Raw genomic sequence first — 120,379 nt, 5'->3', positions numbered from 1 at the left:
GGAGAGCGGACGGGATCCCGAGTTATCTGATAGCTATGGTCGTATGTGCTTAGCTGAAGAATAATCAGGACTTATCTAGTCTCAGTCGAACCATAGAACAGCAAGTATAGTCAACACATCAGCCCCAAGAACTCGTCGACGATAGGTATCAACAATCCGAGTTCAAGCAACTCGCCTGTAGAAGGCCAGCTACCAATTTCACTATGACAGGTCATCAAGCTCTAGATACGCCATCCCGTAAATATCACCTGAAAGCACGAAGAAATCTGAATCAAGAATAGCTTATTACAGTTCTATTCAGTGAAAGCTAACACAAACAATGGAGCCTCTTTTTCATGTTCATTAATGAAAATTCGACCCCGAGAATCATCTAGCGGTCATGGTATAATAATTCTGCCCATAGTTATAAACCCTTACTGTTGCGCACCTCCCTGCTGGCCGCTGGCACCGCCGGCGCCTCCAGCACCTCCAGCACCTCCAGCACCTCCAGCACCGCCGAAGGGGTTGCCTCCAGCGCCACCCATCATTGATCGAGCACTGAGATTTGATTAGCTTTTGCGATTGTGACATGCATAGAGTGTATGTGACTTACAGATCTCCGATCGCAGGGTCTGACATGATGCTGTTGAAGTCGGGCATACCACCGCCGGAGGAGTATTGGTTGGCCATATCACGAAGACGGGGGTTGTTCATCAAGTTGCTCATCATGTCGGGGTTGCTCATGAGCTTCTGGGCCATGTTGGCGAACATGGGGTTGCTCATAATGCTACCAAGATCGGGCATGCCACCAGCACCACCGGCACCACCAGCGCCGCCGCCGCCGAACATGCTGGCAAGGTTGCCGAGATCAGGCATGCCACCGGCGTTAGCATCGTTGCCAGCGCTGGGAGAAGCACGGGGAAGAGAGTCCTCCTCAGCCTCCATCTCCTGAACACGGCGCTTAGCCGTCTCGTAACCCTTCTTCATGGCATCAGAGCCACCGTTACCCTCGTGCTGGATACCACGGTCGTAGGCCTCCATAGCACCACGGGCATCTCCAAGAGCGAATCGGGCAAGGCCAAGACGAGACCAGGCCTTTGTGTAAGCGGGGTCGATGACAACAGCGGCCTCGGCATCGGAGCGAGCGGAAGCATGGTCCTTGTTGGCAGAATGAGCGGCAGCGCGGTTGGAAAGGTAGACAGCGTTGCTAGCGTTAATAGCAAGAGCCTGAGTGTAGAAGTTGATGGCGGCAGTGTAGTCCTTCTGGGCCATGGCAGCGTTACCCTTAGACTTCAGAGCCTCGGCCTCTTTCTTCTGCTCCTCAGTAAGCTCGACGGGCGCGGGTGCGGCGGCAGGCTTGTCAGCGCGGGCCTTCTCGAAGACGGAGTAGATTTGGAGGAGGTTCTGGGATCCGATGGCAGATTGGATGGCGGAGGTGTCGGAGGGGTCGACCTTGAAGCATTCGGCGATGCAGTTGATGGCGACATCCATGGAGTCCTTGTCGTCAGCGGTAAGGGTACCGTCGTTCAATGAAGAGGTGAGGAAATCGCAGATAGCGAGCGCAAGGCGCTGCTTGGAGGTTTGAGTAGACGCCTAGAGCTCAGAGTCAGCCACATATCAATTGCAACAGAGTCATGACAAATATCCAGCGTTTGCCTATGCTGCGGGGGTTTGCGCTTACCATGACGAATAAAGAACAGGCTGTGGAGAGATGATGAGGAGCAAAGAAAAGAGATTCAAACTTATAGACCCAACAACACAAAGTACCAATGGGAACAGACAGAGAAGATGACTCGGTGAGGATGTGAGCCAGGTTAGTCCCAAGATAAAGTGCAAAAAGGCCCCTCGGCTGAGGCGTAGTGGAATTTGGGCTGGAAGGTTCCACGTGGGGCAAACGTAGGTGGAAAGAAAACACAGACGATCTGGTCACATAAACTGTGTGAGTATTGTCCAAGGTTTCTGTCTCCCGCTCGAGATCTTCCAGCAATGTGGGGGACAATGCGGGCAGCCGCCGGGCAAGTTTGGGGATGCTAAGTCATCAGTATATCCGGTACAGCGTATAGGTATCAGCTTCATCTACAACAACATCTTTGGCATGCAGGCGTCAGGGTGTCAGAATAATCAGCCGCCGAGAGCATAAGAGATGAAATAATCTCGTTATATTGTGCAAGCTTAGGTTAGCAACAGGCTGCTTTATTCCTGTAGCATAAGCCTTAGAGGACAATTCCTGACACCCACCTGGCAGGTTTCAGTCAAGCACTTATTCATTGTTTTTGGCAAGTTAATACTTTGAGACCATGAGCTAATGTCATGATTCAGTGTGAAGAAGCGATATGTTCAATTCCTGGTTCACTTTCCTGTAAGCCCCCGACTCCTAGGACAAAATCCCCAAGTCGCTATGCCAAACCATAACTCCATCCTAATGCAAATATTTATTGTCCATCCTTTGCTACCTCTTTGCTCTCTCTAGAGCATAGCAAACTCCGCATCGCCCTTACTTTCGGCGTCTAGCTCTGTCTATATTCTTCACCCGTCGGTTTCCAATGGCAGCCACCTTGCGGCTCTTAGTATACAGCCTGAGCATATCCTTGATCACCACGTAGAGGCATCCACCAACAAGACTTCGTCCCCACTGTTGCTGAAGTAGACCTGGTCGCATTGTACTGCCTCGTGAGAGTGAGGATGCGGCGGTCATTTGTTTTGGAAGAGCCATGCGAAGGAGCTCGCCCATGGCATAGGATACGCCTGGGAGTATCAAGGCGCTGACTATCGCATTGGATACTCCGGAAAGAATCGCCCCCAAGCCGGGGCGACGAGCTGGTGGCGCTTGAGGAGCCTCGTGCTGGTTCTCTTGACCGACTTCGTTTCCACCAGCTCCAGCTTCAGCTTCGGGCGCAATGACAGGCGCTGGGGCAGCGACTACCTCCGGGGCCGGGTTTTGAGGTTCCTCGATAGGAACAAGAGGGGGAATATTATAATCGTTCTCTTCATCTTCTTCAATCTCGTCACTCTCTTCATCCTCCTCGGCTGGTTGAGCGACTGGGTTCTCGTTATTGGGAGGTTGTTGAGGTGCCGGGTTCTGCCCAGCTGGCTGTTGGCCTTGCGCGTTCTCATTCTCATGGTCAACCTCTTGAATGACAAGTTCGATGACGACGCCACCTTCCTGTGCGTCTCCAGGAGCTCTTGGTCCCATAGCATCAGCCTCATCTTCGTCAGCCTCGTCGCCCTCGAGAGCTTCAATAAGGTTATTAAGAAAGCCCACGACGCCGCCTTCTCCGCGCTGTTCCGGTTGTCGTTCGGCAGGCGGCTCATCTCGTCGAGGTTCGATTGGGGGGAGGCCGTTGATTTGTCGGTTGAGGTTTACCTCATACGGGAAAACGAATTCGCGCCAAAGGTTCAAGTAGACCGATCGAACGTATGGGAACACAGCCATCGCGAGCTGAGGCGAGGGAGGCCAAGTCAAGAAGCTGTCATCATGCATGACATGATAGACACCGTACTGTCACTTTTGTTAGTCTGTTTTCCGCCGAACTCGGAGTTCTAAACATACCAATGAGGCCGTGGACAAGAAGATCTTGTTCGCGAACCAGGGCATCAACTGCCCGACCAGAAGAGCTGGTCCTACGTTGGTCAGAACCAGCGCATTTCCCAACCTCTGACCTCCAGTCATCAAAGCTCTCGAGGCTTCTCCATGGACCCAAACTTCGTGACCAAGGACGTAATCTACCAAAGCCTCGCGACCCGAGAAAGCCCACATGGCGAATGCTCCGTACATTTGGAGACTGAACTGCGCACCGATCGTAACGGATGAGAGCAACATGAAAGGACTCGCCTTTGTAAACCTGTTTGCAACAGCTTCCGTCACAGCGACAATGGGATCCCAAGGTCCTTCCAGTGTGATGCGGTCCTTGCATACAGGGCATTGAAGAGGTTTGTTGGAACGTTCGCAGTCGGTTACCCATGAAAGCATGCAGTCCTGGTGAGCTTCCAGGGTGCATCCGCATGGGTCAACCCATGTGCCTGGAGGATCTGAAGGCTCTTGGTCTGTCAAGCAAATGAAGCATCGTCGAGGTGCGTCGGGCGCTTTTTGCGGTAGGATAGCGGCCGCGTTGATCGCTTGTTGAGCGTCTGACGACGACATGGTCACAGATTGTAACCTCGGGTCGCGTACCGAGAGGTAAATCCGTGGAGTTTTGCTGGTTATTGATAGAGTAGTTTGTATTATTGCATGTTAGAGGGCGGCAGGTGTCGGGTGTTGGTAGTGAGTGTAAGAATAAGTGAAGCCTTATCTGAGACCAGGTAGAAGTGATGATGATGTTGGACGGATGTGACACAGAACGCGGCCCCTCGGGTTAGCTCAAGTGGGGCCTGACATCACCAGCGAGCGATCTCCGTCTGCCTTGAGAACAATAACGCTTACGGAGTAGTATATTGGCCAATCAACATGAAGAAACTCTGATCACAACAATTCTTCTATGTTTTTGAGATGCAGACAGGTGGGTGTCAGAAGAATTGTCCTTTAAAACTCATTAGTGAATCAAAATGAAGTCGTCTTAGTGCTACTAAGCTAGCATAAGGCAACCAAATGATTTCATCTCTTATGCTATCGTGAGCGCAACTAGTCAAAGCACCAAATGTCTGTTTGTCTGAATCGCTGCATATAAGACCTTCTCTTCTGAAGGTTAATCGTCCAGCCGCAAACTGTCTAGCATTAGGCTCTTGGCAAGGATTTGTTTTGCATGGTACTTGGACTAAGACAGTGCCATTGTCGTTTCTGATTATTGGTAACGCCGATGCTATGTAGGGATGACTGAGGTATCGCCAGACACCTGGAAAACTCGTACCTCTTGATCATCCTAAACCCGAGATTGTTGCTAACTGGTGTCGATTCTAATTAAGAATGGGCTTAAATTATGGTGGCTTCTAATAGCTCGGCAACAGCAATGATTGAGTACCATGATATCGTGGCGCATTTTGACTTCAACTTGACCACAACATCTTCCCCGGAGCAAAAATACCATGTAATTTATGTGAATGTTCTCATGAACTTCATCTGAATCTTTCTCGAATAATATCCACATGATTTAATCAGAGCAATATCTGCGAATGATTCTACTTTTTGGTGCGGTAGTATGAGCAAGTTTCTGCTCCGATTCCTAGATGTGAAGTGGGCTCTCGATTGGAGGACAGCACGGTTCTCCAGCCATGGATTTCTATAGGATTCAATAACAAGCTCTGTCACTCTAGACATAACAAAAGGTCCAACCAATTATCAACATAAAAGGTCCTCTCCCAGACTTAGTAGTTCCTTGGTGCAGTGATTTGGTAGTGACCACCAAGCAAGATGCCGTCCTCGACACAGACACCAGTTGCCTTGATCCTTGCGGAACTGTTGATATCAATAACGGCCGTGGTTCTGTTTTCTCTCGAATATCCGGCTCACTTCCGATCCAATCTTTGGGAGAATGGGGGCGTGGAAGGCTTCAACTCAAATCCCAATCAGCGCATTTACTTCTATGCCAACCATCGCGAACCCCCTGAGATCCCTCTTATTTGGAGTCAAAAGTAAGCGAACGGTTGTGAGGGACTGTTACGTTGATGCTAAGAGAATCTCAAGATTAGCTACCTCGAATCTTGCCGTCGCAGTACTCGGCCTCGTCGTCTTTGCCTCCCGAACCGCTATGTCCTACCTTCGTTACCTATCGCATTTCACGAACATGATTTACGACATGATTCTCCTCGGCCTCTGGGCTACAAGCCTTGCTGGGCAAACATCCGGCGATTTTACCGATCCTAAACACCCGAGTTCACATCCGTGGTACCTCACGAGAGGTTGCTCCGTAGCCTGGGACAAGACCTGGGGGTATTGCCATGTTGCGCAAGCTGGCTTCATAGTGTCGATACTGGCTGTGGTATTGTACGGTACAAGGCTGATAAGAGAAGTTGTCTTGATAGCATACAATAGAGGGCAGCGACACGGAGCTGAGGGTTTTGTCCAGATTACTGAAGATATAGAACCGATGGAAAGTGTATACATGGACGAAGAATGGGAATATTTGGAGCAAAAGAAGTGCGAAAACAACTTGAGTTTGAGTCCTGTTCTAGCCTTCTTCCCGTCCGATTCAGGAAGCCGCTGGTAGACGTAAATATTGGAGCTCACTGTCAGGAATCTTGGTTACGAGACTCGGACCATCGGTCATAATGCACGTATAGCTATAACTTTACTGAATCATGCAAGTTGACATTGGGTTGACGCAAGCTCAAGCATTCTACAACGTGTTGTGACTCAACTTAAAGCCGGGTGATACGGTCAGAGGTCCATAGCCATCCTGTCCCTAGGCCATCTGTTTAGTATCAGACAGTTGCCAATAACTAATACAAAACACATTCACGGCACAATGAAAAGGAACAATATTATGATCAGACTGCAATCTGTATCTTTATTCATTTCCGCCTACACTGAATAGTGGTACGGTCAAGAAGTAACGAGTGGATCCATTGCTGATCACATCTTCCCAGGCCCTGAATGGTATTCATCTTCTACCCCATGTCTCATTCTCATCCATCAGGGTTCCCGTCGAAGTCGTTGAAGAAATAGCTTATTTGTGCTTGATTGGTATCCGTTAATCCTTGGTCTATTGCGACATACGCCATCTCCAGAGCTAAGCAGGGAATGAATAAACTTACAGGGCAGCCGGCGCAGGTGCAGCTAGAGCCGCAGCCGCAAGAGCCAGAAGAAGCGCATCCACAGCCAGACATGATGATTGTTTGTTTGTTTTTGGTGGAAAAAGTGGTGTTTGTTTATGTGTTTTGTTGAAGTTGAGAGGTGTATGTGGAGGAGAGAAAGAAAGAAGCGGGCAGACGAGAGAGGGGAGCTTTCTCTTAAAATAGAGAGTCCGACCCGACGGGCCAAGATTGATTGACTGACAGTCGCACCTGCTAAATGTTAGCTTCCGGCAGATAGGCGGGTCACAATACCAGCTTTCTCCTCCTATGATTCACATTCACACCGACTAGAGTTTCCTATCCCTAGGGACTCGTACTCCTCAATGGCTCGATTCACCTGAGGCTTGGCTAATCTTATCGGGCGGCCTTTCCCAACCGAGGAGAGATGCTCGGTGCTCTTTGCTCAGAGGCGAAAGAGGCGCCGAATGACGTGGGGAGTCATGCTTTCATTGTAGCTGATGATTGGTGCAGTTGAGTACCTTTGCTTTGTGAGAATGGAGATTGATGGAATGGAATTTACCGAGATCCATCCAGTCTGGGGGATCGTGAAGAGATCTACGGATACTTAGTCTAACTCAAGTTCTTAGTTCTGGCTACTATCTTCATTATCCGACCCATCTCTGCGATTTACAAGACATAGTTATTGCTGTTTTCTTTTAACTAAATCTCACTGCGTATTCATACCAATCCGAGGCATAGTACAGTCAGGTCCCTGGAACTGAATCAGTGGAGGTCGGCGGGGTATGGAGGGGTAACCCGTCTCAGAATCAGATGTGACGTCGAGTTGTTTGATGTTCGCCTCAGTTACACAATCCAAGAGAATTATATCATTAATCCTGCGCATTCATGCTCACCAAGTAATGATCCTGGTAACCTCGGGGCTTGGAAATAAGACAGAATAGAACTTCAGAAGATGATATCTGCTCAATCTGGAGCCACCACCCAGGGCAATATTGGTGACGACTGCTCGTACCATGGTCATAAGCGCTCACTTGCTGGTCAGCAATACCAGTCATCAGGTTTTGGAGGAGACATGAGTAAGAAAGAAGCAACTTTCGTGTCATCTACCAGGATTTCCGGGACATAGCAGATATACCGAAATGGCAAGTCCTAGATATCTAGACAGCCCGGCGAAGCTGCCTTAAGCTATTTCTATATCGTAGTTTGATGTATTCAGGCTGCACAAAGTAGAAAGTTGGGGGGCGATTTCGGACTCTTGCAAAACGAGTAATCATATCGTTCCTTATGCCGTTAGTGGTCAATTGAGTACGACTAAGCAGCCATGACCATGAGTAAGATTGAGGAGCTGTTCGCCGCAATCGTATTTCTCTCTTGCATCAATCATGTCTATAAAAAGCTACATATATGAGCCTCCCGGACGCCGTTTCACACTCTATAATGCACAAAAACGCTAAAAGGCCCTGTCTAAACAATACCAAGTCCAAACAGTCGGAACAAAGACTTGACAAAGAGACACGGCCGAGCATGACATATTAAGATGTGCAATGCCACACGGCTTGCACCAAAATCACTTACTCCTTCTTCTCTCTGTCCACTTCCTCTCGGACCTCTCTCACCACATTCATGAACTGGCTTGCTCCAACAGCCGTCAGAATATGCCACCATCCATGGAACTCGAGAAGGAAAGCCCAAGGCAACCCAATTCTCTCCCGAAGGCTTCTCAACTCGTGACAAAACTCGAGGTCAATATTCCAGATGAGGTATCCAAAAAGACAGGTGAAGGTGGCGGTCCATACGCGTACAGACCAGTTGCGAACATTCTCCTCGGAAAAGCCAGGCTTGGCCCAGTTGAACAGGTATCTAACCCGTACACCAATAAGGATAAGCGAGACCCAAAAGGCAATGACCTGGTAAATGATCTTTGAGAACATGACGTAGAAGACGGAGAATGAAATGAAGAAGATAGCCAAAACGATCGAGATGTAGCGGATGTTGGTGGGCGACTGTCGCAGGATCAGGAGGGATCGGAGCATCGACCAAGACAGCAACATCATAGACAGCTCGTCAACAAATTCGAGCGTCTGGCGAAGAGTCGCGTGGAACAGAAAAGAGCCAAATCCGAGAACCATGAGGGAAATAGACATGAAGTCCCATTTCGGAGCAAATAATCCACGGCTACCGCTACGCGGGCGATACATGGATCGTAGGGCCAAGTATACTACCAGCCGGACGGGTCAGCGTTCCAAGAACCAAGATACCGGGTCGGGTTGCACATGACTTACCGTATGTAACGTTTGTCAAGGCATTGATGAACTCTGCAAGATAGAAGGTGATAGCATAATCTTCTTCACAGAAACTACATCGCAAAGTTAGCACAGTAGTCATATACTGGTGAGGTGACGTCTCACTTGGCTCTGCTGGTTGGGGGACTCCAGACTCCACTCAGGGAGTGAGGATCGCCGTCAAAGCGAAGGTTATGGTGACCCATTTTGTAATTCTGTATAGAATGTGTCCAAAATTGCAATTGTCTCTTTTTGCGCTGTTTCTCGATTTCCAAAAGTTACGGTAGACGTGGAATTCCTTTGTAGAAATAGAGGCCACTGACTGGCGTTGGCTCGGGGATACTAATCACGTGTCAACGCGCATACCTTTTGAGTTTTCGTGACTGGCACTGCCAAAAACGAACTCTGATAATATGAGGGGATTGGAGTAATTTATTTATTGTTTTCATATCTTCATCAAGGCCTGTCACGAGTAGGGCAATGCATAATTGACAGTCTATTGTGCTGCTGTTTTTCGTCCCTGAATCCGCTTTCGAGGCTGAGCGCCGAGAAATGAATCTAGATCACGGATGTAAACCGCCATCATGGCATCAGAAAACCTGACCGAGGCGTGGGTGACGAAATAGATTGATCTCTCATTACAGCTTAGAGTAGGCTTCATGCTATGTCTCTGTTGCCCCAGGCCTTGAAGGACTCTTCTCTGATACCCACTAGACCGCCTCGGCTACTCAGTGTCTCATGATTTCGTCCAAAAATTGGTCCATCCTTGCGTGTTCTGAAGAGGCTGATTATTTGTTAGCTTTCTGGCCACGCAACGAGAATTGAGGCTTTGGCTTACTCTGATGAGACGCACAAAAGGTGGTTATCTCCATAGCTCATGAAGCTTCTGTCGGTGATTGATCACCCTTGACCACTCCATAATCCGGTACCCAGATAGGTCGTGGGAGTTGTCCAGCGAAGGTATACTAGACCTCGCGATAGGCAAAGTGCAACACATGAAGTATCAACATGTTGGCATCAAAGTTCTCCACCCCTTCATCGACCTTGTTCAGTCGATGGGCCACATACATTCGAGTCTGCAGGCAGATAGTCGTTGTCCACCAGTCATCCTATTCTGCGTTGAGGCTAACGAGAGGTGCCAGCCAGTCGATAAAAGCAGTGACTCCCTTGCCGGTCTCTTCAGGGACGCGCATAACTCGCACAAGACCGACGACATGGTGATTCAGGCGTGGAGATTGCTTCACATCGTATCGATGATAGGTTCGAGGTTTCCATAACCCAGGCGGTCCTTGATACATGCCTCGTTCAGTGTAGCGATAGATGTACCATGTTCCATCACCGAGCTCTCGATGCCAATAGACTCCCCAGTCAAAGTCAGTGGCACCGAGAACAAATTCCTTGGAACTTTCGGACCTCTTCTCCTTGAAAACTTCGATGATAGTTGACATGTCATAGTCGTAACGATGGGCCAAGTTTTCAGCTGGCTCTTCGGGAACGGAAATTGTCATGTACAGCGTATAAGGCTCTAGTTGCTGGGTTGGGAAGCTCATTGTTGCGTTGACCCCGACTGTGTTCAGTTGTAGAGTGAAGCGATGAGTCGTTCGAAAAAAGTCTTTGATGAAGAGGTGTGAGTGATTCAGAAAAGTAGGTAAACAAACAAAGCTCGAGACACTGGTTACCGCTGGAACAATCGCTGTATTGTCTAGGCAGTGACGGACAGCTGCCTGCCTAAGGCCGCCCGCCTATGAAGAGGCTGCGAATTGTTCATGAACAATAGCCCGTAACCAGTATTCGAGTCACTTGTTCTATTCCATTCATACCCTAAACCTGTTCGTTTGATCATTGCGAAGATACGGCTCCGGTAGCCGCGAGATCAATGCGATGCGATCCGAGTTTATTTGAGGTCTATATTCGAATTTATCTTGTGCCTTGCAGATTCTTCGTGTCATGAGTTCCAATGACCTGATAGTACGATGCAAGGTCATGCAACTTATCCCTCTTACTAACAAGTCGTTTCAAGGACTTCACAACCGCACCTATCTCTGCGCAAATAGCCAAGCCAAACCCCACAACCGAACCACTCCTCTATTTTGCAATTGACAGCCATGGCGCTCGCTAGAAAGCGCCGAGCAGGCGTCCGCGCGATAAACCTGCACTACAAGTTCTGGGGAACTTGAAATGCTGTGCGCCGATAGGTGGGGATATATTCGGGGTTCAATATGAGGGGTTGAAGACTCAAAGCTGATACTATTTAGCAAAACTTGACACGAATTTTTCATTTCTTGGAAGTTTCGATACAGAATCCAAGAGCCAGAACATAGATATATAAACTTGAAAGCGCCCATATTGTCTACGCACTAGAATACTCATTGAACCAGCTTCATAGGATACCTACGTCATCTCTTTGAAGCTATACCGGTTGACGATCCCCCGAGGGGCAATAGCGGGGCATACAAACCTCCACTGTAACGACAACTTCCTCACGCGATAGTTTGCGACAAATACAAAAGCGCGTGCTTTTTTCACTTCAAAAGCAATAAAAGTCAATCGCAAGACCGTCTTTCATATACAGAACCAATCGCCAACATGTCCAGCTCTGTCCCTGTTGCGAACGCCTTGAGCGACATCTATCCTCCTGATGCGCTCTCTGAGCAAGGACCACGATGGAACAACCTTCTCAACAAGTTCGAATCCACCTACGGACATGCTGCTTCATTCGTTGCTCGCTCTCCTGGACGAGTAAACATCATTGGAGAGCACATTGACTACTCTCTGTACTCAGTGCTGCCTATGGCCATTACCGCCGACACTCTTCTCGCTGTCTCTGCTACACCCGCTGCCGACGATGCCAAGTCGTTCCGTATCCGCATCGCAAATGTGGAGGACGACAAGTTTGAGGCCGCAGACTTCGAGGTTCCTTTCGACGGCGACGTTTCGATCGATGCGACCAAGTTGGAATGGACCAACTACTTCAAGAGTGGTCTGAGAGGTGTGATGGACCTGCTGAGGAAGAAGTATGGCAAGGATTTTAAGCCATGTAGCATGAATCTGCTTATGGATGGCACTGTTCCTGTTGGGGGAGGATTGAGCTCCAGTGCTGCTGTGGTCAGCACAAGCTCACTAGCTATCATGTTGGCCAATGGTGAGAAGACAGTGGACAAGACTGAGCTTACTGAGCTTGCCATCGTGAATGAACGTGCAGTAGGAGTCAACTCAGGAGGGTATGTTGTCCCAGCTTCGTGTATGTCCAGGATGTTGCTAACCCATCTCACAGCATGGACCAAGCAGCCTCAGTTTTCTCCGAGAAGGGCGCAGCTACCTTCGTCTCATTCAACCCAAGCCTCAAAGCCCAACCAGTTCATTTCCCTCCCACCAGACCCGAGATCACCTTCGTTATTGTGCAATCTTTTGTTACATCAAACAAGCAGGTCACTGGCCCCATCCACTACAACCTGCGCGTAGTCGAATGTAGCATTGCAGCATCCTACCTTAACGCTGTCCTCAACCCACCCGGAACCGAGCTTCCGGAGGATGCAGGCCCCCTGGGTGTCAGTCTCGGAGGTTTCCACGATACTTTCTTTTACCACCAGAACGGCTCAGATTACTCCGCCGCCAAGACCCTTACCAAGGAGGAGGAATTGGAAAAGCTGATCGAGATTACCGAGAAGACGCTTACACAAGAAGAGGGATACACACGAGAGGAGGTTGCCAAGGTGCTCAACATTACGGTGGAGGATCTGGAGAAGCGATTCATGTCCAAGCTTCCTGTGCGTGCTGAGCGTTTCAAGCTCCGCCAGCGTGCTCTGCATGTCTTTAGAGAGGCACACCGCGTAATTCGTTTCATGAAGCTTCTAGAGAACCCTGTTCACACCGGAGCTTCGGATACCAGCAAGTTCAACGCAGAACTCGGTTCGCTACTGAACGAGACGCAAGCATCCTGTCGCGACCTTTACGAGTGTAGCTCCCCTGAACTGGATGAGATTTGCGCCATCTCTCTTCAAGCAGGAGCATCCGGAGCGCGTGTGACTGGTGCGGGATGGGGAGGTTGCAGTGTGCACATGGTGCCGGCGGATAAAGTCGCGGCAGTGACAGAGGCCCTGGAGAAGGAGTATTTTGCCAAGAGGGACTTGACGGAAGAGCAAAAGAAGGGAGCCGTAGTGGTGAGCCGACCGGCTACGGGAAGTGCCATCTACTACGTCCAGGACGGTGTGAAGCCTTGAGGAATGATCATCTAGACACACGTGTATGAGCATCATGTCAATCAATGGTGGATTAGTGCATCAACAAGATCTTAAGCGTTAAAGTTAAAAAGTAATGGGTCTTTGAGTCGATCATGAGCATGAGCATGGTCCAGGTTTCAGGAGAAAATTACAAATACGCAGTGCGTTTGAGTGCATTTATCGGTCTATCCCACACAGAGCCCGATAGCTTGGGTCAGTCCTTGCAAGGAGATATCGACGATGTGACGCGAGACTCCGGCCTTGGATTTCTGCTCAACCTTATTACCCAAAAGGAGAACAGTTATCCGACTAAGCGGGACTGTCGGGACTCGTGTGTCGCAAAATGTGAGGCTCAGCTTACCCTTGTCTCAACAGACAAGGGACTCAAGCGATGTCAGGCTGTGAAATGCCGTTCGGGATCACACTCAAGTGCCGAGATGACAATGAACCTTCAGGGTATGAGTGAAGCGCAAGAGTTCCTGGAATGTTAAAGTTGCGCGGACAAGGAGTACGACGGAGTTTACGTTTACGGACGGATGAGGACAAGCCAGGATCTTGTCAGGGGGTTATTTTGGGGGGAGGTTGAAGAATGTTGGAATGGCTGTGGCGTGGAGGTTTAGCCTTAGAGTTTTAGCAAATATTCAGTAAGCGGTCACTATTGTTACAGGACAGGTCCCCGGGGAAAATCAGATCGACAGGGTCGTGCTTCGAGTTTACGAAGCCAACATTGATACCATCGTGGTATTGCATCGTCTGATCCATTTACCCGAGTTGTTTTTGGAAACAAATTTAGTTTCTGCGCACAATTAAGACAGACCGGTTGATGCGTTGTGAAGACTAACGGAAGCAGACCGAAGCAGATCAAAAGCCCAGACATGCTATCTTGGGATGTGTCAATGCTTCAAGTCATGCATATTCAGCCTAGCCTCATGATGGCACGTACAATACAGGACGAACCAGGGCTCTGAGCTTTGGGGGAAAAGAGGAAACCTGGGATGTGGGAGGAATTCAACCGTAGGAAACAATGAATGAGAACCTGGTCCCTGGGGATCTCCCTCATGTGTGGGAAAATTAATTACCGTTTGTCTGGAATGGTTCTTGGTGTCGAGTCAAGGCCTACATGTCACTTTCATTTTTGGCAAAAAGCCAAGTTTCAAGCCTCTTGTATGGAAGTAATGCAGGGGGTTGAATGTCACCAACCATCTAGAAAGAAAAAATACGGTGTTTGTGGCGTTATTTGATAACTTTGCAGGAAGACCAATCTTATCTGAATTGTCGTGATTAATGGGTAGACGTGATGCTTACTGGCTGAATACAGTGGCTGTTATTGGCTGCATGAGCATTACTGGGATCAAGACATTTGATGGTCAGCGATTTCTTAAGTGAACAGCACTATAAGTTGAGGGCTGAGATAAGATTATAGGGTCTTGTCTGGCATTGAATCCAAAGTATTATTATCCAGAGGATCAATTGTTTTACCAAAGTGCCAGTCTACCAGTCCACTTGCAGCCAGATGCAGTCTTGGCCCAAGTGTCCCCCAAAGATGCCCAAAACTGGGGCTGCTGCAAGAGTCAAGTGTTCCCATGTTCCCCCGCGACGATCATAGTATCACGAGATACTTTCACCTAAGAGCAAGTGCGAAAAGAAACAGGCTCGACTCGCTACTGTTACAGTGACATAACCATCCGGATCCGCGTCGCGCGGCCCCGGATGAGTTCCACACTTTTCCCCGTCTCCATAACGGGTGCATGGACATCAACTTGCGACGTAAAACTACCCATTCAAGACCGTTGTTTAGTTCCATGACCGTTGTGAATGAAGCCTGAGCACGATCCATCCTGGGCTGTGCTGAGGCCCGACTGTAGAGTTGAGACTTTGAGTTGAGTTTGTTATGGGATGCCTGTCTTGATTAGATGAAAACGGGGCTGCAGGTTGGATATTAGTGTGTATTCGGGAGTTGGTAGTGAGAGTCTCATCCATACTAGTTGCATGTAGTCGGCTCATACCGCATGATGTTGAGTCTCGAACTTGATACAGAGTACTGTGACTAATGTTGGCTGTCACAGTAATTGTCAAGGAAAACGCAATGCCGTATACAAGATCCTTGAAGGTATCGCGCATTAGGTTCTGATCAAAGTGACGACGCACAGGCACAGCCCACATTGGAGCGGTAGTGCACTCCACAAGAGACTCTGTCGGTTTGATGCTCAGTGCCGATATATTGGTTCATGTTTAGACCGTGCTTTTGCTTCTCCTCGGTTCAAGTGCCGACCTCAGTTGTATGGATCAGGGTTTCTGTAATTAAGCATCTCAAGGTTTCTTTTGTCGTTGTGGTTGTGATGATCTCCAGGTACCGAAAGTAATTCCATTCGCATGGAAGTAATGTCTTGTCAAGGTATAGTCTGATGGATCTCATTGGGCCGTCGTAAAGAGACCAAGTCGGGTTTAGAGCCAGGCAGTGTCCATGTCCTTGACTTTTCCTCCATTCAAATGTCTTGATTCCCCTCCTACGATCGACGTTGGAAGCGGGTTCTTGCTCATCTCAACTCTTTATTTATTATTTCTCAATCATCGTCAGCTTCATTCTGTGAGAACCAGTCCACAGAATATTTCCCTATAATTTGGTCATTAAATATTTATATATCTCTCCTCCTCTTTGTATCAGTCTTGGCTCTCCCCACTCATATCTTTTCTCTTACCCCAGAGCAACTGTATCGCATACCGCTATCTTACCCGCTATCAGTTGACCCCTGCTCCCCAGCTTTTCATTCGCGATTCAGGTCCAACGATCTGTCATTCTTTTTGGTCGCCTTATTCACTGTTTGGCCTTGGTCTTGGCCTGACTTGTCTCTATATACCCGTTTACTCCGGTATCTTCTCGTCTCCCACTTTCTCGCTCCGGCTAGTCTCCAAACTCTGTAGTTTTGGGGTTCTACAAGAAAGCCCTGACCATCTCAGCTTGCAGCCCAGCCGAGTTCTAATCCTCCACTTCCAGGGCTGACCGTGCTGATTTTTGGGGGTGTTGTTCGCTGTACTCCACTACCCATACAATCGGGTCCAGGTCTTCTCTTCAGCCCCAAATAACTTAATTCTTCCATCATCACCACAACCATGTCTCCGGACTCGTGGTCCGACGCGGACAGTGTATCGCAACATTCCCACATGTCGCAACAAGATGATTCACTTGATCGGCAGTTGCTGCGCCATTTGATGCGACGCTATGGTCGCGATGGTATTGCTCAATTAATGGATGAGGAGGCTACTTCACCTGCCATTAACAGTGAGTAATAATTGACTCTGGCAGGTTGGTCGTTACTAACGGTTATATCTATCAGTCAACGATGCTGCGTCGGTCATCTCCTCCAGTACTTATTCATCAGTCAAGTCGGAAGAAACCCCTAGCGTTTTCGATGCGGCAAGCATACGAACTTACTCGTCCGACAACTCATCCCTCCGAGGGAGTATCATCTCTAATGTATCGGCCCGTACTGCGAAGTTGCTTGGTCGCAAAGCACCTCGCCCTTCCATTACCCACGAGGAGGAAACTTCACCGGCTTCGAATGAGTCAACAACGCCTGCGCCTAAACAGAAGGGTTCTTTCACGTGCGGTTTTTGTCGAGAGGAGGATATCCAGAAGACATGCACACGTAAAAACGACTTGAAGAGGCATATTGAGGATTTTCACAACACCAACGCTCAATGGTTTTGTCGGCAAAAGGGTTGCGACATGGTTTTTGACTGGCAGACGGCATACAAAACTCATCTCAAGCAAGCCCACGGTGGCTCCCGTATGTCTCTCGATGAAGCCAAGATCAACCTTTGTCCTCAGACTGTTTTTGCTTGTGGCTTTGAGAACTGTACCCAAGTATTTGAAGCGCCTAGCGACGACGAGGCCGACACTGTGTTCAAGGAGTTCGTGGCTCATGTTGTGAAACACTTCGATGAGGGTTCCAACAGCGGAGAATGGACCTATTCGGGAAGAATGCGAAACTTGCTTCGACAGAATGGTCTCGTTCGTGCCTGGCAAGGTTCATCTTGGGGTGAGGATGACCGAAGTCAATTACAGTGGCATCCTCAGTCCAGCGGCATTCTCCGCAAGCGCCTCGAAACAAGGCATCTGGGGGATTTGCAGCTTCTTGTTCAGTATGCCATTGCTCTTGGCTCAGAACCATCGTCTATCACAAAATATCGCGAGGACTTTGTCAACCCTGTCAAGGACCAATGTCGTCAAGTCATCATGGGACACAAGTCTCGGGCACCTCCCCTGCCGCCCTCGGGCCCGACCCCAAGCGCGGATCAGTACCAGTTCCGCATTTCCCGGGGAAACACAAACCACAATCCCAATCTGGCGGCATACATGGCTACACAGCGCCGGGCATACCCAGCAAGGGCCGGCCCCGTTCGTTCTGGTCGCTCTGCTCGCCCCCCGCGGCAGGCCATGCCCGCAACTTCATCAGCCCCGAGCCCGATGCCACACCATTTCCAGTACCCCAATATGGGGGTAGTACCAATGTATGATCCGCGACAGCAGCACCAACAGCAGCAGTTTGCCATGATGCAGCAAGCCAATGGGGGTATCATTGCTGAGGATTTGCGAAGCCTTCAGTCCATGACCAACGGTGTACCAGAACGGGACATTGATATGGCCGACACCGAAATGATGGACCCTTCATTCATGCAACAGCCCAACTTCTCGGGCCCTTACGAACCTCAGGGCATGACTACCTCCGCGGCGGATGCTTCATGCCTTACACCTACAGACCATATGAACCAACATATGACGTTTGGTTTCGATACAGCATATTCCTGAGTCTTTTTGGCATTTTGGTTATTAATTGGAAACACTCCTTAATATTTTCTTTTGTTTGTATATATCTGTCGTTGGACAGAAGACGTGGTATACTCACCACTTAGCGATTGGTTCTTTACATCGGGTCGTTCATGGATGGGGAGTATTTGTAGAGCTCTCAGGGACATCTAGTTATCAAAAGCCGGGATTTGGTTTTGAGTGCCTTGGGTACGGATAGTGGGAGTTTGGTCTGTTAGTCTGTTAGCACGACACGTTTGAGTGTCTTCGATTTGATACCCCTAGCTTGAATACACAAGCAACTTTACCCTCAACTATGGTTACCCTCAACTATGCCTTCGCCCCGTTTGAGTATACGTTTGAGCTACGTTAAATTGTGCTTCCTGTTTAGCCAATTCTCCACTCATGTTCGTCGGCTTCATTACCACTCCGCATGTTCTTGACGATGCAAGGCATTGATGCTGGACATGGATCAAACGTTGGGCATCTGAAGGACCCAGTCACTAGCAACTTGATGCCAGAGCTCCCCTCCCACCCTGATCTACCGGCAGGCCTCGGAGACCCGGAAGGCACCGAGACTACCGAGCTTCTTTAGGGTCTCAACGATCCAAGATTAAGATATTACGCCTCCAACCCAAAATAACCCTGAAACAACGATCATGCTACATCGGGAGAAGGACACAGAGGACATTTTAAAGTTTACTGATAATGACATACTCTCATGGCTGGAAGATTCCATCACGGAGGTTGTCCCGGTTTGCCGGTTAGCTCAGTAGTTAGGTGACAACGTCTGATACATGGTTCCGTTGGTGTTGAAGCTATCGTGAGAACCTCAACTGCCGAGCGCGATTGTATTCCAAAATAGTCAGGTGTTTACGACAAAGTTTACGGATGATCTCGTTTGAGGGAGAAGATCTACCACCGTTAACTGTCAGTGCAGCTTGACGATGGCAGAGTAGTACAGGGTAACTCGGCTGTACAAGAATGTTTGAGATTACGACTGAGACCATTGCATCTGCGTTCTCGCTTGAGGATGATAGTGTAAATGAGCACGACGGATAGGGGTCAAACTTTAAAGCCATGTCCTGAAGACCAGGGATCTACGTTTGTGTCTGTGATATAGTGATTTGCACTTGATCGTACTCGATTCAGTCAGTGATCAGTAATATTTACAAAGTTCGCATCACCTCGAAAGCAACGCTCGGTTCACGATTGAAACACCGTCCTCGAGTATCGTACGATCTGGTAAGGCTAAAAGAAGACGGCACCAAGTGATCAGTGCCTATAGTTTGCCTAGAGACGAAAAGAAAGTAGTAAAAGCGGCAGCCAAAAGAGCGCGGACCAAAATCATTTCCACGGACGCGAAGAATATCGGTGCCGCGCAAGAAGAGGCCTGAGCCCTTTCGGAAGGGCAAGGATCCCCGCGATACGGTAAGAGGTTAAGATAAGGGCTTACGGGAGGCTGATCCGACAGGAGGATGCTATGCTATGCTATGCTATGCTATGGATGCCGAGGCATTATAGTTTATAGGAAGGAGATTTAAGAAACGCCTCTTGATTGCTTTTTTAGCAACGGCTCAAACGGCCATGTATGTTTACTGGATATCGTGGCTTGCGTTCGAGAACCTCGGGCGCAGTAGGTGAATGAACCAAGTGGACATCCCTGACAGGGGTTTTCTACGTAAAGTGCCTAAATTGGGTTGGAGATGGAGTTGGAGATGGAGGTGAAACTCCTGGGTTGGTTGATTGATTGATGACGGATATGATTATGCTGGAGATAGGGGACCTGCATAACATCCACGTGGAGGGCGCGTACCAAGAAGGGCAACACCTTGCGACTACGATAAGGACTGGACCACTATACGGTTCTGTATGCTTGTCTGCATGTCAGCAAGCAAGCAATCAACTATTCAGCTCGGGTTGAGGTCGACAGAACCAACATACAAACTCCCTTTGTCGGTGCTCTGTTTAAGGTTGCGTGCAGAAACCTCAAAAAGAAAGGCACATTCGAGGATCTACAGTACGGGAACGGGTGGACCACGTGGGAAAGGCGTTACAGAAGAGGGAGGACGGGAGGTTTCACTCCACTGGAACTTTGTGTTTGATGTTGATCGTGAGTGTAACCGACGATTCCATGACAGAGTGCTTTGACTCTACCCATGCGAGGTTGTTAAAGTATCCGAGTATCTCAATGTTTAGAATGCTCCGTGATGTTACATCAACTAATCATGATGGTCTCGACTCTAGTCTCTCAATAAGCTGAACGGCACAGTACAGTCAATATTCATGCCTTGTGAAGCAAACCAGTAATAGAGCACATCATAGCCCAAGAACTGCCAACCCGAACCAGTCAAGTGGATGATGACCAGGATCTAGGGTAATGAATAGGATGCCTCACAGACGACAGGAACAGAAGGAGAAGAAAGAAAACCGTGCAGTCAACCATCCCATCTTTTTTTCATCTACCCCAGCCTTGACAAGGATATAGTGCTTTGCCCATCACGAGACAAGCAAAAGAAGGCAACGTCCAAGCACAAGACGGACAATCAGCATGGACCAATCCAGTGGCTATGCTAGGATCTACGGTGCTGATCGTTGTACCCGAAACACGTCGCTTGCGTTATGCTGCACGTAAAGTAATTCCAGTATCTGTTCTCGATACTCGGATACTGTCAGTTTCATGTTGGCTGATACATAGATCTGGAGATACGATACTCCATAATCATCCATATCAATCAGCCACGAAAAAGAGGAGAAGAGAGGTCCCACCACTCGCATTACGATGCAATGTTTTGCCTAGCCCAGAGAAAGATTCCAGAAGAAAAAGCAAATAAAGTCAAACAGGGGAGCGGTCAGCAAGACAGATGAAACAAAGCAAACATGTCTCTCGCACAGCCAGCCCAGTGTCTGCAACAAAGTGATACTTCACTTTTTGCATCATTTGATTTGCGAGGATCTGACCCAGAAGCCAGGACCTGTTATGGATCCCCTTTTTTCCTTTTTCTTGGATTGTTGCTTCATTTTTTGGGAGATGGCGTTATGGCTGTTGACGACTCCAGGGTCTCATTTCTGTACACGAGGCTGTGTTACTGTACCCGAGTAAGAGTTCGTCATGATGGCTAGGTATGGCTTGAAGGAACAATCTACTGTATTGCCAAGGATCCATTCTCACCGTACAGTAGCTGGGCGAAACGATAACTCTTACAGCAGTGCATTATAAGCAGGCGCCACAGTGACTCCCACTACACCCACGATTAATGTTTTGACCTCTTGAATATGGTCTTGGCTTTTCAACCTTTTGTCCTTTGGGCCTTTGGTCTTTGGAACTTACAAGGGGTCCTCTTGGTCCTCCTCCAAAGTGGCTTAGACTTGACCAGGCTCGTGTCATGTCCCCCCCATATCCCCAACCAATACCGTCAGATGGCCACCCTCCCAGCTCCGCATACTAAGGTCTCGGCAGGCCATTGATACGCCGTCCTCACAAGTAAAAGCCAGAGATTGGCCCATCGTCATTTCCCGCTGAAACAGGGTCGTCTGCTGGCCCGCGTACACTAGCACTGATATGGATCTTGGTGTCTTGGGCAACAATCTACCTTGGCTTTTTTTTTCTCAAGAAGTTTAGACTCGGTCGGGTTGATCACTCTCCGACCACGTTTTTCTCTCTCTATTCCTTCATCTGGGGATCCATTCTCCATTCCACTGTGGAGATTTTACGTCCAAAGCGAACAGTTTCATGTCCAAGTTTGGATCACTATTGCGTTGCTGCTCTGCTCTAGCACCGATACTCGGAAGAGATAGAGAGAAGCCACACTTTTGACGCTCGTCAAGGATTGAAGTGACTAATTAAGTAGGTCAATCTGGCAAGATTCTGACACGACAGAAACTAAGCGTGATCAAATGCTGAATCAGTTACGTACGGATATTGATGTCTCTTTGCGGAATAGGAAACCCAAACCGGGTTGAGGTCAAACGGGCTGTCCACAAAACCCTAATTCTATGTTGTATCGACAGCAATGATGGAGCAGCGTAATCTCTCCTGCATGCAGCATTTTCTAGAATGACGGCAGAAGAACTTCAGATCATGTCGGTCATCTCCTTCTTACGTAGCATGTAGGAGGGAGGGAGCTGGAGACTGCAGCAGCAAGCAAACTGGCAGGGGAACCAAGAGTGCAATTTGCTGAAACAGGGCCTTATTTTTGGCTACACTCCAGTCCAGTAAATCGTTGATGAGATGACTTTTTTAGCCCCAGCCGAGTTTTTTCTTCAATGGTGTCTGTCGGTCGCTGACCTGACTTTACTTGGTCGCCCCGTTACGACCCAGACTCGGCTGGGTCACAGCACAATGGTAGTACAGTAGCCCCCAAAGGGAAGCAGGCTATCGAGGATTCAGTAAGTACAGTACTCCGTACACTCACGCTTAAACACCAAGGTCTGTGGCGTCGCATTGTTTGTTTTCCAGGCATTTGATGTCTATTGTATCAGAATATGTATGTACCTGATGATCCATTCTCCCCTGAAATATCCAAATGCCGGAATAGTAGATCATCGTCAGGTACGTCACGTCAAGATGCTCGACCCGCATAGCATAGACTAGAGATGGACCATCCGTTTTTGAACAGAATTGGCAGACGAGGCAGAATTTGGCGAATGACGTTCCTGAAACGGCGTTGGTGGTGGACAAGGACTCCCCCTGTTGATAGAGTCACTAGTCTCGAGACTAGCCAGGACATGGATTGAACCAACGTGGGCCGACCAAGAGCGATCACTCCGGCAAGCCCGTTATAATGTCTCACACAAGTCCAGGGATTCGAGGAAGGCTTCTAGAAGGACTTTCTCTTGCTCTTTCCCTCTTTCTTCCTGATCTCTGACTGACTCTCCTTCGCTCCTTCCCTCCCCTGCACTTGCACGCATACCATACCTTCCTCACTTTACACTGCCTGCTACTGCCTGCTCGCCGTTCCCTTTACTTCTTCCATACATTCGCCCCTCTCTTCCTCTCTCCCAGTCGAGTAAAGTACAGTACTTACTCTCTTAATCCCCATCTCAAACAAGGACCCTTGCGTGTCTCTTCTGTTCGTCTTTTTACTCTAATTGATGTTGTCTCGCCTTTGTTTTAATCCGCCCTCATACCCACAAAGTTACCGCTATCACATCACATTCCAAGGCTTTCTTGGTTCATAATCACGACTCAACGAACCAACTATCACATACTAATCGTCGCGGGCTGTCGATTTCCCCTCGTTTCGCTTTCCATCGACTCGAATCGACTCGACTCTCTTTCATCGACGCTCCTCGGATCACGCTTATCGCCAGTCTTACACGACATCTCAACCAACTTCGACTCAACTTGATGATAGTCACACCAACAGCGACTGTCTATTATTGCTGACATTAATTAATTCTGTCACACGGGTCGCCAACGATAGTTAATCCAGCGCTCAGTGCGCGTTATCGCTTCGACGATTGAGCCTTGGACTTCCGCAATCACAACCACACAACATGTTTCCTTTTCCTGGACAGGATGAGCCTGTGAGGCCGCTATCTGAAGAGGATCAGCAAATCCTCTTGGGTCTTACCCGTCGCTACGGCGTCTCCAGCCTTGTCTGCGCGCTCACCGGTCTCGGTGCTTCATGTGAGTGATTTCAATTACATATCAAGATGTAGACCCTCTAACATCAAATAGCACGAGCCTCCACCTTTTCAGCATCCACACTACTCAGCAACACCAGCGCGCCTTCATTATCATGGAGCAACTCTGATGCTTCTCACACGCGATCCGATGCCGCTTCCATCCGAACTCAATCGACATGGCAAGACAATGCCGGCGACGTTCCCTCGATTCATGATGGTGAAGTCGGTAAAGTTACCGATCGTACATGGCTCGACTCGCCAAACCTCATGCAGTCACCCATTCCTTCATGCGATGTCACCTCTCACCCGTCGCCCCGGCACGTCACACCAACCTCAAAGAAATACCAGTGCCCCATGTGTTTCTTGGACAACAACCCCGTTGGTTTCGGCAGGAAGAGCGATTTCAAGAAGCATCTTTACAACTTCCACGGTGCTGATGTGACTTGGCTGTGCAAGACCAAGGGCTGCCACCTCTCTTTTGCTACCGAGCGCGCCTACAGCACACACGCCAAGGAGGCACACCGCATGGATGCTCTTCCTAACAGTTCAGCAAAGACAGAGTTGTGCCCTCAGGTCGTCTTTGGTTGCGGTTTCGGTAGCTGCAAGGACCGTGTCTTTGAGGCTCCCACCGGTGAGCAAGCATCTGCCAGCCGAGATAAGTACTTTGAGCATATCGCCAAGCACTTCGAGGACGGATTTGATGTGAACAACTGGGAGTACAAGGTTCAACTGCACAACTTGATGCGCCAGTCCAAGGTCAAGTCTATCTGGAAGACTTGCATCTGGCCCAAGGAGAAGAGACAGCAACTCACATGGCGTCCTCGTTCTTCTGGCGACCTCAAGCGTATGCTCGAGGCTCGTCACCTTGGTGAAGACATCTCTACTCTGGTTCGCCTAGCCTTCATCCTTGGCACATCTCCTTTCACCAACCCTACCACACCGCCACCAAGTGAAATTGACCTACAGTTCTCTCTACCGTTCCGATCTCAATGCTTGGCTGATGCAGTCGGCCACGGAGAAGGTGTGCAGATGAAGACAGAGGATATCAGCGAAATGAACACACCGATGGTTACTGTCACGAAGCAGGCCCCTACAACACCACAGCCACCTTCCTTCACTGCCAGACGTATCAAGCAGGAGACTAGACCATCAACACCAGTGGACAGCATTCCCGAGCCCATGGTTCGAGATGATCTCACAGCCGGCCCTCACCCAGGAACGCCATTCCCCATTCCTAATGAGCATGTCTGGCCTGTCGACGCACCCAAATTTGCACCTGATCAGATGAACACTTTTGCGGATGCGTCCATGACCTACATTCTTCCAGGTTCCGAGCTTCCTCAACAACAATGGGACATGACTGGCATGCAGCAGCACTTCCCTCAACAAGACACTGTCATGGGTAACGTGTACATGCCTCCCCAGCAACCACAACAACCTGTAGCTGCCCGCCCCGCCACTCCTATTCCTACAAAGCGACCCGGGTCTTGGGGCAAGCGATTGAGCCTCGAGAACCTGCGCCCAAAGAAGAAGACCAGCGTTTATGGCAGCCCTGCTTCCGAGCACGAGGCTGTCCCTCCTGTACCGGCTATGTACGCCGACATGATGCATGCGACTGTACCTACGTCTATGCCTGCGGGTTACGAACTGCCGATGCGAATGGGCCACCCTCAGCAGGGATACACATCAAACCCTGGCTTCATGCCCCAGCATCAACATCAACAGCAACAGCAGTTTGGCTCACCCACAAGCTTCTACTTGGACGACGGCGACATGAGACTATAAGGCGTTTTAATCTCGGAACGGAAAAGCATTTTTTTGAGCATCATGATTTCATTTCACTGCCTTGCATTATCATATATCTGTACTAATAATCATTCCGTACACGGGCTAAAGAGGAGGACGAGGAACTTTACGACAGGATACCCCATCCTCTACATGACGATCTGAACTTTCTCTTATTACCCATTTCCTTGTTTGTTCTTGGATACATCTCAGCATTTGAGCCAACACATACCTATTTCCTTTTTTACATGTCTTTGTCATTTTGTATTTTTGTTTTGTGATACCACGGTGTTGAAGAAGGATGGAATGGGACGAGACAGGAAACCAAAGCCACGCATGCTGCAAAGTCACAGAATTGTTATTTGCAGCTTTTATTTCCCCTTTGTTTTTCTACCTGTTTGAATATTGCATCTTTCGGGCGGTTATGCGAGGATCATTATATCGGGATGGCAGATACCCCATTGTGAGCCAGATATATTCTTTGGCGGGATACAAATGATAGATAGGAAGTCTGCATGTCAGCGAACAATATGAAATAATACAAAGTTTAAACAAAACAATTGTGGCAATGAACAGTGCGATGTGAATTATGAATTGTGTCTGGGCTACTCGAATGTAATGTTTGCCAGAGACCCAACACAGCTGCCCTCCCATGCCGACATTGTTGGCACCACCCGCCATTCTTCTATTTCTTCTCAGAAGCTAAACATGTTAGTTAAATGCTCAACAAACACTGGATAGCACATACTCTCAGTCTCGGCGGGCTCAGAAGGCCAGCTCTCCTCAGTGACTGGCACCCCCTTAATGGGGGAGTTCCTCTCATGCCAGGCGATTTCTTCCATGGTCATGGTACCACCTGGGAGACCTGGGCCATGGGGCCGCAGGAGTGGCCTCAGAAGGCGTTCCCAGTGTCGGTCCATTCTCCGGCGGCGACAGTGGTGGTGATGATGGTGATGGTGGTGATGTGAGAGGAAGATTTTGTGCAAGACTAACGCGAGATACTTTTAGAGATGGATGTGTGAAGAGGGAAAGTTTCGGAGAGGGGGAGAGAAGAGCTGTAAAATTAATTGTGTTGATTGAGCTTGCTGCTGCCTGCCACTGCTTTATATATTCTGCTAACTGGCTGGCACTGATTCACTGTGCTTAGACTTGCATGCACTACAGCTTGATATGTGGGAGATTGTTTGCACTTTACTGCTATGTTCTGATAGAAGAGTGACCTTCTGGTATATGGATATGAAACATCCTGTCAAATCGTATCTTTCGTCACCCTCGATGGCTCATTCTCGCTCGCCTCAGGCCTGTCCCTTTACCTCGGAAGTTGGAGCTGCTCTTTTGACTACCTACTATCTGCAAAGGCGAAAATATGACTATCCATCTTCTCTACCTTCGACATTTCATGGTCTCTTAATCGCTAACGCATCATCCTTCTTACTCCGATCATGGAGGCTGTCCATCCTATGTATCTTCTTTCCTCTTACTGCACCTCTTTACAATGGACAACATGGTTACAGAACCGTAAGCTCGTGCTATGTTCACTGTCCTAAAGAAACCCCTGATATGCGCCCAGCCCTTATTTTGAACATTTTTAGCGTGAATATCATCTGCGTATGGTCTCGCTTGCACCTTGAGTGCTGGAGAACTTAAGAGTTGACAACTCAGCTAGAATATAAGGGGGAGGATTTGCTCATCAGGTAAAACAGAATGGCGATACTTTGGATCTCCAAGCGCTTCTTAGACGATATCAAACCCTTCTATCTGATCGCAATAGCCTGATGAGTTGCACGCACACTTGTCGATCGTTCATTATGTTCCGAGTGACAGTCTCTGGGACATGCTGTTTGAGATGATTTGTTTAGCTACTCAATACCTTTCTGACAGCTCTTCTTAAAAATACCCCTTGAATGCGAATCTTACACCCTACTTACTAAGGTTCCTTGGTAAAATTGTCTCTTTGGTAATACACATCGCACTGCGATGGATAACGCAACAGGTTTGGCCTTGGCATATCAGCCGGAACACAAACGATTCTTAAGTCAGCCATGTACCATAGCATTACAGGAGCACTCACATGACCCGATTATTACGTTCATAGCTGTCATTGTTTAAGTGGGATCTTATGACTCATAATTGAGGACATTGTTATGCGTGATCTGACAAGGAAGCCTGGCAGTGCCTCGGACATATTTGGTGCCAGTTGACTGGCTCGCTTCTCCCAACCTTTGTTGGGTATATATACCAAAATATGTAGTCACACTTCAACAGCTCAAGGAAAGCAGCTTGGCGCAGTGGAAGCGCGGTATGTCTCTACTCCACCTGCGAAACAATACCAGAGTACTAACTCATTACAGCCGGGCTCATAACCCGGAGGTCACTGGATCGAAACCAGTAGCTGCTATGAAGCTATCTTTTTTTGCAGTTTGCTCTGTTGGTGCCTACCTGGATCGATAAGCTTTAAGCCCAAGATGCCTCCAGGTGGCTATCACTGCATGCACACTTGACTTTTTGCATCTATCCCTAACTTACTTAAATACGGAGGAGAAAAATTGCTTATAAACATCCATTCATTGAATATGATATATCTTTCTTTCTAATCATAAACGCTTGCTCATGCCACTCAAATTCGATGTTTGTGTGCGTCCGGTCCTTCGGGGGGCACGAGTGGGCCCACGGCATCGGCCCCGAAGCGAGGATCCACCCGGTGCTCCGGATTTGCATTATCGACATCAGCGAGACCGAGGGCTTTACTATCTTCGCGACTCGTGAAATAAAGTGTCGTATCACTGCGGCATCATGTAGACCACTCATTGTACTTTCGTTTCCGGATCTCCTGTAAAAGCAACTGCCTTCGTCAAGTAAGGACAATAAGAGATGTCGTATTCCACAGTCAACTGACTTCATACCAAGGAAAGCACTGTATATTCTTAATCGTATGAAAAGCAAACAAAAACTTCCAGCATCATGTAATCCCCTAAGTTATGACGAGAATACTTCCAATTCAAGCGTGAGTCCACCGCATACTACCCTCTCTGTGATTCAGAACACCACTCCCAAGCACAACTCGTTCTAGCTTAGAGCGGCCTCCTATTACACCAGAGACTGCCGCCTTTGTTAGTTACAGTCCAAGTATTCGTTTCGCATGTCGTACCTCTGATTGTCGTAGATATGGAAGCTGATTAAACCCGAGCTTCATAGACGGTGGGGGCTGGTTGGCTGGTGATCATTGGTGGGCGATTAACTGATCAAAGATAGGTTTCGGCCAATGTCCTCGATCATGCTTGATGTATTTCGAGAAGAAAGGCGAGTTCAATGCGGTTTCCTTCCAATGTACACGGAGAGCGGGGGAGGTGCGTCTGAAAGTAAAGATAGACCTGACATCCTTTTGAACATAGTGGAAGGGCGCCATGAAAGCAACGGCGGGCCTGCTTCTGGCGTTGTAGCTGGAACCGGAGACTGAGAGGAGCTGATGAAAGTAAACACAGACTAGCCCGTTGCTAGTATTGCGATAGGAAGTGCGAAGGTGCGCTTGAAAGTAGAGGTATACATGCTACCAGTGTTGTGAAGCACAAAAAGGGATAGATCCCTAAAAAGCAAAGGCGAGCTTGCTCTCGTTATAACAGAAGGGCACGGTGCCAGGAAGACTCAAGACGTATAAGTCAACCAGAGTATCGTAGAACTACAGCATTTAGCAAACTGTTTCTGTCATACCTAGGGATTAGATTCTTACCAGAAAGTAGTTTCACTGATCTACTTCATGGTTGAAATTATTCATGGCGTATCTGTCTCAAAAGCTCCTATAAGAGCAACGAAAGGGAAGGCGGGCCTAACAAAATGAAAAGAATAAAGGAAGACACCACCAAGTAGAAACAAAAGAACCGTCTAAGACGGGGAAGACAAAAGGATCTTGCGACCCCGGAGGCCGCGACGCCTCTTCGCCGGAGGCGTAGAAGGAGTAGGAGGAGAGTGGGAGGGAGGAGGAGCCGAGTCGGCGGCCGCGGCAGAGGGTGTGGACGGCCAAGATTGCTCTGTGACCAGCTCCCCTTTGAAAGGGCGCCCCTTCTCGTGATGGCCGAAAAGGCGGTCGAAAGCTAATAAATACCCAATGTCAATTCCTTTCTTGTCACGAGGGCTCAAAAAGACCACTTACATATCCTGAAATGGTGCTAGGAAGACTCGAAAGGGCAAGTCTACTAAGTATCGCAGAGCTGACGCATTTAGGACGATATTTCCCATAGAGATGTAACATGTTCTTACCAGAGAAGGGGTTTCGAGATTCACTTCATGCTTTAACCCATGTCTTTCTCAAAAGCTCCCGGAAGAGCAATGAAAGCAAAGGCGGGCCTGACCAAAAGAAAATGAGAAAACCCCCCGCCTAAGACGTGGAGGACAAAAGAATCTTGCGACCCTGGAGGTCGCGGCGCCTCTTTACCGGAGTCGTAGAGGGAGGAGGAGGAGGAGGGGAGTCGGCGGCGGCGGTAGAGGGAGTGGATGGCCAGATTGCTCCGTGACCGGCTCCCCCTGGATGGAGACCCTCCTCATGGCGGTCGATCTCCTCAACGGCCATCGCCACCCTTGAAAGTTGTTTGAGGCAGGGTGGGCGGGACGGCATCTTGAAGGAATCTTTGATGGTAGCCTGAATCTCTCCAGGAGGGCGATCAGGTGCTTCAGGCACGGCGTGCGGGATGGCATCTTGAAATTGTCGACGATGATGGAAAGGAAAAGAAAGAGAGCTGTACGAAATGACGGCAGGCATGATTACACCAGTAACCAAGCTTCATGGGGACGGGAAGGAGCAGGCGGAACATGGCGGAAGCCCTCACACAGAGAAGGCACGACGCTTGGTACCGAACCCGCGACTCAGAGAAGGAAAGAGCCACAGCTGCAGTGACAAAATTACTAAGTTGATTCTCACTCTTTGGTACCTTGGAGTTTAGTGGTAAGTCTCGGGTTTCTTTTTTGTAAACCCACACATTGATTGGTTGTCTACTTCATCACTGTCACTGATGGTCAATAGGCCCATTAAGCAAAATCGTGTCGTTTCGGGCTCCCTCTGCCGCACTGATGAGATAGAAGATTTCTTGCAGAGTACAATCTCCTCGGTCCGCCGCTCAGCTTTATGCTCATGATTTGAAAGTGGATTCCTTTTGACTTGGTGTCTTGACGTTGATCACGTCGTCAAAGTTATACTGTCAAGTCAAGTGGTTGGATTGTTTGAGTCTAGCAGCCAACACAGCACAGGTTGGGACCAATTTATGGTTCAAGCTTTAACATACCTTATGGAGTCTTTCATATTACCTATGCTCGATTTCGTAAGAGATCCATGTAATCACTTGCATTGGGAGGAACCTACATCCAGTATATGCAGGCTCTAGCATTAAACATACCATCATCACCAGATCGCGGCTCTTCCCTATTGCGTCTTAGAGTCAAGTACTTGGCGAAACTTAAACACTCCTTCTGCGTGCATCATTCGTATTGCTCCGTCTTCCGTACGAGGTTATCCATACAACAGGTACCATCGCAGCAAACCCGTCAACAGTTGCTTCAGTAATTCATGGAAGGTGACGGGAGGCGGCAAACAGTGGGGCTGCGATATCAAACCCCACCACCTCTCCCAGCACCACTCCCAATTCAAAACTCCACGACTCCATGAAACCAGCTCCAAAAATTACAAAAAATATCGCATTCGACTCGTCTTGATCTCGGGGTCAAGGGAAAAATACGCAAAAAATGAAAAGAACCACCCGAGAGGGGACTCGAACCCCTAACTTTCAGATTTACTTATTTGTAAAAGTCTGACACGCTAACCAATTGCGTCACCCGGGTTCTAGACTTATTGGAAGGAGCGAGTTGAAATTTGGGACCAAGTTCCTTCCGTTTGAAGTTTCTAGAGCATTTTTACTATTTTTTACAGTTATTTTTTCTAGACATATTAATATTATAATTAATAACACTACAATATATTTTCAATGTTAAAAAACAGATAGAAAATACCTTAGAAACTGTAGTCTACGTTATTTTAGTATATTACTGTTCAGATCTGTGCAGACAGAAGCCACGCCGCAGACTACAGAGCGAAGCTCGATATGTCGGTTGATCTGATTGGACTCGGATACCCAATCCCTGTATACTGATTATATGATACGTGACATCTATTTGCTCAGCCTCGTTTCGGTTCTAACGGCATCTTGAATCCTTGCGAGGTGGTCAGATAAGGAAGAGAATAAAATCTATAAATCATGGATGCCAGGAATCTCTTAGATTTCCCATATGCACTTACATCCATCAGTATCTCGGCCCATCAACACCAATGTATCAAGTACAGTCACCATGTCGTGTGGAAGACGGCAAATACATCGCACAAAGCAAAGTTGCTGCATTTTGGGATGAGGCATGGTGGAGATTGTCATGGACAGGTCGAACTAAAGACTACGTGCTCCGAGGTATTACAGACCGGAGCCCAAAGAACCTTCTTACCGATAGAGAAGTGAGGAGACACCAGAAAGTAGTTCACAACGAAACAGGCGATATCGTGGGCTATGCACGCTGGATTATGCCAGAGTCGCACAAAGACTCTTGGCTGATCGCTCAGACGCCTGATGTGAGCGACGAGGAGAGAGAGGTGTTCACGAAGCGTCATTCAGAGGCCGAATTTGATCCGCGCTCGGAGCACGATGAACTGGATGACCATATGGACGGTTGGAGAGAGAAGTATAAACATGCCAACTGCATGGGTACGCACTACGAAAAGGAACGATTTCATAAACTGACGATCGAGCAGAACTACACTACATCGGCGTTCGACCGGATCACCAACATCAAGGACTTGCAAGTATGCTCGTCAAATCTGGCCTCAATGCAGCAGACCAGCTTGGCATTGATGTACTAGTGGTGGCTACTGGCCGACGTGGTCAGAAGCTTTATTCAAAGCACGGATTTGAGATTTTGGAGGAGAAGAGTCAAAGCATGAGCAAATTTGGCGTGGATGAGCTTTATGAAACCTTTGTCATGATTCGTCGAGCTAAAGAATGATGGAATAGTTCATGAGCCAAGGATATTTTTCGGGCACTTCTTAATAGACATGGCCATGTTCAGTTGATCCATCGAACAGCAATGCCCGTTATTATTCCAGAAAACCTCCTTAGGAAACTAAGTTTCAAAGCATCTCAGTATATACCTACAGCTTAGGCTTGATTTTATCTCCGACCTTCTTCACCTCGCTGCTAAACCGATAAATGATATTATCAAAACTGCTTTCAGGAAAGATATAGAGCCACTTCAGCTCATCATCGCCACAAAACACCCCATGTTCTGCGTCTCCGGGTATCCAGACCAGGTTGCCCTTAGAGACGGGGTATCTTTCTCCTTCGATCTCTACTTCTCCCGAACCATCAAGGATGTAGTAAACTTCTGCTTGCGTGTGGCGATGAAGTGCTAGGGCGCCGTTGGTGGGGCATGTCGCGATACCACTGGTCAAGGAAGTGCTAGCAGTTCCTGGTGAGGATAAGAGTGTATGCCAGGTCGCGTTGCCTCGTTCTTTCTCAGCAAACGAGGAGGGCGTGTTCTGCGATTGTGCAGCAGTATCAATGATAATAGGCTTCTGTGAGGTTGAAAGCATGGCGAATATGATGCTGAGATGGTATAGGATAAATCAAGTTGAGGAGTTAGATGACTATCAATCTGGAGAAATCGGATGGTACACAGGTAGCAAAGACTCTTATACTTTAGATCTCAAACTGAGCCAGCTTGCAAACTTGAGGAGATCTTGTCCATGGACAGGTGAGATCATGATATCCAATTACCACTGCGACGAAACAAGGAAGTTTATACGGCCCTAGTGTCTAAACAGGTAAAATATGACGAGCCGTTGAGTCAACTCCTCGATATACCCCATTATATAGAATCGCACGCCACATGGCTGAGGGGTTCCCACCAATAAGCATCAACTGAGTTGTGGTCTCGTCGACATCTAATGCAAGAACTGCTATCTATCGCCATTTGTGACATTAGTCTTTGTGATGATTGTTATTTATAGTCCTATCAAAATAATAGCTATAAAAGTTCTGTTTACTGGTGGTTGAATCATAAAACGCACTTCTACGTGTAATCAACTGACGACGCGGTAGCTTGCAAAGACAGATCGCAGCAAGAAACACTCACCCTGTCTTCATTTTTTGCACATATGGGATGCTCTTCTTGCTGCGTACAGCCTTGTACTCTCACGCATAATAACATGATTCTATATTAGAACACTCATGCATGCCGAAACTTCACCCACCCTATAGCATTTTGGTGGCTTCAATGTGCAGCTTTCAGAAGCAGAGATTGTCTAGAGCTGCGACAACAAAACTGTAGGAGATAGAGTTTCATGAGAGCTCAAATATCATGAAAAAAAAACGACAAAAAGTAGATGCCCCTACTTCTACAACCACGTCGGTCTTGTACGTCCGGCATTTGGGGAAAAGGATTTATCCAGTAGGATTAGGCAAATTTCATGAGCTCCCAATCCTAAAGTGCAGTAATTGATGAATATTTGAATCGAGAAATTGTTACAAGAAGACGAGATCCTTGATCACAGTCATGAAACGGATGTCAAAGCAGGCGACATTGAGCCTCATCAATGAATTGAGGTTGAAGTTTGTGGGGAAGCTTGTAGGATGGGTCCCGGACCGGGGACGTGCCTGCCACCTTCACATGGAAGCGATAGCGGGCAAGATCCGAGATGAACACCACCATCATGAATAAATAGATCGATCCAACAACTGCCGACAACAATCACAGATTTACTGGTCTTTCTCTAACCAACTCACAGTGAGATAACTCAATTGGTTGCTGCACAACATGAGGTCCATACCTTTGCAATGCCCCAGATAACATCCAGAGGCGAAAAACGGAGATAAATGACCGCATGCAAATTGAACCAGTTCAGGCTAAGGCAGAAAGGGTCAGATACCTGACGGAGGGTTAGCTGCTCCAGCTGTACGGAGTAGGACAAAGTTCCCCGCCCGCCACTTTCCCGACGTCAGAGGGTCCTCTCATTACGGAGCTCAGCTTAATCCCTGGGGAAACAGAAAATTGGATGTCAGCGGCTTCCCGTAAGATGAGTCAAGATTTTTTCTGATGTTAGCAATTGATGGTCAGATAAACGGTAGAATAAACGCCATTCATGGCTGTCAAAATCCAAAACTGAGTCGGTTTTTCAGTTCCTTTGGTCCAGCTAACGCCAGCTAGAGGGGAGTAGAGGCCCAGCTAGGCCGTTCTCGCAACACATCTGGCCAATCCGAAGGCTTCTACTAGTGGCGATATCGGCCATTCATCAATCCTCTAATTGGCTCGTGGGGACCGATGCTCCCCCTTCCCGGCCGTTCTGGCCTTCATCGCCCCTGCCTTGACCTGACTCTACCGCAATCCCACCTCGATTTGCTGGGGGAGTCACCTTTTATTGCGGTACCTTACCCCACAACTTGACCGGTCCCACCCCGGCCACCGGCCCTCCGATAATTGCTGAGGTGCTTTGGCTGTGATATTTTTTCCCCCGGGCTCGCCCTCGATTTCTTTGGTCTCTTTCTTAGCGGACAAACGAAACTCAAATCCCTTTTTTTCTCTTTTCGCCTCCGCGCGCCTTCACGAACAAAATTCAAGCATCTCCCCTCTAGGATTTCAATTGATCCTTTTGAGTTTCTACTGACCTTCAATTTTTAATTCTCTTGCGCGTCTTGAGCCTCCTGGCTCCTTCTCTACTGGTCTTGCCTCAACGAGCTCTTAACCTCCACAATGCTCCGAACTCGCCAGGCCGCAAAGGCCATCCGGGCCGTCGCTCACACTCGATCATTCACCACCACATCCGCCGTTGCTTCTATCCAGACTTCAAAGAAGGTTGCCAGCACTAGAAATCAGTCTACGGCTGCTGCTGCGTAAGTAGATATCCCAATTGTGGCGTTGAGAGTTGCCCCGCGTCTGTGGCATGGGTAGCGATTCGCGCGCACATTTCGAACAGCAGGATGGCTAACATGTTACAGCCCAGCACGCGATATCCCTAGCCCTGGATTCAACGTCGAGAAGAACCAGAGCAATGTCCAGCCTCTCGTCAACCCCAGAAAAAATGATATGGATGAGTCGTACGTAACCCTCCAGCCCGCATGTTCAGACATCCTCTAACCACAAACTTGCAGATTCATCGGAAAGACTGGTGGTGAAATCTTCCACGAGATGATGCTCCGACATGGCGTGAAACATATCTGTATGTCTCCCTCTTCACGTCCCTCCAAATAAGGCTAACCGAATCTTAGTTGGATACCCTGGCGGCGCCATTCTCCCCGTTTTCGATGCCATCTACAACTCAAAACACTTCGACTTCATTCTCCCCCGCCACGAGCAAGGTGCTGGCCACATGGCTGAGGGTTATGCCCGTGCTTCTGGCAAGCCCGGTGTCGTTCTTGTCACATCTGGTCCTGGTGCTACAAATGTCATTACACCTATGCAGGATGCTCTGTCAGACGGAACCCCCATGGTCGTCTTCACCGGTCAGGTCGTCACAACTGCCATTGGTAGTGACGCTTTCCAGGAGGCCGATGTCGTTGGTATCTCCCGTGCTTGCACCAAGTGGAACGTTATGGTCAAGAACGTCGCCGAACTCCCCCGACGCATCAACGAAGCTTTCGAGATCGCCACCAGCGGTCGCCCCGGTCCCGTTCTCGTCGATCTTCCCAAGGATGTCACTGCTGGTGTCCTAAGAAGGGCTATTCCCACCGATGTTGCTCTGCCTTCTCTGCCCAGCGCTGCTTCTCGTGCTGCCATGGACGTTACCAAGAAGCAGCTCGAGGGTGCTCTCCAGCGTGTTGGTAACCTCATCAACAAGGCCAAGAAGCCCATCATCTACGCCGGACAGGGTATCATTCTCTCCGAGGGCGGACCTGAGATCCTCAAGGAGCTTGCTGACAAGTCCTCTATCCCCGTTACCACTACTCTCCAGGGTCTAGGTGCTTACGACGAGCTCGACGAGAAGTCCCTGCACATGCTCGGTATGCACGGATCAGCCTACGCCAACATGGCTATGCAAGAGGCCGATCTGATCATTGCTCTCGGTGCCCGATTTGACGATCGTGTCACTCTGAGCATTGCCAAGTTCGCCCCTGGTGCCAAGGCTGCCGCTGCTGAGGGCCGTGGTGGTATCGTCCACTTCGAGATCATGCCCAAGAACATCAACAAGGTTGTCCAGGCCACTGAGGCCATCGAGGGTGATGTCGCCACCAACCTTAAGGAGCTCATGCCCTTCGTCGAGGCCAAGACCATGGAGAACCGCAAGGAGTGGTTCGGCAAGATCAACGAGTGGAAGAAGAAGTGGCCTCTGACTGACTACGAGCGTGCTGAGCGCTCAGGCATGATCAAGCCCCAGACCCTGATCGAGGAGCTCAGCAAGCTTGTCGAGGGTCGCAAGGACAAGACCTACATCGCTACCGGTGTCGGTCAACATCAGATGTGGACTGCCCAGCACTTCCGATGGAGACATCCTCGTTCCATGATCACCTCCGGTGGTCTGGGTACCATGGGTTACGGTCTTCCTGCTGCCATCGGTGCCAAGGTTGCTCAGCCTGATGCCCTTGTTATCGACATCGATGGTGATGCCTCTTTCAACATGACCCTGACCGAGCTCTCCACCGCTGCTCAGTTTAACATTGGTGTCAAGGTTATTGTCCTCAACAATGAGGAGCAGGGTATGGTTACTCAATGGCAGAACATCTTCTACGAGGATCGATACGCCCACACTCACCAGAGCAACCCCGACTTCATCAAGCTTGCCGAGGCTATGCGTATCCAGAACCGACGTGTTGACAAGCCTGATGACGTTGTTGATGCCCTGAAGTGGCTCATCAACACCGACGGCCCTGCTCTGCTGGAGGTTGTCACCGACAAGAAGGTTCCTGTCCTGCCCATGGTCCCTGTCGGTTCCGGTCTACATGAGTTCCTCGTCTTCGACGGAGGTAAGTTATTCCCCATTATATACGAGCACCAACAAATGCTAACCATCTCTACAGCTAAGGACAAGAAGCGACGTGAACTGATGAGAGAGCGTACTTGCGGTCTGCACGGCTAAGCTTGAACCCCAGCTTAACTTAACAACAACAAAAAACCGTCAACCATTCGATACCATCTATTCCCTCATGTCCCTTTTTTATTTTAACCATTTCTTGATTCCATCACTTTTCGGAGTTTTATTTATTACTGGGTTCTGCCGGCGGGCAAAAGCACCTTTTGGGGTTTATGAATGAGGATCATCACCCGGAAGACCAAAAAGTTGGGAAGGCTGGGTTACTACGGTTGGATGTAGGAGAGGGAACTCCTTCATGTGTAGGATCAATGCGCACATGATGTCGCGAGAGGCGACAAGTCACGCCAAGGGCTGGAGGCCGAGGGGCGTTTTTCCGTATACCACCACATAATGAATATTGTTGTGATGACTTTTACTTCATGTTCCAAACCTCATGCTTGAATGTCAAATTCTGAAACTTGGTCATGCTGATTCGCCCACAAAGACATCGGAAGGCTTGATCGCTGAGACCACAAAAGGGTTTGAACCAGGTTCAAATCAATCTCGTCTTTCATTTCCATTACCTGCTTAGGATAAATTTCTAGTTCACCTAGTATCAAAAACAGCTTGGTACTGTGGTCTAGTTGGTCATGACATCTCGTTAACACCGAGAAGGTCCCCGGTTCGAGCCCGGGCAGAACCTCACTTTTTGCCCTCCGGATAACAATCTTATCATCGTTGTATGCAGACCGGGGCTTGGAATTAGCCAGTAAACTTTTGTTGCCAAATCCTGAGGCCATTTCCATCTACTCAGGAGCGGTGGGATATTTTTGGCTGAAGAGTAAGAGAAGAATGAGTTCACCATTCTATGGCCAACACCCTCGAAACCTTTTTGCAAGCTTTAACACCAACTTGTCCATCTCCGAGTGTCATCGTGGACAAAAAGAGAACATTTGCTCAAGGATTTCGCAATCAACTGATGGACTTTTAGGTATATTGGTCGCAAGAGAATTGATTCCATGTAGGAGGCTTGTTCGCCTATTCAAATCGCAGCTTCTCGTAGGTAGCTTCACACACACACACATTCGTCTTCCATCTACCGCTTGGAATTGCCATAAAATATTGGGATTGCCATGAGACGTTGAGTGCTTAAACTCAGGCGCCGAAGATGTCTAGTTCTCAAGAATCTCTATCTCAAGCAGCCAGAACGTTGATCCAGAAGTCTGGTGTGCCCGGTTCGGGCAAGAGTACGTTGGCAGGACTGCGAAGACCGAGCCTCAACGATACTACCTTCGGCTACGATGCTCTCGAGCCGTCAAATCACGAGTCTGACATTTCTCTGTTCGACCAAGCGACTAAAGACGCCTCCCGACTCTAGCGGGTACTTGCTCAAGATCTGATGCAGCAGAACATCGGCAGTGTTATTATCGATACTACCTGTGACCACGCTGGAACTCTCAAACAAAGGGTACCGCTTGTAGCTAAAAGCCAATATTTCAATGCTTCTCAATACAGAGCACATGATATCAACCTACTAGACGAGCGAACATGTGCTTGGCAGCCCATGTCTAACCAAAGTTGCGCTGTCAACTAATTACATGTCGCTGCCATCGAAGGAGAGAACAGCACTTGGTGCGAAGAGGGAACTCGCGCAGCTTCTGACACACCAAGTATAAAACACATGTCGCCCTGATAATACTAGCTGTCTAACTATCGTCGACTCCATGACTCCTGCGGAAACGGTTTGTGAGCGAGTCTTGACCCAAAATTACTCCAATGGTTTGGGTCAAGTTTGAGAGAAGCATCAAGAACATATGTATCTGTCAGAATGTAAGCTCTTGTTCTCGTCGAGACATGCTTCGTCTAACAACTTCGCGCAATATGCTGTGCTGCATTCAAGGTACGGCTCATTCGCAACAGGGTATATGGCTCGGTTGAGATAGGCAATCTCTGAAGACTGAACTAAATACTAAGGCAGACCTTGAATCTCTTGGCAAAAGGAATCAAGGTACTGTCATATTAGTTCTCATGTAGCGATGCTGTCTAGTTGTCTTCATACGGCACGTCGTACGGGATGACTAATCTTGGACCCTGAAGATCTCCGGCAGGAGACCAACAACCCAAGAGAATGTCGCCTTCCCACAAAGAAGACGTCCATACTTTAATCACCGACCAAACAACATGTCAAAGAATAAATCCACCGCATTTCATTTCAACATCGTCCCATATTTCCCAACCTGAGCAAAGTCAACGCTCGCCCCCATAGGCGAATTATTCGCTTACCCAAAAAATCCACAAGGCGTTCAATAGTCTTGCAAACCAACCCAATCTAGACTCGGTTTACAAGCGAAAAAGGAAACCCCGTTGGAACTATCGATCAGCAGCTGAAAATCTATCGACGAAAAAGCACATGGCCAAGCCCGATAGAAATTTCCGACAATGTCAGGGGCAATACGGTCTTTGGCTTCGGGTAAGGCTTCGGGAGGCGGGCGCCTCTAGACAGTATATATCATGGGGTCTCTCATGTTGAGGATGGTGTGTCAGGTACTGACCTCTGCAACCGTCTTTCGCTTAGAGCCTCTTTTTGGCTTATCCATTCGTTATTTACAGGATGCGCTCTGTCTCTGCACTTCTAGCCCTGGCCGTTGCGGGTTCGTTCGAACTTGCGGCGGCAGGCAACTGCAAGCCTTCTTCTCCTCTTCAAACCGATGAGACAGCACAGTCTTCTCCGATCGCCACTGGAACCGCAACAAGATCGCTACCTTCTTCGCAAACTACCGAAGGCCCCGTAATCATCACAAATGCCGTGACTAACGGCGGCTTTGGAGGCTACGATCCTTCTGCCGATGGTGGCATCTACGCCTTCCAGGCTGGCGGCAATGCCAAACTCCTCCAAGGCCCTGGATACCCAGGCCAATCTGACGAGAGGAACTGTGTACAACTCAAGACGGGCCTTACCCGAAAGCGACAGACACCCCCCGAGAACCCTTGGATTCAACAGCAGCTTCAGGATATGGAGCCTAGTGACTACACCGTTCGCTTCTGGTACGCTATCGTACAGAACTCTGTCGCTGATACATGTCGCATCGAAGGATACTACGGTGGTGAACAGTTTGGAGCCACGCCTTACTTCCCTGTTGTCAGCGACGCGGGTGACAAGTGGTTGGAGTTTGTTGACAACATGGCTGTCACGACAAACAGCGGAATGATTCGATTTGAGCTTGTTTGTGTCAACGGGGGCTCTGCTGAGGCTTACTTTGACCAGGTCTTTGTGTCCAACAAGATCGGCGATGAGTGGGTTGATGGTATCTCGCTGTTCTTCCCTACTTCCAAGCACGCTGCCACCGTTGGCCCTGCCGAGACCAGCACTGCTCTCCCTGTTGACACTGCCGTGACTAGCAGCGATAACACCGAAACATCTGAAGCCCCTACAACTCACCCTTCGGAGGCACCTACCACCACAGACGAAGCTTCAGCAACAGCTAAGACCACCGAGGCCGCGCCTACTGCTACGACATCTTCCGCTCCTATTGATGAAGACAAAGACACTCCTTCTGGCCCCAAAGTCTGCGTCAAACTCGGAGCCGGTGCTGCTGGTCGAGGTTGCGCTAAGCGTCCATACAGCAGCAAGCAAGGATACAAGCGATTCGGCGGAAGCAAGATCACCAAAGAGCAGTGCGCCGCCCTCTGTCTCGCCGATTCCCAATGTATGAGTTTCGAGTGGCTCTACTGGGGCAGCGGCTGCTCAAACTCATGTAACCTTTTCACTGCCGAGTTAGGCGACATTCCTACCAATGGTGGTTCCGATTCCGCCTGGGCCTACGACCGAAGCTGTATCCACGAGGATGAGTGCGTCGAACAGCCAGCCGGTACCGTCTGTGTCAACGTCAACGCCGATACCCCTGCCAAGGCCTGCACCCATTTCCAAGGTGTTGCCAAGGCGTGCGCGAAGCCCTTCCTCACAGCTCCCACCAACGGACTTTGCGGTCTGACAAACGAGTGTCGAGACCTTTGCGCCAAGTACCCTTCTTGCAAATCCTACTCGGCTACCTTTGGTCGTTGCAGTCTATACGATGCTAGATCGTCTGAGGTGGCGGAACCTGCGGATGCGTACAGCTTCTTTTACGATATGGATTGTCATGCCTGTGGAGCGGGCAACGCGTACTTTGATTACATTCCCCGTGGCCAAGATCCGGCTACTATGCCTGAGTGGACATGCCCTGTTCAAGAGAAAAAGACTTCCTCGGCACTGGCCATCTCAACGACCGCTAAGCCTGCCGATGTCACTACTTCTAGTGTTGATGAAATCACCAGTGCCAGAGCTGCCCCAACTGAGAACAACAGCATGATCCCTACAACTACACCCAGCCCGACTACCACACTCCCACCTGCCACAGTCTCAGTCTGTCCCAATGGCGTCCCATCCCCCGGCTTTTGCTCCATCATCAACCCAGCCCCAGACAGAGCCCTTTGTGGGAAGCTCGGCTGGCCCCAGCTCACTGATGCCTGGGGATATAGTGTTGAAGATCGTCCTAACCAGCGTTCTATTGAAGACTGTGCTGTTCTGTGCAAGGAGGATCACGGATGCCTGGCTTTTGGCTTCGATGATAGCCAGCCAACACTCAAATGTGCGCTCATCTCGTCAGACTTGCAAGATGCCTCTATTGCTGAACAGCAATCTGGATATAATGCTATGTGGTTTGATTTGAAGTGTATGACTTGTACGATGTGTGGTGAGAAGGAAGGTACTACGCCTTCACCACCTGAGTTGGGCTGCCAGCCTCTTACAGTCAACGCTGGCTGCAGATACAAGCAAAACGGCGAGTGGCCTATCGGTAGTAATGGAAGAGGAGTCAGCGGCTATACGTGTCACTCTAACGGCAAGGTCACTCTTGGGGAGCCCTTCTCAGCAGACATCACCACCTGGCCACACCAAAAGTCCGAGATTCAGTGTACGGAGACATGCTTACAGCTTGAGAACTGTAAGTCCTCGGCTTACAACACAGACACCAAGCTTTGCGAGTTCTTCAGCACATCTCTCCTCGACGCTGGATACAGATTCCAGGATGGTAGCAAGATCTGGTATAATGACAACGCATGCTTTGACTGCTCTGGACTGTGCAAGGTGCCTCAGAAAGAGGACCCTGCCGGGACTGAGAGCATGTCTCACTTCCCTCAGCCTACCGAGGCTCCTACAACTATGAGGACCTTTACTCGTTCTGTTTTCGAAGGAGCCACCACCACTTCTGCTACCAAGACCACATCTGCGTTGGAAGAGCCGGTCGCAACGACCTCTAGCGCCCCGCAAAACGAGCCGACAACTTGCACAGTACCCTCTGCTTCTCTTAGCGACGATGTCACATGTGGTGTCCCTGGTGTGAGCAACTCCGCCCAGTCCAAGACGATGGAAGGCTATACGGCCAAGCAGGTTGGATCTCTTGAGAAATGCGCCCTTGAGTGTCTGCAGCGTACAGGGTGTGAGGGCTTCCTCTTCCGAAAGAGCACTACCCTGTGCAATGTTTTCACTGCTGGACCTGCTGGACTGGAGTTGATTTATAATCCATCATCGGGTGATAAGTTCTATGATAGGAACTGCTTCAAGTGTGTATCTTGATGAGCTTCGGAGATGAAGTCTGTCATGTCGCATTGTTGGGGCTAAGATTTACTTAATTTAATAATTTTGGACACTCCTCACTTATCAATCTTTTCGATCATGAACGTTAGACGTCGCAACCAAGCTTTGCTAATCTCCTCAAACAGGCGTTTACAGCGGAGCGCTTAATCCACCTACGAGCCAAGCTTTCATTAAACGCTCCACGTCATGTCATTCGATGATTAACGCAATAGGCCCAAGAGCATCTTGAAACACAGCCAAGAGTTATTTCCGCCCAGACGTTTCATTATTTCCACAGTTTTGCTCGAGAATATGGAGAACGTTCTTCTTGGCGCCAGCTGCGCGAAGTTGCCCAGGCGGGAATTTGCTGTCCTCCAAACATAATCCTCGGGGAATACTAGTATTATTCTTGGCTACTATACTTTAATCTTAGAGATCTTGGTTTATATATATCTTGTTCGTCTGATCTTTTGATGTTTCAGTAACTCACTCTCTTTCAACCACATTCTTTCTTGTTTTTACCTTTCGTTCTTTAACTTGTCTATCATTAAACCGGCCGTGCCGAAACCGTCATCATGAAGCGATCCGTTCTCATCTCTCTCATCCCCGCTGTGTTGGGCTGCGCCAACATCAAGTCCAACCCATGCGCCATGGCGGTCGCTGCCAACGTCGCCTCCTGCGCTGATGTGAACGATGCTTCATCTGTTCCCGAGTGGGCTGCTGGTTGCTCTATGAACAGCCTGATTAAGGAGTGCAAATGTCAGTACACCGCCGGCGGTGATGCTGAGGCTCCCGCTGCCGCTCCCGCTGCTACTACTCTTGCTACTCGCGTTGCCTCTGCTGCTCCTAAGGCTACTGCCGAGGAGCCTGCCGCGTCCGTCCCTACTGATACTGATGCTGTTGCTGGTAGCTGCAGCGCTGCCACAGTTGATGCTCTTGTTGGGTACGGTTTCGGAACCACTGGAGGTTCTGGTGCGCCTGTCGTCGTCAAGTCTTGCTCTGAGCTCAAGTCCGCTCTTGACAACGGTGGTGTCATCCACATCGATGGCATGCTTGATGGCTGTGACCTCATGAAGGTTCCTAGCGACACCACCATCCTGGGTGTTGGCTCCAACTCTGGTAAGTAAACATTACCCAAACAGAACAACACAAACTAACAGACGTTCCCTCAGGCCTCACCAACGGTGGTTTCCGCATTGTCAAGTCCAACAACGTCATCATACGTAACCTCGTTCTGCGCAACCCTCCCAAGGAGATGGACTGCATCGACATCGAGACCTCTACCTACGTCTGGATCGATCACAACGACTTCGCCACCGAAGGCATCGACGGTACCGACAAGGACTACTTCGACGGTCTCCTCGACGCCAAGCGTGCCTCTGACTTCCTCACCTTCTCCTGGAACAAGTTCGCCGACCACTGGAAGGCCTCCCTGATCGGCCACAGCGACGACAACGGTTCTCAGGATGAGGGCAAGCTCCACGTTACCTACCACCACAACTACTGGAGCAACATCAACAGCCGTGCTCCTTCCATCCGTTTTGGAACCGCCCACATCTACAGCAGCTGCTACGAGGATCTTCCTACCTCTGGAGTCAACTCTCGCATGGGCGCCAAGGTTCTGGTTGAGTCGACTGTTTTCAAGAATGTGCGACGACCTATCATTACCAACCTTGATTCGAGTGAGGATGGATTCGCTGTTGAGCGCAACAACCTTTTCGAGAACAGCGAGACTGCTATTACTCAGGAGAAGGACTTTACTCCTCCTTACGAGTACACTACTTCTTCTGCCGACTGTGTTTGTGAGCTTGTTAAGTCCAAGGCCGGTACTGGTGTTATTAGCATCTAAGCGGTTTGCGCTTACAGATCTGAAGAGATGGAAGTATGATGGATATTTACTGCGCTCGATAGACAGATATTCAGACTTACAACATAGACTTGTCCACCTCTTCAATATTTATTGCTGTGTATGCACGTATGTATGTGAAAGAACGAAGAACTGTAGTATCTGGTTCTTGGCTAGCAAGCGAGTGACTTAAACGAAGTTTACAATACATTCCATACATAAAGCATCTTTATGACCTAACGTCTCAATCTATGAATGACGATCGGTAAGTATGGCAACTAATGCAAGAACAAAGATCGATCGCCAAGATTGACACCTATGGGAGTACGATGCAACCCCTCGGCCACGTGGGAGATTGAACAGGTGCAGATCATCGGCTTCATCCGAGTCAATGCTACCATACACTACACTCGATCAGAGACGTGACTGCGAGTTGCTGGATTACTCGATCTGCTTTAGCTTTCACAACAGAACGGAGGGATAGTATGTAGTGACCATGAACAGTCTGTCTCAGTTCTCTTCAAGCGACGCGCTAGTAAAGTGTAGCTTGGCTGCTCTTGGCTGCATGTGTATTTAGGAACGTGACGCAAGATTGGGGATTTCGTTGATGGCAATGTATAGACTGTAAGAAATAGACCATAACAATGGCTCTGATACCCTGAGTATCGTATTCAATTAATGCCGTAAAACTGTTTGTAGAGTGTATAATCTTCATTGTCAATTCAATCGGCATACAATCCCGACGCCTCACCGGGAAAACTGGAGCCCACGGCGCCGACACATCGGGATCCAAGTTGGAGTATGCGGGGAGACGGAGACAAAGAAATTGGAGAAACCAGCCATCTCAATAATCGAAGTCTGTCTATACCATAAACAGACTCTTTATCTCAATATCCACTCTGAAAACCCGCCGTCTTAATCAGTCCCTTACCAATCAGAGCCTTACTCTTTCACCGGTTAAATACGTATAGACTGTCTCGTATTAGCGCTTCGTTGGTTGCAGCATTCCAATTCAAGCTTTCGGGAGATTATCCAGACGTGGAAATAGTTGAGATGCATCTCGCAGGTAGCTATCTATTCCGGTAGCCTATAACTCTTACATGCAGACCGGTTGATTACCCGGACAAGGAGTGTGTCACTCCGTTGGTAGGTGGGAAAGCCACCACGACAATTCACAAAAACGCCATACTGAAAAGATCGACATCGGAAAACGCGCCTCCGACAGTCTGGGCCTGGATAAACACAAGTAACCAACAGTGATACAAAACTGAAGTACCATGCAGTGAGAAATACGACTCTGACGGGTGGCTGCTTGAGCTGAAAGAGCAGCCCTGCAAGAACAATCCACGGACTCTCTTATCATTGTGAAGTGCAGTATGAGTCAGTAAGCATAATTACCTTCAACTTAAGCTTATGACTGGCCGTCGATCAGGAATGAACTACTGAGTGTCACTGAATAGGCTATTGCGACGTGTCTTACTCTTCCAGACAGCGGATAAGACGGCATTCATTCTTGACTGGGGTAGGCAGATCTTCATCTTTGACAATCCCTGCAGGGCCTAGACTGTCACAAAAGGTCCCTTGTTGTCTTATTTTAGCCCGTGTTTTGAGTCCTGTGCGATCCTAAATATGCAGTGCTGTGGCTTTTCTTTCCGATAGGTTAGTTGTTGGTGGAAGATGTTTTATTCGTGGCTTTTATTATGTGTTTCATCGGGGGCCAACAGTAAGCCACTTCACTGAGATCCAGTGTAAAGTAAACAGATGTCACAGTTGCAGAGAATGAACATATTGTAAGAGCTCTAAACATGAGGATTGTTGAATTGTCAAAATGTCTAACAAACTCTAGAGAAACAGAATTTTCCCAAGTAACAAGCCTTCCAATTTTGACTCCATGCTCTTTCTTAATCGTGACCTTTTTACCAAAAGAATACGCTTCATATATAAAATGCGATTGTCTTGTAAGATGTTCTGCAAGATATCGCTTCCAATAACTTAAACAGTGTATCGGAAGAAGGTGGCGTCATCGCCAGAGTTCTGCTCCAACTCCTTCTCAGCGCGGGTGTACTCATGAGGGGCCTTGTGAGTGGCATCACGACGGGCGTTCTCGCGGCGGAGGTAGATGGTCATGAAGATGCTGAGGATGCAGGACATGGTGGTTGTGGCGACGAGAGTCCAGTGGCCAGATCGGTAGTTGGGAGCATCGTCCTTGCGGTAAACGAAGCCGGAGACGGCACCACCGAGGTTACCGAAGCCAACGTGCATGGCAATACCGACACCGCGCTTGAGGGAACCTCCAATGTTGTTGCCGTTCCAGGCGACACCTTGAGGAACGTTGGGGTAGATACCACAGGTGATCATGAAAGCGGCGAAGTACTTGGCACCGTGGGAGTCGACAGTAGCGAGGATGATGAAACCGATGATGCTACATAATGTTAGTGAATTGTATCCTAAATAAGAGTGAGGTCAACTTACGCGACAATGCAGAAACCAATCATGTAGATACCACGCTGGCCGTGCCTGTCAGCAGCGAAACCACCACCGATGGTGAAGAGACAGGCAACAACGTAGGGAGGGACAGTCATGAGCTGAGCAACCTCGTTGGTGTAGCCAAGAGACTTGACAATGGTGGGCAGGAAGATGGAGATGGAGTAGAGAGGAGTGTAGATGCCGATGGTGATGATCATGTGCACCCAGATCTTCCAGTCCTTGAGAGCATCCTTGGCGAATTTGATGTCGAAAGCATCAGAAAGGACAGAGCGATCCTCCTCAAGACGTCGGAGGACCTCTTTGCGCTCAGAGTCATTGAGGAACTTGGCAGTGTCGGGGTAGTCGTGCATGACAAAGAAAGCCATGACAGCAAAGACGAAGGTGAGAAGACCCTCAATAATGAAGATCCAAGCCCAACCATCAAGACCACCAACACCATCCATTTCCATGACACCACGGGCGAAGAGACCGCCAAAGGCACCAGCGGCAGTAGCGGCAGAGAAGAAGATAGCCATGCGAAGACCGCACTCGTGGCGCTTGTACCAAAGGGTAATGTAGTAAGTAATACCAGGGAACAGACCACCCTCAGCAAGACCCAGAGCCATACGCGAAGCAAGGAAGCCGCCAAAGTTGTGAGTGATACCCATAAGGGTAGTGCAGATAGCCCAAGCAACCATGATGGAAGGAATCCAGATAGAAGGACGGAAGCGCTTCATGGCCATGTTGGAGGGGATCTCAGCGGCGACGTAGAAGGGGAAGAAGACAGCGACGGCGATGTTGTAGTCCCACTTGCCCGTCATACCCAGAGCCTCTTCGAGGCCGGCGAGCTTTGCATTGCCAATGTTTGTTCGGTCGAGGAATGAGAGGAGGTAGAGGAGAGCTAGGAAGGGGAGGAGCTTGACATCCATCTTGCGCAGGAGACGCTTGGTGGCGGGCTCGTCAAAAACTTCCTGGGAGGCATCTTCGTGGAAAGAGACGGCCTTTTCATAGTCGACCTTTTCGGTGGAGGAGTTGTCTGTCTGGTGGGTTGCCACCTTGTTCTCGCTGTTGTGAAGCATTGTGGTGGGCAATGAGAGGGAGGAAGTAATAAGAGAGAGACAGAGATGTCCTCAAGGGAAAGAGTATAGGAGAGGAGGAGACGAAGGCTTCTGATCTGAAGAAGGGACCTGGGGGGAAAACCTGGGGAAGGGTCAGGACTTTATAGTGATAGACAGAGTACCTAATAAGAATATAATGAATCCTGTCCCCATGTCTTTCCCCAGACCCCAAGCAAAGACTATACGCTATACCATTTTATCCAGACCAAGCCCTTTTCGCAAAGCCTCCGTAGTGGTTGTCCGCTTTCCGAACGAATGGCAAGGATCAGATTACAGTAGAGTATCAGTGTCAAGAGAGGAAGAGGGAATGGCCTCCAACTGAACAAGGGTGGTTGTACTTGCAAAGCATCTCCACTCACACCCATTCTTACCCCATGTCTCCATATTACAAGCTAGTGGACTGGACTATTTACCCCATGCTTCTTGTCTCTAGACTCTCTCTATTGTTCCCCCGCCCTTGACGATGGCGACGAGACCGGACTCTAATCGCCGACCCCCAAAGACACCCTTTTACTTTTTGCCAAGGCAAGATCCACACTTGTCCAGGCCTTTGTATCGTTGCCTCTTTTCCTCTCTGTCTCTGCCAGGGTTGGAGTTGTTGGTTCAGTAGCACAAACATAATTCTGGCGCTGCTAATTTTGTTTCACCGTACGAGGATCAAGATCAATTCTCTGTTGGTGGGAAACCACTCTGCCGATCTTGTACCAATAGAGAAAGTACCCAAGAGATTTCCAAGCTGTCAGCCAAGCTCGACAAAAAGCTTGATACGGGAGGGTATCCTTGTTATCCTTGGCTGTTGGGGTTGCCAAGTCGGTACTGGTCTAGTGGATAATATACGCTGTGCCGCCAACAATATTCATGGTCATTGCTGCATTTGAATGGACCGCGTGGCTTCGGCTTTGCCATTGTCGTTCACTATCTCACAATCGTCGATCTTGTTCGAGCACTGTGTCTCGTGGGCGATCTCCATTACAGTAACAGTAACAGGTACAGTGTAGCCTACATCGATAGCAATCACAGTGAAATGAATGCCCTGAAGCCGTGCGCCCTCCAAAAGTCAGGCTGAGGCCAGCATCACGCGTAAGAATGCGAATTTGCCGTCTATCCCGAGAGGCGCCTCGTGAATGGGTGGTTGCGTGCGACACATGGCATCGCACCCTCTACAATCAGCACTGAAATCTGCAACCAAGATAATGTTTGCCGTGAAATTTCGTAAGATGCAATAGTAAGATACGTCAAGGTCTAGATTCAATGCGTCGTGTAATTAAATCCCAGGGACGAGGTTCCATCCGCCGCCAAGTCGGGACTGCCCAAGAAGCCGTGCCCAGACAAACATACATTTCCCCAAATTTCCAAGCAATACCAGACCCTAGATCTACGATAGGAGATGTCAGATTCATCAGGGGAAATAAGTCAAGTCCAAGAGCCTCATGTTCATGAAGGGGGCTTGCCTCCAACGGCTTCGGCTATCGTGACAGCCGTAGCTCAAGTCGGATCAATGGAAGACAACCCTTTTCGACTTAGTCTCTTGTTATGGTTAAGTTTAGAGATGGACTTGGGGACGCCACGCACATGGCAAAAGAGAGGGGAAGAGAACTAAAAGATAGCGTCGGGGGTAAAAAGGCAAAAGGATTGTGAATGTTATTGTCATGGTGGTGGTTGGGTAGAGTAATCTGTGTCTAATCCTAGACCATGCGGGGTCTCCAAACTTGGACTGATTACCGCGCCTGCATGTCTCTTTTACAAGGGGGTCTTTAGTGGTCCGCCACTGCCACTGTTTTTAGTTGGTGGTGCTTCCATTTTTCTCCATCGACCGGTCGACTCCCGAAGTAATGGCCCCATCTAATAAGGACAAAATCTGGGGAAACGGAAGATGAAGGGACTGTAGATGTTAGATTCCGGGGAAACAAGCAAGATTGATTCTGGGGAAGCCTGTTGAAAATACGGGGTGCATTTTGGCAGTTCGGTTTGTGTCCGTTTTGACACTTAGAGTGATGGCTTCAATGAATGGTGTTATTGGAGGCATCCAAGGCATCTGTACCCAATTGACTCCTCCTCCGCACGTCCGGTGCATTAGTCGTCTATACCCTCGGCTAAAGCAACATTCTCCAAGTACTCTTCTCTCCTCTCCTCTTACCGCCTAATCGTCTCCCCCAAACTTGGAGAAGAGACCCGACTCCAAAAGGTACAGTACACTAACAAGATGGGAGGGCTGCACCACTAACGGGGACGTCGTATCCCGGCCAAGATACAGTTTGTTGAGCAGGGCAGTCAAGACAACCTCTTCTAATCACATGGCAGTTCCTCATTCTAGAAGTTAAGCTTGATAGCGGTATCCACTGATCTCCGACGCCGGTGTTTACTAAAGACCGGTAGATATTTCGGATGATGATGACGACTCCTTCTGTCTCTGCTGTAGTGCTAAATGAGGCCATATTTTGAGTGAATGGTCTGAGGATGAGTCAAGTACCGACAGAATCAGAGTTTTCATTACCATCTCATATGGATCTCTGTATGTCTCATCTCAATCTCACCCCTTTGGTATTGTCCCGTCCACTACTCCGCACTCTTTACTTACCCCAGGCAACAGAAGCAATAGTCTAGCAGTCTAGGTAGTAAAACCGGGAAATAAACTCCTCTAAACACAACTAATTGACTTTACTGACTCTTAGTCCATGAATCTCCTCTTTTACGCCCCCATAAATCCTCCATCTCGGCCACAGCCGCCCCCAATGACACCATGATTTGTGAACACCATCACCTTAGCGCTAACCTATCAGCACTTGTAATGCCCTGAAGCGATGCTCCCAAAACCACGTTTTCCCTCAGATCATCACCTTTTCATTCCGCCTTTTTGCCTCCCACTATTGGATCGTTCCGCACATTGTAAAATGGATGTCCCTCTCTATGCATGCAAATGTCTTTTTAGAGAACTTGGCAGACTTCTGCTCGTCATCGGGTAGCCGGATGGCGTTTCATTCTGAATGTCACTGCCAGTAGAACGCTTTGTTGAGATGTAACCCTCCATTTTGACTCTTTGCAGCTGTAAGATCTTATTGTTTATCAATGCGCTCTTCGTCAGCGCATATCTACGGCCACGTGGAATCTGCAGATAAGCAAGGTGAAGATTGCCATCCGGTTGGGTCTGCATCGTAAGCTCTAATCCGTTTCCATCTGCTGCTGTGCTTCCCCGTAGAAGTCCCATCGAACGATGGCAGGGTGTCGTATCTTGAAGCAGACTCCAACGCCAACGCTTGGCTCTCCGAGTTATCCGCATGGCTTCTACCTGCAGTACCAAGACTGCGGGGACTTGACCGGGCACCGGAGAGTTTCTAGACATAGATCGGTGTCTTGGCCGTTAGTTAACTCTCTTGCGTTTAGAGTATCGCTAGTAAAAAAAACGGCACGCCCGATAGACGTCGGGCCACACCATTTCGGTCTTCAATGTCCAGACTCTCTACCCCACGTTTGATGAACTGGCTTACCCCAGGTTCAGGTCTGGGATCATGGCTGCCTTAACTTAGCGCAGCGGCTAAACTTGACCTTTTGTTTGGAGTTGAGATGTTAGTGTACACGCGACCAACATCTTCAAACTTGGAGAAGCTGGCTTGGCTCGGAGTTGCTCGGCTCGCGATACTGTCTTTGACAACACCAACTTCTACAACAATGATTTATCACTCGGTGAAGCTCCGAGCAAGAGTGAAAATGATCCCAGTGATTAAGGTGATCGGATCATCAACTAACCATAGTCATGGTGTATGTGAAACCCTCAAGTGCTGACTGGCTGAAGGGCAGCACAGAGGTTGAGACTTACCACCATGCCACAGAAGATGCCCTAGTCTAAGCTATCCTCGATCAACTAAACATTGCATCTTTAGCATCGGCGGGGTATGATAACCCCAGACAAACTTGTTGAGAAATCTGGGGTATCGTGGTCACCATTTGGAGTAGAAATGCACGCAGTACGCCAAGAGTTCCCCCTTGCCAAGTCTGAAGACCAACACACTCAGCTTTTCCTGTTCGCCTGTTCGGCGACCGCGCGGATACCGAAGATGAGAGCCACAATCGTGCCATCAGTCGGAGAACGTGGAGCGATTGGTCGCACATTTACAAGATGCACGTCAAATCCTGCTTCAGGCTGAGTATCTACACACCATCTGGGAAGGTCTGGACCTGAAAACACTGCGGTCTCGCCTTCGACGGCTGATGTCCAAGAGTTTGTTTCTATCGAAGAAATGGTTACGAAATATCTGCAGTCTTCAGATGCGAATTGTAGAATCTTGTAGCTTGTGAGATCGAGGTTGTGTTTTCTTGGCTACGCTTTGATGACACTTGCTTGAAACAACACAAAAGTCGTCCACCATCAAATAATTTGCTATTGATAAGCCTGTTTCAGAGTTGATGATAGTATTTGTAATTCTATGGCTACATGCAGGAGGTTTTAGCTGGTGGTTTGCCTCATACATTCGTCCGCACCTATCGACTCAGGAGGTACTGCTGCCACGAGGACTGGCAATTTGATAAAAATTGGATGTATTCAATATTCTGAGCTACTCAAAGTGCTGTCCATATCCAGAGCCTCCTGTATATCGAAGCAAGACCGTGTATTTGTTGTTTTTCGGCTAAGTGTCACCTTCGTGTCCTCGGATGAATGGGCCGAGGGTACAGCAGGGAACCGGACAAAGGGAACCAGTAAATCCTCTATTACCAGTGAATGCCTCCGATAATGGAAGACTGGGCCTTGTTTCCTTTTGATGGCTTGTTTGATCGATGTTTTGCGAGATGTGTGCTACTCTTTTCCATAAAGAAGAAGCGACTGGGCGTTGAACCAGCTCACCCTGAGCACAATGCCAGTAGTCAGCACAAGATCCTTCATCTAACACTTCGATCTGAATTCCTGGACGGGGCCAATATCTTTGAAATGAATTCATCGCTCCATAATATGTCGACCTAGCCCATGGGCGTCGAGTAGATATCAAGCCCCATGGGTTTCCTACGTCGCATTGTTGCTTCCGTATGCCGACCGTCTCCCTATACTACAATGCCCTGCCGCGATATTGTCCTACCACAAGAAGATGAAAGTCACCCTGTTCGACTAGAACGAGCTCACAGTGGAATTCGAATTCTACTAGAATGGCCTGCAAAAGTCGGCAATCACACCCCACTACTACATTGACATAGACACTTGCTCAGCTCCTCGTGTCGGGACCGAACCAGCGTATCGAATACCATCTAGGTCCTCAGCGGTTGACATCGGGTGAAACCTCACTCCCCTTCACAAGCTACCGCATCGACGTTGAATATACTGTTGCGCAGGGCACATGTACAAGATTCGGCAACTCGACAGTAACGGCAGAACCGGTATCGACGATGAACCTTGTGGGCCTTCTCGGTGGTACATATGAACCACTGAAACGGATCACGATGTGATATACTGGATTGACTATTGGGGAGAGCGCAGACGATAGAGCGATACCATGAAGTGATGATCTCGATGCCATGGGAACCCGTCGACTTTGCTCCGCTGTGTGACACGACACCACGAACCACCTTCGAAAATATACCCCTCTGTAGTCTTTCGTTGCTGTCATATGGCTCACGAGTCATTTGTGATGCAGGTATTGTGACCTCTGTTATACACTTATAGTTCATGCCGTTGAAGGGTTGCGGCATTAGTCAGTGTCTTTGTTTATTCATATTATAGATCACATACAGTTCTCTGGAAGCATTGGAAGTAACTAATAGTCAAATGGTATTGAGATGCAAGATATTAAAAACAGATATGCAGATCGCTAATCGAAATCCCAACGCCACGTCTATCAAATCTATTTACATTCATCCAGAGGCAAAACCGGCTTGAAAGCAACGCCGGGAGGAGTCTTTCCTGCAAGGGCAATATCGAAGCGAGAGGTCTGATCAAGAACCTTGATCTCGGCCTGGAAAGCAGTGTATCCGCTGGACTTTTTGCCAGTAGCCTTGAACTTGACACTTTCCATCTTAATTTGAGGCACATCAACACCCTTGATGGGAACCTTCTGACCAATGTTGAGAGTAAGAGGGTCCTTGGCTCGTTCATTACGAACTAAAGCCGAGACGCGCATCTGGGCGCCGGGCATCTTGGACCATTGAATGCAGGACTGCTGCTGCTGGTAAAGAACGGTGTCGTCGACAGGGTAGCCACCGGTTCCCTGATTATCGTGGGTCTTGACGGCGTTGTTCTTTGTCGTCTGGACCCAGAACTTGGTGATTCCTTTCTTGGTGTCGATGGTGGTGTCGAACTCGTAGTTGAGGAAGCTGTTGTAGCTACCCAGGGTTCGACCACCCTGCCACATGGCCTGCTTGAGAGGAAGAGTGACCTTCTTGCCGTCGCGACCGAGGTAGACGATGGAAACCCCGTCGGGCTTGTTAGCTTCGTCCTTGGTGACCAAATAGCGAATGGCGCCGGCGAAATGGATCTTGCCCTTACTGTCGAGGGACAAGTCGTTGATGTAGGGCTTGATGACGTAGGGTTCGATGACCTCGGTCAGCTTGACACTCGCGGGGACGGTGTCGATCATGCGGGCAAAGACCTGGGGGCAGATCTTGTTGAAGCCCTCCTTGGTAGCAAGCTGCTTCATGGTAGCCTTGTCGTTGTCAAAGATACGCTTGTCAGATCGGAGAGTAGCGTTCTTGGCAACAATGAGAGGGTTCTTGGTCTTGCCAGACAGGTACTCGGTAGCAACACCGTTGTTGAAGCTGCGGAAGTTGGTCTGGAAAGGAACGGAAGTGTAGTTGTCGGCAGAGACCTCGTGACCTGTGATCTCAGGGTGGTCAACGTGGTGAACACCACCAACAGCGTGACCACAAGCAACCAGAGCAGTCATATCCTCCTTGGTGAAGCCGGCCTTTGTGAAGCGGGCGAAGGTATCCTTCAGGTTGGTGTGAGCCTCAGGAACACCTGCGGGTCCAGCCTTATAGGCGTCGACACGACCAGCTCGGAAAGGAACCTGAGGACCGCCACAACCTCCAGTAGCGACAACGGTGCCTAGAGCAATAAGATCCGCGACACTAACTCGCTGGTTGTGGAAACCACTGAAGAAGCTGAAAGTGTTCTGGAAGGCATCTCCCTTGTTCTCGGCACGGGCAAGCTCCCAGAAAATGGAACCGTCGACACCTCCGGTACCAGCCGCCTTGTCGTGAGTGACAGCATCGTGGAAAGCTGTTCGGATCCATTCGGCTGAGTTTTGTCTTCCTTCGATATTGTTTCCGAAATCACAACTAACGATGGCTATGTGTGTTGTTAGCATTGCTTCAGTCTGCAATGGACAGTATTGTTGATGACTTACCATCCATGAATCCCGCCCTGTTGTATCCTGCGAGGTTGTTCTGGAGATCCTCAACCCAATCCCATTTCGAAGGCCAGACAAGCTGCTTAGCAGCTGCCAAAGGAGCGAGAGCGATAGCGACAGTGGTGCCTTTCATGGTGAAGGTGAAGCGAGTGACAAGAGTGAGATGATAAGAATAATATTGTTACGATACCACGATCCATGAGCTATCTTATAATACATTTCTTTTTCTCTACTAGACTCAGCCTGTTTCACTCCTTGCAGGCAATCTTGGGCTATACGAGAAATGCTTTGCGGAAAAGTTCCACTTTCTGGCGCAAGGTATGGACCCGGCCTGCCCGTGTGATCGTCGATAATAGGGTCCAGGCCAAGAAAGAATACGAGTGGACTTTTCTTCCTTGGGGTTAGAGACGCTAAAAAGGACCAGAGACCCAGGCTCAGGTCAACGTAGAAGAAAAGGCCAAAGCAAATTTTGGTGCCATCGAGTCCAGTTTATTCTTTAGCCCCTAGCCAGAGGTCCTTAATCTCAATGTAAGGCGAGCCAATTACAGACACTTGATTGTACATCGCTGGTCCATTGAGTCAATGCGGGCTCATCTAATTTTAGATTTACGGATAAAAGTGCCGGATGCAGCATCAGAAACTCGAAGAGGATATCGCCAAGTCAAGCCAAGAGAGCAATTGCAACTTGGGCTCAAAGCATAAGAGGTCATTATTCTCAAATACGATTAAATATTTTGCGCGAATTGCTGATGCATTACCTGATAACCTGTAATGTAACTAGAGTCAGCGATACAATGGCCTTCATGCGCGCTTCTTCCGTGCGCAACGCTCAGACACAAGTGCCGTAAACAACTTTTGATCTCGACTCAAGATGACCAGTTAGTATTCTGATTTGGGTCTAGCGCTATGCGCGGGAATGTCAGATCCTTATTTATCACATGGCGCTAGAAGGTTGTGAAAATGTGAGGGCGCAGAGGCGAGAGTCTAGAATCAAGATATGGATAGATCTAAGCTACACGACAGTGGAGCACTTGACAACACTTCAGGGTAGACAGCTGAGTCCAAGGCCGTGATATTGCCGACTAAAGTCTTCAAGGCAATTCAAAGTCTATTTACTATTCTATAAATATCTTTGTGAGTGTAGCTTATTTGTAGTAGGATTGTAACATAAGGAAACCCAGACGAACATCAAGCGCTATCCCTCAAGCTGCAAGGGACTGTTCAGTCTCCACAAGGCTGTGAATACGACATGAAGATCTTTTGTAAAGCGCTCTATCCTATTGGCAGCCCAGTTTTAAGGGTCTGATCGCCAGAAGTCGCCCGTATAGAGAAATGTCTGAGCACAAGGGCCCTGTGACCCTCCAGGGTAACGTTACTGAGATGCTATTTCGGCTAAAGTGCGTACTGTTCTTGGAATATAATAGTCAAGTTTGTGAGTAGAAATGTACTGTTGAGTATCACAACCTTTCCAGAGCCTCTCCTTCTTTCAAATCTTGAATCGCCACCAATGGTCCCTTGGGAATGATATCAAGATCCGTCAATCCTAAGACTCTGCGTTTAGATTTGGCATACAAAATCGTGTATCGATCAATCCAAGTCTCAGCAGTTTTTCGAAAAACCCCATGAGTGCGAGTACTATCATCCCAGTACAGCCTCCTTACCCCCAAATGCAGGTTTGGGTAGTGATCTCTGATGCCCAAATTGCACATGGAGATCGGTACGTACGCGGTGTCGAAGCGAAGAATAGTTGGGTATAAGCGGAGATCTGCTTCTGTGATGTGTTCGCCAAAAAGGAAGGGGCCCTTTTTCAAGGACTTTTTCTACTCTGTCGAGGGCTTTGAAGACTTTGGCGACGTTCTCTTCGTAGGAGACCTGGGACATGGCGAAGCCTGTTTTATAGACATCGTTGTTGATGTCGTTGTAGATCCACTCGTTGAGTTCATCGATTTCTTGTCGTAAATGTTCTGGGTACAGACTAATTCCAGGCTGGTTGACCTCGCGGCGATCCTCAGGGAGGAAATGGTCGAACTCGGTTGAGAGCATCCTGATGATATCGCTGGATTCGTTGCTCACCATGGTGTGAGTCTCGGTATCCCACAAAATAGGTACAGTATATCTTCCTTCATGGTTTGAATTCGCCTTGAGATACAGCTGCTTCAGGGTATCAAAACCATAAAGAGGGTCCTTGGGCAGACTTCCGTATTTGGCTGCTTCAGGGTCATCTTCAAACATCCAGCCTTCTTTGCCCATATGAAGTGAGCACATGTATAACTAAATCATGTCTTCGAGGCCTTTGAGATTCTGATTATCATGGCGCGATGAGACTAGGCAACTGTCAGTACTTGATTGGAAGTAAGGATGAGAGGTGGGCGCGTATGTATCAGAAGAATTGTCCTCTGAGGCTGAGATAGAGGACGTGTCGATTCCTCTCAGCTGGGAAGCGACAGCCGGGGTCGTTGTGAATAAAATCACGAAAACTGCTCGTGGAACGGACGAAAGAGCCGTCTTCAGTTGGCTTAATTCTGATCTCATCATCACTCGAAAGCATCAGTACGGTCAAATGCGAATCAGGATGTGATATTCCAACCTGGTCACCCATCTTGTTTGTTTTTGCAGTAAAATATTTGAAACTGAAGTCTGGGAGAGGCAATATTTGTAGTTTATGTCGCAAAGAGGAAAGACGTGGGATAGTTTGTTTCTGAAATAGAGGAATCAAAGACCTGGAGCTGCGCCGAGATATATGACCAGCCATAATACAAGGCGGATATATATACGCATCAAGGTTTGGAATACCAATAAGGCACCTCACCGAAGAAGCACCGCCATGCTTAGTAGTTCAAAACCTCCCCGCGCGCATGCTGGTTCTTTGATGGGCATTTTTGGTGGTTGATAATCAAGTGACTAGAGTCGGAAGGTCGAGTACGCTCCCGCGCGGCACGGCGGACGGTGGCTTCGGATCCGAAGATGGGGGGCGGACCAGAAAGGAATACACCGCGGTTCGTCGCTTCAGTTCGACACTCAGTCTTGGGTTTGGCTTACAGTCGGCTTCGATAATGTGATACTGTACCGAGTTAATCAATACAATGTGATGTGCCTGGCAGTGCAAGAGCATCCCGTCCAGATGACACATCCGGCGTGCACTCACGTGATGTTATTCGACTTCCTCCAGGCAGGAGCATCGCTCTGGAACTTCAATCTTCACCTTCATTCAGCACAATATCTTTGCATCAACTATGCGAAAATGGCACTGGAAACATTCCCGCAGTTCACAAAACTCCCCAAAGAGATCCAGATCATGATCTGGGAGGCCGCCGTCCGTCCAGTCCCAGGCGACCGACACGTCCATCGCTTCTTCATCGCAGACTATCACCTCAAACATCCAGCTCCTCTGCGAAACATCAAAGCCCCATTTTTGAATCTCCTACGCGTCAAAAACCACGCATACGCTTCTTTGAATCACTCTACTGGCCTTTCCTTGGCTATACCCAAAGATGACGTAGACGGCAATCCCAATGATTCTGTTTATCTATCCGACAGTTCCCTTTGGATCGTGTGCAAAGACTCACGCCAGGCTATGGAGAGAAGATTCAATAAGAATGAGTGGTGGTCGAAAGAGAAAGCACCTTTTCATCCCAAACGTTCAGCCGAGCCGGGTCAGTATCTCGGACAGGAAGGTGTCACACACACAGCATCGTACACCTCTAGAGACGATGATGGTATTGTCAAGCATATCACTATAGATTACCAGAGAGATCTTATACATATGGACGCTCGGTATCTAGGCGAAGTCGACTGGTTTCATCTCGCAGAAAGCAACTTTCTTCCCATTTTCGACATGAGGGCCGAAGACTCTTCAATAGTTAAGCTGAGTTTCGTGGGAGACAATATCGCAGTTGACTTCGATCGTTCTATGTATGATGGAATGGAGGGGGGGAAGACACACTTCCAACAGAAGAGCCTGCAGATGTATTCTTCCAACTTTATCGACATGGTGAGGCTTTTAATCAATACTGCGCAAAGGAATGTTTGGTTTATCGACTACGGCTTAGTACCGGTTCAGAACACAGCTGAAAAGGGCGGCAAAGGGACCAAGTCAGACGATGAACCGCCGGTCGTGAGGGAAACCTTCCGTTCAAGCGACTGTATCTACACAGAAGTCAAGTTTGAAGACATCGGTACGCTCTGGCGTCTTAGCGACTATGACAAAGCCTATGACGGCGAAAATCACCACGCACACGACATGTTGGAAATTCTGGTAGATGAGATATATCATTCTGAACATTTCGAATTGTTGAGAGTCTTGGCGTGTCAGCCTGCACCTGGGCGACCTGCTAGACCACGAAAACCGTGGACGAAACGATGCCACAGTCATTTGAGTTGCGAAGAGTGTCATCCGAAGCCCGTTCCGCGAGTACGGCCGTCAACGATCGAGCAGAAGGAACCGGAAAATTCGGGGGATATATCAGAGTCGGACTTGAATTTGTTTGATTGATTGGGAATGACGTCGTCCGCTTGAGCTACCCCCTTCAGCAAAACCTGAGAGATGGTCAGCCAGCTGAATATCATGGAATCGGTACTCGCTCCTACTATAACGAAGATGTTCCAATACGTATTGTTACATCGGTGGTATTTGATCAAATTTATCTGTTCTTCATCATGGCCGCGGCAGCATCGGACGTGGCGTCGTGTACCTGAGCCTGTGGTTCGTTGTAGATGCCTCTGTAGAAAAGCACGGTTAGGATGGGGAACATGATAGCTGTTCCGAGCCACTGCTCGAGTGTGAAGTTGAGAGGTCTATTGGGTACGAAAGGTTAGCAATATAATGATATTAAATGGAGCTGGTAGGAGGCTGGGCAGACAATGGATCATTTATGACGGTCTTCCAACGAACACATGAAACTTACTGATGGGGAAACATCTTGGCTGGTTTTTGTGATGAAAATTTGAGAGTCGTGGGGTTTCAGAGGGATGATAACGTATCGTGAAGATCAATTTGCAGTTTTATTTGGTGCTTGGAAGAAGAAATCGAGATTCAATATTTGGCAGGGTTAGAAGGAAACGACATTCAAGCCATAAACCATCCAGGACCCTGAAAATCCATGTCTGTTTAACATTTTGATTTGATTGATGATTTGCCACGTATTATTCTTGTAATGTATGTGAGCTTATTGTGTACAAACCTTGATATCCTGTTGTGAAGTCAAGGTGCTGTACGTACAGTCTTGTGGAAGTGACCCTCTACACTTTGAAGTACATAGCTTGAGACCCATGGAAAAATATTACCGAGGCCCCAGATCATTTTCAAGTAAGGAAACATTCTTTTCATATTTAATGCCGGATTTCATCACTTTATAAAAAATGTTGTCGTTCAAGGTAGTCAGCTGACATACCTCGGCGGCTATGACCAATAAGGTTCATGGGGCTGAGCCAGCCGCGCCTCTGCACGGAATCCATTGGGCAGAACACTAGGCAGACTGTCTTAAACCTCAACCTTTTAAGTTCAATTTTCTTGAAATATTGACATTTTTTTGCCGTCTTCTTCCTTCTAGTAAACATAAATTCCGATGAATCTTTTCTCTCGTCTCCGCAAGGGAAAATTCCCAGAACAAACCCCGGACCAGTCAACACTGGATCCACATGCATGGAAGCTTCCTTCCTCCTACGCAACATCTCAGCCAGGATCAAAGCCAACCGTAATTCCGAACCCAAAGGTTTTTGCCAACGTGTTCTCTATTCCGACAGAATTCGAACCTGTGAGGGTTGAAACTCTGCTCGCTTACCCAGATGCTAGCCATGCCGCAGTTCATCTGGCTCTGCTTGAGTGTTTTCGGGATTTGAGAGCTAGCGCGAGAGCTCTTGACGTCAGCGTTGAAAAACCACCTCCATATATCGAGAAATCCACGGCTGGGTCATCGTCAGAGACTGCGCAACTGCCTGAGTCTCAAAGATGGGATTTCCTTATCAAGTTGGCTATTACGCGCTTTACGGCTTGGTGGTCAAATATTGACATGATTTTGAACCATGCCAGCGTTTATTCGCACCATGCTGGGAGTCAAGTTGCTCTTCAGCTAACGAAGGATTACTTACCACCTTTGGACATACTTCTGGTGTGGTACGCTCTGATGTTGAACGCAGAGGCTTATGAGGCTGCCTGCCAAGCCCATGATGGCGATATTGCAAGGCTCAAGAACCTCTGCTTTCCATGGCCAGCCATACGTGACGTTATTGATATGGATAAGATGGAATATAATTTACCCCGCGCTGCTCAAAATCTGTTCACGAACCTATCAGAGCAATCTTGCGATATTCTCACGTATCTGAACAGCCCTCCGGCATATACCGACTCCGGCAAATTGCAGTTCAAGATAGATTTATTCATCGAAGTTAAGAAGTATGACAGCTTCATTGATGAGTCGCATCAGCGGCTATGGATTCGTTCCCCTGCTTTACACGGGTCGTTGGGCCGCGCCGGCGGGGAGTATCTAGACTTTCATTTGCGAGAGCCTAATGCTGTCGAGGAAGATGTATTGGAGAGTTTACCATTCGGCGTTCGTTTATTCTGGAGAACGCATAGCCTGTTTCCACGGCTTTATAAAGCCTTTCTAGTGGAGATCCGGAAAAACAAAACTGATTCCAAGGAGGATCTGAAATTGATTTTGGATGGAGGTGATGAGCCGCTTGGATCAAACCAGTGCTGTTGCTGGATCTGCGAGAGGATTCGAGACGACCTACCAGAATTCTACCACACACAGCCATCCTATGTACCATCGTCTTCATCAGCACCTATACTCTCAACCGAAGTTCAGAAGCAACTTTCAACATTATCTTCGGAGCAATTAAGTCAAATCCAAGATGATCTGGGCTTCTATCTGGCCGTCCAAGATGCTCGCAAGCGCAAAGTACCTCTTCCTACGAGGCCACCTACAGCTGCTGAGAAAGACGCAGATAAGATATCCAAGCAGAAACAGAAAGAGCTTGGTTATTTACCTGGACTAAATGAATACCTGGAGGTTTTGCCTGATGGAACGAGGAAGATAAGACAGAGGAAGGGCAAGGGGAATAGATATTACTACATGATGGCCTTATAGTATAGAAATCTCGTATATTTGATACAGGATGGCCTTGTGTTCTTTTGGCTTTCGATTGTATATTCAAAGTCTTGGTCCGGAACTGCCTGATATGAAAGAGCTTCAAATGGCACTTCCTTTGCTACGTGGTTATTCTAAAACCATTCTAAATATGTATCCCATGCTTTGGTTTTGCCTACATTTGTTTCAGGAGAGATTAGATCTCATATTTGCAAGAAAAGTCTTATTTATGACACTTTCAACTCGCCTATCGAATAGGGTTGGTATCAGGTGCGCCGAGTACCCAAAGGTGATCCCTCCCAGATATCTTCCTCCATCTCTTCCATCGCACCTTGCAACCTTTCAACCTCTGCCCAACACTCTTCTCTTCTGAAAGCATCCGGCCATCCAAAACTACGATACAACTTCCTCGCAAACGGAACATTCTCATCACGACTAATATCCTCGTCCTGCGCCAGAAACTGCTCCTCGGTAATCACCTCATCATCCTCAACCTCGTCGATCTCCTCCCAGTCGGCAGTGATTATCCCGGGAGGCCCAGGAACCAAAACCAATCTTCGATACTGGTCTTTTAGACGGTTGAAGTACACCTGAATATCCACAGGATCTTCGCTGTCGCCTTTCAACTCATAGTCGACAATCATGCCATCTTTGACATCGAGCCACAATAGATGCGCTCCGCTTTCCATGCCGTCAGCGAGACGAATGTAATGCTTTTGGTCGGGCTCAGCATCGTCCCAGTCAAAGTCGTAGTCCTCTCCCCAGCTCATTTCCTCTGCGATGTCCTTTTCTGTGTACTCGGGGATATCACACAGTTGGGACTTGTAGTGAAAACCGACTGGCCAATCGCGCTGTTTGAAGTAGGGGGCGTGACGCATGAATTCGATAACTTTGTCGGACTTGTCAAGTCCTGAAAGGAGCTCAGGAGTGAGACTAGGCCATCCCTCTGGTGGAGCGACTTTGAGATCTTCAGGGTTGAAGTGAAGCGTTGTCAAGAATTGGTAAAAGTCTAGGATAATGGCGACCAATTCTTGGACAGTATAAGCTGGAACTCTGGGGCCTTCCGACCCAGATTCACTTCCGCCCTCATCACTTTCATCCTGTTCATCTTCAGAGTTGTGATTCGAAGTTTGAGAAGATGCAGGTCCATTTGCCAGGGATGCCTGTGTCGATCTTTCCGAAGCAGACGAAGATCGTCGCGATGCGCCAATTGGGAGAGCTTCGCCCAGGGAATGATGGTTCCAAGTCATTTTGAGAAGCCGAAAAAATAATGAAAAGAGGAACAATTAATTATGAAAAGACGAACAATTAATTTAACTGCATCTGACGAGCTATTTATCACTTAGGTATCCAGGGGCTAAGAAGAAGAAATCGCCGTTGCTGCCTTGAATGTGGATTCTTTTTATTGCTAAGTGAGATTTGGCGTTAGTGCGGCGCGGCTGATCTGATAAGATCTTATCGTAAAATCAGGCTTAACGTTGAGTACCCGGGATACAATACAGCTTCCAATTTGGTACAGAGACTGGATGTATTTATAAGTAAAGAACTATAAGAAATCACCAAAGTTATGGATAAAATTAAACTGAAGATGAGACAGTTTACGATACACGAATGAACAGTATACCTACTGACTTGAGTCTGCATCTGCTAGAAATGAAAGCCCACCATTCGGTGGAGATAGTGTCCTTGGCATGGAAGTTTAGGCAGATCTATCAACAAATTTGATAACCTTCTGTCCCGTCTTACTCAACTCAAATCCGTCAATCCCTTCAATAAAAGCCACCTTAAATCTGTGCTGATTAACAGGGTTATTGTCAAAAAGCGTCTTCATGCGGGCAATTAAAGCCTCTCGAGATCCAGATCCCGCATCATCTTTACAAAGTACCCGAATTTCGAGGAAGACCTCCATGGATGGCTCCATCTTTTCCAAGATAACCTGCCATTGAAGAACACCGTATTCCTCCTTTGACAGTATGGTAGCCAGGGTGTCAAACCTAGTATCGAAGCCATCCCAACTGAAGCTGAAGCGCTGGTCGCGGCCGTGAAGGCGAAGGATGCGGAAGTAGGGTTGGTCATTCTGGGGAATCCGCGACTGGCATCCTTTGGGGAGAGGATGAATGGAACCTACATCGCCGGTTATATAACGAACGACAGGGTTTCGTAAGCGCGCGAGAACAGTTTGTGCAATCACGCCTGTTTCTCCCTCAGGAAGAGTCTCTGGAGCTGTATCACTCTGAATCTCGTCGTAGTCAAGCGGCAGGATCTCAATAAGAATCATGCGAATGTCAAATAGAAAGTCGCTGTATGCGGCACCCGGCTCAGTAGGAGTAAGCTCAGGAGTGTTCGCTCCGTATGGTCCAGCCTCTGCACTGCCTAGGATAGAGCAGATCTTGACTGGTCCCAGAACTTCAAGGATATGCGCTCTTTGTGCGACTGTGAGTCCTTCCGAAGTGTAGATAATTTTGTTGAGTTTGATCTTTTCTCTGCCCTCTTTCAGAGTTGAGATATGATGGACCACTGCAACGATTTGACTCCCGTCACTGTGAGGGTCAGACTCCGATCTCGACATACGAGGCGTACAGAATGAGACTTACCCTGTGAGGACATTTGCAGAAAACTCCTGTAGCCAATGCACCGCACGACTAGGAGCAACGTTCCCAGCAGCGAGCACGGAAGCGCCGGCGTTCTCCATAATCTCGCACGTCAAGTCGAGGGATCTGTACATCGTAAGCGTCGTGCCTATTGGGCCTTGCGCTTGAGCATTTGCCTACCTGTAAAGATTGCCTCCATGATGAGTCGATAAAACCCAGTCGCCACGCTCAATAAGACCGATGTTCTTTAAGAACTCCCCGAAGTAAGTTCTTTGCTGACGGTTCTCTAGAGCATTAGTCGCAAAGAACAATGGCACTGACAGAGTACTTCCACCACCTGTCACACTTGTGTATACATTGTGACGGTACGTGTTCTCCGGACTGGTATCATTGACCAGTCTCTCAATGACCTTGTATCTAGGAAAGTTAGACGTGATCATCGAAGTCAGTAGGCCACTTACAGGTCTTTCTTATGAAGGAGAGGATGTGCCTTCAGACCGACTTGCTCAGGCCTCTCCCGACCTCCAAAGGGAAGCAGGTTGAATAACGGCTTGATCAAGCTTCTGCCTGGATATTTGGCTTCACTGCTCTCCGCAGAAGCCTTCTTTCCGGCCGCGCGAACAGCTTCATCTCCTGGCGGGTATGTTGCATCTGAATAGAACGGATGTATCTTTGCGACCGCCAGGACATCGGCCAGTGTATGCATGGTGCTCGGGTCCATTCTCTTGATTCTGCTGGAGGATGAATATCTGGTATCTGAGCCTCTCAGTGAAAATGCTTCTAGCAGCCGCGCAACCGAACTTGGACTCTTATATATGCATGTACATGTACAGAGTACCCTTCTGCAGAGGTAGGCTGCCATCAGTAGACGAGAGCGGCCGACTGAGCAGCTCCAATACTGCCTCCCCACGTAATATCCCTCCAATATTCGCCATGGCCTCAAAGTGTTGAGTATTACAATTGGCTAATGTGTATTCACTTCAGCTGTCTCAGATGACGAGCGAAGAGCAAGACATCCGACATGCTGTCACTGAAGCAGCTCTTGGATAGAAGATTCTCAGGGAGGCCGATCGGACTCGGAGCATTCAAGAATGTAGGTAGCCGCGGCAGTAATCTGTCAACCCATCGAATCGGGTCTCGAAATGCTGCCACGCCGGGATCGCGGACGGACGCCAGCAAAGGTCTTGCAGGAGATCAGCAACGGCTCAAGCGGGACGGGATGGGCTAGGAATGAGGCTTGCTGGACAATATTGCTGAGGAGGGCTAAGGTTGATGATGTACCGAGACATTGGGATGGTGGCGATGACATCCTTGCGATCGAGTTCGGGGGCCGTGATTTTTGAGTGGGGAGACAGCACATCGTTAACTAACATGCTTAACTGTGACCAACGATAGATGAGGTTCAGTATCTTAACAGTACTTTTTAGAGTGACATCAGAAGAACGAGCTCTGAAAGCATAAGAGATGAGATACTTTGTTTACCTCATACAAGCTTAGACTAGCTCTTAGGCGACCTTAATCTAACGACCCAAGATTTAGAGGATAGTTCTTCTGTTGTCTACCTGAATGCCTAGACGGAGTCCTGAATGCTTTCCAGCTGCAGTTTAGCCACTTGAAGAAGGTGCGAGCATTGTAATACCGTGGATCGGTGAGGCGTAGCGCAAAGCAAGATATTTTATGCACGCGTCCTGCATGCAAGATCAAGTACAAACATAGCTATACGACATTACGCGAGTTCATCATTGCCCCTCTTTATCAACCTAATTGGAACTATCGAAAGCACATGCGTCCCATCTCACCCTGCGAAGATGACGCTCAGGATCCTTGATGTCATTCCGAGCATGCAGCCAACGACGATTGTCCATTAGAATGATGGATCCCTTGGGTAAATCCGATGATTTGAGGTGCAGGGTTGTGTGTGCTTGTACCTCCTGCTGCATGAGTGCTGTACAAAGCTCTTGCAGCGCTACTTCTGCTCGGGACGTCAATGGCGTGACAATGTCTTCTCTGAATCTGATCATGGTCGACTGACCATTCGACATGAGGATACTCCCAGTGATGTGCTTTCTTTCCTGATCCTTGATAAATTCCGGTGGGACCTCGATGCGGAACTCGGGTGCCATGAGAGCAGCTTTACTTTCTGTGGAAAGAAGTTCATTGAGCTTCTCAACGTTCATCACAGAGAGAGTTCCTCCACCGTAGCGATCGTGCTGAAGAACTTGAAGAGCAAAGTATCGAGGTAGCTCGGGCTCATAGCTACAATCGGTATGCCAACTTTTTAGATGTTAGTACCTGACTAGAGATTTATGTAAGAGGGCAGTACTTACGGGAACTCATTCATAGTTTCCGATCGAGCCTAAAGAACCAGTTAGATGTATCAAATAAGTGTGAAAAGGATGAACATACTTGGTGGTTACCCGCCTGGAACGTAGTGTCGTTGGGTCGAACATCCCAAAACCAGCCACGCTTAGCACTATGCGATATAGGTAGGCGGTGGTGATGGAGCTCATGCAGACTCATAAGAAGCTGCTTGAGATAAGAGCTTGAGGTATCGGAGAAGCCAAGAATGATCTTGAGTATGCCTGTACGCTCTAGCTGCGAGGACACTCGGTCGACATGGTCGCGTTGTTGAGCGAATGAAAGGGTCGGGGCCTCTAGGACTTGGAGTGTATGCTGTGAAGCCAGCGTCGCAAGTCCAGGGGCTGAGAGAGGAGAAAGATTGGACGCAAAGGGTCGAAGAAGACGAGCAGTACTCGAGAAAAGCATGTTGGACAGTAGTACGATGAAGACGAGTAAGTGACTGAGACCCTGATGGGGCGTCGGGCTTATTAACAGCGATCATGGAAGGCGTCCGTAGGGATTTTGTCTGGGTCTAGGTTTGTTGAGAAGCACCTGCCTGTCTTGACTGATTATTTTCGTAGGCAAACGCCAACTTTCGTTTCTCCGTGCATAAATAGTCTCGCAGTGATCCCTCTTCCTTAACGGTTATCCAGCAAACTAACTCCCCCGTCGGGTATCACAGGAATTAACCGCTAAAAGCATAAGAGACGAAATAACCTGGTCCCCTTATACCGGCTTAGACCAGTACTTAGGCTACTTTTTCTCTGTAGCCTAAGTCTTAGAGGATATCTCTTCTGTTACCCACCTGCCGCCAACCCTCGGCCCTCAATGTCGCAATGCATACCCAACAACTCACTCATATCTTTGTCGGTCCTGGTGCTGATGATGTTGCACCTGTATCCAGTCACAACATGGATATGGATGTGGCTGCCTTCGCGCGAGATGAAGCTCAGCTACAGGAGTCTGTCCTGAAGCTATGCCCCGCGAACCTCTGGCACAATGGTTCCTACGCATCAGGATGCCCTCGCCCTGTCCTTGTGGGTGGACATCACCAGCAGCAGATGCAAGATCTGCATGAGGCTTTGACAGCAGCCATTATGGATATTGTGCAACGCTGGTGGAGCGACACAGAAGCACGATTCCCAGAACGTATGCCCTTGGAGGCCAGAGAAGAAACACTTCTTCAGTGGATCGAGAAACAAGTCGCGATTGGTAACCTGCCTCAGTTTGCGCATTGTCTAGGCTCATGGCGCCCAGACTTCCTCGTGGAAGAAACCACCCAGCGCGAAGAATTATATTGCATCACCGAAATCAATGCGCGCTTCTCCTTCAATGGGTTCATGCATGAGGCATACGGTCAAGAAGCCATCAATCGGAGTGTTCGAAGTGAAACAACAGGGCTTGTTGGCGCCACGGACCCTTCGAGGGTAAGACATCCAACCCCATATTGTAACCACGCTTTATTCTGACAGCAATGTAGATCTTGCAGGGATTATTCAGCTTGTTCGATCCGAACTATCCTCTGCATCTGCTGAAGGGTGACGAAAAGGGCATCGATATTCACATGTTTATTGAAGCTGTCTGGCGTCGCTTCGGTATTAAGCCTAGACTAGTAACACCAGCACAGCTGAGACTACTACCAGATTTGCGCAGCAAGACAGGGTACAGACTATGTTGCGTTGTCAAGAACCTCCATGAGCCGGCGATCAATGCTTGGAGGTTCACAGCCAAGAATGGCGAGGTCTGGGAAGAAATCCACCAAGTTGGACTTGAACTCCACCAGCGTGAACTTGACGCATTGGACCTGGGGGTGTTACAGCAGGTCAGCCTCCGATGCTTTAACGACATGCGTACCGTGTTACTTGTGCACGACAAACGTATGCTGGGAATTATCAGGCAAGAATTGCCGCGACTATTGGCTCGTGGCGTTCTGACAGATTCACAAGTTGAGGCTCTAAGCAGCGGTATCGTTGATACAATTCTTCCTGGATCCAATGAGCTGAACAACCTCATTCAAGCATCATGCAGTACTCCCGAACTACGACATGGACATATTCTCAAACCTATTCGGAGCGGCAAGGGTGATGGGATCATTTTTGGCGATGACCTGACGGCTGACGAATGGATGTCTCGTCTCAAGGGTCTGACTTCTGCTGATATCGTCCCTGGCGTATCATGTGTTGTACAGCGGCGCATCATTCCCCGCAACTATGATCTTGTACTACGTGCCTCAGAGGGAATGGTACAATATCCTCTCGTTGGCACATACCATGTCGCTCATGGGGAACTATTGGGACTTGGCACCTGGAGAGCCAGTGGAGGACGTATCGTTGCAGTGTCTTCTGGTGGGTCGTGGCTTTGTTCTGTTATGAGAAAGTAGTACGAGCTACATCCCTTGGTGTTGCATAGAATCGGAATCTATCTCATGATGCGTCGAATTATTCACTCAAGCGTCGTTCAATCGCGAATGACTTTTGCTTATTTCAACATCAGCATCGGATGACATTCTGCTGTGATACACGTCAAGGACAGCCTCGTATGTGTCATGTCTTAGAGACAACATTCCCTTCACTCCGTAGCTCCCTAGCACCCAGGTGGGTAACAGAAGAAATGTTCTCTAAAGCTTAGGCTACCAAAATAAAGTATTCTAAGATCTACTACAATTTAGCATAAAGTAATCCACCTATTTCGTCTCTTATGATTTCAGCGGTCAATTCTTCTGGCACCCTGACGGCTCCCTAGCAGTTAACTTGCTATAATCTGACGGTGAGACATCCAGGCATTGGCCGGTCTCATCATCCCGTGTCTCGCGGAGGTGGACCAAACTCTTGGGCCTCCCCATCGATAGTTTCGTAGATCGCACCAGGGATCTAATGCACTCAAGTCCCTAGCTTACTCAATCTCGATGACATAGCTATGAGAAAACTGGCAATCTGTAATCATTAACTGCAACTTGACTAACATATCTGGTTGACGTGTGAAGGGAGCTGCCATCGTCAGATCAACCAGTCTTGTACTTTCGACATCAACCTTTGCGAATGCTTCAATGTTTTAATCATGAGTCAAACCTTGTTGCTCTCTCTGGGCAGTGTGACACTGGCCGTCTCGTTACTCTCATGTTCTGTTGCTTTGCAATCGGCCTTTACTCAGTCGAGAAACGGGAAAGCTAGAGATCAATTCTATGAAGATGCTGATGGGTGTGCCTCGCCAGAAACTCTTGCAAAGTTCACGAATAAGGTTTCCAAAGGCTTCGTTATCGCGATTTCTGCAATTGGCGTCGGTGCATCCATTGCTGGTCTCGCTTCGGCTACCCTTCACCATGGGTCGGTTATCGTGGCTGTATTAAATGTTGCTACTTGGGTAAGATATAAGATATTCCTCTGGCTGGTTTACACGTTCTAATGTTATTAGGTACTGGCTTTTGTTCATGGCATTTGCATCGCTATCCAGCATTCACCTGTAATAGCTCACAAGCTGGGAATCTTGTTGCTATTCACTGCTCTAGCTCTGACAGTCTCGTCATTATTTCGACTCAGCCATTTATTCCCGAATCAAACTCAAGCTCCTACAGGCGCGATCGTTCTTACCGTCGTCAACACCTTATTTGCTGTCGCATTGACGTTCGCTAGCACCTGTCTCCCAAGAAGACCGGATGTCTTCCACAAAAACGTCGCTGTCGATCGCCAATACAGTACATCTTTGCTGGGGCGTTTGACATGGACGTGGATCCAACCTCTTCTGCGTCATGCAGCGCAACAGCAAGACTTGGACACGAAAGATGTACCGCAGGCGGATTCAAGGTTGCGATCGCAAGAGCTTAAGAAACAATGGAATCAACAGCCAAGACACGGCTCGCTGATCCGGTACATAATAGCCCTGTATAAGGGCAGGCTTTTCATTTTATGGATAGCTACTCTGGTCCGGTGTGCTGTTAGCATTCTTCCGTTCTGGTTTATGCTCAAGATCATCAATGTCCTCGAGGACCGCACGACGCCATCGGATAACATGAAGTTAATGGTGTTTGTCTTGGGCATGGCGTTCTCGAATATGTTGGACTCGGTAATTACACCCTCTAACTTCTTCTGCGACAGGGAACTGACAGCTTTTAGTGGATGGAGGGCTGGGCATATTGGTATGCCCTTGAGAGTCTTGCCTTGCCAATTAGGTCACAAATTTCTGGGCTCATCTTCAGCAAGGTTCTATTGCGAAAGAACATCAGAACTGCAGGTGGTGATGACTCTGTCTCCGAGTCCGATGCCACGTCGGAGGAAGACGAGACTTCCCTCAAGTCTCACCAAGCAATCGTTAATCTGGTAGGCATCGACACTGAACGTCTCTTCTACTTCCTCCAATACCACTTCCTCATCTTAGCCGGCATCGTCAAACTCATCATCTTCTCGTTCTTCCTTCTTCGCATTTTAGGATGGCTTCCCCTCATCGGAGGCATCGTGGCCTGGGCTCTCACGTTACCCTTCAATACCTGGTTCTCGGGCAAAGTGCTCACAGAGTCGAGAACATTAATGAGACATCGCGACGTCAAATTGTCAAAGATCAGCGAGGTGCTTACTGGTCTGCGACAAATCAAGTTCTGCGCTCTGGAAGCACAATGGGAGCAAAGGATTCTAGCTCTGCGAAACGCTGAGTTGGCGACGTTGTGGAAGTTCTTTCTTGCTGATAGCGGACTGTTTGCATGTTGGGTAATAAGCCCAATCCTTCTGGCTGTCGCGGCCTTGACTACATATGTGCTTGTTCATGGTACACTATTGCCTTCCGTCGCGTTCGTCAGTATCGGAATATTTAATACGCTCGAGACAACGCTGGGTTCTCTTCCTGAGCTCTTCACCCTGGGACTAGACTCGTTGGTGTCATTGAGGCGAATCAGTACCTACCTCGATGAGCCGGAGAAGCAAACCGAACTACTAGTTGGCGATAGAATCAGCTTCCACAATGCGTCTGTTGCCTGGCCCAGCGCCTCCGAGAAGTCGATGGAAGGTGACTTTGCACTCTCCAAGCTTAGTCTATCCTTTCCCAACCATGTCCTGTCTGTCGTATCCGGCAAGGTCGGCACAGGCAAGACTCTTCTGTTATCTGCCATCTTAGGCGAAGCGGATTTACTGAGCGGCTCAATCTATGTACCCAAAAAACAGCCAATAGAGACTAGAAACTGGATCATCCCAGGCTCAGTTGCCTACGTCAGTGAAACTCCATGGCTAGAAAACGCTTCCATTCGCGACAACATCCTCTTCGGTCTCCCGATGGACAAATCGAGATACAAGAAAGTCCTAGACGCCTGTGCTCTAACAGAAGATCTCTCCTTACTTCAAGACGGTGATGACACTGAAATTGGAGCGAATGGTGTCAATTTAAGTGGCGGCCAGAAATGGCGTGTTACTCTCGCGCGAGCTGTATATTCGCGTGCAGAGATTCTATTGATGGAGGATATCTTTAGCGCTGTTGACTCTCATGTCGGAGCCTCGATCTACGACGGATGTCTAACAGGGGATATCTGCCACGGAAGGACGAGAATTATCGTCACCCATCATCTGGGTCTTGTCATGCCTGGTGCTAGCTTCTATGTTGAGCTTGGTGAGGGCGGTGTTCTTTACTCTGGGCCTCCCAAGAGTCAATTCGAGCTGTCGGACGATCAGCTGGACTTAGAAGTACTGAGTGCAGATACTCAGGACACTATGAAGGTGGACCACGGCTCTCATAGTTTCTCAGACCGTCGTCAATCCTCAGTTTCTACCACCGTAGGCGAAAACCAACCTTCTAAGTCAGAAGATGCGCCAAAGAAGTTCATGCAAGAGGAAACGCGTCAGAAAGGCAACGTGAAGGGTGGAGTTTATCTGGCATATGTCAAAGGCAGCGGCGGTACTCGCCCCTGGATGATCTGCATCGCTGTTTACCTTGCCTATCAAGCTGGAACTCTAGGAAGAGCTTGGATTCTTCGTATCTGGACTGCCAGATCCAGCGCAGGCGCAGATGGCATCCATCACGTTGTTGGTTCGACAGTCTCAACACAACAGCTACTCTACCGGTCTTTCGCACAGATTGAACTCGACCCTGATGTTTTGTTCTATCTGAAGCTATATATCGCGATTTCTGTCGCCACTGCCACCGTCGGGATTTTAAGATACCTGTCATCTTATTATCTTGCCGTCAGAGCCAGCAAGTCCCTCTTCGAGAGAATGCTTTTTGCTGTAATGCACGCCCCTCTACGGTGGCTGGACACAGTCCACACTGGTCGGATCCTGAATCGCTTCACGGCAGACTTCAATATCATCGATGAAAGAATCGCTTTGAGCTGGAGTATGTTCTTCTCACATCTCTTGAGACTTGTCAGCATCTGCATCGCTTCTTGTTTCGCTTCTGTATACCTTATTCCGCCGGCGGTCGTGCTATTAGCTATTGGTGCTGTCATAGGTAATAGGTATCTTATTGCTAGTCGGCCTTTGAAGCGACTCGAAAGCAATGCCAAATCACCTGTGTTTGAGCTGTTTAACACGACATTGGCTGGCATTGCTACTATTCGTGTGTTTCGGAAGACACAGACGTATCTTGAGCAGATGCACAGTAATCTGAACGCTTGGACGATGACAACATTTTACATCGCCTTAGCCAATCGGTGGATGAGCTTTCGAATGGCCCTTATCACTGCCCTCTTCAGCATCACTGTTGGTATCGTCATTATCGCCAAGTCGATTGATGCTGCGCTAGCTGGCCTAGCCCTCTCATTCATACTGGACTTTTCCGAAAGTCTTCGCTGGACAATCCGATCATACGGAGACATGGAGTTGGAGATGAACTCCATGGAGCGAGTGGTTGAGTATATGAACCTCGAAACGGAATATCTTGGTGGCTTGAATGCTGCTGCAGCTTGGCCAAGCTCAGCCAGCCTTGAAGCGAAGGACTTGGAGGTCGCGTATTCTTCTGATCTGCCGCCTGTGCTGAAGGGGTTGAGCTTTAAGATCAGACATGGTGAGCGTGTTGGTGTGGTGGGCCGGACAGGTGCTGGCAAGTCTTCACTGACTCTAGCTCTCTTCCGATTCCTGGAGGCGAGGTCTGGGAGTATTGCGATCGATGGCGTCGATATTTCGATGCTCAAATTGACGGATTTGAGATCGAAGATGTCCATCATCCCTCAGGTAGGGCCATCCCTTCATTTGACTGCATGCAACTAACAAGTCCTCAGCACCCTGTCCTCTTCTCAGGCACCATCCGCTCCAACCTAGACCCTTTCGGCGAATACACCGACATCCAACTCTACGAAGCCCTCGTCAGGGTCCATCTCATAGGCCAAGACGATACATCCAACAGTAGCATCTTCAACGATCTATCAAGTCCCATAGCCGAGTCCGGCAGCAATCTTTCTCAAGGCCAACAGCAACTCCTTTGTATCGCACGAGCACTCCTTGCTGCTTCCAAGATCATTGTTCTTGACGAGGCGACGTCTGCTATTGACATGGCGACCGACGTCTTGATACAAAAGAGTATTCGCGAATGGTTTACTGATAGAACCATGATCGTTATCGCGCACCGGTTGAGTACCGTCGCCGACTTTGATAAAGTCCTCGTGCTTGACGGAGGGCGTATGGTGGAATTTGGGACACCAAGGGAGTTGTGGGAGAAAGATGGTGCGTTTAGGAGGATGTGTACAAGTGCGGGAGACAGCGAGGAGAAGAGCTTGAGACGGGTCATCATGGGTTGACCTTGTCATGAAATGTAATCGTCCGCGTAGAATGTACTTTCGCATATAGTCTTGTTTGAGCTTCTGGGAGCGCGTCCGTTGTGACGGTGGCTCATTGGCGAGTTCATCTTTACGCCGAGAGCATAAGAGACGAAAGACTTTGGTCTTCTTATGAGAGCTTAGACTAGCACTTAGGCTACTTTAGTTCAGTATCCTAAGCCTTAGAAGATAATTCCCTTGTCACTTACCTGGCGCCTTTGACGATGTCGTGGTGGCTCGTCGTTCAAAAGTTCTGCCTCACGCCGGATTCGGTCCTCCTCTCGGACTCTCTTCTGGCGTTGAGCCTCTCGCTCAGGCTCAGAGTCCTCAATCTTTGCGTCCTAAACAAGCAAAGAGAGGAGGATCTGACGGAGGCGGAACACCATAATGCCTGAAGAGCTAGGGGGTGGGGCTCCAGGGAACAGTTGGATGCCGGGGGCCCGGCGAGAAAACAGCGACCTGGGCCCAATCTATCTCTGAGTTTGGGAGGCGGGCATACTCTTGCCCGAAGCTGGCCTCTTTCTGATCCTGCTGCTGCTGCAGCTCTTGCCCTACATAAAAGTCAGATAGGAGGAGTATAGAGCTTAGTCGGTTGAGTAACTTACAGGGAACGATGGGGAACGCTTAACTTCCTCTGGAACAGGTAGTCCCAGCGCTTGCTCATCGACGGCCATGTAGTCCTCAGGCCGCTCCCAGCCCTCAACAAAAGTAGTTGAACTGAAGAATTCCATCGTCTGAAAGCGAAGCGTATGTATTCGGGTTATCGGGTATGTGATGATGAAGGAAGGGAGCTAGCGCCCTGTACTGATGGAAGACCTCGTGAAGTGGGTCATGAGGTACCGGCTGGCGTCAGGGTGTTAGAAAAATCGGCCGCCAAGAGCATAAGAGACGAAATAATTTGGTCATTTTATGCTAACTTAGGTGGATATTTAGGCTACTTTATTTCTGTACTCTAAGCCTTAGAGCATAATTCTTCAGGCATTCACCTGGCTGGCTACTTCCTTACTTTGAGAAGGAGCCTTCCCGGATCTGCATACCTACAGGTAGGCATCTTAGGCAGCACTCCTGGTGCCGGGCTGACAAAAGCAAAGAATCGGAACTCCAGAAAACGCGACCTCAAGTGGCCGTTTACTAATGGAGCGGCAAGCGAGGATGCTGAATTTTTGGCTCGAAAACGTGCTCTCTCAAGTGTCTACAGCACAATTCTGGGAGCAAAAGTCATGATGCTAATGGCAGTGTGAGCTCAGAATAGTTGGAATTAATAAATAATTGTCCAAAGACACAATAAAAGGATAGCTGCTCAAAATGTATCAGACTGTGTGGTGAAAGCGTCTTCTCTATAGAGGCTCTGTATTTGGGTGTGCTCTTGAACAACTGACAGATTACAAGTTACTATACTCATCTCGAAGCTTAAGAATCTCCATTTATCTCTGGGCTTTATGGTTCAGGTCAAGACGCTGGTCGGTATCAAGTAACGTCGCGAAAGAAAAATATATCGAACACTGCCTGTCGCCGGCACAATCAAGGAAGTCGTGCATCATTGATGGCCCCCCCATTCAGCACAACGAGTAAAAAATTCATAGATCGGTTGTGTATAAAAGCTGAGTGATTGCCACTAAGGGTCGTGAGGAATAACAGACCTTACCATGAGACCGGTCGACATGGCTTGAGCAAACTAACCTAAACCGCGACAAGGTCAGGGGTCTTCGGCATCCAGCCTAGGCTTAACGAGATAGGCGAAGTCCACGTGGACAGCCTTAGCTTAGCTGTCAAAATCTCAATCTCGCGATATCTGCTTTTTCTGATCTAGTGGCGGTGGCGTTCAGGACAAGCTTTCTTTATGGGTGTTAGCTCGGGAACCAACGCCGCCTCTGAGAACAGCTGTAACGGCGCGTCTTACTATTTCTAGAGGCAGAATTCGATAGTCTCAGGAGATTACCCCTGTATTTGGCCGTGACGACGTTGTCACTGTGAGTGGTCTGGCACAGAACCTTCTTGAAGCGGCCCAATTGAGGGCATGTGCGGAACCGAAGTTGAACATTTTAAGCTAGAGTGAAGTAAGTGGCAAAAAGGATTGGGGTCCGCCAAGGAGGCAGAAGAGCCTGGGGATCATTGGGATGAATTTGCGCTGGACATAGGGTAAATAGAGGAGAGCAGTCATGTACTTAAATTCTTCTACCATCTAGACTTGATCTTAGAGTACTTGGTGCTATTGGAAGCCTGATAGACAAATGAGAAGCGATGATAACAACTCCACGACTGGTCTAACCGACTTCAATCGCCTTCGTGATGTGGATGAAGTGTCTCCCGAGAAGCCTCTTCTTGGCGATCTCTGGTCGAACGCTTAACTTTACCAGCAATCTGGTTCCTCCCAAACGGCCGTCACTAACAGAATCTAATTGGTCTTAGTCCCTGACTAGAACATGAGACGATTCGACTTCACCGTTGAGGTCATTCCCAAACAGGCATATTTGTCCGTCACGACAGAGTTCCTCCGGAGCTAATTCGATCACGGCCGAGTCGACCCCTGACCGTTGCATCTTGATCCAAATGTTTCATTCGCTTGCTTCAATTCTAGTTCCTTTACTTCGGTTCTAAAAATCGATAGTCTATTGAACCCTTAGATTCAGCTGTTCTTCTGCCCGAGACTACGTATTGTCTGCGGGCGAAGCGAGTAATCCAGAACTTGATGGACTTTATCTTGTGACAGTTATCGCCTTCTCATCAGGAGTCGAGGCTTTTGTAGGTGATCAGTCGATTAATTTAATATCACTACCTGAAACCCCGGTAGCAATGTAACCTACCTACCTATTCACGTATTTCTCTCGTTCGTCGTCTCTTGTGTTGTTTCTTTGTGCTGTTGTTGGAAAATACGGTTCACGATGGCCAGATTCTTCTGGTTACTGCTTCCATTTGTTGGAGGTGGTTTTGCAAAAGAAGGTTCCGTTAATCCTCTCGTTAATTCTGCCTCTGGCTCTTACACTCATTCCCTTCCTGTCACTCCTTTGAACCATCTCAATGATAGAGATACTGGGTCGTCTTCTTTCGCTCCTCAAATCAACCCACTTGTTCGACGATCGTCGGCATGTAAGCCTCGAGCGCCTCTGGGTGGTCCTGTGATCGCCGAGTCTTTGGCTTCTACAATTCAGTCAGTTACGACGACCGGTGATCTTATTGGCGTCGCAACGAATTCCGGATCTGTTATATCCGGATCGACGTCTGACAGTGCTGTGGAGTTGGCTTCTACTACTGTCGTCTTCAGCGCCGCCTCCAGTGCTGCCAGTACCTACACGACAACCGATGAGGTGTTTGGGTCGACATCTGGGAGTGTTGTGGAGTCGACTTCCAGTGTCGTCTCCAGTGTCGCCTTCAGTGCCACCAGTGCTTACACGTCAACCGATGAGACATCGCGATCAACTTCTGAGAGTTTTGTGGAGTCAACCTCCAGTGTCATCGGCGGTGCTGTCAGTACCCATACAACTTCCGATGAAGCATCGGCGTCCATTGTCAGTGGTCTCAATGGCAAGGAGGTAGTTGAGGCAACATCGTCTTCGGGCACCACCTCGAGCGAAACGTTAGGCTCCGAAACCACTACATCCGCACTCCCCTTTACGCAAACCGAAACCAGTGGCAGCTTGTCGACACTGGATGCCACCTTGGATTCATCTAGTGATGCCACGACCACAACTGGATCCCTTGCCGGGGACTTGACCAGTACCACCGCTGTCAGCCTTGAATCAGAGACCTCGTTCACAGAGTCAAGTGCACAACAGGTGTCGGCCACATCTTCTTTTCCAACCTCATCAACCGACACGACCTTTGAGTTGGGAGCAAAAGCTGTATCTACTGAGACAAGCGACAAGCCCGCACTCTCTTCAGAGACTTCACTGTCCTTGACCGAATCCCCTACATCCGCATCCTCCTCAGAGGCTTCACTTTCCTTGACCGAGTTTCCTTCTTCTACATTCGCTTCATCAGACCCAACCACATCATCGGAGAGTGTGGCTGCAACATCGACTGACTCTCCTTTAGTGCTCACAGTGGCCGCCGACGGCAGCGGAGACTACACAGCCATCAACGATGCTATCAAGGCCGCTCAAACAAGCGGCTACCCCACCGTGACTGTCCTCGCTGGCACTTATACCGAGAATGTCGTCATTGCAGCCACTCCAGCTGTCACCGTTCTCGGTGCAACATCCAAGAAGCGCGACGGTGCTTCTGGGGTCGTTATCGAAGCGCCTACTAGTAACAACAATCCTGCGCTTTCCTTCAACAACGATGCGGCAGCAGGCATCAGCTGGAAAAACATTAAATTTTCCAACCCTTTGACTGGGAACTCCGCCGGCGCTGTCTTCCTCCGTGGTTCGAAGAACGCTTTCTACAACTGCGAGTTCGTCTCTGCTGGTATCGCCGCTATCACCGGCAGCTATGCATCTGCCATCATTGCAAACTCATACATTGAGGCTCAAGATAAAGTGATCTACAACTATCCGTCTCTTTTTATCTACGGAACGACAATCACTGCTACCAATTCCAATGCGCTGCTCGTCTACAACAAAGGTGGCACGTCCGGAAGTACCCTCTACAACTCGACCATCGTCTTCGACACCTGCGAAGTTGTCCAGAAGAGTGGGGCCAAGAATACCCGCGTCTTCCTCGCGGCAGGAAATGGCGATGGCTCAGTTGCCGTCTTCCGCGATACCAACTTCGCCTCAGGCTTCTTGGCTGCCTCAGGCGTTTACGTTGATACCAAGACGCAGTCACCTCTGAACCGCTATGTCGAGTTCGGCACGACTGGCGATGTGTCGGATCGCTCCAAGTATATGACTTTGATCACTGACCCCAAGGATCTCTCACCTTACGAGGTCTCTGCCTTCTTCAAGGGCGCCTTCCCCAGTGTGGCTGTGTCATCGGTCGATTGGATCGACTCCTCCGTTTTGAGTGCTATCAAGGCGAGCAACGCTAAGGACACAAAAGAAGCCGAGACAACTTCTGCCGGTATCGCTACCACAACCTCCGAATCACTGATCACCACGACCTCTGGTTCACTGATCACCACGACCTCTGGTTCACTGACCACAACCGCCTCTGAATCACTGACCACAACCGCCTCTGAATCACTGACCAGCACCGCTTCTGATTCACTGGTCACCACGACCTCTGATTCACTGACCACAACGACCTCTGATTCATGTGCCTTCCCATCTTCTGTTCCCAGTACGGCCCTCGTCGTTGGCCCCAAATCCAACCCGTGTGCCTCGTACGATACTGTCGCTTCTGCCGTTGCCGCGCTGCCCAAGGATGATACCACACAGCACATCTACATCCTCGCCGGAAAATACCAAGAGAAGGTTACCATCCAGCGCGTCGGTGCGACTATCGTCCGAGGTCAGACCACCGATGGGAACTCAGCCAAGAACAACAAGGTCACGATCACCTCCAGCAATGGCGTCCTTTCAAACAACGGCGGATCATCGGGCACAGCTACCTTTTCAGCCAATCAGTACGAGGCGAAGCTGGTTTCCTTCTACAACATCAACTTCGAGAATGCATTTGAAGCGGCGGCCAACACTGTCGCCTTGGCTGTTTTCGCTAAGGGAACGAAGGTTGCTTTCTATGGATGCGACATCAGCTCATCGCAGGGAACTCTCTATCTCGACTATGGTAACTTCTTCATCAGTCATTCCATCCTTCGCGGTACGACGGACTTCCTGTGGGGACAGGGTGCCGGCTATGTGTATAACTCCGTTGTTGTTTCAAAAGGAATGACAACAGGTCAGGCCATCGCCGCACACAAGTTCCAAGGCCAATACGGTGGCTCGCGGTTCGTCTTCGATCTTTGCGCGGTTGTACCTGAGTCCAGCTCTGCTCCCGAGGGCAGTACATTCCTTGGTCGCGATTACAGCACCAAGTCAAATGTCGCATTTGTCAATTGCTATCTCGATGGCCACGTTGCCCCGTCAGGCTGGAAGATCTCTTCCCCCTCGACCTTTGCTGGCACATTCACCGAGGGAAACAATACGGGCCCTGGCTGGGATTCTTCATCTCGGATCTCTGCTGCTACAATCGTGAAGGACACTTCTTCGATCAACGCCGCTGCTATCCTTGGTGGAGATGCTTGGATTGACAAAGCCGCGATCGCGCCTTTTCAAGGGTGGCCTGACTCCAAGTATGTTCAGGATGCGACTACAACTTCAGCTTCCGACACTGCTACCGAAACTGCCTCCGCAACCACGAGTGCATCAGAAGTTGGCTCTACCCTGACAGTCGCCCCTTCGCCAACAGGTGATCAGTTCAAGACCGTCGCATCTGCTCTTGCGGCTATCCCCGATGATGGCGAGGACTACACGGTCTTCATCAAAGCTGGTTCCTATAACGAGCAACTCAACCTCAATCGGGGTCGGGGTCGTGTCACTCTTCGTGGTGAGACCAGCTTCGAAAATGACTTTACCCAGAACCAGGTTCTCATCTGGTTCAAGTTGGGTTATAGCACTGGAGCGTCGCGCAATGAAGAGACTCCAGTCCTCTTCTGGAAGACCACCACCGCAACAGGTGGTCTCGCTCTGTACAATCTCAACTTCACCAATACCTACCCTCAAACGCGGGATACAGCTGCCCTCGCCGCGGACTTCTTCGGGAATGAGATGGCGGCATACGGCTGTTCGTTTGAAGGCTTCCAAGATACGCTACTGGTGAACCAGGGTGTCCAGGTCTTCTCTAATTCTTACATCTCTGGTAGCGTAGACTTCATCTGGGGCTACAGCAAAACCTACTTCCACCAGTGTTACATCGCTTCGAACACGCCCAATGCCTACATCACAGCGCAAAACCGAAAGTCCTCTTCTTGGGCTGGCGGTTTTGTGTTTGATACTTGTAAGGTGACATACACTGATAGCTATGGCATTGACTTTGGTAACACGGCTCTTGGTCGACCTTGGTCTCAGTATGCCCTTGTGGTGTATATGAATTCTTTCCTAGATAAACATATTTCCAAGGCCGGTTGGTCAGCTTGGTCAACAAGCAACCCTCAGACTTCGGTAAGTTTGCAAACACTAGGATATCATGACTATCCTTACCTAAGGTTGTCTAATTATCCTTGCCTAAGATTGTCTAAGGATCGTCGCGGGCTTATGATCCACAATAAGTCCCCGGTCGTGTTCTGGCAGATTCATATCTTCATATACCCGAGCAATGTATCTAGAGGCATACTAACAACAAATAGGATGTACTCTTCGGCGAGTTCAACAACATAGGGCCTGGAAGTTGGTCTTCTTCGCGAGCAAGCTTCGCAACAAAGCTCACCGAGTCCCAAGCCGCTGCTTATTCTTTGGGCTCTTTTATCGGAAGCACCAGCTGGTTGGACATGAAGGCATACAATCTTGCGCCTAGTTACACAATTGGCGACTCCACTGCTACCGACCCAGAACCAGAAGTTTCCTGGCCATCACACCCTTCAGATGGCACGACACCCCCCAAGAACGCAGTTGTCGTTTCTGTTGGTGGAGAAAAGTCTGGTTCATACTCAAGTCTCACAGATGCGCTCAAGAGCCTTCCCAAAGACTCGAGTCCCCAAGTCATCTTCATCTATCCTGGAACATACGAAGAGCAGGTGCCATCAATCAACCGACCTGGCCCTGTCACCATCATCGGATACACTGAGACCGAGCCTGGAAAGACATACATGAGCAACCAAGTCACGATTACTCAAGCTAAGGGACTCTCAGTCGCAGGAACAATCCCTGCTGGTCGCAGTAATGCGGACACGGCGACTATCGCAACAGCCAGCACTAAGATCGCTTTTTACAACGTCAAGTTCATCAACACTGACAATCTTGACGGTGCGACGCCTAGCTACGTGACTCTCGCTGCCAGTGTGTACGGTGACAAGATTGGCTTTTATGGCTGCGAAATGATCGGATGGCAGGATACATTGTTGACAGGTGCCACTGCGGGTTACCAGTACTACGAGAGCTGCTACATTGATGGCGCAATCGACTTTAGTGAGTTCTTATTATCCGCGGGAAGGGCTATGTACTAACCAAAAATTAGTCTGGGGTTACAGTAAGGCCTACTTCAAGGGCTGTACCATTGCTGCCAAGCGGGCCAAATCAGCCATCACCGCGCATAGTCGCAAAGACGCAACTGCAGCTGGAGGATACATCTTTGACCAATGTCTTTTCACTGAGGCTGCTTCATCCACGGTTGATCTGACAGGGCAAGTTTATCTAGGCAGACCTTACAGCGCTTACGGCCGCGTGGTAGTCAAGAACAGTTATCTGGATTCTATCATCCAGCCCGCCGGTTGGAAAATCTGGTCTACCACCGATCCTCGCACTGATCATATTACCTTTGCGGAATATGCCAATGAGGGTCCTGGAAGCTGGGAGAAGAATTCGGCGGCACGTGAGGCTTTTGGCTTCGCTACTCTCCTGACCAAGGATGATTATTCTCTTGCGTCCGTGATGGATAGCACTGACTGGATCGACAAGACGTTCTGGGATTCGATCGTAACTCCAAAACCTACCACACCTGTCGTCCCTGTCCCTGATCCCAACGCTGTTTACAGTGGCAAGACCCCACCACCTGGCGCTTTCATCGTGTCCAAGGAAGCTATTGAGGGAGTCACCACTTACAGCACGATACAAGCTGCGATTGATGCCCTCCCCGCCTCCAGCAAGGTCACGCCCACTGTCTTTATCTACCCCGGTGCCTACAAGGAGCAGATCGTTCTCAGTCGTGCTGGCACAACTTTCTTCATCGGATACTCTGAATCGCCTGACGACAACTCCAAGAACCAGGTCACTATCACGTATGACAAGGGCATCGACACACAGGCGGATGCGTCCAACTCCGATTCGGCTACATTCTATGCCACTGGAAATTACTTCCAGGCTGTCAACATCAACTTCGAGAACTCATTCGGTACAACCAACAAGTAAGTGCACACAACTTAAATATATGTGATATACTGACAGATAGATAGCTACGCAAGTCTTGGCTTTGCAGTTAAGAGCAGCAAGTTTGCTTCGCTCTATGGCTGCCAAGTCTACGGAAACCAGGATGCTCTCCTCATCAATGGCAACCTTTTCGCATACAACAGTCTTTTCACCGGCAATATTGACATGATTTGGGGTTCCGGAGCTGGGTACTTCCTGAAGTCCACCATTGCGCCGAATAAGGATAAGATTGCGTTGACGGCGAACAAGAAAGGAACCAACACTGGTCCCAATGGTTTCGTCTTCGACCAGTGCACCATCACCCCCGCCGATGGAGCGTCGTTCTCGACTATCTATCTCGGCCGGCCGTGGGATCAATTCGCTCGGGTTGCCTATATCCAGTCTGATCTCAGTGCATCAATCGCTGCTGTCGGCTGGACTGGTTGGACTAAGAGTGATCCTAGGACCGACAACGTCATTTTTGGTGAATACGACAACACTGGTCCTGGAGCCTCGACTAGTGGTCGTGCGTCTTTCGCCAAGCAGCTTTCGGATGAGGATGTTGCCCAGTTTCAATTGGGCACTTTCTTCCCTTCTACAAGCTGGATCAACATGACGCTCGTTCACGCGACTCCTTTTGACGTAGCTGTAGCTGCCACGCAGACATTCAGCTCAACCACTGTCTACACCACTCAAACTGTCACGTCTTCTCAGACTCTGTTCACTACTTTGACTGGTGCCGAGGTGACCATCACTGAGAAGTCCACATCTACTCAGGATATCGGTACTACCATTACACCAGACCCGACGACCAAGACTATGATTGAGAAGGCGACAGTGACCGAAACGGCTCAAGTTACCCAAGCTGACAAGCTAGTCACCGTCAAGTCGACCGAGATTGTGGATGTTGGCAAGACTGTTACGCCTGCTGTCGTTACTGAGACTTCAACCCAGGTCTTTGATGCTACTGTCACTTCTTGGGTCACAAAACCTGCCAAGGCAGTCACTACGACTTCAACAACTGTAGGCGCTACTGTTACGCCCAAGTCAGTGACTGAGAACATAGTCGAGCGAACGACAGTGGTGATCAGCAAGACCATCAGCCCCAAGCCCATTACCGTTAAGAGCACCACAACTGTGGTAATAGGTACTGGCGGCACTACGACAACTTCCCTAAAGGCCACTACTGTTCTATCGACTACTGTAACGACCTCTGTCAAAATTGTTAGCAAGACGACTACATTGAAGTGTGTCCCTACTCAGGACAAGCGAGACTTGGGCGGTGACGTGGCAATTCTCAGGCCCCGCGCTGCTGTCGTGTTCGGTAACCCATCTGTTGACCTCGCTTCTGGCCTGACACGGCGTGACCTTGACCTAGGGTCTATAAATCTTGAGGCTCGTGCAGCTGGTCTTTCCACCGTTACAGTCACCGTTGTTTCAACTTTTACTACCAACGTCAAAACTTCAATCATGACGGTTCCTGGTAGCACTGCGACCACCCAGGTCATCACGACCAAGACAATTGGAAAGACAAGCACTCTCAAGCCTGCCACTGTCATTGACGCATCAACCTCTGTCGCAACAAAATATGTCACCTCTACCATTCCTGGATCAACATCAACCACGACTACCGTGACCACCAAAGAAACAGGCAAGACAACGACCCTCAAGGCCGCTACCACCACTGTCGTCGTCGCATCTACATCTGTCGTCACCGATAAGAAGACCTCCATAGCCCCAGCAAGCACAGTAACTGTTTTGAAGACCCTCACTAGAACTCTGCCCGCTGGAACCGTCAAGGTCACCACGACCAGCACCATTAAGCAGACATCCCCTGTTACTCTAGATCAGAAGACTGTTACAAACTGGGCGACTGTCAAGTCTACTTTGAAGCCGTCGAGTACCGTAACTGTGAGGAGTACTGTGTCAAAGACTACTACGTCTGTTGTCAAGGAGACGAAGACGGTGTGGGCGACGAGGACTAGCAAGGGCGCGGCTGCTTGTACAAACTAGGATTGAGATTTTACTTCATCCGCACGATATGAGTGCGTATATAATTGGATAATACTGTTAAGCTAATAGAACGAGGATTGTTTATCTGCATATCCATCGCATATGAACTTGTTTGACCCCAACGTAGGTAATCTGTATCAATTGTCTAAATTGTCTAAAGCTAGATAAGGTAGTCTAAATTACACAAACTGACCTACAGATTTCGTCTTTTAGGCCCGCGGCAGCTAAGCTTCTATGACTGGAAAACGCAGGAATCTCTCATTCACTGGCAAGGTATTGCGTCCATAGGAATAGAACTTGTCTTAACATGGATATCAAAATCCGTCCCACAAAGTGGCCTTACTTACACAACGATACTCTCAGCTTTAGCGGACCCTATTGATCTCACTCAAACTCCCTAGGTCGAATATAGCGGCCGCACAAGACTTTCCGAAGCCTTTACTATGTCGTAGCCATGCAATGGCATCTTACGTCAGTATCGGAGCAGAGCTGTTGTCTCCATCATCGCATCATGCGCTGAGTGGCCTTGTAGCACCGGAAGTCATTCACCTTCGTTACGACTAGTCAGGGTTCAGACATGTTCAACTCATTCTGTAGCAATTGACACCATAGCTTCTAATGCGAAACGCGACCAAGCGAATTGCTATAGGTAGATAGAGAGTACTCTAGAAATGAGGGAAAAGTTCCACCCATCCAGGTGACAAGAAAACCCCAACCGGCGACATCCGCAAGCTTAGAAACGACTCAGCAATAATAAACACCCGTGCCGCGATATATCCCAAGACAACCGAGCCACACAATACAAACATCGATCGCCCGAAAATGATAAAAAGATTATTGGCTGCCCCATAATGCTTCACACTCCAAATGTCGAGGAACAGCGGCAGGGGTGAAAAGAGAACACGAAGGACAAGAAACGAAGGAATGCAGCAAATGATGAGCAAGCAACTAACCTTCCACATAAGCTCTTCCACGTATGAAGGAAAGGCTTGACCCCAAATAGTCAAATGAACGCCGCCATACAAGCCAGACAAAACCATAGCAAGTACCATAAATCTCAAGGAAAAGATGTCCATGTCCAGTCTGGTAACTGACTCTTTCAAAGTTCTGATGTCTTCCGTCTCAGTAATATCTACCCATTCTAGATGGAGGATTGACTCCCCATCCCAGAATAGCTTCTGCCAGTCGCTAACCAACTTTGGTTCCAATTCCTCCAAGAGTGGAAGGAACAAGACCTTTCGGTCGGAAGAGCTATCATGCGGCTCTTCTCGTTTGTCGATCCTCTGCATTATAATCTTTTTGGACCCTCGAGCCAGCATCCCTCGATCTACGGAAGATAAAGTGTTAAGGATGGCTTCCCAGCGCGCCAGAAACTCATGCTCCAATAGAATTGAGGCACCTGTTGATTCGCCCTGTGGATCAATGTAGTAGATTTCTGAGGGCCAGGGTTTCTTAATTTTGGACTTGGACAGCGCAAGTCCTGAGGGTAATATGTTACCCTCGTACATTGTTAGTCCCGCTTGAGGCTCTACCCACTGCATAGGTAACCCATCAACGTCGGTGGGGGGTACAGCATCGTCGTCCGTCTTGGGTGCAAATAATGCCATCTTACACGACACCTCACTGTAGAAACTTGGCTGTAGCATGACAGCAAGATCGTTTTTGAAGTCTTGTGTTGGGATCACCATTGCTTCCTGGATATTCAGTGGTTTCTATATGCGTTTAGAATCAAAACTGTCCAAAAGATGAAAAGCAGGGCAAGACACACCTCAAACCAGCAAGCATAGAGTAAAATGGCACAGACGACATGGACAATTGTATGAACTTCGAGAAGAGACAGTGGTAGATCGTATATGCGCCTTGCTATACATTGTGTGACCATCCAGAGAACCTGTATTACTACGAGTGTCTTTTGGATTATGTCTGCTTTACTCTTGTCGTCGATATCTTGATTTGGAATCTGTATCCAGTGACCACCTTCAGCAAGCTTAATGATCGCTGCAGGGCCAGGTCGAACGGAGCGTCTCCGATGACCATTGTTTTGAAAGTAGTCGCGATGAATTTCGTCAAGATCGCTGAGTGAAAGTATGTCATGGACGTCGAAGCGGACTGCTCCCATGACAATGCAGAAAGCATATTTCAGGTTAATTTCGAACTAGGAAGTTAGTCTTGTAGATTTGTCAAAATTGGAGTGAAAGTCCTACGTCTGCATCAGGCTTCCAGTTATAAGCCTGGCTTTCTTTCTGTATATTTCGAAGTACTGATCTCAGGCTCCAAGCATAGCGCAGTTGCGATGCCGCGGCAAATACCGCGAGCTCGGGTGCAAACAGAGTTATGAGGACCCATTTTGTTTTTTGCCATAGGAGGTGGTGCCATGTCGTTTTCCTAGGGACGTCAAGATGTAGGGCCGTGTAAATACACGCAACAAGGGTTAGGATACAACTCTGCAATATATCCGAAGTTCCGCGAATATTGGGCGTGTCAACCCAGGACGGAGCAACCAGTCTTCTGAGCTCATCATTTCCATTGTCGGTCACAACAGAGACATTGAATGGTTGGGTAATGACAGACGAGTTGAACAACATCATCACTTGATTTCTTTTCAAGTCCGAACACCACACCAAACAAGAGTGGAAAAGTGATGGTGCAGAACTAAAGAGTCCCAGAGCCTGATTTTGAGGATCCGGCTTATATCTGCGTTGGTAATGAGGCTGCCAATGATATTGCTACATTGATGTCTAGTGAGGCTGAGGGTCGACTGTACGTAACCCTCTGCATACATAGCCTCAGCGCCTCCTCTCTGCGGTCTGATGACAGGGTCTTCTGCTGACACACACTGAATGGAAATTGTGGCTTCCATTGGGTAAATTCGTGTATCGCATAGCCAAAAGCGTGATGTTCTTCGCCCTAAGCAGCTCGACCGTCCAGACCTTGGAGTGCCAGGAGCAGCAAGGGGATGGTGGCTTCAGTGGCCAAGTCGCATTGCCAATATAGTCACATATCATTCGTGTCGACTCAGCCTCGACGGACTCGAAGATGTCTGAGATAGCGCATTAGCATTCTTCCGAAACAGGGGTGTTCCGCATCGTTGTGCTTCTTCCCGACTGGCTTACATCCTAGCTTTCATTCTGTCATGAATACGGGCCCCGATCTGGATACCAAAGTCGAACTTGACAAAGAAGAAAGGCACTTTCGTTTCGCAGACCACGATGATGTTCAAATCAATAGTCTCCGAAACGGGAGATTTGGTTGCGTGGGAGAAATCCAAAGCGCGGCAAATTCAGAACTTGGACGGAATTCGTAGCAGAGAACACGAGATTTGAGCATATCACCCCTCGCTCGTATCAAGATTCTGCCAGATCCCATCACTCTTTCCTTCATGTATCCTCAACCCCTCTGAGTCGTGCCTTCCCCCTTTGCTTTGCAATCTCCGTGACGTCAACTCGTCACGTGGTCTTACGTCGTGAGATCCAATCGCACGTTGAACCGATTCTCGAAACTTTAGCCTTTTACAAATTTACCAATTTACAGATTCACAAAATGGACCGGCTATCGATTGAGATTCTTTCTCTGATCGCTGCTGCTGCTGCATCGTCGGGACCTCAAATCGATCTCAGCACGGTTTACGACGTCTGGACCCTGCACGACAAGCCCAAATTTCCAGGAAGTGGAAAACCAAAAGAGAATTCCCTGGCTTCATGCGCTGCGGTTTCTCGGGACTGGCAGCTTGCATTTGAGCCTTTCACATTTCAAACGCTGGTTCTGTCACCTAAGAGGATAGTCCAGGCTGAGAGACAAGGGTATCTGACCCCGCGGCGGCTGGGATATATCCGCAACCTTGCTGTTCCCATCACATTTCCGCTTCCGTGGCCGTGGGATGTTCCGATTATCTTTGCTCAAGTAGGGGAATGGCCTCCTCCATCTGAATCGGGCGATGTGGAAGAGCAAACGACGATCGAGGGGGGCGAGTCGGCTGATGCACCTGACCCTCCATGGGAAGACGTTGAAGGAAGCGAGGAAAACGACGAAGATCTGGATAATGATGGATATATGGATGTTGAAGACGACATGCAGCCTCCGGAAGAGAGAGGTTACGACAAGTTGTTCACGGCAATTGTCAGATCATTATTTCGAATATTGAAATTGGCGCCTGTACATGAAAATGGACAACCATATATCAATCTTCAACTTGGATTTCCGGTTCCCAGGGAATATGGATGGTGCTTTGCTAAATCTATCGATGAACCCGAAGCTGAACGTCTTGAAGTTGGATGGTATAACCCTCTATATCTGGATTTGGGGTTCAACCAAGACGAATTACCAAACTTGCCGGTGATAGCTTCATGCAGCTTTGACCTTGTATCTTGGAGTCTCTTCTTTGCACCCGAGACAGTCTGTAAAATAGCTAGCAAGATGCCTCGCCTCCGGAAGGTAAAGATGCACCTCAGCGATATGGAATGGAGAAATCCAGAACTGAGGGTCGGGCTGAGAGAGCGTGAGTTTATTAGAGTCTGGAAGAATGCTCTTTGAAACTAACTGAATTTTATAGGCTTCGCAAGCTCATTACCATTGTTGCCACAAGGCGTGCTGGACTTTGAATTACAATACTCCAGACGAGTTCCTCGAGATCATTCACATGCGCCTGCGAGCATTGTACCGCCAGATGAAAAGCATGACCTTCTTAGTCAAGCATTATTCAACTTTTCCCAACGAGAAAACCTGTTACGGTTCTCAGCAAAGGGAAGCTTCGACCTTAACATTCTGGGGACATCGGAGAAGACCCTCGCTGCAAGCAATGGCTGGCCGAAGCTGGAAACTTACGACATCGGCTTCCTAGCCATTACCCCATCTGGACAATGGTTAGCTATGGCTTTCACGGATACGCCCAACACCGATAATTTCCGAGACGAACGATGGGGCCCTCCAAGTGAGCCACAGAGAAGTTGTCTCTCATTGTTCGACACGAATGAGTTCAGAGGCCCGATTGAGCCAGACTATGCGCATCGTTTGGTCTGCACCGCTGGGCGAGCAGCATCGCACATGCCCCGCTTGAGAAGGATGGATATTAACGTTGGCGTTGTGGGCGGCTATAAAGTGTGTTACACAAGCAAAAGGGTCAATCCTTGCATGAGAATCGTGGGAAAGAAGCTTCAACCGCCCATTGAAGAGCTGCTGCGGGTTTGGCGTCGGGTGGCACAAGATCGGGATCAGCAATTTGGTCTTGAGTGGAACGATACTGTGAAGACGAATAAAAGAAAAATGCTTTTTAGCTAGGCGCATAATGGTATGCGGACTGCAGAGTTTATCTGCCTATATAAATATGACTCAATTATATAACAAAGGGTATCATAATGTTGCTGTTCCGAATGATGAGGGTACTGTAGTTCCCCTCCCCAATTACCTATTCCTGAACTCCTCCCAATGATTTCCTGTAATAATGCAAAATATTTGTTGCCATAGACGTTATATGCATTCCTGGCGATGCGTCTAACAGCTTGGCGTGGCCGCGCTACGTGACAAATAGATAAACTGATCAGCCTCGAGACTGAATAATTCGTATCCAACAGAAAGACCCTCAATTGCCGCAACTCAAGCGCCTATGACGGTGACGCGATGAAACAAAGCCACGCCCGACGACGTTCATGAGTTTAGCCAGGAGTAACGCCAGTGGCTTCGCGCCTCTTTAGCGGTGAGGGTCGTGCTCAGGTGGCTTCGAGGTTGGCCGCAGGGTGTCAGAAGAAATGACCGCTGAAAGCATAAGAGACGAAATAATTTGGTCACCTTATGCCGGCTTAGGCTAGCATTTAGGCTCCTTTATTTCTGTAGCCTAAGTCTTAGATGATAGGTCTTCTGTTGCCCGTCTAGGTTGGGTGTAAACTTGATTCGTTGTTGGGGCGAGCATCCTAAGGTCGGTCAGGAACAAGTCTCATGAATTGGCGCGAGAAAACGTACAATATGGAGTCAGGTCGAGAAATTGTAGAGGTCTCGCCTTTTTTTTATTCTCCAATGGCGCTGAAGCGTCGCTGCCAAAGTGCCGTACGCCGTTTGGTTGCATGGGCACGTCGCTGCCCGTTCTCGTAGATGGTCCTCTCTCAATTGACTGACACTCTAATCGTTCAGGATCCGGCGCTGTATTTTCTGGCTCGCCGACGATGTGCATGCAATTGCAGTCGCTGTGTTGTACCAGCAGAAGCAGCTTGTTCAGCACCACGAACTCCATCTTAAGCTTGATGCTGTACACGACGGGCTTGTACGTTGTCTGGATGTTGAAATGGCTCATGTACTGCGTTACAATGAGGCTTATGTCGAGAAGAATGACGAGAATGTTGGCGATGACTAAATATCGGATGATCTTGCGCTCCATGGCTTTGCGCACGGCGAAGATGGGTTTTAAGCCTCGTGCTGTTTCCCAGATGTAGAGGCCTGAGATTATTGCTTCTTGGATGCAGAAGCCTGCTAGCTGGATGCGCTCGTAAACGTTGAATGGGCCGATGAAGCGACTCGAATGACGGGTGTTGGCGCCGAGGAAGAGTATCGTCGTGGGGACATGGAGGATGAAGAAATTAATTATGATCATGTATAAGACCCATCGTGTTTTGGACTTGTCTTCCACGATCAGATGAAGCCGTGAGTAAAGAACGACGGATTGACCCGTGACCATGCCATACCATCCCACGCATGTCAACACGCATAGTAAGAAGTTTGGTCCCAAGCTGTAGTATCGTAGGAGGACAACAATTGAGTGCAGTATTATTCCCAGGGTCGCTACCATCATACTCCAGAAATAAAGGCCGTCATGACGCTTGAAGCGCGACAGTAGGGAGATGAGGATCTCGACGCAGTTGTAGATGGCGATTGCAAATAGACCAGCTATGATCATGTTCACGGCGAGCGAGACTTCGATAGGCCCTACCTCGCCCGTTCCAGTAGCTGCCATGATTGAGCTGTCGACGGACCTACGACGGTCATTGCCAGGTAAGAAAGTAGAGTTTTGACGGGATTAATTGAGTCCAGATCCCATGTCGTATATGCCCGGGCTCGTTGAATGTCGGTCGGATCAAGGATTGGCAGGTCTTGGCGATAAGATGCACGATGAAACGTTGAAGCAAGGAAAGAAAGTAAAAAAACAAGAGGGATGGGGAAAGGTAAGCTTTGGTTCAGCTTTAGGGATGATCTTCTTTTACTGTCGCGTCATTCTGGGGTGGTCGTGTTGGTATCCGTACCTAACTCTAGCGAGAAATCGTCATGAGCCGCCCCTGCATTGCGCATGGATGCTTCCGGTAATAGCGCCTTGACGGTCCATGATTCAGCCCATTTTCATGTCTTTAGTGGGTTGTCAAACATATGTTTCCTTTATTACCTTGAAGTTCCTTGGCTACCTATTCCATCTACTATGACACATGGTGTAGAAGGATATCGCCCTTGACGACCAGTAGAGTTGAGGTTTCATAAAAAACTAGACATGGATTCCTTGGCCAAGACGGCAGTCAACATTCCTCCCTTTCCAATGACACGGTCATGGGCCCCAGCTGAGTTTTGGCTAAACACCAGTCAAGCCAGGGCAATCCCTAAACTCAAGACCGCGCCAACCGCCCGCCCCTGGGAAAGGACATGTCTTGGCGATGCTGCCAAGCTGAAACTATTTCTCTCCATCGGTCCGTCATAACGGATTTTCCGTACAACCACCAATTGTCAAGTTCCAGGTCCCAAGTTTGGGCAGCTGGATCCATCTTCAAAAGGAGCCCTGCAGGGTCCCGCTATTTAGAGTTTGCGGTTAAAACAGGTAAAGATGTTATTTCGTCAGTGAGTCTCAGGTCCAACGGAGCAGAGCAGGCAGGTGAATTCGCAAGAGACCGAGAAAAAAATGACTCGCGACGTGCAGCGTTAGAGTTTTAGAGCAAACGTCCCGTGTCTTAGGGCCCGGGAATCCCCATTCGCTATCTGCCCTACAGTAACAAGTCTCCAACTGTCGAACTTGGATTGACATGTGGTCAAACATGGTCACGGAATAATTAAAGACGCGTTCAATCACCATGAAACGTTTTGTTTCCATCTTCATTGGGCTCATCTTGCGAACGAGTACCGACATATTATGTACCCCAGACTCTTCGGCGCCCGCAAAAGTGCGCTTGTTTCTTAGAGAGGTCATCGAATGTCACTGTAAAGAAACCGCTCCGAGATTAATCCAGCTAAGCTCCTACGGGCGCTCACTCTGCGGGAGTGCTGTGCCGCAGGCCGCTAACCCAGTCTCGCCCGTTAATTTGCTGTATCGCTGTCCAAACAAAGACACATCCGATTCGCGCTATTGCTGATACGAGCTACTCGATTCATAATTCTCCTGCAAGCCATTCACACGATAAGTCAAAGCTAAAGTTAAATCCCCTTGTCAGAGATACGCTTTGTTCTTAATGTGAGGTAGTATGATCTTCCGCGCGTATCGTATCTTTCCGGATCATCATCCGGACCCGACGCCTGGACCACGGGGTGGTCTGTATCTGGAAGCTATCTCCAGACTCTCACTGGTAACATCGTTTTTAGTAGCAAACTTTAACTTTCAACCGTTTTGGCAGGTCAAACATTGTGGAGATTGGCCTTTGTCTGATCCATGTCTCGTCTATCAGAGGCCTCAAAGTTTATTGCTATCAGCTGTCAGTGCTCACGGTTATCCCAGTTGCTCATCATGTACAATCCAGGGACGGGTAATGCTTCCATGGTGATCAATGCTGGGTTTGGGATTGTCCGGAAATAGCTGAAACAATTGCACTGACCTGTATTGCGAATTCGTGGGGAATCAGAAACAGACAGAAAAATCGAGACTGCACCATGTTCTGTTATCAAGACAGCGATGCGAACGGACACTTTCTGGATGTGTCAGGGTAAGCTCATTGTGAGGGGCGGCAGTCATCTGAGAGATTGCAACCAATCCGCTGTTGATGGTAATTGACAGACACAGTTGCTCATGAAATAGTGGTTGGATAAAACTCATGTCGTTCGAACTCATAAGTCGACGTGTGTAGTTTTGATATCAGCATAGATTCTCTAAACCCTAGCCATCACATCATCCCATTTCATGCTCTCATCTCCAACCTCCTGGATACCATCATATCTCTCATCCCCATAGAAAGAATTCCACGACGTCGGACCGTGAATCCAATCAAAACGACACCACTGCCCAAGCCTAGCCTCGCACTCAATACCATTGCCCTTCAGGAAGTCAAGAAATTTACCTGAAGGTTCTGCCGGATCATGCATCCCGTCTTCAAGTATCCCAACAAAAATACCATATAGATATACACGCTGTAGAAACACTTGACTCTTGTCCGCCTCTATCACCTTTCGGACCATTTTGAGGAGGTTCTTGCTCGCTTGGGGACAAACTCTGTTCTCCATCCATTCATCCTCGGAGACCTTTTCGGCGGAATCTGCTGCTGGACGCTGTTCGAGAACGAGTGTTGATAATGCTGGCCTGGATGCGATGAGAATCTTGCGCCAATCGCTGTAACATGCTTTTTCGGCGCGCGTGGACCAGCTGTACTGGTCGTAACTTCGCTCGTAGTCTGATTCGGAGGGTTGGCAGAGGTATAGGTGTTTGAGTTTAGGAAGCCGGAGCTCGTTATTGCCGCAGGTTGTTAGGTAACCTCCCAGAGGACGAGGAATAACGGCCTCGCCGCTGAGGCTGCCCCAGTCCGAAGCGTTGCCATCGTCATCATCCTCGCCATCCCTCTGTCTGGTGATCTTTTCATGAGCAAGAGGCAAGTAACGGCCTGTATTATTCCCGTTTGTGGAAATCGGACGATCCAACATAAGAAGCTCAATGCGTTCGAGAGTGTCTGCGGCCCTGAGAGCCCATGCAGGTATAGACGCTGGCATGTACCCGCCAAGTTTTATAAATCGAAGCTTCGGGGTAGGGCCGGTAAGTTCCTGAACAGGATCTGGCTTAGTACGATGATTGTAAGTGTCCCCGTGTAGCTCCAACGACTGTAAATTCGTCATGTAGGGCAGCGTCTCCCAGACTGAAATGGGATCGGTATAGATCCGTTTGCGAGCCGTGCCTCTCGGTTCCCAACCAGGGTCGACATTTGCACAGAGATGTTTGATGCGTTTTGTAACGACTTCCAGCCGATCTGGTCTTTCCTTCTGGAGAGTCTGTAGTATGTTGAAGAAACGCTCTGCTCTTAGGTCGGCGCTCCTGTATGGCTCTCGGGGAAGATATGGTCGACTGAGTGGATGGCGCACAGGAGGAGGAACGCTGAGTTCTCGTTGGGCGCCATGATATCCGAGGATGTGAAGTTCAACATCGGTCCAGAATAGGGGTGTGGCGATTTCATTGAAATGTTTGGAAGTACGAGCCAGTTGAGCGAGATTGTGAGCTGGAAGGAAGGAAAACACCCTGAGTTGAATCTCCGGAGGTATAATGTCCAGGATTGGAGAAGTCATGGTTGATTGTTGGGGTCGTTGAAGGGATCGTCAACCATGTGCAGGTGATGTTGTTTTATAGGGTTATCCCATATTCGACTAGCGTAGGCAGGAAGACCCTCAAGCAATCTACCATGTGGATATAAACAGTTGGTGCCTGGAGATAGTGTCAAACGAATCAGGCAGCAAGAGAGTCTGTGCTGATGTCGAAACCCTACGCATCGACTTTAGATCAGGCATCAGAAAGTTCGAAGGTTTGGAGCGTCAAATTTCAGTAACCGAAGCGTTCGGCGAAATCGCCCACAAGCCGACTTACTTCTATACTCTCTTCGGTATAAAAACTACCCCACCCACTCGACGTCACAACTTCCCACCCTCAACTACATCTTCACAATATCAACTTTCAAAATGTCCTTCGCCGTGATAAAAGATATAGACCACCTCGTCCTGACCTGCCACGATGTCCAAGCCACCATAGACTGGTACACCAAATACCTCGGCATGAAATCCTCCACCTTCGGCCCCGAATCGCATCCCCGATATGCATTGAATTTCGGCACGCACAAAATCAACCTCCATCAGCGCGGTGCCGAGTTTGAGCCTAAAGCTAGGACTGCTCTGCCTGGGACCGCTGATTTGTGCTTCATTGTGGAAGATGGGACGGATTTGGAGGGTTTGAAAAACAAGTTGGAAGAGGAGGGGATAAAAGTGCTGGAAGGTGGTGGAGTTGTGGATAGGACTGGGGCGCTGGGGAAAATTAGGAGTATTTATGTGAGGGATCCGGATGGGAACTTGATTGAGTGAGTTGCTTCGATATATGCTATGAGTTGACAACTAACTTTTGACAGGCTGTCTTACTACCCGTCTTGATACTCATAAATACTCTCGACACTTCCTGTACAGACAATATCAAAAGGTCGAAATAATTATACACTCCATGCGCCAATGGTTTGATCTTTGATGTGCTCTATTAAAGATCTATCATAAACAAGTAAAGGTCACATAAGTCGTGTATACATCTAGTTATTTTCAATCATCGTCTTCAGCTCCGCAAACTTGACAGGCTTGGGCAAAAACATATCCACCCCCGCAGACATGGCATCAAGCCTTGCATCCGCACTCGCAAGACCCGTCAACGCAAACACCGTCGTCCGAGGAACTTTGTACTTTGCCTCGAGCTTGCGGATCCTCTTGGTCGCCTCGATACCGTTCATCACAGGCATGCTAATGTCCATCAAGATGTAATCGAACCGCTTCTTGATAGGGCCCGGAGTTTCTGCGTCGCCGATGGTTGCCTTTCTGAATGTTTCCACGGCTTCTTCTCCATTTTCAGCTTCCTCGTAGGTGAAACCGCACTTCTTCATAAACATCGTTAGTAGGTTGAGGTTGATTTTGTTGTCGTCGACCAGAAGAACGTGGGCTTTACTCGGCATTTCCGGTTTGTTTGGTTTTTTTGAGCCCTTTACTGGCTTGCCATTCTCCTCCTTTGTGCCGTCTTGCTTTTTGCTGTCTGTGTGGACATCTTCCTTTTTGTCAGGCCTCTTGTCTTCCTTCTTCTGGTCATTCTTCTTCTGGCCATGCCTCTCGCCGTCCTTCTCGTGCTCACTCTTCCTATCTTCCCTCTGTTGTTTCTTCTGCTCTTTCTCGTGGTCTTTCTTGTTCATATATCCATCCTCCTTGGAGCCCTGCTGGCCTTGCTGTTCCTGAGGCAAAGGTGAGGTAGTCGTCTTAACCCAATCTGGCTTGTCGTCTTGGTGCTGTAGTGTTGAATTCATCTGTTCTGCCACTTCGCTTGCTGGTGGGTTCTTTCCTTCTCTTTCCTTTTTATCTGTATGAGCACTTCTGACCAGGTTTGTCTCGTCGTCGTCGTCATTTTTGACTTCCTGAATTCGTTGTAAGCATCGGCTAAAGACTTGTGCAAGCTTTCTTGGACCACATCTAGATTTGTGTTAGTTGAAATCATCAGAAGGGAGGTATGTAGAGCTTACGGCTGTGGTATCACTTCAACCACATCTGACAACTTGGCCAGGGCTTTCGTCTGTGCTCTTGATATTTTTGCCGCCTCCTCTTCGTTCAGACTGATAATGATGATGGGTGTTTTCTTGTTCCTTGGACCCTCCATTGCTGTCTCCTGGAAACGCTTTTCCAAAGTCTTTGCGGATGGCGGCTCGCAATATAGATAAAAGTCGGCTTCAGGAGGGTTCGTGTCGTATTCTCTCGCAGCCTTCATGTTGAACCAGTTATGAAAGATTTCAATTAGAGCTTCGTTTCGCACCTGGACTTGTTTGGTGATTGTACTAGAGTTAAAAGCTTCGCTTGCTTCCAGAAGCACCAGAGATCGCCCTTGAAGCTTTTCCCTCATGTAATTCATAGGTTCTTCTGGTTCAGAAGAGTCTTCTTCGGGAACTGGTTCAAGGCGCAATCGAACTTCTATTTCAGTGCCTTTGTCCTGTTCTGACTTGACCTCAAGAGTTCCACCAAGCGAGTCCACAATCTGCTTAACGATACTCAGACCCAGGCCGGTGCCAGGCTGGAAAGAGTCTTCTTGGCTGAAAGGAACAAATAGTCGGTTCTGCTGAAAGTCCTCGGACATGCCTTTCCCGGTATCTGCAACCCGGATCATAACGTCAATCCTCGAATCGTCATTGATCTCTTGCGCTCGCACCGAAATACAAACGAAGCCCAATGCTGTGTACTTCAAAGCGTTGCCAAACAAGTTCATAACAATTCTTCGAAGGGCACCAGGTTGCGTCTTGACCATCCAAGACGTCCTCGGGGTAATATCCAAAAGAATCGACACGGGGTGCTCGCTTCCAGGGCTTTGGGCTGTCTGCTCTGCGCCTGTCACTTCGCCCCCCTGACTTGCTTTTCTGGGGAGTTTCTTGAAATTGTGGCCGGTTGCAACAGCGTCGACAACCTCTTCGACAAGCAAAGAGAGATCCACTGCCGCAGTCATGTTCAAACTTTCCATCGAATCGGAAGATAGGCTGATGATTTTGGCATGCTTTCCTTTCCTCGTCTGTCCACTGCCAAGATTGTTGATCTTGCTAAAGTCGAGCACATGATTTAACGTATCGAGAAGTGTTTTGCCGCAAGTCGCGATCGAGTTGACCAAGCCTGCTTCGTATGAGTCGGTTACTGCGTCCTTGAGAAATTCGGCGGCACCAAGAATGCCATGCAGGGGGCTTCGCAATTCGTGGCTCATGCTCGCGATGAATGTAGTCTTCGCCGCTTCGTTCTTCCTTGTGTTAATGCGCCCGACTTGACTTGTGATGCTGTTGCCGAAAGCTCGAAGGTAGGATAGGTCCTCGTCCAAGTTCATCATGCGACCCGGGACAGATGTCCAAAGGAAACATCCACCCATCAATTTGTCCTCGACGTAGTCAAATAGCGGAAGAAACACGATAGCCTTGGCACCGGGTATCTTTTTGAGAAGCTCCTTGTGGTCCATCCTATCCTTGTCCCTGCGTCGCTTATGTTTCCCAGCTGTAGCTGCGGTGCCCCCAATGTGGTTTCCATCGCTCGCGCTGTCATCGTCGGAAGAGAGCCCTGTTCCTTCTTCTGTGAATGTGAAAGCCTTTCCCTTGGGGAAACGCGAAAAATATTTCTCGAGTGTACCAATTGAGAAAGACGGGCCTTGTTCGAGATCCAAAGGCTGGGTCTTATCAGCAAGGGAGAAGGCAAGCAACTTACACGGCCTTGATGTTGGGGATGTCTCAGAGTCAGAGCTTTCTGCACTGAAGCCATCAGGCTCTGCTGCCACTTGCGTCGGTAAGTCTTCGGAACTGGTGTTGTTGCCGTGCTCTATCTTAACAGCGTTGCTCATGTGCTGGATATTGGAAGCTGTGGCGCCGAAGAGAACAACGCCGTCTGCCAGTATAGACGATCGCAGATTATCAGCTGCTCGGTGATACATTCTCGACAGCCCATCCGTTTTCGGCTTGGTCTTGCGGGGCGGTGATGTGGCCTTCTGTGACCGCCTGGTTGAATCGGGATCGACTTTGCGCATAGTGTTATGCAGTGATGAGCGCCTCGTTGCCGAGATAGTCATACCCGGGGGACGTTTGATGGGAGGACGTTGGGGTTGGTCGTCCCGGGATAGAGTTGGGTCGTCGCTGGAACATCCCTCGATGAATGTGGCAAGGCCACGCACGATGCGTTCACCTTTGAACCTGTCCACACGATCGCGCGCCCATTCCAAGTGTTCCGTGACCGCTTGCGCAACGCTCTGCATAAACTTGACGTCTTCAATCGAAAGTCCATCGCGAGGTCGTTCATCTGAAACAGCGTATGCTCCGATCTTGTAACCCTTCCTTGAGAATATAGGCACACCAGCGTAGAAGCGCACACCCGGTTCGGACTGGACGTAAACGCGCGATTTAAATCGGTCATCGAGGCGACAGTCGGGTACGATAAGACCAGAAGCTGAGTATGTTGATCCATCTGGATCTCGACCGGTGCAGGTGTTATTTAGACAGTGTTCGCAAACGGCATCTGGGCGGTTGAGGATTGATGTTCCCACTGCGAATATGTTAGCGAGAATAACAGATGGGGGATGCATTCTGAAGATTACTTACACCACAGTTCGCTGTTATAATCGGCGAGGTTGGAAGTTTTCTTATTATCGGGTGAGTTGTTGGGTGCGTTGCTGGGTGCGCTCTGTTCGTCCTCCAAGGTTCCCAGTCGCAAACTGCGCGTAGCTTCGGCGAGAATATACTGATTATTCGTATCGATGAGCGAGACCATAGCGCGCTTCACGTTGAGACGAAAAACAGCGAGCTGGGCAAAGGCGGAGAGGGCCTTGTCGGAGGAAGGCTGAGGCGCGTTTGCGTCATTGATCTGGGAGGGCGCAGAGATTCCATCGACATTTCGGGCGACTTTAAGTGACGAGCCTTGTGCTATTTGCCAGCTCTGGAAGTAACTCTGCACCTCGCGTTCGCGTTGCAGCTCTGCAGAGCTTGACATTGTATCGTGGAATGGGCAGTCATGTCATGTCAGGTCGGGCCTTGGAGTTTGGGGGGAATTTTGCAGGTCAGGTTAGGTCGTGTGGGCAGCAGTCAAAGCGACGGCGGGATGCTTCTAAGTTGGGACTAGAAAGATCGGATCGGTAGTGGCAGTTTAGCAGAGCAAAGGCCAAAGACACCCAGGAATTAGGTACCTAGGTAGCAGCCGCGTGGGAGAGAAATTTGGGCGGTCACCCCTCCATCGAAATCATACCAATGGCGTCATTGTTGCCTCAGCGTCATTGGAAGAAAAAAGAAAGCCTCTCAAACTGGGGGAATTTGGTGTCTAGAGCATTTCTAGAATAGTCATTTCGCCCCAAGGAATCCGTAGAAGTCGCATCATCAATTCGGCTGCCCCATTAATTCGGACCCGAATGAGGTCACGCCTAAGTTCAGATTCAGGCACTGGTGAAAAATAACAGGGTTACAGAGAAAGATCGATTAGCGGTAAAATCCACGATTTGCGACCATGATCAACAAGTCTTTTCGGGTAAATTAGAAATAAACATAGGATTGGCTGCATTCTTTCATCTTTCGTCTTTATCCCTCAGCCATCAAATGTCAAGCTTCGCCAAGCAAAAACAAGCTGCTGGAATGCGGGGATTCAAGACCTTATTTATAGATCGACGTTAATCTTACAGTACATCGTTGGAGATCTATCAAGATAACTGTTCACTTTAATTAGATTGAGTTCTGTATGAAAGATAAACGACAGGCCGAGACTGAGGCAGCCCTACCAGCCCGTTTACTGCCCAAGGAGTTACCCCGATCACAGTCCGAAAACTCCGGCCGCTGATTGCCTGTTTCGGTTATCGGCACCAAAAGTCCCTGGAGGATGCTCCTTGGAGATAATGAGATGCCATTCAAAGCTTACCTATCAAGTAGTCAATCTGATCAGCGTAGGATCGCATCCTTCGAATTAATAAGCCTCGTATTGGTTGAGTATAAATATGTGACAGGCTTCTACCGATATAATGGTAATATTCACCTCAAGCTCGTCACTATTCAACAGACAATTTTGCACTCTTCACCATGTCGTCCACCAAACACACAGCTCGATCAATCCTCGAATCATTCTACGATGCCGAGCGCATTTACATGGCCGCATCACCCGAAGAGCGCGATTTCAGCGGCATGGCAGCAACTCTTTCGCCAGAAGTGAAGCTCAAACAATCTTCCGGCCTACCCTATCCCGGTGAATACATCGGTCCTGAAGGTTGGTAGCTTATCTTGTATGACGATAAATACTAAAAAGATGAAGGGTTCCAGAAATGGGCACAGGAAATGGCCAGTTGTTTCGACAAAGTCGACGTGCAAACTCCTGAGATTTTTGAACGCGAGGGCTCGCATCGCATTATTGCTCTTAGCTATCTGGTTTTGCGAGTGAGGAAGACTGGAGAAGAATTGAAATACCCTTTATGCCAGGTCATGACGGTTGATCTGGAGGCCGGAGTTATCAAGAGTATCATGCCGTTTTATTGGGATGTTTATGCGTTGAACAAGGCTATTGGATATACACCTGAGCTGTGATGGAAATTACATACAATATCAAATCAAGAAAATCACCTATGCTCTGCAATAACCTTATCACAATACTCTGCAAACTCAGCAGCGGCTCCAGTCCCTCCATGCTCCTTAGACTTGAGATTCGCCAACAAATCCTCCCTAGGAGAAGGATGAAATCTTCCCCAAGGCCAGATAAACCTCCCTCCATCCTCAATTTGTAAATCCGGCGACAGCCCTGCCCAAAGGTTCGTGTATGCTCCGTACCGAGCATGGTATAAAACCGGCCAAACCATATACCGAACCCACCACGGCATATGGCGCAGAAGAGAAGAATGAAGATTTCCAGGGTTATGGCACACGCTCAGCACGCCTTGCGAGCCGATCTGATCTGCTAGCACGCTAGAGAGATACCAGTTTCCTGTCTTTGAATTTTTGTAGTTGATTTCCTGGTCTTCGGGCGGGTTGATAACCTCTTTCATGTCGACGCCTCCTTCGGGGACGGACAGGTCTGTCACGATGGATGCTGTCCATACGACTCGGACCGAGGCTGGAGGCTGGCTCTTTGCAGTTTCGATGAGAGTCGGGACGAGGAGTTGTGTAAGATACCATGGTCCTATGGCGTTTGTTGCCATACTGAGTTCGTAACCTTGGGCTGAGACTGAGCCTACTGGGGGCATGGATACACCTGCGTTGTTGAAGAGGACATCGAGTCTTGATTCCTTTGACATGAATTCTTTCGCGACTGCCTTGATTGTTGGCAGGTCGTCCAAAGATATTTTCAGAAACGAAAGACTTCCGGCTGAGTTGGGATACTGCTGCTTCAGCTCGGCAATAGCTTTTTCGCCTTTCTCTTGGGATCTACCCGCGATATAAACCGTTCCGCCGGCTTGGTACAGCATACGACTCAGCTCGAAGCCAATGCCAGAGTAACCACCCGTGACAAGAAAAACCCGTCCATTTTGTGGCTCGAGATTTTCTTCGGTAAATTGAGGCTTTGGGGGCACGAAGAGCGAGTAATTGTTGCCCATGTTAGTAAGTATTGTGCCTCAATGATTTGGTCTTCAATATTAAGTGGTTGGAAAAAGAACGGAAAGGGCGGGGATATTGTTTCAGACAGTCGCGATAGTGGTGACGCAGCTCGAAGTTTACTAGTGCTAATATTTAGCGAGGTATTTACACTCTCTTTACCTACGGAGTACGGATGTCCGTAACCCTCCAAGGTTCTGCGCCACATCAACGTGATATCCTCTGAATACCCTGGCCTATTCGAGCTCTGAACCACGATGTTCATACGTCCTCCTCAGGGTGTCAGAATAATTGGCCCCTAGAGGCATAAGACACGAAATAATTTGGTCACTTTATGCTAACTTAGACTAGCAGTTAGGCCGCTTTATTATAGAAGCCTGAGCCTTATAGGACAACTCTTCTGTTACCCACCTGCTCCTCTTGATCCTCAAGTCGATTCCGCACCCAGCATATCCGCAACACAAGAAGCCAACTTTTCAATCATCAGAAAATCAGGATCGTGATCAGGATTCACTTCTGCGATAGTCAACCCAGCAACTTTCGGACTCCCAAGAAACACTTTCAATGCCCTCATCATAACCTCAAACTTAACACCCGTAAAATTCGGCACGTTTGCCAACGGAAAGGTTCCAGCATCAATCGAGTCAACGTCTAGGTGCACCATAATCACATCCACCATCTCCTCGAGATACGCCAACGTTTCTCTCGCTCGCAGTTCAGGGCCCCTCGCCACGGATGCTGAGCTGACAACATGATAATTGTTGTTTAAAAGGTATTCGAAATGCTCGCGTTTATTTCCGGGTAGAGACATGTCTGTGCCGAAGAAGACGGTATTGGAAGCGTTGCAGACCGGTCCGCCTGATGAACGACAGAATCGCTCCATACTGGGAAGTGCACCGGGTAGCCCGACAAAATGGGCCATGGTCATCCCAGCAAAGGTTCCGATGGAAGTAGGATCCTTTGGAGAATTCAAGTCCGTGTCAACATCGATGTAAATCAAACCGACAAGTTGTTGGAGGACCTGCGAATCCGCGTGGTTCCAAAAGGTGTTTAAGATACCCGGAAGCATACAACACGCGCCGCCTATAATGAGCTGGAAGTGGTGATTAAAGGGGCTATCAGCTCCAAGGTTCTCGGTGAGTTTTGAAAAGTACGCATTGCGGGCATCTTTATCACCAGATGTGTTACTAGCAGACCCCAAGTAGTTCTCGGTGAGAGCGTCTTTAACGGCTTGACAGACTGAGACATTGATATCTTCGCTTCGTACGCCGCCTGGGCTGAAGGTCGCTGCGGAGAGTCTCGCTGGTAACTCCAAAGCGTATTGTTCGCGGGGCTTGTGCAGGTGCTGGCAAGCGGCATGAATCTTGCCGGCCAGTCCAACATGCTGGAATGCCCCGGGTGCTTTGGATTTGCCGGGAATGATACTGCCACAATCTGTGGGTACGTATGTTATCGAGACTTGTTTTGAAGTTACCACTGTCGCCGGATGTACTGATAGTAGACTCAAAGTTGAATTGTGTTGGTTTGAACTGTACGACTTGATAACTGACCTTCAAAAACCTTAGATAGACCCAAAGTTGTATGATGGAAAATCAGTGTTCTTATATCGATTTCGCTGTCGACAACGGAGAGATGTCGGAAGCTTCTGTCACAGTAACACTTTCCTCTTGCATTGTGCTTATTGTCGACTGCAGGGCGTACCTGCCGAAAAACGATATTGGTTATTGTCAGCAATTGCCCAATAAAAATGACAAGAACTCTACCGTTTTGGAAGTTGACTATCATGATAGACTTATCTGCTACTGAGTGAATGAGCTAATGGTATCAGGTCGTTTTGGATCCGGTCCGCAGTGTGTCAGAAGATTTGACCGTCACAATCATAAGGGATGAAATAGTTTAGTCATTTTATGCCATTTTAGAGAGTGGTTTAGGTTACTTTATTTTTACATCCTAAGCCTTGGAGGACATTTCCTATGTTGCTTACCTAGCTGGTTGAGCATTTCACAAAAGGGTGGTAGACAGTAAAAAGTAAATATGACCGGCCAAGTATATTTTTGATAGTGAATAACTATGTACAACGAAGATCTTTTATCATTCCTATTAGTCCAACTCATTTTAACCCATTCATATAGGTCATAGTCGTTTCAACAACTCATGCATTATCGGAGTTCATCTCTAGGATATCAAATTAGGTATTGGTGGTAAACTCCTTAGATACCAGCACCGAGGCCAGCGAGGAGAGCGACGACGGGGGTCAGGAGAGGGGCGAGAACACCAGTTCCGAGACCGGCAAGGAGAGGAGTGAGAGCAACAATGAGGCCGGGGAGGAGGCCAGAAACGAGACCGAGGACGAGGGCGAGGACCTTGGCGAGGATCTGGAAGACGGAGTGGAGGACAGAGACGAGCTGGGGCTGGAGACCGGTGACAGTGACGATGGTCTTGACAGCAGTGAGGACAACGTTGACGAGGACGGTAACGAGGTTGAGGACCTTGGTGACATCGCCGTCAGCGACGGGGAGGCCAGCAGAACCGGTAAGCTCGGTAACGATGTGGGTAAGCTCGGCGTTGAGACCCTCAAGGCCGGGGATGGCCAACTCGGCACCCTCAGCCTTGGTCAGGTCGCCAGCGGAGACCTTGTCGGCGATACCCTGGAAGCCAGAGGTCTTGTCCTTGATGCCATCGGAACCGGACTTGAGGATGGAGAGGAGGCCAGTGATATCAGAGACGTCACGCTTGATGACAGACTTAACGCCCTTGGTAGCTCCGGGGACGATTGCGCCGCCGCCAAGGATGCCTCCAAGGAGCTTGTCGAGGTTGAGGACGCTGGACTGGACCTCGGTCTTGGAAGGAGCAGCGTTGACCTGGGCCTGGGGAACAGGAGAGGCGATGGCGGCAGTGGCCAGGGCGAAGATGGAGAAGAAAGCAGCCTTCATTTTGAATGATTTGTGAGGTTGAGAGAGAAGAGTGGTAGAGTTGTGTGTGGTAGAGAGTAGAGTGTGAGAGTTGAAGATGTTGATGAGGATGATGAGAACAGATTTGAGCAGACAAGACACGACCTTATATACACAAATTCTTCAGTCTTTGGTTTGGTTTGGTTTGGTTTCCTTTCTTTTGCTACTGTATCTTACTATGGATACATGGTCGATCACTCAAACGAAATTGTTCGAAGTCTTCGGATGTTAGTGGTGATGTCGATCACTCTCAAAGTCTTGAGTCGTGAGAGCTTAGCTTTGCGTCCACAGTCCACAGCCCACATAGTGCCCCCCTTGTCTATATTCCCCACGGCATCTCCATATTCAACTCCCGGACCTCTGTGAATGGTTATCATCGTGAAAAGCCTTGGTCTGTAGTCTGTTGAGCCTATCCAACTACAGAATGTCTTGGGAGGGCGAGGTTGAACTTTCGGTACAATTCGCTGTCATAAAACAAGGGTCTTGTGTTTTATGCCGATCTCTTGCTTAAGGCAAACCTCTTTGGGCGTTGTACAGTAGCATGGCAGCGGTTAGTATGTACACGTAGTTGTCTTGAAATTTAATCTTCAACACTATCAAACAGTCTGTCTCAGCCTGCATTTCTTCCTGACGATGTCATCGACAATTCTCCCCTTGCCCCCTGCGCCAATCTTTGACCTTATCTTTCGGAAGATTAGGGTGGAGAGCTGGAGTGGACACAGCATCTATGTCGATCATGACCGAATCAGTCCTGGAGCTGCAGATCGGAAAGGGAGATGGACCCATTAGCACTAAATTTTGACGAGTCAATTCACAAGGTGGACTCCGGATGTCTGTTTCGATACCATCAAGGCAGGCTCAGGTCCGATGTTGTGACGATTGTTACTCTTTTTGAAAGAGAGTAATCGATGCTACTGCAGGTGTGTCATTTACTCTCGCCATATTGAACTAGTTTCGATATGTTTGGATATGAAGGAGATGATGTCGCAATTGCATCCCATAGTATAGAAGCCCAAACTGTCATATTAGATGAATGGATGTCATTAGAGGTCAACTAAGTCAAGATTCGTCATAATGCTAAGCGTCACTGCCAAGTCTCTACAGTACTCACGTCAAATTCCTTCCCGTCCCTCGACCGCCTTTACTTGTCTTACATCGTGTCTTGTCCCGTCTCGTCGTAGACCTCCTAATCCTCCTCCCCGGTGCTTGGACCGCCTCCACGTGTAGTGGCCCTACAGTGGAAGACAGCCCTAAAGACCATTTCTATGGGCCCTGGTTTAGGTGATCGGCAGTTGGTAGATCACCGCCTACCTTCAATTGATCTGTGCCCTGGATTAGGAAATCAACTCATCCACAATCTGTCGATCCTCACATTGGACTGACTATCTCCCACTTTTAGTGAGCCTAGAAAGGAAAAGACCTTGTTGGCATGCGATGTACTCCTTTCCAACAAACATGTACCTGGGATAATGGAGACGGTACCCGTATCCACCGTGTTGGACTGAGATCCAGTATGACAATGGTGGCTGGCTTTACCAGGAGAGTGGATGCCGGAATTGAGATTGCCGATGGTAGCTTCATGCGAAAAGAGGACCCTTGAGTCAATCATGACTTTGAGTTCCACTTCCCACGACTCGGTGCAATTGAGTCTCACGATGTCTTTGTCTTCAATACTGTTTGCTTGATGACTCCAAGTACCAGAATGAGATATACTTGGATGTGATAGCATGTTTGCATAAGGACTTGGGATAATCTTGCAATTCATTATTGACTCCATTCAAACACCGCGATGATGCTTCATACCGGCTTATCTTCACAACCCACCTGACAACCACACTTGTTTACAGGCATAGGGTAGGATTTACACTCCAAATCCTAAGGCAATTTGGGCTAATTATTCGCCATTGCCTCCAATTACCTATAACAGTAATATCGTGAATAGTAGAAGCCACCCTATACACGAGAGCTGACCACGGGTTTTGCACACCACCCCCTTATATCCTCTAGATCTGTGATCTAAACAAGAGAGTTCAGGTAAAGACGTTGACCTACCACATTTGCATCAGCCACAAACCCAATCTTGCATGTGAACATCGCGACTTTCCAATTCGAGGGTCCTTTCTGCAGTGTTGATCTGTTAGGCGGGTAGACGATCCCAAATCTGACTGTTCTATTTTAGCCCACCAAACATGGCAACCTGGAAAGTCAATCACTTGTACCAGTGAACTCTGTTCCCACGGGATGCAGCTACCCGTTTATGCCACAGGAACATCTTTATGCTTGTGCATAACTCTTAGCATATCCGGGTCGTTTCCTCAATGGCGGATTCAAGTCTCGGGTGGCGTACCCAACTACCACAGCTGCGCTAACTATCTGGAGTAACTAACTCATCGCCTTTTCCACGGCTCTTCCCCTAGTGTTGTGTTAGTGCTGTCCAATTAGATAAACTGGAGTATCTCCTCCTGGAAACCCCACCAAGTTCAGCGGTAATCGACTACCCGCTTTGTAATGAGAAGATCTTCTTCAAGGGAGATTGGAGGGGGTCCTATAGGGTCTTTGACTAGCTTCGCCATTAGGTGTTTGGAGTTGCGGCTGGAGATGTAAGTGGAGGTTTGGTATGATGGAATTTTGGTGCCTGGCTAGGAGTTCTCGAAAGTCCGAATGGAGGCGCGTAATGATAACCGCGCAAGGCGTTGACATGGTCGCCTCCATATCCTTTGTACTCTGCATCTCTAGAAGGTCAAGTTGCAAGTATCTTTGAGACTTTGGGTCTGTACCTCGTCGGAGTGCGCTTGAGTGGCAATGCCGTCGGGTAAAGATGGTTCCTCCTCACAGCAGCCGGGCCGGTTCGGATCATAATAGCAGAGCAGTTCACTGGTCAATTCGGCTAGTATCCAATACTAAGTGGAAGATATATACAAAGAACGTCAACACTATCCTCCTACCATCCTCGCCACCCCCTCTCAACAACTAAGCAGGTCTGATACCCTGGGGATTCCAGAACATATCCTTCGGATCATACTCCTTCTTCAACTGTCTCAACCTCGGCAAACTCTTCCCATAGTATCTCTTAGTCGCCTCCTCATTCCCAAGCTGCGTATCCAAGTAGTTCGCATACATACCCCAATCTCCATCCGCCATCCCCTTCGTCACACTCTCCCTGAACCGCTTCAGCAAGGTGAACCCATTGTTCGCATGCGTGGCATAGTTCCCGTGATCGGAGAACTGGTAGAGCAGTAACTTGTCGCGGTGTGGGAAGGCGCTGTTGAGGGGTGCGTCGGTCCAGAGGTTTTTGGCGTTGGTGATGGCTGAGTTGGGTCCGCCGAAGAGGTCGATTAGGATGTACCATGTTGTGTGGCGTGCGTCGGGGTCGTTGATGTTGTCGTAGAGGGTTCGGGTGAAGGATTGGACTTGGGTGCGGGTGAGGGCTTTGGTCATGAGGCTGGTACTGTAAAAGGTGCTGTGCTGCGAGGAGTCAGTATCATCACTGTACTTCATGGCAAGAGGTGAACTTACCTGATCGTAAGGACGTCTTTGATCGAGCGCTTGACCATTTGCGTACTTGTTCAACATCTGAATCCATCCTCCCGTACTTGCCGTAGTGATCTGAGCACCCAGATCTCCCAGCAGAGGCTTCAATGCTGTGTTCAAGGCAGTTCGCGTACCATAGTAAACACCTTGAATCGTCTGCCCAGTCGGCGCCATATAAATCTGCATATTCAGTTCTTTCGGCGCCGTCGCTCCAAACTTCTGTAGAGCCAACAAGCCTTCTACAGCCTGCTTCTCGTTCCAGTCCAGTTCGATGTTGAACGGAGTGACTGTCTCGGGCGCTGCAAAAGTCTGGAAGTCAAGCTCTGCGACGATACCGTAGGAGGAACCGGCACCGCGAAGAGCCCAGTTTAGGTCGGGCATCTCCCAGTCTGCTGTGTATCGGATTGTGCCGTTAACGAGAATGATGGTTGCGCCGATGAATCTATCGAGGGTGAGGCCGTAGGTTCGTGAGGCGAAGCCATATCCTCCATGGAGAGCATGACCAGCGATGCCGACACTACAATCGTCAGTTGAAGCCGTGGTGTGGTACTGATTAACTTACCCAGGGCACGACCCATGAGCAATGGCTCTCTTCCCAAACTGGAACAATTCAGTAGCGACATGTCCCAACCTCGCGCCCGCCTGAATATTGCAACTCATGTCCTTGTTCAGAGTCACCTTATCCATCGCATCCACAACAATAACCAAATGTCCATTCTCACCACCGTACCCAAAAGAGCCATAGCTATGGCCGCCGCTTTTCGCACTAACGCGGACCTTGTACTGGTTACCGCACTTGACGGCGTCGCGGATGTGGTTGACGGTGGTAGGAAGAGCGATCGCAGCAGGATCGAATGGGAGTCTCAGATTGTAAGGCTTTATTTCCTTTGTCCATTGGGCAGAGTCGCGTGGGATGTAGGGAACCTTTTTGTCGGCGAGGCAGGCGTTTAGAGCGGCGGGGGTGTTTGCTGAGGATTGTGGGTATGGTGATGCTGCAGCGTTTGAGAGGGTGAGAAATGCTTGGAGGCTGAAGAGGAGAAGTTTGAAGTTGAACATCATGACGGCGATTCTGAAGGGGAGTTTCCCTTCAACGACCTCTTGTCACTTGCTTCTGGGCCATCGTTCCGGACATTGGGATAATAGCTGTTTTTATAAGATCTATCCCATGGTGAACAGATGTCTCATCTTCAGCCGTACGGTCGATTGTTTCTATATCAGGCCGTCACTTTACGAGGTGGAAATGACACCTGCATGATAACCTTGTCGTTAACGGGACTCGATGTGAAGCTGAACTCAGCTGACAAGGTCAAGGGTATATCTATAGCAAGAATATCCTCCGTCCGATCAATTGAGGCTTTTAACTCGCCGTTATCTTCAAGATCGCCATCACCAACTTGACTAATTGCGACCAACATCTACAACTTCCCCAGCTTCCAACCGTTCTGGCGGGTGATCATTCCAATATCCACCTCAACTCAAAATAGAATGTCCTGCTCACGTACCTGAAGATCCCGATCATCCCTTGAGGCCATCCACATGTGTAACACCAACCACTTTCACTGATCGACAACGCATGTCAGCATGTCGTACCACCAATATTTCCCGTGTATATGTTTCTCCACATGCACCTTATTCTCGTGGCGAGAATGAAGCTAGACCTGTGATTTGTTGAACTTATGCTGAGAGGGAGTTGTGTGTGAGGATCCAATGCCAGGAACCGAAACCATATGCAGGTTCTCCCGTAAATACGAAGATGATTCTCTTGGAGGAGATTGATTGGGGAGACTTGTGCGAAAAGAGGAAACAATGCAAGACGCGGGAGTGTTTCAACGGCCGATGCCATGCTTTTCCAGGCTCTGATCTATAGTTAAGGAGTTATGGATGTCTTCAAGACCATGCCGTCTCCGTGATAACTATTCTCGTCGCTGTTCGAGTCTCTAGTCAAACAAGTATATAGTCACACACTTCCCCTCGTCAAACAACACCAAGTCCCTTCTCGCACCACATCCCACAGAACAAATAAGGCTTGAGCAACTCTCTTGTTCGACAAAGCACCACTACGTGTACCTTGGAACGCAATTGGCTCTTCATCAAGCACAATTGCAGCCATTGTGGTCAAAAGAGGGATGGATCGGTGATCATTCTCAGCTTACACTTTGCTTATAGGATGTCAGCAGTATGCTAAGTTGGCAGGAGAGTTGCGATGCAGCAGTAGCTAATGTAGACACTCCAACAGATTGGTTTACGGTGTATTGTTCTTGTAGTGAATGTGGAGTGTGAAGTATTGCATGTTGGTTTCTACTTAGTAAAGCGCTTCACCTTGAGGCCTCCTCCATTGCCATGCTTACCACATCTCCATGATGCCCAACTAACACAAGCCTCATTTCCCTTATCACTTAAATAATGAGACACTCTCGACCCAGATTAGCATCGCCGCTCCAACCCAATGAACAAGACAGTCGAGGCCTAAGATAACCGTACTTTCCCCAATCACTACACTTAAACCATCTCCCTCCCTCTCATGCCTCTCTTCCCCACACGTCAACGTCAACATCATCGCACAACCGCCGCCATTATGAAACATGCAAGTAATTCCACGTGAAACAATCTCCCCAGAAACCCAATTAAAGCACATTCTTGACGCCCATAGCCGCGGCAACTCTCTTGATGATCCCAATTATGCCTGCGTGACATTGCAGGTGCGTCATACACTTAAGCGCGTTATCCAATGTTGGTGTTGAGAGGAAAGGTCGTGCTAGGCATCGAAGTTACGATGAGGTCTGTGAATCAGTGAATCACTCCCTCACAATCACTCCGCAATCACTCCACAGAATCTCAACTATAAGAAGCCTCTTCTCTTCTTTTCCTCTCCTCTCTTTCTTTCCTCCTCATCACACTTTCAATCATTCCTTCAAGCATACACTCACTCAAACAACATACACACTCTCTTCTAGTACTACTACTACACTCTCTTCACAACAACCACTATCATCACCTTCAAGATGTTCTCCAAGCTCATCATCGTCGCTCTCTCCACCCTCGCTATTGCGGCTCCCCTCCAGCCCCAAACTCTGGGCAGCATCACCTTCTACACCCCCGGCAAGGGCGCCTGCGAAGAGGACAACGGCGACGCCGACATGGTCGCTGCCATCGGCAAAGGTCTCTACGACTCTGGCGACTACTGCGGCAAGCAGATCAAGCTCAAGGGTGATGTTGGTGAGGTGATTGTCACTGTCGTTGAGTAAGTCTCCTCCCCTTCCTCCTTTCCTCCCATCAACGCAACTAACACTCTTTCCAGTCGCTGCGACGGCTGCGCCGACAACGATCTCGACGTTTCTCCCGCCGCCTTCGAGAAGTCGATGGGCTCTAAGGAAATCGGCCGCGCCAATGGCCAATGGAACTGGGTCTAAACCGACACTCTTTTTTGAGACCTTCACCTATGATTACGGTGATCGCGGAGCTACATCTCTGCACCTACTTTCTTTTCTCGAACATACTTACGACCCTCGGACATACGGGAGGCTTTTCTAAGGAGGCACAGGTGGCATGGTTTATGATGATGATGAACTGAGATGGTTTATGAGACAAGACAAAGACGATAGAACACGAAGACAATAAACTTCATAAACACATTACTTGCCTTATTTCCTGTGCCATGTTTAACAGCATGCTCTCTCAAATGAACCACGCAGGTGGATAACAGAAGAAGTGGTCCCTGAGGCCTACGGCGTCAAACTAGAGTAGCATGAGTCTTGGTGTAAGCCAGCACAAGATGACTAGATTATCTCGTCTCTCATGTTCACAGTGATCAATTCTTCTGACACCCTGACACTCGTAAATGGAATATATGAATTGATTCTGTCAATTTATGTAACTCGCTGACGCCCCGTACCCTATCATAAGCTATGCCGAAACACGCCCTTTTACCATAGCATCATAAGTCCTTTGTCGTAGCCACCCAAACCATCTGCCAAGTAAAGCAAACCGAGTCGCTTTAATGAGAGAAAAAGGAATCCAACGCCTGTTCGTGATATGCATGTGATCCTCCTTATCGACACATTGCTGTGGAGCACTGTTACTCAATTTTCCGTATGCAAGTTCTATGCCATAATGAATCCAAATCTTCTATCCTTGCTTATTTCTAAGACCAAATGCAGGTAGCCATTTTCTCCTGCTTCCTGTCGCGCCGCCCACTCTCGGGCTGTCTGTTCGGTCCGGTGTATCCCTTTCATTCGCCGAGCCTGATAGTCTCGGTGTTCTTGGTGTGGTGGACTCTTGACTCATCATTGTGTCGTTGGCCATATCCGTATCCACCGAGATGTGTCGTCCTTGTCGTGACTTTCGTAAAATTGGTGGTGGTGTCGCGCTGTCACGATCCTCTTCCGTTGCACCTGTCCTACTAATCCAAGGTGGAGGTGCCGAAGCGCCATTAGAGCTCGAGAATCCGTTACTAGGAGGTTCGGTAGGGCCATGCTCCGTTTGAGGAGTTGGAGTCGGGGCACCGCTCGGAGGTCCAGTAGACGACCTACGGAAGAACTTGGTGAATTTGTTCTGAGTAGGTTGCTGGACGATTGGAGGGTAATGGTTCTTCTTTTGGTCACCAGCAGGCTGCCCCTCAGACTTTGTGTGCGCGTGTCCCCCAGTTCTAATCTGGATATCATCACTGTTCCTCCTCTGATGGCCCTTCTTACGACCTCCCTTAGAAGCCTTAACATTGGCCAGTGGTCGGCTGAGGAATGAAGTCTTGCTTTGCTGCACAGCCTGGGCGTTTAAGCTCGATCCTCTACGAGGTGCTGATGGGGCCACGTTGGTCGAAAAGAGCTCCTGCTGGAGTGGCATAAGATCCTTGATCCTATCAGGGTCGAGTCCTGTGCTTGCACCTCCTTGGACACCGCTTCCAGCTCCAAACATGGCATCCATTGCCCAACCACCATTAGCTGCTGCGGAAGGTGAAAAGCTAAAGAGATCAGGAGAAGCCCGTCCGTTCTTGTTCTTGGTAGGTTTAGAACTTTCACGCATCCAGATGTCGATACTCGACTCGAGCGATTCAACATCAGATTCGTCGGTATCGGAATCCCAATCGTTGCCCCGTCGGTTAGAGATAGTAGTTTCGTCAGCGGAACGAGGACGCTGAATTGACCGGCCCTGGTTTTCGCGATACACTCTGTTGTTCAAGTCAATAATTTGAGCTGAAGCCTTGACTGCACGCATCGGGGCCTGTTCAAGACGGACGCCCGAATATGTTCCAAAGCTTCCACTGCCATCATTCTCAGATGCCTCAGAGAGAGCCCCATAACTTGGTCTCGCCGTTGGAGGTCTGGGCACTGCTTCGTCGTCGGAGTTCTGATACCGTCGAAGCGTAGAGGTAGAGATGGTATCCGGCGTCGGTGGGAGATTATGATCTTGCAGTCTAACACCACCAGGGGCATCGGTCGTGACTCGTCGAAGTGAATCCATCTTCTCATGCTTAAGGCGTTGATGGTTTGGAGACATCGAAGCACGACCGGTAAATCTCTCTGAACCCTCTTGGTCCCGGCTCTGAGGTCGCGACCCAATCTTAATGGAGGAGTGGTGACGTTCAGTTCTTTGCCGAGGGGAGTTGTATTCGATAACGTTGTTAATCGAGTCAAAATGTGCTTGGCGAGCAGAGGCGGAGTTTGATCGCGCTGATCTGGTCGGTGAGGAATGAGTAACAAAAGCAGTCTTTGGCCGCTTGATAGTGCTGGCAAGGGGTGGAAGGCTAGCAGAGCCATTAAAGGTAGGCTCATCATCCTCATCTTCCTTGGAACCATACACACTGACAAAGGAACTCTCACTCAAGACGCTCAGACTGGGGCTGCGACCATGATCGCCTTCGCCAGGTCCCTCAGGAACCTGCGCAAGACTCAAAACACTGCCTCTAGTTCCAAGATAAACATTGCGCAAGTTCTCGGTATTCTCGCTGTGGTCGGACATGAAGCTTGGCATGCGATTGATGATCTTGTCACCTCCACCTTGCCTCGTCGTATCCGGTGATCGTGTAGCTGGTCTGGGATCTTCGTAGCAGGGGTTAAGGTTGTGTCCAGCATATCGGCCTTCAGCTTCGATATGGTCAATAATTGATCTCTCCTTGGCAAACTGTTCGAGGCTGGCTTCGAGCGACACAATCATAGCAACCGCCTCTTCGATTGCCTTGTCGCGTTTCTCCACCTCTTGCGAAAGATGGCGGTTCGTCTCCTCTGCTTGTGACTTTTCCATCTCAAGTGCTTCTACTTTCTCTTCAAGTGCTGTTTGCCGCTCTCGGCGGTGGTACAGTTCTAACTTGAGGTCAAAGTTCTTCTTGTGAAGCGACGAAATTACCTTCTCCTGATCCAAGACCCCCATTCCCTTCTTCTTGGACGTCTCGGTTGTAGCTGGAGAATGAGATCGGTGGCCATCAAACTCCACACTTTTAATGGGAGATCCTAGGCTTCGACTAAACTCTCTAGAAGAATTGGCGTCTGAATGTGAGCGCGACCATGTTGATGCCCTGTCGCTCTCCGCCTGACGAGACTCTCGTAGCTTTTCTTGAAGGAATGCGGACATCGCAGGCTGTCGTGTAGATTCGCTGCTAGCTTGAGTGGTCAAGCGAGACCCTCCCTCTACTGTTCGCGGGGTAGCGCTGGATGGTCTTTGGCAAGAAGCATGGTAGAATCGGTGAGCATGTGATGGACCCGGTGACCCAGGAGGGTTTGAATTGGAAGTATGTGCCGTATGCATTGAGGTCTTGGTGTTGTTGGTACTCGTTGAAGATCGAGAAGCAGTTCTTGCTCCATGAGAAGCCCGCGAAACAGGTCGTTCCATTCTAGGTAGCAGAAGTTGGTATTAAAGTATTTGGAGGCTCAGGTATCAGGTTCAAAGGTGAAGTAATATGTTTGTTTCGCATGCGCTTGCAGGATGCTGTTTGTACAGAAGAACGGCTGAGCTGAGCAGTGACAGGCAAGCTATGATCAGCTTCGCAAAGATATCGAGATTAAGTATTGTAAAAGACGAGTATAGACAGAGGAGTCGTGTAGCATGTCGAGTAGGTCCGTGTCTTGGGTTGTAGATCACGATGAGGACGATTGATTCACTTCATTACGGATGCGCCCAATGAATGTCGGATGTCGTTGCAGGAAGCGAGGTACGATGTAAAATCAAGCGATGCTTGACGTTTCGTCTTTGAGCTTGTGGTCAATCGGTTGCAAGTGCCGGTTTCGATATGTCCAGGAAGTAGCGGTCTTGATCCAATGCCTGCCTGAGTGAAAGAAAGCCCGACGATTTCGCAAAAGAATATGTACAATCTCGGTTCGTTTAGAGGAGCAAAAGCAAGAGCAAGTTCGGCATTCGAATAAATGAGACAAGGGCGCAGTATCGAACAATTTGAATGAGATGAGAGATTTGGCGATCGAAAACAATCAGGGAGACAATGAGGACGGCATTAAGTCGGGCTCGAATAAAGTGATCCCGACTTTTGCTTGGAGTGGGGGACGAAGCGAAGGGACCTGGCGATGGTCGCCTTGCGTTTGCGGCGCAGGGAGTGCCTTGAGTCTTGAGTGACCTAGTAGATCAGACTACCTACTCCTCAGGACAGGGCGATACGATACGATTCGGTTCGCCGATACGAGTGGATATATCGATTCGATCCCAATCTTATGATTCTCTAGGGGATGGATGAGAGAGAGAGTAAAGAGGAGGAAATCCTGTAGGAATAAGGGTATGCAGAGTCAAGTTCTTTTCTTCTGCCACCAACATCACCCACCTCACTTCTGCCATTCATTCCAGAGCCTGGCACAGTAAGTTCGGGCAGGTACAGGTACAGTACAGAGCAGTGAAGGTTCCAGCCGAGCCCGCAGTTCTAGGGCGCCCCCCGCATTAGCGCTGCATCTCCTCTCAGGCACCACTTTGATGGAGACCCGATGGGACTTTAGGTCGCGATTGTTAGTGCCGGGAGTGACATAAAACGCTACGGTAGAAGAATACGCGTCTCAATTTATCACCCTTGGACGTGATGAACGTGGACGTGTTTAACGTGTCTGAGCGTGTCAAAACCAGTCAGACCCTGTCACCCTGCTTGCTTTGGGCCCTTGACACAGAAGGTAGTACAGCGGTGTCTCCGGCTGAAGAGTGGGGGGTTACAGGGCAAACAGGGTTCTTGCATCCCTCTTCAATGCCCTTATTTTGACAAGAAGCCTTCAACTGCCCTGTGCTGTCTGTTGACGATTCGGTTGTCAGAGCAAATCGCTTCATCCAATCTTAAAGTCTATCGAATAGTTGTTTCTATCTTTGAACTGTCAAATTATTCCTCATCTTCTTGAATCGTTCCATCTGTCCACTAACAAGCTGTACTTGTCTTGTCACCAATCAATCTCAGTTCCACAGACTTGGGGAGCTCACAGCCCCGGCTCCCGGCCAGCGGCCCGTGCTCCGAACAGAAAAGCCACCCAATCTAGAGTCTTTAGTACTCCATGTCGTCACTTGTCCCTTCCTTTTTCAGTGAGAGTGACTGTGATTGTGATACTATGTAGTGTGATTACTTTTGCTTGCTTTTTGAAGGGGTAGTAGTGGCTTGACAAGAGAGCAAACATGCAGTAGATCCGCTTGCTTTTGGAGGAACCAACATTGAATCACTTTGCCCTTGCTTAACCTCTAATCGTTACGACGTTGAGTGATTGCATCTTCTCCCTTTTTCTTCAATGGATGTTTCAGTTTCATAAATGTCCTAGACATTTAGACGATCATAACCAAACCGTTCAAGGGTCTCTGTCTCGCCTGCGGTCACTATCAATTTCTGCTCCTATAAAAAAGCAAAGAAAGTCCAATAATTCAACATCAACTCGTATCCTTCCTCACACTATGCAACTTATCCACAGATGATGAAAGTAAAAAATATTTCTCACTACACTACTGAGTCCGGCCCTGGACTTGTATGCATCGGTCCGCGTTAGCTTCAGGCTTCAAGTAATAGATGCCGTCCCGTGTCCCCTAGAAAAGTTTAAACGGCCAGAGTTAAACCTTTGACGGAAACGGTTCAAAGTCTAGCCAAACACTTCCCCGACAGCCATTCCCGCGTTTACCGTCCAGTGATGTTGATCCATACTGTAAACCTTCTCTGCTTTCAAGATCTGTTCTCCTGATGTTCTTGTTCTCCTTTCTAGATGCAGCGGAAGTGGACCCTTGGCTTCAACGGCTGAGGTTTGCATACCGCCTCTCACTCGATACAGTTCAATCATGCAATTCTGGACAGTAAATGGTGCAATTGAGAGCAAACACTTGTGAGCGGTCAATTGTGGCTTGAGATACGCACTGTTTTTGTAACATGCCGAGATCTGAACTCTGGTGCCTCAGCCCGCTTCTTGGTCGAGACAGCTGTAGGGAACTTGAAGGAGGGCAACAATTAAACGAACGCAGTGATGATCTAGACTATGTTAAAGTGACTGAATACTTTTGTCTGCTTCATGCAC

General features: G+C 48.8%; 39 protein-coding genes across 39 annotated transcripts; 16 read left to right on the top strand and 23 right to left on the bottom strand.

The window, feature by feature from the left end:
* Positions 1 to 413: 413 nt before the first annotated feature.
* Positions 414 to 1,663, bottom strand: FIESC28_03000 (uncharacterized protein; the record flags this gene model as incomplete). The annotated part of the gene is made up of 3 exons (XM_031157149.1): positions 414 to 537; positions 593 to 1,572; positions 1,661 to 1,663. The coding sequence occupies 3 exons, from the start codon at positions 1,661 to 1,663 to the stop codon at positions 414 to 416; spliced, it is 1,107 nt and encodes a 368-aa protein (XP_031018858.1).
* Positions 1,664 to 2,473: 810 nt separating this feature from the next.
* FIESC28_02999 (uncharacterized protein) lies at positions 2,474 to 4,120 on the bottom strand (the record flags this gene model as incomplete). Its single annotated transcript, XM_031157148.1, has 2 exons — positions 2,474 to 3,478; positions 3,530 to 4,120. The coding sequence occupies 2 exons, from the start codon at positions 4,118 to 4,120 to the stop codon at positions 2,474 to 2,476; spliced, it is 1,596 nt and encodes a 531-aa protein (XP_031018857.1).
* A 4,117-nt stretch (positions 4,121 to 8,237) lies between these two features.
* On the bottom strand, positions 8,238 to 9,154 carry FIESC28_02998 (uncharacterized protein; the record flags this gene model as incomplete). The annotated part of the gene is made up of 3 exons (XM_031157147.1): positions 8,238 to 8,884; positions 8,949 to 9,022; positions 9,075 to 9,154. The coding sequence occupies 3 exons, from the start codon at positions 9,152 to 9,154 to the stop codon at positions 8,238 to 8,240; spliced, it is 801 nt and encodes a 266-aa protein (XP_031018856.1).
* Positions 9,155 to 10,057: 903 nt separating this feature from the next.
* On the bottom strand, positions 10,058 to 10,498 carry FIESC28_02997 (uncharacterized protein; the record flags this gene model as incomplete). Its single annotated transcript, XM_031157146.1, has 1 exon — positions 10,058 to 10,498. One exon carries the CDS (start codon positions 10,496 to 10,498, stop codon positions 10,058 to 10,060), a length of 441 nt encoding a protein of 146 aa, XP_031018855.1.
* A 1,036-nt stretch (positions 10,499 to 11,534) lies between these two features.
* FIESC28_02996 (uncharacterized protein) lies at positions 11,535 to 13,168 on the top strand (the record flags this gene model as incomplete). Its single annotated transcript, XM_031157145.1, has 2 exons — positions 11,535 to 12,169; positions 12,223 to 13,168. 2 exons carry the CDS (start codon positions 11,535 to 11,537, stop codon positions 13,166 to 13,168), a joined length of 1,581 nt encoding a protein of 526 aa, XP_031018854.1.
* Positions 13,169 to 16,279: 3,111 nt separating this feature from the next.
* FIESC28_02995 (uncharacterized protein) lies at positions 16,280 to 17,978 on the top strand (the record flags this gene model as incomplete). Its single annotated transcript, XM_031157144.1, has 2 exons — positions 16,280 to 16,448; positions 16,504 to 17,978. 2 exons carry the CDS (start codon positions 16,280 to 16,282, stop codon positions 17,976 to 17,978), a joined length of 1,644 nt encoding a protein of 547 aa, XP_031018853.1.
* A 5,496-nt stretch (positions 17,979 to 23,474) lies between these two features.
* Positions 23,475 to 25,391, top strand: FIESC28_02994 (uncharacterized protein; the record flags this gene model as incomplete). The annotated part of the gene is made up of 2 exons (XM_031157143.1): positions 23,475 to 23,607; positions 23,659 to 25,391. The coding sequence occupies 2 exons, from the start codon at positions 23,475 to 23,477 to the stop codon at positions 25,389 to 25,391; spliced, it is 1,866 nt and encodes a 621-aa protein (XP_031018852.1).
* A 4,372-nt stretch (positions 25,392 to 29,763) lies between these two features.
* FIESC28_02993 (uncharacterized protein) lies at positions 29,764 to 30,144 on the bottom strand (the record flags this gene model as incomplete). The annotated part of the gene is made up of 1 exon (XM_031157142.1): positions 29,764 to 30,144. The coding sequence occupies one exon, from the start codon at positions 30,142 to 30,144 to the stop codon at positions 29,764 to 29,766; it is 381 nt and encodes a 126-aa protein (XP_031018851.1).
* Positions 30,145 to 31,701: 1,557 nt separating this feature from the next.
* Positions 31,702 to 32,423, top strand: FIESC28_02992 (uncharacterized protein; the record flags this gene model as incomplete). Its single annotated transcript, XM_031157141.1, has 2 exons — positions 31,702 to 32,125; positions 32,173 to 32,423. 2 exons carry the CDS (start codon positions 31,702 to 31,704, stop codon positions 32,421 to 32,423), a joined length of 675 nt encoding a protein of 224 aa, XP_031018850.1.
* Positions 32,424 to 32,568: 145 nt separating this feature from the next.
* Positions 32,569 to 33,009, bottom strand: FIESC28_02991 (uncharacterized protein; the record flags this gene model as incomplete). Its single annotated transcript, XM_031157140.1, has 1 exon — positions 32,569 to 33,009. One exon carries the CDS (start codon positions 33,007 to 33,009, stop codon positions 32,569 to 32,571), a length of 441 nt encoding a protein of 146 aa, XP_031018849.1.
* Positions 33,010 to 35,165: 2,156 nt separating this feature from the next.
* FIESC28_02990 (uncharacterized protein) lies at positions 35,166 to 37,485 on the top strand (the record flags this gene model as incomplete). The annotated part of the gene is made up of 5 exons (XM_031157139.1): positions 35,166 to 35,305; positions 35,411 to 35,509; positions 35,564 to 35,631; positions 35,681 to 37,372; positions 37,427 to 37,485. The coding sequence occupies 5 exons, from the start codon at positions 35,166 to 35,168 to the stop codon at positions 37,483 to 37,485; spliced, it is 2,058 nt and encodes a 685-aa protein (XP_031018848.1).
* Positions 37,486 to 40,030: 2,545 nt separating this feature from the next.
* Positions 40,031 to 43,033, top strand: FIESC28_02989 (uncharacterized protein; the record flags this gene model as incomplete). Its single annotated transcript, XM_031157138.1, has 1 exon — positions 40,031 to 43,033. The coding sequence occupies one exon, from the start codon at positions 40,031 to 40,033 to the stop codon at positions 43,031 to 43,033; it is 3,003 nt and encodes a 1,000-aa protein (XP_031018847.1).
* A 575-nt stretch (positions 43,034 to 43,608) lies between these two features.
* FIESC28_02988 (uncharacterized protein) lies at positions 43,609 to 44,882 on the top strand (the record flags this gene model as incomplete). The annotated part of the gene is made up of 2 exons (XM_031157137.1): positions 43,609 to 44,152; positions 44,206 to 44,882. The coding sequence occupies 2 exons, from the start codon at positions 43,609 to 43,611 to the stop codon at positions 44,880 to 44,882; spliced, it is 1,221 nt and encodes a 406-aa protein (XP_031018846.1).
* Positions 44,883 to 46,871: 1,989 nt separating this feature from the next.
* On the bottom strand, positions 46,872 to 48,424 carry FIESC28_02987 (uncharacterized protein; the record flags this gene model as incomplete). Its single annotated transcript, XM_031157136.1, has 2 exons — positions 46,872 to 47,301; positions 47,352 to 48,424. The coding sequence occupies 2 exons, from the start codon at positions 48,422 to 48,424 to the stop codon at positions 46,872 to 46,874; spliced, it is 1,503 nt and encodes a 500-aa protein (XP_031018845.1).
* Positions 48,425 to 54,288: 5,864 nt separating this feature from the next.
* FIESC28_02986 (uncharacterized protein) lies at positions 54,289 to 55,924 on the bottom strand (the record flags this gene model as incomplete). Its single annotated transcript, XM_031157135.1, has 2 exons — positions 54,289 to 55,730; positions 55,789 to 55,924. 2 exons carry the CDS (start codon positions 55,922 to 55,924, stop codon positions 54,289 to 54,291), a joined length of 1,578 nt encoding a protein of 525 aa, XP_031018844.1.
* Positions 55,925 to 57,429: 1,505 nt separating this feature from the next.
* Positions 57,430 to 58,056, bottom strand: FIESC28_02985 (uncharacterized protein; the record flags this gene model as incomplete). Its single annotated transcript, XM_031157134.1, has 1 exon — positions 57,430 to 58,056. One exon carries the CDS (start codon positions 58,054 to 58,056, stop codon positions 57,430 to 57,432), a length of 627 nt encoding a protein of 208 aa, XP_031018843.1.
* Positions 58,057 to 58,939: 883 nt separating this feature from the next.
* On the top strand, positions 58,940 to 60,283 carry FIESC28_02984 (uncharacterized protein; the record flags this gene model as incomplete). The annotated part of the gene is made up of 1 exon (XM_031157133.1): positions 58,940 to 60,283. The coding sequence occupies one exon, from the start codon at positions 58,940 to 58,942 to the stop codon at positions 60,281 to 60,283; it is 1,344 nt and encodes a 447-aa protein (XP_031018842.1).
* A 148-nt stretch (positions 60,284 to 60,431) lies between these two features.
* Positions 60,432 to 60,709, bottom strand: FIESC28_02983 (uncharacterized protein; the record flags this gene model as incomplete). Its single annotated transcript, XM_031157132.1, has 2 exons — positions 60,432 to 60,585; positions 60,696 to 60,709. The coding sequence occupies 2 exons, from the start codon at positions 60,707 to 60,709 to the stop codon at positions 60,432 to 60,434; spliced, it is 168 nt and encodes a 55-aa protein (XP_031018841.1).
* Positions 60,710 to 61,355: 646 nt separating this feature from the next.
* FIESC28_02982 (uncharacterized protein) lies at positions 61,356 to 62,879 on the top strand (the record flags this gene model as incomplete). The annotated part of the gene is made up of 1 exon (XM_031157131.1): positions 61,356 to 62,879. The coding sequence occupies one exon, from the start codon at positions 61,356 to 61,358 to the stop codon at positions 62,877 to 62,879; it is 1,524 nt and encodes a 507-aa protein (XP_031018840.1).
* Positions 62,880 to 63,145: 266 nt separating this feature from the next.
* On the bottom strand, positions 63,146 to 64,129 carry FIESC28_02981 (uncharacterized protein; the record flags this gene model as incomplete). The annotated part of the gene is made up of 1 exon (XM_031157130.1): positions 63,146 to 64,129. The coding sequence occupies one exon, from the start codon at positions 64,127 to 64,129 to the stop codon at positions 63,146 to 63,148; it is 984 nt and encodes a 327-aa protein (XP_031018839.1).
* Positions 64,130 to 64,578: 449 nt separating this feature from the next.
* Positions 64,579 to 66,191, bottom strand: FIESC28_02980 (uncharacterized protein; the record flags this gene model as incomplete). The annotated part of the gene is made up of 4 exons (XM_031157129.1): positions 64,579 to 65,419; positions 65,474 to 65,596; positions 65,651 to 65,887; positions 65,932 to 66,191. 4 exons carry the CDS (start codon positions 66,189 to 66,191, stop codon positions 64,579 to 64,581), a joined length of 1,461 nt encoding a protein of 486 aa, XP_031018838.1.
* Positions 66,192 to 67,230: 1,039 nt separating this feature from the next.
* On the bottom strand, positions 67,231 to 68,236 carry FIESC28_02979 (uncharacterized protein; the record flags this gene model as incomplete). The annotated part of the gene is made up of 3 exons (XM_031157128.1): positions 67,231 to 67,744; positions 67,798 to 67,826; positions 67,877 to 68,236. 3 exons carry the CDS (start codon positions 68,234 to 68,236, stop codon positions 67,231 to 67,233), a joined length of 903 nt encoding a protein of 300 aa, XP_031018837.1.
* Positions 68,237 to 68,646: 410 nt separating this feature from the next.
* On the top strand, positions 68,647 to 70,190 carry FIESC28_02978 (uncharacterized protein; the record flags this gene model as incomplete). Its single annotated transcript, XM_031157127.1, has 2 exons — positions 68,647 to 69,237; positions 69,291 to 70,190. 2 exons carry the CDS (start codon positions 68,647 to 68,649, stop codon positions 70,188 to 70,190), a joined length of 1,491 nt encoding a protein of 496 aa, XP_031018836.1.
* A 677-nt stretch (positions 70,191 to 70,867) lies between these two features.
* On the top strand, positions 70,868 to 75,518 carry FIESC28_02977 (uncharacterized protein; the record flags this gene model as incomplete). Its single annotated transcript, XM_031157126.1, has 5 exons — positions 70,868 to 71,170; positions 71,222 to 71,869; positions 71,920 to 71,942; positions 72,003 to 74,955; positions 75,003 to 75,518. 5 exons carry the CDS (start codon positions 70,868 to 70,870, stop codon positions 75,516 to 75,518), a joined length of 4,443 nt encoding a protein of 1,480 aa, XP_031018835.1.
* Positions 75,519 to 75,681: 163 nt separating this feature from the next.
* FIESC28_02976 (uncharacterized protein) lies at positions 75,682 to 76,267 on the bottom strand (the record flags this gene model as incomplete). The annotated part of the gene is made up of 3 exons (XM_031157125.1): positions 75,682 to 75,693; positions 75,746 to 75,877; positions 76,142 to 76,267. The coding sequence occupies 3 exons, from the start codon at positions 76,265 to 76,267 to the stop codon at positions 75,682 to 75,684; spliced, it is 270 nt and encodes an 89-aa protein (XP_031018834.1).
* A 2,151-nt stretch (positions 76,268 to 78,418) lies between these two features.
* Positions 78,419 to 86,485, top strand: FIESC28_02975 (uncharacterized protein; the record flags this gene model as incomplete). Its single annotated transcript, XM_031157124.1, has 4 exons — positions 78,419 to 82,573; positions 82,759 to 83,536; positions 83,586 to 84,471; positions 84,520 to 86,485. 4 exons carry the CDS (start codon positions 78,419 to 78,421, stop codon positions 86,483 to 86,485), a joined length of 7,785 nt encoding a protein of 2,594 aa, XP_031018833.1.
* A 586-nt stretch (positions 86,486 to 87,071) lies between these two features.
* FIESC28_02974 (uncharacterized protein) lies at positions 87,072 to 88,831 on the bottom strand (the record flags this gene model as incomplete). The annotated part of the gene is made up of 5 exons (XM_031157123.1): positions 87,072 to 87,128; positions 87,439 to 88,197; positions 88,254 to 88,640; positions 88,690 to 88,745; positions 88,795 to 88,831. 5 exons carry the CDS (start codon positions 88,829 to 88,831, stop codon positions 87,072 to 87,074), a joined length of 1,296 nt encoding a protein of 431 aa, XP_031018832.1.
* Positions 88,832 to 90,025: 1,194 nt separating this feature from the next.
* Positions 90,026 to 91,538, top strand: FIESC28_02973 (uncharacterized protein; the record flags this gene model as incomplete). Its single annotated transcript, XM_031157122.1, has 3 exons — positions 90,026 to 90,980; positions 91,035 to 91,412; positions 91,462 to 91,538. The coding sequence occupies 3 exons, from the start codon at positions 90,026 to 90,028 to the stop codon at positions 91,536 to 91,538; spliced, it is 1,410 nt and encodes a 469-aa protein (XP_031018831.1).
* Positions 91,539 to 92,411: 873 nt separating this feature from the next.
* FIESC28_02972 (uncharacterized protein) lies at positions 92,412 to 93,422 on the bottom strand (the record flags this gene model as incomplete). The annotated part of the gene is made up of 1 exon (XM_031157121.1): positions 92,412 to 93,422. The coding sequence occupies one exon, from the start codon at positions 93,420 to 93,422 to the stop codon at positions 92,412 to 92,414; it is 1,011 nt and encodes a 336-aa protein (XP_031018830.1).
* Positions 93,423 to 95,524: 2,102 nt separating this feature from the next.
* FIESC28_02971 (uncharacterized protein) lies at positions 95,525 to 96,922 on the bottom strand (the record flags this gene model as incomplete). Its single annotated transcript, XM_031157120.1, has 1 exon — positions 95,525 to 96,922. One exon carries the CDS (start codon positions 96,920 to 96,922, stop codon positions 95,525 to 95,527), a length of 1,398 nt encoding a protein of 465 aa, XP_031018829.1.
* A 387-nt stretch (positions 96,923 to 97,309) lies between these two features.
* Positions 97,310 to 97,771, top strand: FIESC28_02970 (uncharacterized protein; the record flags this gene model as incomplete). The annotated part of the gene is made up of 2 exons (XM_031157119.1): positions 97,310 to 97,701; positions 97,750 to 97,771. 2 exons carry the CDS (start codon positions 97,310 to 97,312, stop codon positions 97,769 to 97,771), a joined length of 414 nt encoding a protein of 137 aa, XP_031018828.1.
* A 149-nt stretch (positions 97,772 to 97,920) lies between these two features.
* Positions 97,921 to 101,866, bottom strand: FIESC28_02969 (uncharacterized protein; the record flags this gene model as incomplete). Its single annotated transcript, XM_031157118.1, has 3 exons — positions 97,921 to 98,839; positions 98,890 to 101,422; positions 101,479 to 101,866. 3 exons carry the CDS (start codon positions 101,864 to 101,866, stop codon positions 97,921 to 97,923), a joined length of 3,840 nt encoding a protein of 1,279 aa, XP_031018827.1.
* Positions 101,867 to 102,936: 1,070 nt separating this feature from the next.
* Positions 102,937 to 103,434, top strand: FIESC28_02968 (uncharacterized protein; the record flags this gene model as incomplete). Its single annotated transcript, XM_031157117.1, has 2 exons — positions 102,937 to 103,120; positions 103,160 to 103,434. The coding sequence occupies 2 exons, from the start codon at positions 102,937 to 102,939 to the stop codon at positions 103,432 to 103,434; spliced, it is 459 nt and encodes a 152-aa protein (XP_031018826.1).
* A 32-nt stretch (positions 103,435 to 103,466) lies between these two features.
* FIESC28_02967 (uncharacterized protein) lies at positions 103,467 to 104,438 on the bottom strand (the record flags this gene model as incomplete). Its single annotated transcript, XM_031157116.1, has 1 exon — positions 103,467 to 104,438. The coding sequence occupies one exon, from the start codon at positions 104,436 to 104,438 to the stop codon at positions 103,467 to 103,469; it is 972 nt and encodes a 323-aa protein (XP_031018825.1).
* Positions 104,439 to 104,863: 425 nt separating this feature from the next.
* Positions 104,864 to 106,436, bottom strand: FIESC28_02966 (uncharacterized protein; the record flags this gene model as incomplete). Its single annotated transcript, XM_031157115.1, has 2 exons — positions 104,864 to 105,870; positions 106,421 to 106,436. The coding sequence occupies 2 exons, from the start codon at positions 106,434 to 106,436 to the stop codon at positions 104,864 to 104,866; spliced, it is 1,023 nt and encodes a 340-aa protein (XP_031018824.1).
* Positions 106,437 to 106,646: 210 nt separating this feature from the next.
* Positions 106,647 to 107,369, bottom strand: FIESC28_02965 (uncharacterized protein; the record flags this gene model as incomplete). Its single annotated transcript, XM_031157114.1, has 1 exon — positions 106,647 to 107,369. The coding sequence occupies one exon, from the start codon at positions 107,367 to 107,369 to the stop codon at positions 106,647 to 106,649; it is 723 nt and encodes a 240-aa protein (XP_031018823.1).
* Positions 107,370 to 110,357: 2,988 nt separating this feature from the next.
* Positions 110,358 to 111,974, bottom strand: FIESC28_02964 (uncharacterized protein; the record flags this gene model as incomplete). Its single annotated transcript, XM_031157113.1, has 3 exons — positions 110,358 to 110,852; positions 110,904 to 111,435; positions 111,481 to 111,974. 3 exons carry the CDS (start codon positions 111,972 to 111,974, stop codon positions 110,358 to 110,360), a joined length of 1,521 nt encoding a protein of 506 aa, XP_031018822.1.
* Positions 111,975 to 113,500: 1,526 nt separating this feature from the next.
* Positions 113,501 to 114,328, top strand: FIESC28_02963 (uncharacterized protein; the record flags this gene model as incomplete). The annotated part of the gene is made up of 3 exons (XM_031157112.1): positions 113,501 to 113,617; positions 113,873 to 114,159; positions 114,217 to 114,328. The coding sequence occupies 3 exons, from the start codon at positions 113,501 to 113,503 to the stop codon at positions 114,326 to 114,328; spliced, it is 516 nt and encodes a 171-aa protein (XP_031018821.1).
* Positions 114,329 to 115,043: 715 nt separating this feature from the next.
* On the bottom strand, positions 115,044 to 117,740 carry FIESC28_02962 (uncharacterized protein; the record flags this gene model as incomplete). Its single annotated transcript, XM_031157111.1, has 1 exon — positions 115,044 to 117,740. The coding sequence occupies one exon, from the start codon at positions 117,738 to 117,740 to the stop codon at positions 115,044 to 115,046; it is 2,697 nt and encodes an 898-aa protein (XP_031018820.1).
* Between the last annotated feature and the right edge of the window lie 2,639 nt (positions 117,741 to 120,379).

Source organism: Fusarium coffeatum (genome assembly GCF_003316985.1).
Source record: "Fusarium coffeatum strain FIESC_28 chromosome Unknown BRIP53273_contig_63, whole genome shotgun sequence".
Lineage (NCBI taxonomy): Eukaryota > Fungi > Ascomycota > Sordariomycetes > Hypocreales > Nectriaceae > Fusarium > Fusarium coffeatum.
The sequence above is the reverse complement of the archived record's forward strand: the minus strand, read 5'-3'. Positions and strand labels throughout refer to the sequence as shown.